A 142733-nucleotide genomic window follows, 5' to 3' on the forward strand; every position below is an offset into this window, starting at 1 on the left:
GTTCAAAAGTTCATTAAGACCCGGCATTCTTCCATAAACAGATCGCTTATTATAGATTCTCATTTCGGCAACAAGTAGATTTAGTTGTCAAAGAGATGCAGAACATTCATTGAGTTATGAAATCAAGTAGTGGTTTGAAGTTTGAACAATTCCAAGTTAAACTAGTAATTTAATGTTGCAATAAGTCCTTTAAATGATTCCCTTTTAAGGTGAAGAATTGCATCTCCAAGCACTTGAACATGCGCGAGGATTATCCTCAACCTCTTTTCTTAATGTAGGTTATATCAAGACCTTCGCCTTTATGGTCTGGTCCATTTGTGCATGTATTGCCATTGCTCTCATTGCTCTTGGTGCCTCCAAAGTACACGCATTCAGCATACTGGCTCTGGGCGGCAGGTCCGGGTTACACTCACTTGCACATCCATTCCACTTCGTTTTAAAATCCAATCATGCTTAGAATCATTTGATCATTGCAGGATTTTATCTTTTAGCTAGGCTAGGGTCGGAGAGGCTACTGATAGAGTGACTTTCAAATTGACTTTTCATACTGTGAGCGGCCACACAATCAAGCACTTGTCTGCTTTCATTCATGGTTCCGGTCTTATCGACAGTCATGCTTGCAAAGAGGAACGTTGATGTCAAGAGGTATTTCAATGCATGCATCATCTTAATGGATTTGCTAATTTAGGAATTTGATTTTTTTTTCCTGAAACATGGCCTCAAATTGAATCGTTGTTTTGAAAGGGGAGGGGGGGATAAAAAACTCAAGAAGGAGAATGCACTGGCACCAACCTCAGGTGCCATGACAGGTTCCTTTCATAAAATCTTCTAACGTGTCTGCTGGAAATTGGAATGCATATGTAGCATGAAAAAAAAAAAAAGTAGTACCATTAATACGTAAATCTTTTAACAAGGCAGCTAGATATGAGTATTGTTTTTCTTCTTTTGGGATTTCATAACAATTTGTGGTTTTTTTTTTTGGATACTTTTCTCTGAGATACAGTATCCAATGTATTTCATAGGTAGCTATGCCCATGTTCCATTCGTTTTCCTGTTATTGATTTGCCCTTTTACCATTAATCATAGCTTGTGAGATGTCACATGATTCAAGCTTTAAAGTCATTTAATTTATGTCATACAACCTTGAGTTGCAAATTTGTTAGCATATACGAACTGCAAAGTATTGTAAATATCATAACTTCTTTCTACTGCTTGATATTGATCGCCTGTGCTGTAGCATTAGTGACCCCCCTTTATCCTAGCCAAGAGCGTCCAAGGCTTTTTTTTTTTCCATAATAAAAAGTTTAAATGAGTTGGGTTCAAAAGTTCATTAAGACCCGGGCATTCTTCCATAAACAGATCGCTTATTAATAAGATTCTCATTTCGGCAACAAGATTTGAACTCATGACCTTATTTGTGATGAGCCAAATCCTTACCAACTAGATCAACCCTAACATCCATAGGCTTTAACAACAGCTTCGCCTGTTTTTTAAGCCATCTCAAGGACGAGCATTTGGGATTCGAGTGCTCTTAGGAGAAATCAAATGTAAATTGATAAGGAGAGAGACATCATTCCCATTTACTAACTTAGCTAACCCTCTTGAAAGCGTAATAAGTGGACAATTTCGAGTTTCTTTCTCTTGCATTTTATTTCAAGTACTGATTTGCATGATCTTAATTAATCTGATGCGGTTGCTATGGTCTTCATGAAGCCAAAAGTCTGCGTAAAACATGGAGGACTTTACGTCCTTATAACAAGGCCCACGAAGAAAACTCATGGTGAGAGCTATAACAGGGAGGCCCCCGAAGAAAGGCCGCTACTATATCACAGAACAGTTGTATAAAGTAACATGTACTGTAGTTAGTTCCTGATCTGTACAGTTGTTTTTCTTAATCTTGCAGCAATTATATACGGACCTGTTTGCGCATGTTTGCGGCTTACTCTGTTGTAGAGTGATAGAACTCAGAACAATGCTTGAGTCCAAGTTATAAATATATGCAAAAGTAGCTCCTTTCTTCCTTTCATTTTTCAGACCAATCAAATATCTTTTAAATCGTGAATTCTATTTTTATTTTTTACAAAGTACTGTTTTTGTCGTACTATTATATTTGATGTAAATTCTTAACAGTTTGATTTTTATAGTTGTTCATAAAACATTTACATTTACAAAAAGAAGAGTTGTATTTCAACTTCATAATAATCCGTATTTTCTGCTATATTTGGTATGTACTTTTTTCATAGTTTAACTTTGATATCGTGGTGTTTGAAAGCTGGATAAAGAAAGTAAATGGAAAAATTTAGGATAACAATTTTTTTATTCCTTAAATTTATCTGACCTTTGAAATTTAATATTCATTAATAAGTCCTTAAAATTTTATATTTGATTATGAGATTTTAAAAGAATTTGATTAATAAATATTATATTTTAGAAATCAAATTGATAACTTGCACAAACTGTTGAGAAATGTCAAAAATTTTCTTTAAATATAGGATCGATTGAGAGTAAGATTATAAAAGAGAATTTTGAAGTTAGCTGACATTCATATACATGCTCCTTGTTTTGTTTAATGACAATCTTATATTCAGTCCCCTTGTTTAACATGCTAATGATAGGTAATGGAATAAAATACCTTTTCTTCTATAAGTTTAACCATTAAGACAACTTCAATAATAATAGTCAACATTACATTAATATCATCGAATAAAACGAACTGGCTCAATTCATTAAAAAAAAAAAACTAGTTCAATTCAAGTCACACAAAAAATAATATAAAAAATTGTAAAACGAGATAGAAATTTAAGAGTCCATTTGTTACGTAAAAAATAATATAAAAGTAAATGAAAAAATGTCCAAAAATGAGACAAAATATATCTTGATAAAAATTTTATACATTTTTTAAATAAAATAAATACTATTTATGAAAAGAAACATTATATGGAGCCTAAAATCATAAAACTATTCGAATTTCTTTCTTTGTTTTCAATTTGGTTTATGGGTCCTGTGATATTAGGGTGTTCATATATATTTATAAAAATAAAACCTCTTAGATAAAACGAAAATGGTCTGAAAATTATAGGGAGAGATGTCATGTGCCTATTAGTCGAGGATAGGCGAAGCGCGAAACGATATTCAGAAAGTTTCGTATGTTCATAAAATATTTACAGAACGCTTTCGAGTTGACTTCTAGCAGAAACAGAAGCAAGAAAGGCCTCTACATACATATATAGTGCTTTTAAATTGCCTTATACTGTATATTTTCGAAGCTCCTTCATATAGCTAGCGATAAGATCTATAACCAATGATAATGATAAAACAAGGACATATAACTTTGTTAAATGAGATACTATACTACAAGCCTTTAGATGAGAGAGAGACTCATAAAACAACAATATTATCTCAATGTTTCTTTCTTTCTATAACTCCCATACTCATCATCTGATCTCTCCAGCTCAAGTAAGCTAAGCGCATATATATAACAGATGAAGAAGCAGCTGAAAGAAGAGTTTAGATTTCACGGCACGAAAAAAGTAATTTCTTACTTTTGAAGATGACAAAGAAGTTTGCAGACTCTAGAAAGAAAGTGAGCTCATCAAAATCATTCTTTACAGCAATAACATAAACCATCCACTAGGGTTTCATCTTGCTAAAAGAAGCAGGATATGTACACAGGCAAATTAAAGGCTCACTTATTGTTTCATCACTTAGCTAGCTAGCTATGGAGCTATGTTGGCACGAGAAAAGAGGTTGATGAATTCTGAAATACTCATGGTCTCTTCAATGTTGGAAGCATCTACGTCGTCTTCTTCAACCAACTCAAATTTATCAGAATCACCATCTTCTGCTTTCCCTTTGTACACCAGTGCTGTTCCTTCCTTGATTTCCACTTTCCGGCATCGAGTAATCATTCCACTTTTCCTCAGCTTTTCAAGCTGATCCATCGTCATTCATGTTCCACAAAACAGTAGTACTGTAGTGTAATATTGTTCATATTGATAAAAAAAACAAAGTTTAATTACTATACGTGGTTGTTATTATTACCTGATCGTCCAGCCAAGAAAGTTGATCACTCAATTTTCCTTCTGCTAGCTATAATTTATGAAAAAGATGATGAGAAATTAATTTACAGTTGAAATATAATTAATAAACTTTTGGAATATTAATATCAATTATACACACACACACACACACACACATATGGGCACCTCAAGTTGGGTCAAGGCAGCTTTGTTTCTGGGATCTAGCTGCAAAACTAGACAAAACAAAAGATCAAGAGTCAGATTACAAGTACGCAAGAGATCAATGCACAAGAATATACATATATATTATAAGGTTTAATGCATTAATTATTTCTCATGTTTGAAGCTGTCTCATCAGAGATTTGGATTTTATGAGCGTCTCAAATCCTCTCTCACCTAGTGAGTGTCCACGCTACTATACAATAAGATTTCATCAACATTTGAAAATTTATACTTGACTACAAATAAGTGAAACGGTGAATTTATAGAATGGTTTTATTGTGAAGATGCATACATTTCAACCATTTCACTACCGCCGCATGAACTATTAGATTAAGGCATTGGGCACCACAAAAAGGTAGAGCTCTACATTTTTTACAACCGTTTGATTGGATCAAAACAATCTCTGTAATAACACAAGGAACACTTACTGAATGAGAGGGTTTAAAACGCTCACCAAATCCGGACCCGTCTCATCATTCAATTTAAAACATGTATCATATATACTTAATTAATTTCTAGCTTCAGATTCTGTCGTAAAATTCAAAAGATTTGGTTTAGCTATATATATATGTGTGTGTGTGTGTGCAAGTGTAATTATTAAGATCAAGAATTATTAATATACGTACCTTTTAAGAAACCATCCCAGATAGCATCAAAGTATTTTCCTTGTTCAGAGTAGGCTAAACCTAAGCGATAGTAAGCTTTGGTGTAGTTAGAGTTAAGGCTGATAGCTTTACAACAGTCACCAACAGCTTCATGAAACCTCTTAATCTTGATCAATGCAGCCCCTCTGTACAATGAAGAACAATTATATTAATTAAGCCCAATATTGATTGAGATTAATAATAATCTAGGATTAATTAACTGTATATATACCTATTGCAATAGTAGACAGCGTTGTCGAGGGTAATTGCAATGGCACAGCTATAGAATTCAGCAGCTTTGGCATAACAAGTAGATTCCATGGCCCTATTTCCTGCGCAATTGTCAAGTTCTTTGAATTGATTATTCCCACGTCGTACATGTGTATATGTCTATCATCCATGTTTCGTTTAGTTTACCGTTGACTGGATTACCAGATAACAATATCTCTAAAGACAATAAGATGATATCATTCGTAACTTCAAAAATGTGAATCAGATTTCGTACCCAGTTTTTTCAGGGCCTCAGCGACGTCCTTCATGTTAAGTGATCTGGAATGCCCTTCTTGGCTAATCACCTGTCAAGGGTTTAAGAATCAGTGTGTCTACGTATATACATAAACTTGAGAACTTGGATCAACTAGCAAGAGTTTATCCTCTTAATCAGAGGTCTCGAGCCCTAAATAACCATTAAATTCTCCCAGGGAGGCATACCTATAATCTAAGATACCCACCGGATTGCTCCGGGTCAAAGTCAAAGACCTGGACACCATAGCTCATGCAAATAGATTTATATACAAACACTTAAAAAAAAAGAAGGAAGAATTGAAGAAGCTGTGATTGACAGCATAAATAAATGAACACACACAAATAATATTAAAGTGATATAAATATACACATACCCCAAGAGCTTGGTTGAAAATTTTGCCGATAATAGCATTGATTCTCTTTTTGGGGTTGGCATGACCAAGCAGAGAGTCGAGACCTCCATATTTGAGCACTATCTGTTTGAATTCCTTCTGGAAGCTCACCATGTTCCGACATGCGGCCACGGCACTTCCTGCCAGACATCAATCCAAACACTAACTATAAATCAAATTCACGCAATAATATTATTATTGAATAGCTCATCACTATTTTCAATAACGGATATATGTACTTATAATACTCTAAGGAGTGTATGTATGGGAAAATCACTCTTATATTTTATAAAATCACAAAATTACTCTGAAATCCGATGTCATATAATTTACTTAATTAAGTTAATTATCAATTCGCAATGAAGTTTCCAATCAACGCTTGATAGTTGTTAATGTATGTATTTTCAGTTGACAATTAAATAACAATAATTTAACAACTATCCAACGATAATAATGGACAACTTTAATAAACAGCATAGAACTTCACAGTGATTTTGCAATTTAATGGGACTTTTATATGCTTAAATTCCTTCTATAGAAAAGGAAAGCGATTTTCCCTCCAATTTGTCATTTTAAAACTATAAAAAGTGTAAGCTAGATCAAGACTAGTCAAGAACGCACGCAGATATATTTCATGCTTAGATCGAAAGAAGTGATGGTCAAAGCAATAATCAACGCATGCATTTATACTGATCGATGAATCCAAGCGTCTTCCGGTTAATATGAGACCAAGCTGCATTTTTTTTTCCTGATGATCTGGTTTAGTTTTAGAGTAAGAGAAGTAAGAAAAAGGAAGCAAAATGGGGTTTTCTCTGTTATATACCTTTAGAAGAAGATGAACTAGTGCGTTTAGCGGTAGGTGCAGTAGTGGAGCTACAAGAAGGTTCATCATCAGATTCCTCAAGTTCTTGATCAGTATCGTCTTGAGGAGTTCTAAATAAAGTTACAAGAATCCCAGGTTTGCTTATTTTCTCATCATCTTCCACCTTTTCTTCATTTATCTTGAAAATCAATCTCAGATTTTTCGCCACACTTTTAATGCGCTCTTTCTCTTCTTTGTTCGCACTTTGAACTGCCCATTATTCAGAGTGTAAATTAAACTTCAACCAAAAATTTAAACAGGTAATAATAAATTATTATTTATATAAAGCAACAAGCAGGAACTAACAAAAATGTAAATTAAACTTGAAGACTAGAATATTTGGGTTGAGAATATGTATGTTCGAGGGATTGACGGCTGTATTCTTTTTTCCTTTTTTTTTTTTTTGGTGGAGATTAGAGTTCCCAGGTTTGCTCACTATTGGCTATAATGGATCAAAATCCTCTAAAATTCACTCCCGCAAATTTTCTAATGAAACAACATTCTTTGAATGATTTCAAATTTTCAATATTGTAATATTTTGCTCCAAATACTTCTAATTTTCTCCTTCATTTCACGTATTTAGCTGTTGAATAAATCAAGTGGCACAAATCAAATGCATCTACTGCCACTTGATTTATTCAACAACTCAAATACGCTTAATTAAATTCATCAAGAAATTTTAAAGAGTGAACTTTAGAAAATTTTGACCCACTAGAGGTCAGCCTCCTGGACAGCAAGATGCTCCTAAAAGCTTTTGCCCTAATTTTTTTTGGTACATAAATTAAGCATAATATTGAGGGGTAAATCTCAATAGATGAACCTTATATCACATATCACAACATGCAAGATAACAGCTTGAAAAGTTTGAGCCTCACTCTCTAATAAATGTGGATGGCCTGGTTCGTCTCCCCCGATGCCTCCTTCTTTCTGCACTCACATCGACAGGTTTTTCCTTGTCTCTCTTCTTCTTCTTCTTTTAGTTTTGTGTTTTTTTCAAACCCACCTGTCCATGCGAGTGCAAGAAGGAGACTGACCAGGAGGAAACCCAATCCAATGTGGACGTTCACATATTCTCAACCCAGCTAGGTTTTTGAAAACTCAGCTTCTGAATCAATAAAATTAATAATAATAACCCAACAAGCAAGCAATTGGATACATATATTTCTGCAGAAAAGCATCAGAATGATTTGCACACGAACCAGTTGAAAGGAACTGCAGGAACGCAAGAACTATTCTGATGCAAAGCTGCGAGCTGCTCGTCAGGTTCGCCATCTTCAGTCTGTGCCACAGATCACAGAGAAAGCTAGAGAGAGAGAGAGGTGAGAAAATTTGTAGTGTGAGAGGGGAGGAAGACAGTGCAATGATATATATATGTATATAGTTATGAGTGCATAACGTCTATTTGTTTCCAAAATGAAAAAGGGCAAAAAAAAAAAAAGAGCAGAGAATAAAGATGGTTTGCTTGAGGAATGGCGTGAATGATATTTGTCGTCTGCTTAATATTTAATGATTATTATTACAACAGCTCTCCTAAGGCAGATTCCAAATTAAAATGGTGAATGGAATTAAAGACTACCGGAAAATAATGGATATGCATGAATTAAAGGTATTTATGAATATTAATGACTACCAAGTTTGATTGGATTTGTTTGTGGAGTAAATAAATATATTCTTTTACTTTAATATTATAAGGTATTTTTAATCAAATTACACACCTAATGAATTACTTTCTTTGTTCCAATATATAAGAGGTTTTCTTGAACATCTTCTTGTTCCTAAATATAAAATGTTGTTTGCATATTTTTTAATAAATGAACCATTATATCATTATTAAATTGAAAGAGAAAAAGATAAGTACTCTTATTAATTTACTTTGAAAAAAATTCATTTTTTATTTATAATAATTAGGGGAAAAATTTAATTTTGCTATGCTTTTAATTAGATAACTAAATTTTTGTGTGATTCGGTTAAGAACATCTTATATATAGAGATGAAGGAAGTAGTTAATAATCTTTAAAATTAGGAAAAATTACATATAAATTTCATGGAGTTGACTTGTTTATAAATAAGTCTTGTAAAATTCAGACACCACAACTAAGTCTCTTAAGATTTGAGTATAATTTAAATTGGAGTAAAAGGATAATAATGCCTCAAACATATATACATTATATCAGTAAATAATTTTTAACTATTTCATCAGTTTAACTATTAGATATATGAAATTACAGTTGTAAAAAGTTTAAGTTATAATTATAAATTATTGATAAAGTAATGTATGTTTTACATGGATATTATTGTCTTCACAACCTAATTTCAAATTACATTTGAGACTTAACTGTAATTTTTAAATTTTGCAAGACTTATTTGTGAATAAATCTGCTCCATGGGACTTACATATAATTTCCCATAAACTTATATGTTCCTTCCACATTCGAAATCTTATTAATTACATTTATAATTAAAGGCATTTAAAAAAAAACTCATTACTTATACTTTGAAAGACCTAAAATATCTTGTATTTTTTATCATCTTGCCTAAGAAAAATGCATAATATTTTTTGAATAGAGGGAGTGTGTTAGTAATATTATTCACGAACCAACATGCATGAGTCATCCTAGTGGAAGGGATTATGTATAATTGTTTAAGTATGAGGTTTTAAGTTCAATTTCTGTGTAAAGGTAGAACAGGTTTTTGGAAGAGTTATCTTCAATTAAACACGACAACATTTGAATATGATAGTTAAATAACTATATAAAAAAATATTATTCATGAATAATAAAATTTTCAATCCCTCAAGTCAGATAGCAAGAAGTATACATGCTCTTTCCATATTTTCCTTACTTAATGGGAAGTTTTAATTAAAAAACTTATTAATTACACCCAAATTAACAGTATTTTTTAGAAAAACCTCATCAATTGTACCATGAAAGATCCAAAATGCTTGATGTTTTTTTAATACCTTACCTAAAAATGCATGATATTTTTGAAGGGAGGAAGTATGTTAGAATACTATTTACAAACCAATATGTGTTAGTTCTAGTAGAATGAGCTATATATATATATATATATATATATATGACCGTTTAAGTACAATACCTCTAGCTTGATTTTACGTAAATGCAGAAAATGCTTTTGAAAAAGTTATCCTCAATTAGATCCAACAATGCTCAAAAATCTGACACAGTTAGGTAGCCATATAAAAAATATATTATTAACAAATAATGAAACTTTTGGTCCCTCAACTTTATGTTTGCTTATTAATTTGATCCTTGAAATTTAATTTTTTTAATTAAGTCTTTAAAATTTTATAACTATATATACACACAACTAGTTATTCTTATGGAATTCAAAAAGGAAATAACTCCAAAAAGATTATTGGTATTATCATCATAAAATTTTAGACACTTAATTGATAAAAATTCAATTTAAAAACTAAATTGATAATCTTAAAAATGACGGGCCCAAAGTTTAATTATCCTTATTATTCAATGAAGATTATGTACCATACTATTCACTGGAAAAGTCTGCGGACATTTGCCCCACACACACACACACACACACACACACAAAGGCAATAAAAGGGGTTTAATCTCAAGCTTTTTTAACAAGTGAGACCTCACAGGTTTAATCTTGTTTCTAACTTCAAGTCGCCAATGTTTACCTTACAATAAAGAAAAATCATTAATCATACATTTTTTGAAAAAAAAAACTTAGAAATGATTTTTCAAAGTTTTTTAAATTTTCTTTTATAATTGACAAGAATTTTACAATAAAGAATCGATAATAATACAACATTCAAATAAGTTAATTGACATTGAAATTTTAGTACTAAAAAAATCCTTGATTATATGAAATTTGGAAATGATTACTTATAAACTTAAATTTAAAGTTAGTCAGTTGTCTTTAAAATTACACACTTTTTTCATATTTACTTTTAATTAATAAGACATCTTAATTAAGAAAACCATTAATTACAGTACCCCCTAAAAAAGGTATTTTTGAAAAAAAAAACTTCATTAATTGTATTCTGAAAGGCCCAAAATTTATTATATTTTTTAACATCTTACCTCATAAAAAATGTATTATATTTTTATATAGAGTGAATAAGTCATTGTCAAGTAATTTATGTTTATAAAAAAATTTCATTAAAATGTTGATTTTTTCAAAAGTTTTCACACCTTTTCAAACGTATCATTGAATGTGATAAATATAATATTTAACTTATTCAAAGTATCATAATTGGGAAAATAACATACTCCCTCAGTCCCTATTATAATTTTTAAGACAACTCCAACTATCTCATTGAAATGAAGACAAGATGGTTAAGTTATTAATTTTATCTAAAAATATAACAAACTTCTAATTTTACTCCCATTGAATTGAAAATTGATCAAAATTTTACTTTCTCATAATTAATGAGTTTAAATAGAAGTTATATTAAAAAATATAATTAATACCTTATCAATTGCCTTATATTAAAGACCAAAAAATATTTCTAACAGTATCTAGTAACCTAAAATAAGAAAAAGTGCATGAGTGCCTAAAAAAATTATTTGTTCAGTACATCCGTAACCAAATCATTTAAAGTCAAAGATGTTGATCATTATGTTTTGAATATAAAATTTAATTATTTTGTCACAAATGTATCAAAAAAATAATTTCATGAGCACTTGTACATTTTTTTTTATTTTAGACCATTGAATATTTATGGCTGATGGCTTTTTAAATATGTTTACTCATTTGCCTAATATCTTATAATACTCAGTGAGGAAGTATAGACGACAAGGAATCTAATAAAGTTTGAGGGTTGCTGATGAGGGGGAAAAACATATAAAAGAGATGTCGAATCCAAAGAAAGCATAGCATGCGACAATTCAGATCCCGAGGACGGAGAAGAATGAGAATATTGCAGCGATCGAGGTTGGTTGCCTGCAGATATTGCCGAGAATGATTATGAGTGTGGAGGCTTCTCACGTTTGTTGTAGAGAAGACACCCTCATTCCTCCCTGGCGCTCTCAATTTTTTAGGATGCTTCTTTCAGGCACTAATGACAAGGATTCAACTTGTCTGGCTGTTTTAAATTTAATTTAAATAATTCATGTTTAATATAATATAAAAATGGGAAAATTGCCTTAAAATACTTGACCACAAATTTAATTGTGGAGAGGAACTTGAGCATTAGAGAAGGACAAAAGTCCTGTAGTGACATTAAATAAAATGACCAAATTATCCTCACCAAATCCCATCCCTCTCTATCCTCTCTAGCTTGTCCTTGCGATTGATTTCTCACAACGTTCTAGCCAACCATGATTTCGACAATGACGGCAATGATAGTGAGTAAAGTGAGGTCAAGAGCAATTGGTAACTCTCACTAACCCTTTTTCTCTAACTCTTATCTCAATCATGTATCGCCTACTTTAAATTCTTTCAAACCTTAACATCCTTTCTACTCCAGTTATCATCCTTCATCGTCTTCATCGATTGAGGACTCATGGCTTTTACTCTACAATCTTTTCTACTTGATTCATCCTTCTCCATCTTTACTTCGTGGCTTTGTGCTTATGGTTCTCCTCTACTTGATTGAAGATGGTGATCTTGTTTTGATGAATGTTGGTTGTGAGTTGCATGAAACACCAGTGATCTTACCCATACTTGGCGACTTTGTGGTAGCTTTTCTTCTTCCAAGGTTAGCATAATGAATATTTTTAATCAATTCTATTTATTGTAGTGGCACTAAATAAATACTTATCTTCTTTATCATCTTTAGAAGTTCTTGAAAAGTTTGATTTATTATTTACGCAACCCTATTTTTTCACATGATCTTTTACCTCTCTAATAACCATTTCATTGGTTAGTTATTTGGTTTTGTTCTAGCATCAATTTAAGACCATCAGAATGAATATTGCCTATTAAAATCCTAATTGATGAGATCAACTTATATGGATTGTCAATCTTTAAGCAGAAGTTTGTCTATTGTATGGTCATTATTGGGGCATTATAGCTTCATTTCAAGTGTTATGAGACCTTTAAGTTTAGTTCCTCATTCTTGGCATTACTCAACTAATATAAATTTCCTATAATGGCATGATAATGTGTTAAGTTTTAATCTTGTTAAGTTTTGAAGTCATTTGAGAATCAGCATAAGAGCATTTTGAAATTTGTTGCTTGCATGCTATAGCCATGCTGATTGATATCGTTCATTCACATATTAGTTAAGAGCTTGTTTATAATTATTTTGTTCAAGTCATAGCAATTGAACTAGATGTATACATCCCATCTCATTTTGATGGTCTAAAGAGGTACTTGATCTCAAAAAATTTGCTCAAATTTAATTAAATATCTACTTGTTGGTGTGGTCCTACACTTACTCTTCTAGTGAAATTCTTTTGGTTTATCTATCTATACAGAACATGATGCTGCAATGCATAAGAAAATGCCATCTTTAGCAAATCTTGAAGGAAACTCTAGAAACTTTATATTTGAAATTGTCATGGTTAATAAAAAGATTGATCCTATGTTGGAAGAGCTGTTGCAATGCAGAAGAAAGATTGGTCCTATAAAGGATGCTAATATTGTATTAGCAAAATGGACACTGGAGGCAAGAATTTTATGAGTACAAGATTAGTTGATGTTAGGATGTTTGAAGGATCACTTGGAGTGATCTCTGCATTTTCTATATTAAAGGCTATGCATATGAGTTGCAGCTTTGATGGAAAATAAAGGAAAAGGACATTTGAAGAACTAGAAGAAGATTCTAAAGAGGATTCCTTTGAATTAAATTCTCAAAGCTTGTATAGATGACATTTTGTAAAGATTGTATAGACAATATTTTTTTCCAGCTTGTATCTCCTATAAATGAATCATTTTTCCTATTATTATGTGTATCATGTATTATCTTGTTGTAATATAATTATTATATTGTTAGGGAATATAAGAACCACTAATTTCAATGATAAATAAGGGATGGGATGGTCCCCTTAATTCCACACTGTAACTCTATCTAAATGTTTTTACTTGTAAAGCATGCATGATTATGTGTATACATATTTCAAGATATAGAAAATCTACTTTTTGATGCTTGGTCTCTAAGGATTTGCAAGAGCAAAATAGTTCCAACGTGAAGCATGGCTTACAAAAGAAAGGGTTGGTGCAAAGTAGATGAAATTTTTAATGTGCAAGTTTGGGTCAATTAATATTGACTAGGCAATTATTCCCAAGGATGAATATTTTAAGAGTTGTGATGCTATTGCTAAGAACTTCATTGGGTTTAGATTTGAAGAATTTTGAAGAATCATTGGGTAGCTCCCTTAAAGGATTCACTTTATGAATGTATACATTAAACCATTATGTAAGTTGTGTGGATGAGTTGTACATGAAAATTATAGGGATGTAAAAACACGTATTGTTTAATGATAAATGGATGTGTTGGCGTTCAATTGTTGTTCTTTATACTTTAAGTTAGTGTGATTAAACTTTACATATAACAATAATGACCATTAAGAATAAGAATACCCCTTGATGTTTTTATGAAAAAAAAGCAAATTTTTAAAATATCTATTTGCATTTTCAAAATATCCATATGTGTGTTTAGAATATCCATTTGTATTTTTAAAATATTCATATGCATTTTTATAATATCCATTAGTATTTTTAGAATATCTATTTGTGTTTTTAGAATATACATTTGTGATATTCTGAAAACACAACATTGATGTAATATTCAAACCCCAAGTTTTAAGTCATATTTAAATATGCATTTTGGATATTCTAAAAATGTAATTTTTCTTCCATTTATTAAAATAATAATTTTGGATATTTGACTATTGCTTTAAGGAATTGCAAATAGGTTTTCATTTATTTAAATATGCAAAAGTGTTATTCAAATATATAAAAAAAATTTACTTTTCATTGAAGATCAGTAGCATATCAAGGAATAAAGATTGCATATGTTTCAAAAGATACCTATAAGGGAAATTAATGAGTGATATTAAAATATACAAGAGTATTATTCGAATACGTGGAAAAAATTTACATTTCGTTGAAGATCAGTCACATATCGAGGAAGAAAAAATTGCATATGCTTCCAAAAGTATCCACAAGAGAAATTCATGAGCAATATTCAAATATACAAAAGTGTTATTCGAATATGTGAAAGAAATTTATATTTCATTGAAGATTAGTCACATATCGAGGAAGAAAGATAGCATATTCTTTCAAAAGTATTCATAAGAAAAATGGATGAGTGATATGTTTGTATGCAAAAGTATTATTCAAATATATGAAAGAAATTTACATTTCATTTAAAATCAATCGCATATTAAGGAAGAAAGATTGTATATGCTTCCAAAACTCTCTATAAGAAAAATTAATGAGTGATATTTGAATATACAAAAATGATATTCAAATAAATGAAACTTTTATTGCATATAATTTAAGTTCAAATGCATATAGTGGAATAATTACTATATGACTGAAGATCCATACTTTTAATATTCTAAAATGCTTTTAAGTTAAAAAATTTTAGCATATCAAAAGATATTATTTAAATAAATAGAAGTTTTCCTGCATATGATTAAAGTTAAGTGTTTATAGTGGAAGAATCGTTGTATATGACTAAAGACCTTTGCTTTTAGTATTCCAAATTATTGACAGTGAAGGACATTGTGACAGATTGACACTGGAAGACCTTGTATTAAATGTTGACATAAAATTATTGACAACGAAAAACCTTGTGACATATTGATAGTAAAAAACCTTGTGTGAAATATTGACGGCAAAGGATCTTGATCCTCGTTTGCTATTTTTTTTATAGCAAGGGCATTTATGTCATTTATACATTAGAAATTAATGCTAGCAAAGGACCCATTTTTAGAATTTGTCCCAACTCCTTATAAAATAAATTTATGGTGAGGTTTTTTTGAGCAATTTTTCCTATAAAAATTAAGGGTTAAATGACAAATAACCCTAAATTATAAATCTAGAAACATCTAGGACTCTAAATTTATTTTTTATATAATTTTTTCTTTTAACATTTCAAAACAATATAATATGGACAATATTGTTAGAAAATATTAACTTTAACTGTCAATTGACTAAAAAGATTACATGAAAGAACTTAAAAAAAACTTAAGTTATATCAAGCTTCTTAAAGAAACTAGAATGTAGTTGAGTACATCCTATGTCATCAAAATTTCAAGAGAGAAGTTTGAGCAACTAAAAATAATTCATAAGCCATTTTTCACAAGTTAAAAAGAATATTGGTTTTGAAAAAAAAAAATTCCAGGTTCAAAGTGTTTATGACTTTTTTTTTGAATTTTTATAAGAAAAATGTGGAATGTAATAAAATTGACTTAACTAAGCAAATAAGTGAGTTTTTCAAAATTTGAATTCACTTTCACCATCATAAAATCCTAAATTCAATTCATTCAGTTTTTGTAACTGATTTGACATTAAGTAAGATGCCTAATTATCATTAGGAATAAATGACTATGACTTAGACCAAGACACAATCCCTCTAAAAATTATGCCAAACAATGATTTGACTTTAGAATTAGAATTTGCCTTGCCTTGGTCATATTCTAACACTTAAAACTAATCAAGAATTATGCAATTAACTTCAATCTAAAACATAAATAGAAGTTAAATGATTCAAACATCATCATGAGGATTGGACATAATAGCATTTACACAACAATAGCCATTGAAGTATAAATTTAAACATATAGTGTGTAACATGTAATTTAATTAAGAGTCAAATCAAAGCATTAAGTCTCTTATAAAAATGAAATTAATTAGAAAATGCAATCTAACTAAAATTGAATCATCAAGTCTCAGACGCGAAATATTGCAGAACCGAAATGAACTAAACTAAGAAAACTCAAGTCCTAGTCTCATCTCCCTTGAGGAACTCTAAGGAAGTTCAGCTACTCATTCTGATTTTCACAATGACTGATTGAAGGAAGATGGCCGTGAAAGCTGTCATGGACGAAGGTTGGAAGAAGCTATGAATGATTGAGATGTGCCATGAACGTGTGACCGACTCTGTGTGACTGAGAAGAAGAAGATGACTGACGGTGTATGATGACTGAAACTGAGAACTCGAGAGGAGATGAGCGTTGCTGTGCGTGCGATGGCGTGTGAGCAGCTGAATGAAGATGAAGATGTGTGATGACCGAACTCGGACCAGAGGAAGTGATGAAGATGAGCGATCTGTGAGTTCAGTGGCCAGCGAGAGCTTCTCTCCTCCGTTAATGGCTGAACTCTCGAAGACGTACGATGATGTGTGTTCGGTGGAGATGAGCAATCTGTGCGTGGTGTGGGACGAGCTGGACTCTGAACCTGAAGATGAGAGGAGATGAGTGAGCGTGTGATGAACTTTGGCGTGAACGTTTGGAACTGAGAAGATGATCCCGTGTGTGCGTTCAGTCCAAGAAATGCGAACACAATCCCATGCAGGTGCTCCTCTCTCTGCGTTTTCTCCTTTTTCTGAAAAGTCAAAAAAAAAAAAAACTGATCTAAAATAAAAAAAATTACTAAATTAGCTTCTAAATGCTTAAAAATGCAAAATTAAAAAAATTAAACCAACTTAATAAAATTGAATCAAACAAAGTCCTAAAAACAAGAATAAAAATTATCCAAGTAATAAAATGTGTCAAGGAATTAAAATTCTAAATTAAAAATAATTAATTCTAATAAAATGTGCAAAATGATCAAAATACTTCTAATGCCAAAACTCAATGTAAATGAGCCAATAATAAAATTCAATATTAAAATCATATATATAAAGGTCTAAATTAATAAAATATAGTTACAAATGTAAAAAAAAAGTATGCAAAATATGCTATTCATCAAATTTCAAAAATTACAAAAAATTACGGAGAAAATTTTCTTGGTCCTTTTCAGTAATTATTTGGATATTTGTCTATAATTTTTGGGTTTGATCTTTTTAAAAATTTTTGTCCTTTCATATAATTTGAGGTCTTTTTTGTCATTTTTATAATTAACTAATGATAAAATTAACTTTTGTTAATAATAGAGGCGACGATACATTGTTTTCAAAAGTTTGAGGGGGATATTGCACAAAAAATGAGCTTAAAATTCTAGATGCTCTTGGACTTATAATTTAAGGGTCAATTTTTTGTTTAACAAAAAAAAAATGCTTGAATATATTTATATAGAAAACAATTATTTTGATTTGGAGATGAATCTTACTTATTCGAGGAAGCAAAGCAATAAGAAATTTCTAATAGAACCAGAGGGTAGAGGCTTCTTATTTAAAGGATAAAGTTTATGATTTAAAGAAAGGAAAAACACAACTTTAGTCCTTATAGCTTTAATTTGTTTGGATGTAGGTCCTAGTATTTTTTTTTTATTGTTGAGTCCTTCTAATTTATCCTGTATGGAATATTAATCCATTTTTACTTTTAAATATGCTTAGAAGGATGATAAGATAGTACCAACAGTGTTTAATTTTTTGCCATGTAGTCACTATTGTCATTAATGTAGAAAGGAAAAAAAAAACATTTAGATCTTAAGTGACAAAGGCCACATGTGCAGTGATTCCACTAAGCAGAAGGTTGATAGGGCATTGGTCAAGGAAAATTGCCCGCTTGATTGCCATTGGTCAAGGAAAATTTATACCAAAATATGTTAAAATTATAATGATCAAATGTTGTGTTATCTTTTTAAACATGACATTGCACATTTTTTTTCACTCTTTTAACGAGAAGTCTATTTCTTGATGTAGTTGAGTAGTTCTACTCTATATATATTCATCGGATATTTTTACTACTCTTTTTTTCCCGTAAATATTGTTATTATTTAAACTTTATTCTCTATCATTTTATTGTATATATTTGACTTTTTATTAAAAAAAAGATTTCGTTAAACCCAGAAAAATACTACATCTAACTATAAAATTATATTGCAATATTTTTTTCCTGCAACGACAATCAACAAGTGAAACTTTAGTTCTTAACGTGTCTGCATTGCGTTTTTTTCCATGACGCATCAGCTATAGAAGCATTAATTCTTGTTTTACAATAAAATAGATCCAAGTCATTATTTCTCAGCTATAGAAGCATGTGTGCTTAAACATGCACACGCAGAGTCAGAGGCTCACTCTTCATTGATAAAAGCTTGGTCTGTTCTATGTATACATATATATATGAATTATATGCACCCTCTTGTTCACCTGACACAAATTTCTCAAATCATAACCTTCTGATTTCCCTTGACATACTAGTTGCTTCTCTGCATTGACCGTAACTGAACCAATGTTTTTCTTCAGATTTATTTTTCAAACTGATTCACGTTCCGGAAGACAACAGTGACATGTGTCATATATATATATATATATATGCATGCATGTATGTATGTATGTATGTATGTATGTATAATACTGTCCTTGAATATCTCAAATTATCATCACCATTGGATGTTTCCTTCTAGAAACTAACTATAAATTAATTAAGGTTACATGTGCAAAGTACACAGAAGCCTGGTCACGGTTGAAGACAAGAGTATAACTTTTCTTCAGCTGGAAAGCAGATGCTGAAGGTTATCAGAATTCAGAGGTTGTGTAACCATTCAGTTTAGTAATAATGCAAACAATATAGCATGAGGCTTTTAAAATCTTTTATATTAAGTATGCTTGAGGATAATATCTTTGACCAAAATAATTTAAACCAGTTGGTTAGACATGTCCTAAGCTTTATATATTCCCTTTAGATGTGAGATTTTTTTTATTTCTAGTAGAGGCAAAGAAATAACATCAAGTCATGCGTAATTAATTATTTCTATCATGAAGAGAGACCTCAACTCAAATGCATGAGAATACAGAATATGCACTGATATATTGCTTCCATTATATTCTTGGAGCAGTTGGAAGGGTGGATAACATCCCAGATATCTTTTAGAGAAGTTTCAAATGTGGAAGACAGATCATATATAAATGGAACAGCCTCTCATCAGATCATTGCTCAAGTCAGTCAATATAATCCAATACTGACTTGGAATGTTTGCTACCTCCTCTAATGCCCAAAATCTCATCCTCTTCGCCATTAGAGAAGATAGCAGAGTGCAGCAAACATACCAAATCCATATAAATACCGAACAATCATTATTTTAGATAAATTACATTAGTTTTATGAGAAAAAGTCTAAAGAAAGAGCCTATGATAAAAAACCAGCCTATAGATGCATCTTACTTTTATTGTGAGGCTCTCTTGACGATGGCGATTCATAACTTACATATATCTTCGTCAAAGTTAGAACGAGCTTTTCGTAGATCAGTCTCCATGATGAGATGAGTAGTGAGCAAAACTTTAACAGAACCTTCAGGAAAAGCAACCAATAGCCATCATCATCCCCTGGAATCGACGACCACCACCACATGGTTCAAAAGCTGCTACTTAATTCCATGGCTGATGTTGTTGAGATGGACAAACTAAAGTTTCGAATGTGGAAGACAGGTTGAAGTTCAACAGCCTTGAATCAGTTGGTTGCTCAAATGAATACAAACAATGGTGTTGGACGGGGAAGAAACCTCTTTGTTGAGGATGAGCAAACAAGCAGGGGAGCATTTGGCGGAGTGCTGTTTGGAATAGAATAAAAGTCCCACATTGGGAGAGATGAAGGAGAGAAGAGAAGGCGGGGATGTATAAAATGGAAGGAAAGGGGACGAAGATAACATACTTACCTGGACAGGGTCAATGGGTGATCAAAGAGGCCCATGGCCTAGGTTGACGGCCTCCATTGCACTTTGTGAGGGGTGTCATCCTAAGGTCTCCCTAAATTGGGAGAGCCTATGTCATAATTTGTGTTAGTGTGGGGGTTTGCGTTCGCGCAGCCCCTACTCAATTTTAATGTGGAGTTTTTTTTTGTTTTTAAAAAAAATCATTTTGGGTCATTTATGTAGAATTGGGATGGGTGTTTAAATTTCGATTTTAATTAAAAATTATGGCTTTTTGTCCCTTAAATTTCAAAGTTTTAAGATCTTTAATTGTAGATTTTAACATTCTTACCCAATTTCAGCCTAAAATTTGTTCGCTTTAAAGATTTGTGATTTTATTCAATCTTATTTAAATTAAAGTAAATTTGAATGCTATTGATTTCAGAATTTATCAAATTTTCTTTTTTAACTATGAACTGAATTATTGCTTTTGTTTAGTGTAAATAATAATAAGTATTCAAGAATTATTTAATGTAAATCATTTAAACAAAATCTAAATCACTTCTCCGAAAGGATCCAAGCCCCTCCGCTTGATAGTACGAAAAAGGAGTCTTCTGTTACACAAAAATATGTATATATATTATATTCCAGTAATTATTACTTGTCAACTTTTTTATCATTACTTTTTGTGCGAAAAAAATAGTGATGTTAAAAGGTTAAGAACAATCACAACTCCAATTCTCCAATTCTCCAACTTTGTTCAAGTTCTTCCTCAATGATATAAAATCGCTAATTTAAAGTACCAAGCAATACATAAGGGAAACTTGTTATATACACACAGAGAAGTTTAAGTCTGTTAAAATTTACACTTAAGCATAACTTCATATACACACAGAGAAGTTTAAGTCTGTTAAAATTTACACTTAAGCATAACTTCATGTCCAAATGCAAGGTAATCAACAATCCTGCATCTTTGTCAACGAGAAAATGGCAAAATGCATTAAATTTGTAGGCTTCAGCAATTGATAGAAGATTTGTAACTCCTGAAAGGAGGTAATGTCCTGGGACCATTACAAAACTCTTGTGGGACCGCACACCAAAACCTGATCTGTCATGGGAAAAAAGGTCAATTTGGACTTTGGAGTCGAGGGCTCAAATACTTGAAATCTTGAATAAAATTTTTTGACATGTTCATGGAAGAGCAATTCGATTTCTCTGCCCCTTTTAGAAAATCAGTAAATAATATTGTTTGCATCTCCACCTTCCAAATAGGAGGGATTAAGATTTTTTTTTTTTTTTTTGATAGAGGGATTGGGATTTGTGTGTGTGCGTGTGTGTTTTTTCCCCTATGAATGAGGCAAGCACAACCAACAATGAAGCACAAAAACAAACAGCACCAAGTGTCTCAACAGCAGGTACATTCTTGCAATATAATAGCCAATTCAGATGCTCTATGCACGTCATAAAAGTATCAGCTATTTCAGATCATATAAAACTAGTAAATTGAGCATGAATGTTCAGCACAATTAAATTTTGCCTGTTATACTATTTATTGAACTTCATCTAATTTAAAATAAATGGCTCAAGTTCAGAAAACAAGGAAAACATGTTCAGGGATGGCAAGACTTTGGCCACTAACATGTTCATGTCATGATATGAAGAGGGAAATTATTATTTTTTATTTATTATGAAAACTATGCCATGACCAATTTTATTAGCGTTTAGAAAGAAAAACACAAAGTCTCATACATTCATAGGCATGATCACCTACGACAAAATGTGATTAGATGGAATCATTGTGCAACAACGGAGATATTATAGGGGCTTAAGCAGGTGTCACGAAAGCATCAAACCCAAAATGGGGATAAAATCACAGTTGGTAAGTTTAGACACTGTATGCAGTAGGGCAACTGCCATCTACGGAGAGAGGGAGAGACAGAAATGTAAACTACCTGTTGCTTCAAAAAGCTGTTGAACCCGATTCAATCACATGGGCAAGCAAGTCTTTATACTGTTGAAACTGCAACAGTAATTTGCCCAATTACCAATTATTAGTACAATGAACAATTTCTAAAATATCAACAAATAAAGTACAATGAACAAGGAGATGTGACTAATGGTATTGATAATGGCACAGAGACAACCACCCTATTCTCCCACTTCCACACTAACTGCTTCAGCCAACTCCCCACTTTTCCTTCAGCCCTCACCTTCCATTCATTATACGTGATTAATGACTGTTGGGTTTTGTGGGATGTGGGACACATGGGACTCCTATCATTTCAATTTCCAATTTCATTTGTGAAGGGAATCATATATGCCTTTATAAGCTACTTCTGTCAAGCAGGTGACCAGTCCTCGCAGGTTTTTGAAGGTAACAACAACAAATATGGGTATGTACCTCTTTGGCTAACTCTTCATGTTTGCTAGCTAACATGTCTAGTTTAGCTGTTCCAGATTCTTTGACTGATTTGATTGTGATATTTGTGGCATCCACCTATTAATAGTAGATAAATAACATGTTAACTCATGATTTCATCAATTTCATCTGATCCATAAAGAAACTTTAGAGATGGTGGTAGTCATGGTACCTCTGCCAACACCGCTTCAACATTTTTCTGTCTTTCTTCCAGATCATGTCTCTTGGATTCAACCTCCAATTTCACACCATTTAGGTATGTAGTTGCTTCCTCAGACTTTATATCCCTTTCTTTCTCTAACTGTTTCATCAATTCTCCCAGCTGCTCAACTAAGAAAAGATAACAAAGGGAAAAGAAAAGGGGGAAATTAAAAGCATTACACAACAAACATCTATGCTCAAATATGATAGAAAATAGAGATACCGCATAGCTTAAACAAGAACCTACCCTTTCCTTTTCTTTCAACCAATTTGACATCAAGTGACTTTTCCAGCACTTCTTCATCACTGAGTTTAGCTTTCAAAGCTTTAAGATTTTTCTCAATTTCTTTTGCAGAATTTACCTGTAAGAGTTGCTCGTGTCATCAAACAAGATGTTTGGTGTTAAGTTAAAAGGACAGAAAAGATTACATCCACAATTTAACTCATATCTTGAGGAGAGCCACTCTTTTTGGAGCTTAATTCAAATCAAAACCAACAAAAATAAAAGATTTCATTCTCCCTGATTTTCATGCAGAATTCATAGAAACTGTAAGTCAAAATGTTAGAGTGAACACCTGATCTTGTATGGCTTGCATCTGAGCGAAGTGCTTTGACATTTTCTTGTAAACCTGAGAAAAAAATAATAAGGAATATATTAAATCTGGCATGGGCTGCATGCGTTCCTATATTTATCAGCAAAAATTATTTCATGAGATTTTAAAAAATGCCTAAACTTCTCATGGGGATACGTGCTGAAATTATAAAACCAATTAAAACCAAATAAAGAAATGAACAATATCCACATTAAAGATAAGCAAAACTTGACGCTGAATTTTTTATTCAAGATTAACATTCAAGAATTAAGAAAACTACTTTTTTTTACTTGGACAAACTATAGACCACATAATATAACAGGCAAAAAGAAGGAGCATGCATAAGAAATTGATTAATGTACCATGGACTGAAATGAAAATGAGGAGAAATATAACAGCCTTAGTCTGTTTTAAAATACCTTTGAATAAAGGTCAACAAGGGCATTCTTCTCATGGAAAGTTTGCATTGCTGATCTTTCAGCATTCTTAGCTTCTTCTCGAGCTAGTTTTTGTTCCTCTAATGCTCTCTATGTGAAATTGTGCAAGAGAATTTCCATGAGTCAAAGATGGAAAACAGGTCTTAGGTATTAAAAAAAAAAAAACCAAACAACTTCAACAAGCATCTATTAGTTCAACTTCACAGCAGTTAAAAAACCATAACACAGGCTGTCATTGGAGCAAAGCATCTTGATGCATGTTTTCCTTAGATGTCTTTCTTTCTATCAACTATTTAACTAACATCACTTCGTTTATGTTACATTATTCTCCGGCTTTAATGCCTTTATTTGTTTGATTGTTTCCTTATTTTCCTGGTTGGATCAACATTTTATTCCCTTCTTTATGTTATTGTAAGCAGACCTTGATTAGGTTTTTCGGTATGCTTAATTTTTCATTTTTTTTTCCTTTTCCTGGAGGGCCCAAAGCTCTCAGCCCCTCTCTTAATAATACCCTTGTTCAGATTTGAATCATGAGAGAATCAGAGCACTAATATCTGAACCCTCGCATGATATCACAGCCTCATAGGCCTGATCCACTTTTATGCCAAATTATAGCCACAAAAAGCCTAGAACAAAGAGAAGTTTGTTGTATAATGAGATGGCTTCTCAGACAATCAAGGGATTGCCAACAACATATCAACAAATATCATTGGTGCCAAACCAAACAAATATAGCTAGTTTCAACAGAGCCAATCAGTTGTCATGTTCATCTGCAAGATAGGGAAGGAAGGCTGCCTAAATGGAGAAGCTTCCCAGAAATGACTCAAAGTACAAAGTTTTGAAAGCCAAGAACAATCAAGTGATGCCTTAGATTATCAGATCAATGAAGACTAACATTGGAAAGAAGGTTGATAATGCTATCCAAGTTGTCCCCAAGTCAAAAGTTCAGAAAATCACATTTAACATACACATCCTATATTCAAGGTGTTTTTCACTTGTTGCCTGTGAAAAAAGTGAAATAGCGTAACACTACATATGATCTAGTTCAAAGGTGCAGTTTACTTTAATGCAGCTGGCACCCAGCAAACTGCATAAAAGAGTCTGTAGTCTGTACAAATTCTTTCTTTTCATACTTCTGACAGTTGACAACTAATTAAGCGCTTATAACAATTTTAGCTTCAAAACAACCCCCAAAAAAAAAATCTTGCATTAAGTAAATTACGAGTTAGCATCAAAGGAAATGGGCAATAGTACTAAAACTAGAAACTTCCTCCAAATTAGAATTAGAATTAGAATTAGATCTTGGTGTGGTAAGTGGTACCAACAAAAATGAAAACAGTCTAGTGATTACGATAAAGAAAAATTCAGACAAGCATATCATGGCAGAAAGGTAAATTACACCACATTGTAATTGCTAAATGAGAAACAAAAAAAACTAATTGTTTCAACCATGCCCACAAAAAAGTACCAGTCACAGAATATTAACACCAATAAACTTGATGGACAAACATTTTTAAATGATGCTCATTGAAAACCTGCAATTTATCAGGGGACTGAACAATTTTTGATCGTAGATTTGCATTTTCTTGAACATTTTGTACAAGCGTAAACTCAGCAGAAGAGATCTGTGGCCAGAAAAGGGAAATGGATGTTAGAATAAATTGAGAACTGATATAATTTGAGGAAATCAACTCCCTCTCTGGCAATGTTCTGACTAGAGGGACGAGAGAATTGGGACTAACAAGGAAATAAAAAGGTAGAGAGATTCAACTCCATGGTGGTAAATAAAAGGTTTCAGATTGGGGTGTAAAAAAATACTTGGACTTTATCATTCATGTACTAAATTCTAGCAACATTCACCTTCCCATCCATTTCCCCCGTCTTCTCCTTCAACTTCCGAAAAGTAGCTCTCAGTGACATCTGGTTGGTGTTAAGGGCAGCAATGGTTTGACGCAGTTCTTTAACTTTTGCATCCACCTCTTGAACAAGAGTTGCCTCCCTTTCCCTGGCTTCACTGTAGCCAGCAATTTCTGACTTCAACTGTTATGAAAAATTGAAAACATTGAATGGAATCTGATGCATTCGAAATCAGGCAAATATAAACAATTTTGGTATTAATTATAAACCTGCAAGATCTTTGTCTCCAGATCTCTCTGTTGATCCTCGAGAATGTTGACTTCATCCACTATGTCTGTAATCGAATTCAATCTCGTTTCTCTAAGATTCCCCATTAAAAAAAAAAAAAAAACAGAGAGAGAGGACCATAAGATAATTGAAAAGCAATAACAAAAAAGGCTGTGTGCCAGCAACTCAGCTACTTTGACATCCTCTACAGTGACTCCATGATGCAACTCACCTCTCTAGAGTTTCAACCTATTAACCAAAGGTTTTTCCACTAACTAGTTACCACACACACAGACACACTAAATCTCCATTCTAAACCAAGAAACCCCCTTCATTATCTCATTAAGGAATGTATTTTCTTCCCCTCTACATTTCTCTGTTTTCCTAATTTTCCAAAAGTACATAAAAACGGCAAAAACATTCACCTGTGCAGACAGAAATTTAGAAGTGCGCCCAGGAAAAACTCTGTTCTATCAGCCTCAGGTGTTAAAAGATCTTTGAGGGTAAAGTTCCTAGGGCAATCTAATGAGGCCACCACCTCCTTTATTCTGCTGTACAGCTTCATTACCCGGACAGAGTCAACATGAAAGTCTGGGTTCTCAAGATGCTCTAGAGCAGCAAACTCAACATGATCTTCCCTGTCCAAATTAGAGACTTTGTAAATAAAAGAACACAGAAGGCACTAAAGAAAAAGTAACATGGGATTTCTAATACTACGAAGACTTGAACAAAAGGAACAACTTGAGAGCAAAGATAATTTTAAAACTGAAATGTTCTGATTTCCAAGTGGATAAGCCCTAGATTACATATGGACCAAATTTGCATATAGTTACATATATCCCTATCATCAAATGAAGCATAAACATTTTTTTTTTCAAGAATAATATGAAAAGTGCATGGTTCAATTGGAGAACCATACATTTGTCTAAAAAAAACTATACACTTATTATTATTGGAGACTTATAAGCTTGTTGGTTTTAATTGGAGAGTCTCATGACAAGAATGTAAAAAATTGTGAAGTTTAATATAGTAGAAGAATCAAGTGGGGAAGATCCACATTTCAGAATCTTACAAGTAAATACTAGAAGTAATCCTCAAAGCTCAAATTTCCCCCACCACAGCATAATTGAAAAAACAGAAATGCACAAATTTATCAATGCTCACTGAATTTTTGGGGAAGAGGAGATTGTTCAAAACGTCACTTACTTACGGACATTTGTCTCTTAGATTCCAGTTATTTAGTATCACACAGTTTATGCATATGTAAAACTAAAACTGCGAAAAATATCCATTCCGCATTCAAAAAGTCCTCCTAGAAGTCTGTATGACACCCCTTTACATGATAACATTCAATTCGAGCTCAAAATTCCATCTCTGAGCATTTGCCTAAGTATTAGATCAAAACCCCTCTCTTAAATTGCAAAAATAAATAAATAAACTTAAGCCAACAAGACAGGGAAATATGGAAGGAAAACCAACAGTCATGCCTGAGGGAGGGGGGAATCACATTCGAATATAAATTAGTCGGTACTACTGAATCCAAACTACTGCACCAAAAAAGTAGAAAAGAAAATACAGGGAGGCACACAAATAAGCAAGAATGATAATAGGGTTAAAGAGGAGCGTGAAGACGATACTCTGGAAGAGAGTCGATATGATTGAGGATTCGACAGTAGAGGTCAGAAACGAATTCCACGTTCGGGGTAAAGAGTTGTTGTTCGGAGACATTTGCAATCTGAAATTGCGCCAAGATGGCAGTGATCTCGGGGCGCGAAAGCCTGGGGTACTCGAACTTGGACATCACTTTGGTTGTTCGTTCGGTGACAGTGTATGGAATGGAGCAGAATCAAACAATGAATTGATTCACAACAAAATGGGAAAGGAAATTCAACTATTCATGTGAGCCTGTCAGAAGAAAGGAAGCGGATGAGCGACCGAAGAAGAGAACTTTTCCCGCCCATTTTCTGTATCATTTTTGTTCTTAAATTAAAAGTCATTTTTATTATTGAACCGAAAGGCTACAACCCACAAATATCTTTAAACTTAAAAATTCGATTGTTCGTCTACTCGAAGGTTATTTTTTCATTAAGTGAGTCGCACATTTAATTTTTTAAAATATTGTATACTATAAAATATTTAATTGTGGGCCTCACAATTTATTTTAAATATTTTTATAATATAAAAATATTTTTGACTCAATAAAGTGACCATCTATCCTCTTGTTAGGCTCCTTTAGTGCAAGCAAAGCGCCATCAATGTGCTTGAAGGTGACAAACCCATAATCCTTGGATTTCCCGATGGCCTTATCAAGAATCATAATGGCTACCTCAAGCTCGCCATAGGTGGAAAAGAGGAAGCAAAAGCCATTAATAGTAGTCTCCCATCCAAGACCATGGATACACAGCTTATGCTGGGTGATGTCACGGTCTGCAATAAACCGCACGACATTGAGGACCTCAGGGTGGCGAATGACGGCTTCCTAGAGAACATCAATGAGCTGCTCCAGGCTGAAGCATTCAATGATTTTGCATGCATTAGAAGGAGTGAGATTTAAATCGAAATTAAGAGGGAAAATGCCGTTGTCATCAAGCTTTCGCTTCTTGGTAGGATCCATGGAAATGGATGAGGAGGAGAGGTAGAGGAAGGAGAGGATATGCATGAGAAGGTATATATATCAGACATTAGATTAAAGCACAACAAGTTGGATTCATGATCATTCTTGAGTTTGGAAGACTAGACGGCATGGGAGACAAGGGTCAAAAAGAGAGAGAGAGAGTTTTCATATTTTTCAACCTCTATTTTGATGATAGAAAAATAGAGTAAAGAGATGAGCCTTCAAAAGCAACAAACAACACCTATTTTCTGCAAGATTTGATTTAAAAATAAAGAAAAAAAAGGTAATGAAGGGGCGGAATGAATGATGATGAAGATCAAGAGTAGCATCATAGTTTCGAACTCGAGACTTGACTAGTGAGAGCAACATGCTCTAACCAATAAACCTTCCCCTTGCATACCTTCGCTTTCCACCTCCTAGATCTAATCCTCTCCATGCACTCAATTCCATTGCTTGTCCACTCCATCAAATCCAACATTTTCATCGCTCCCACCATAGACGTCTTCTCTAAGTGCCCTATAACCCCTCTTGATGCATCTTTGCATGTTTGGGTGCCTTAGATGCCACAGTTTAACATTGGTGTATTATGCCTGTGCCGGCAAGGCACATTTAAAGGGATGGAGCCAAGAGAGAGAGAAAAGAAAGGGGGAGAGAAGATGAGGAGAGGGAGACAAAGAGAGACGAAGAAAGAGGAGTGAGGCCATGTAAAAAATATAAAGTGAGTCCCACTCTTATATTTTATTATTAAAAAATATTTTTTAAAAATCATTTGGGCCCTACTAATGGATAATTAATGCTAGGTGTATAGAGAAATCAAAATTCTAAGGTTGAGGGATAAAATTGATCTTAAGTTGAGTTTGAGGTCATTTATGCACCTTTACATACAGTTCATAGGCAAAAATGACCCTTGACCCTTTATTTATTAGGCAAAAATCAAAATGAAGGAATATTTTCCCTTATTTAAGGACAGTTGACAATTTAATATTAAATAAACATCAAAATTGAAAATAATTTTAGATAGAAAAAAAATACTTTTTTTAATTGATAAGTAATCATTCGTTAATTAATAAGTACTTATTCACTAATTGACAAGTTCAAGAATATGAAAGAGCTTTGTTGTGAGAATGAACAAGTGTAAATCATGTTTTAAAAAGAAGTCATTTGTTACCTAACAAGTACACATTTGCATTTAATAAAAAGCCATTCGCTAATTGATAAGTCTAAGAATATAAAAGAGCTTGGTTGTGAAAAGAAATAAGAGTAAATCATATTTTAACCGGTGGTCATTTGTTAAATAACATGTACGCATTCCTATTTAACAAAAAGTTACTTGCTGATCAATAAGTTCAAAAATATAAAAGAGCTTAGTTATGGGAAATGGCAAGTGTAGATCATGTTTCAACAAGTAGTCATTCGTTAATTAACAAGTATGCATTCATATTTAATAAGAAGCCATTCATTAATTGATAAGTATCATGTTTTAACAAGTAGTCAGTTGTTAATTAATAAGTGCGTCTTTACATTTAATTAGGAAGTCTTGGTCCGAATTTCTTTAGTAATTCTTTTGCTATTTTGGAAGGTAGGCCTTTTTTAGAATCTATTGCATAAGGAGTTGAAAGTGAGCCTTCTAAGTTGGGAGATGCTACTTGTAGACTTTCTTTTTTGGACTAAATTGACTCTATGTATGAAGACAAGGAGTATAAGTCAACTTTCGGGGAAGCTACTTTAGCATCTAATGATAAGGACATGGTTAGGGATCCATCCCCATCTTCTACACAGATTTCTTTATGAATGCCCTAATATGGAACTCTCGGGGCACAGGTTTCAAAACCCTCCTTAACCTTATTCGCAAGTTGAGCAAAGAGTATAAGCTGAGTTTAGTGGATTTGGTAATGATTAGATCTAATGGTGACCAAGCTCTTAAAATCTCTAAGTCATTATGTTTTAATGGTATTGAGATAATAGATGCAAATAGAGTCGAGAATACGAGCGGGCCTAGCCCTTAAGGGCCTGAGGCCTAAAGCTCGATTTCCTATTTTGAACCCCATTTCTCAAGCTCGACCTTTATGTGAAAGGCACAGGACGGGGCCCGCAAGCCCTTTTTCAAAAAAATAAAAATAAAATTAAATATTATAAATTAATTAAAATATTCTGAAATTAAAAAAAATAAAATTCTCATAATTTTTTAAAAGTTAAACAACACACATTTAGAAGTCTAGTAATAAAATTTAAATATTAGTTAAAAAATTCATTTTTTATAAATACACAAACATAATAATTATAGAAAAATAAAAAATATTAAGAATTTTATACTATACACTGATATTTATTAAATTATATTAAATTAATTTTAGAATAAATTAAAATTAATAATAATATAATGTGTGTATGATCAGTTGAGCAGGTCATTGGTTTCAAACACATGTTCCACCAAAGAAAATAATAATAATAATAATATAATAGGGCTTAAAGGGCTACACGAGCCCAAGCCCTTTTTTACAAGACTTATCAGAACCAAGCCCTTAAGCTCGATTACTTTAAAAAAAATTATTTTTAAAGCCCGAGCCCTTGTTTAAACAGGGCCTCTAAGCCTGACCCTTCAGGCTCGACCCTTATTCCCAACTCTAGATGCAGATGGCTTTAGTGGAGGCATTTGGTATCTTTGAAGGAAGGACCTTTTGAACGTTACAGTTCTTGGAAAAAAACAATTCATCCACTTGCTTATTGAGAATTTAAAACATGAGAGATGGTTCCTTGCTATCATTTATGGGAGTCCTAATTATGGTGTAAGACATTCTCTTTAGCAAGATCTAATCAGATTGAAGAGTAGGATTATGAGACCATGGAGTTTGTTAGCTGACTTTAATGCCACCCTCTTTCACTAAGAAAGAAAGTCTCTAACTACATCACCTATTGGAGTTGATAAAGGCTTTTGTGATTTTATGAATTTTAGTCACTTAAATGACATTAGCTTCCAAGGTCCTCATTTTACATGGCAACATGGTGATTAGAAAGGGAGATTGGATTGAGTCTTGGCAAATAACATTTGGTTTAATACTTTTTCCAATACTTATATCATGCATCTCCACTGATATCATTCAAATCATTGGCCACTATTACTTCATTTGTCCAAGCAGTACTTTGAGTCTAGTAATTATTCTCGGTTAGTCCACTTTATTGCTTCATAGGTCCTGCATGAAAATTTTGACAAGTTTGTTAAAGATACAGAGAAGAAAGAAATCATGTGGATTGATCAAGTTTCTTGTTTCATTGAAGATTATAAAAGATAGAACAAAGAAGTGTTTGGTCATACAAAGTTGTAAAAAAAAGAAGCTCCTTAGAAGATTAGAAGGTATAAATTGAGCTCTTGCTAATGGTGGACATAAAGATCACCTAATAAAGCTTCAAAAGGATTTATGGGCTAAATTGGAATGATTTTTACTACAAGATAATATCCTTTAGGCTAAAAAGGCAAGGAGTAATTGGGCTTTCTTTAGGGATTGAAACTCTCGGTATTTTCACTCAGTAGTAAATAGTAGAAGAAAGACTGATAAAGTGGGGGCCTTTTGCAATGATGGAGGCCAATAGGTTTATGATGACCATTAACTTAAAGAGATGACTTTGAATTTCTTTACCTCTATCTTTTCCAATGGTAAGCCTACTAAACCAAGCTTGGAGAGCATAGATACTTACCCTTGCTTAGATAATGTTACTTTGAGTAATTTTGGCAGATTGATTGATGATTTTGAGATTCATGAAGCCATTCAATCTATACGAGTTATGAAAGCTTTGGAGCTAAAAGGTTTTAGTGCCATTTTTCTAAAGCTAATGGACTGTGATTGGTCCTTCAACATGTAGCTTTATAAAAATTTATTTCTTCAACCAGAAGACATTGGAGATGTAAATAGTACCTTTTTCATCTGGATTCCTAAAAAAGATCCTCCTTAGACAGTTTGTGATCTCCGCCCTATAAGTCTTTATAATGTTACAAAGATTATTACTAGACACATAAGATTGTTCCTTCCAGATATTATTTCTCCTTACTAATGCAATTTTGTTCCTAATAGATATAGTTCGAATAATATCATTGTAGCTCAAAAGGTAATCTATTCTATGAGATCTCTTTAGGGCAAAAAGGTTTTATGACCATCAATATTGATCTTGAAAAGGCGTATGATCAATTAAATTAAAAGTTTCTGACCAAGTGTCTTTAGGATCTTCATTTTCCACCACATATGATTATCCTAATTTAGACTTGTGTTTCATCCTCTTCTATGCAGCTATTATGGAATGGCATGAAGACTGACTCTTTCACTCCTTCTCAACGAGTTCATTAAAGAGATCCTATTTTTTCCTACCTATTTGTCATCTGCATGGAATGGCTAAGCTAATTGGTAGAGGAGCTGAAATGGACACCTATTATATTCGACAAGATTGGCCTACCCATTTCTCATTTGTTTTTTTGCTGATGATATATTATTATTCATAAAGGCTTCTGTGACTCGAGCCACTATGATAAAAAGTTGTCTTGATACTTTTTATGATTGTTCTAGTATGAAAGTGAATGCCACTAAAACCAAAATATTTTTCTTTAATGATATTCCTGATGGTCGTCAAGTGGAGCTTAGTTCTTCATTAGGCTTTTCTAGAATTGAAGATATGGGTAAGCACTTAGGCATCCCTTTGCATACTTAGTAGGTTAGTAAAGATATTTTCTTTGAAATTGTTGATAAAATTAAGAAGCGGCTCTCTAATTAAAAGGCCATTACTCTCTTTATGGCGGGTAGAGTGATCCTCGCTTCTTCAATTACTTCTACCATTCCAGGTTACATTATGCAAACTTCTTTGTTATCGGCTAGTACTTGTGAGACTCTTGACAAATGTGATAAAGACTTTGTTTGGGGCTCTACAAAAGAAACTTAAAAGACTTGTTTGATCTCGTGGGATCAAGTTTGTGTCAGTAAGAAACATGGCGGACTAGGTCTTAAACACACTCGTATCTAGAGTCAAGCTTTCTTGATGAAACTAAGTTAGAACAAGTTAAGAAACCTAATGAATTATGGGTCATATTCATTCATGCAAAGTATAAATGTGGATTTGAAATGTTTCTTAACATTAAAAAAAACCTTCCTAGTTCTAATACTTAGGCTGGGATTAAAAGTACAGGGGATAAAGTAAAGGAAGGACTAGAGAGAATGAATAATGGTAATGATCTCTGTTGGAAATGGGAGAATCATGGCAATTTCTCTATTCGTTCGGCTTATAATGCGCTACGTTGTTCACCTCATTCCAGTGATTTTGGTTAGGAGGAAGTCTGGAAGATAAAAACTCCTTAGAGATGTAAGAACTTCTTATGGCTCTATATCCACCATTGTCTCTTAACAAATAAAGCCAAATATCATAGGAAAATGACAATAGATAATAGTTGCTCTTAATACAATAATGATTAGGAGGATCTTATACATGTATTATGTGATTGCCTTTTGATAAACTCTGGTATGATTTAATAAGCCCTTCAAGACGCCGTTTATTCTTCTCTCTTAAGCTTAAATCTTAGCTTAAATAGAATTTAGTTCATTCAGCTTCTAATTCTTTTGATGGCTAGAGTGTGATATTCACTATTATCTGCTGGCTTATTTGAAGATGACGCAACTCTTGAATTTTTTAGAATAAAATAGAGCATAATGAATCTATTTATGCCCAAGATCTTGCCATCTTTTAAAGCATGTCTAATTTGAATGTAGCTTATCAGCAAGTGAATTGGTATGGTCAACCTCCAAGTAGCAGTGTGATCAATTAGACACCTCCTCCTAAAGACTGGGTAGTGATGAATGTGGATGGAACTTTTGATTCAATTTCTCAACATGGTGGATGTGGTGGGATTCTTAGAGATGAGAAAGGAAAGTTCATTTCTAGGTTCACTCTTGCTTAAGCAGGTACGGATTGTTTCAATGCTAAATTATGGGCGATTCTTATAGGAAGCAAACTCGCTTGGGATCTAGGAGTACGAAAAGTTTTATTTGCAACCAACTAGATGGATGGATGGAGTGAACTTAATTAAGGGCAAGGATATTGCCCTTCATAAGGAAAAGGACTTGATTGCAGAGATTTGTTCTTTTCTTCTTTGAGAATGGCAAGTCTTAATTACTTATGTCCACCATTCTACTAATAAGATCGCAAATTTTTGGCTTGTGAACCTATACACCAGTTACCTGGTTTTCATATTTTAAGTGATCTTTGCAGTATTAGTAATTTTCTTATTCAAGACTATGTAAGCTTTAGCAACTAGTTTGCTTCCTTTTCTATTAAAAAAAATAAAAGAAATCATTCACTAATTGAGAAATTAAGAAAAAGAAAAGCAAAGGTATTATAGTTTTTCTTAACAAAAATTATTTTTAAAATAAGTTCTCTAATCCTACTGTGATATTTTAGAATCTTTTCATTCTTTTTTGATATAAATTGCCTCAATAGTTCTTAAATGATACATATAACCCAAATTATACGCAAATTGCAGATAATTTCACGGCTTTTAAAAATTAACAATAAATATTTTAAAATTTCATATTGGGACAATGTAATCTTTAATTTCTTATGGTTGGGGCAAATTTAATTTACATTATTTCAATCCTTTACATTTCATTAATTTATTTAAGTAGTCTTTAATCTTATAAGAAAAATTAACACAGTTAAATTAGTCTTTACATTGTTATTGCTTCAATCTTTTTGAAACTCAATGGTCATTTTTCAAATATTTTACGCTTCAGATACAGTATGTACACAGTGAAGCAGAATTTAAATTATATATATTATAAAAATATATGCATTTCAAATTTTAATTGATAGTCTCATTTATAATAACAACATATATATTTGGGAGAATGACAATTAAATCCCAAAAGAATGAATTAATGACAGTTATGTCTCCAATAAAATTTCTTACAAAATGAATTATAAATATTAATTCAAACAGTTATACACAATAAAAATTTCTGTTACAAATTTAAAAATTATATTTGATATTTAAATATTTATTTGTAGTTGAAACTTTTGAATTTGTAATAATTTGGATAAATATCTTCAACTTATTTTTTAAAAAAATTTAAAAACTTAATTGATATTAATTCAGTATTTTAAAATCTAACTGTCATTGTCCCTGTATATTTTCATTAAATGAATACTCTATAGTTTCAAAATTATTGTTAAAGTCTGGGCCCCGAAAAAATGATCGGTGAAGGATTTTATTTGGTTTGGGTTCAAAAAATTATCTAACTCTGAAACAATAATTAGAAGTTTATAAGGAGCAAATAGCTAGCTTGATTAATTAGAAGAGAGATTAACAAGAAAAAAAAAAGATATAGAATTTGACATAATAAGGCGAGAAAAATTAAAATTTATATAATTAACTGAAATCACATGTACATATATAATTATTTATCCTACAAACTATAACAGACACTCGTTGAGTTTTGCTAAAATATGCAAAACTCCCGTTATTTTCTTATACAAATAAATATATCAAAGAAAAGACAAGGGTGATTTAGTTTGTGTAATTTCAGTAAAATTCAGAACATAATTTACTCAATTTATTTACTTTATATACCTATCTGATAATTGAGACTAATAATACTCGAATATTATCCAATCAGATAGACATATAAAATATATATATATATATATATATTGAGTAAATTATGCTCTGACTTTTACTGAAATCACACAAATTAAATACAGAAGAGAATTAATTAGAAGGAGGAATGGTATTTGTGGTGTGTTCCTGGTTGGACAAGAAGAATTTGACAAAATTAGGGTCCACATTAAGAGATACTTCTTGAACTTGAGGAGACATGGCTTCCCATATTGATGGCTTCCCAGCTAGCTCTTCAAACACAGGCCTGCAAATTATTCAATTCACATCAAGAGAACAACAAATCATAAATAAGAATTGGCACATCAAATTAAACAAGTTATTAAATGGGATTATTGTTTTGCAAATAATGATATATCCAAAGATCAGAGTTAATTATTGATATAGATAAATGACATCATAAGATTCATACAAGCGATATGACTCGGTGGATTATTAAGGCTTCTTGTTATGTTATGTATTGAAGTTTCAAATGCAATATCACGTTATAATTTAGAGGGAAAATCAAGCATGAAAAGAAAAGAACTCACCTTTTTGTTGTGAGGATGGAGTACAACTCCATTCCATCTTCACTAGCAATTTGTGTACTCACAAAGAACTTAGGAACAACAATCAATTGACCAGCTTCAACTTGAGAATCCAACACTGATTCCCCATTCAACCCCACAATCTCAATCTTCCCACTTCCTCTGGCAACATAAATCACTTGAACAGAAGGGCTCCTGAGGTATAGTGGTGTTGCAATGGCATTGGGTTCAAGCTTCACTCTGATCATGCTCAGCCCAACTTCTCCAGCAAAAGGGAAATCTAAGTCAGTCAAGGTTGTGACCAGCCCTCTATGTTTGACCCCATGGTCTGGTTCTGCAGCATCAATGTTGTACACCATCTCTTTGGTCTTGTCCATTTGAGGGGCTGGCATTCTGGGTTGGCCTTTCTTAAGCTTAAGGATTAGAACTCCTTTTTGGCTTTTTGTGAGTCTTTTTGCTTCTTTGTTGGTCAAACTATAAGCTTTGGTAATAACCTCAGAGGAAAAGCCTCCCATAATTCCTTGAGTTCCAGCAAGAAGGAAGTAAGTGAATTGACCAGGAACATGAGCCTGAGATGTTTCACCCAGAAACACTATGATCAGTTCAGACTCCCCGTTGTTGAACCACCATGAGACTGCTCCCATAGGTACTGGGATTACATCTCCTTTCTTTAATTTCAAAATGACCTCTTTGTCTGTGTTTGGGAGCACCATTCCAACTACGCCATCGGTTCCTGTGTGGGCCACACCATTAAAGAAACTTAAGGTTGAGTTTTTGATTAAGTGACGAATGCTTATAATACAATTTGTAACTAATTAAAAGAAAACGTGATGTAGAAAGTTTTTGACCTACCTTGAATGACATAACCAAGTTTAGCAGAATCTGCATAATGAGGGAGAGCAAAGCCTTGAGGTTGAAGAACAAGCCGACCAGCACCAACGTTGTTCTGAGCCAGAACTGGAACCTGAGAACTTGACCATAAGTAGTAAGATCCACCATCTCCTTCAAATATGGGTTCGGCTTTCTTGGGTGTCAAATCCATCTCCATTTTCTTTACTGACCTGGCTTTCCTTCAAAAAAAAAAAAAAACACTTCAATGAAATTCTACAGAGACAATAACATTTCATTCAAACAGTTTCTCTTAACTCTTTACAGATATATTTCAAGAAGATAAAGTCACACACACACACACACAGAGAGGAACCTGTTGTTTTAGAGAAAAATGCAAGAGGAGGGAGAGATTATTAACGGGTTTTTATTATAGAGCCAAAGGGGTATGGAGCCATATATATAGACTTTTTTTGATCAGACATGTACATTTCTTTTTTTAAAAAAATAATAATATATGTCTGACTTTTTATGTTGATAAATTGTCCCTTAGGGCACCGGCCACCTATAATCACAGATTGGTTCCAAAACGATTGGTTTTTGAAGACTTTTTGTTTGCTTCTTTGCCTCACCTTGTCATTTTTATTTGGTATTTGAAGTTATTAATATTTTGTTTTCTTACGTATCCCAAAATGCACGTGATATAGATAGATATATTTTCGTTTTTTTCCCACCCATAAAACTGACAATTTCAATTATCTCAACATGTCAATGTTAATTTGGAAGTGATAATATAAGACCCTTGAAGAACAGCTTGACAAATTGATTGTGATAAACCCTAATACAATCATCGCATCATATTACGTGATTAAAAAACCGTATTTGTAATTTTGTATTTTACTCTAATGCGCATATAATATGATAGACAGATCACGTTTAATTTCTAGATACAAGTTAATAACATATTATAAAATTTGCGTTATTATTTTTAAATTTCTTGGGAATGTTCAAAACTAATTATAGAATTTATAGAGAACTCAATTTTAGTTTTTTAGTTATTTTTTATTAACATCTATATTATTTTCAAATACTTATTTATCTGGTAATAAAAACTTATTTAAAACTAAAAAAATTTCTTGCATAATTCATATCCTAAAATTTTTAACTTGTGTTTATTATCCAACATATTGTATCGCATCCATACCTTCACCGTCATAGAAATTCCATTAAATTCATAATTATATTTAAAATTTCTTTGTTTGAGATTACCACATAAATATATCCATCATAAAATGACTCAAAAAGATTGATGTATACTTGATTTAACTAGTTAAGAGAGTTAGATTCACTTATTCTAAAATCACAAGTTCAAGTCAATATATCAATGATATTTTTGAGATACTTATAAAATTACCGTCGTTAATATTAATGCTCTTACACAGCAACGGTTCAAATGAATTAGTCTAGGACTTTGGACAAGTGGTGATAATATTTCATATTTTCTAGAATACGAGGCAATGAAAGAAAAATATGACTCAAAAAGAGTTATTGAAGTTTTGGCCTTGGCCTCAAGTGCACCTACTTTTTCTATCACTTTCATTTTTCTTGCAAGTGGTTGCAAACAATCTTTCTATTGAAAAATCTACCTATATTTTATTGCAGATTTCAAAATTGAGTAAAGGGAAAGAGTTGTGTTAGGCTTTTAATAATATATAACTCTACTAAATTTTATATATGTGGCATTATGCAATTTATATAACCTATCTTATCTAATAAGAGAAGGCTAATTGTCATTAATTGTACATCTTTTCGCTAAAATTTTCATTGTTGCCCATACCCTATAGTTTTCACCCTAATAATGGATAACTAAGTATTTGTTATTGATCTCATTTGTTTTAAATTCTTTGTCATGTTGTAGAATAGGCTGTATATAAAGTTGGCCCCCCAAAAAATAAAGGAACAGGCTGTATATGCGTTATGAAGATAAAAGGAAAGGGACGTATGTGGTCTGTGATCTTCTAAGAACCAGAATTGCACACTATGAATATCTCTCTATCTTTTATTCTTTTTTCTAGAAGGGACGATTCAGGTAAGATCTGATGTAAATGCAACTTTTTATTTACTAGTGGGATCTGGGCAGTGGGAAGGGGGTCACCATGTCTCTTCTCTTCTTGAGAATTCATACATTCTTTATCAATATTTCTTATTAATATATGGACAATTATTTTTTGAGCACAAGTTTAGGTTTGGCCTCAATGGAAAAATAAAAATGGAGCACCTAAAACGTATTTTCATAAATCAAGAATTACAAGATTGCCCCTTTTGTGGACAATTAATATCAATAGCAATATTAAATGTCACCGTTAGCTATAATATAATTAAATTACATGGACGTCAGATATTTTATTATCTCTAAGTTACATATAATGCGCAGTTTTTTTTTTAGCTTCAGACAATGAAATTTTGCAAAATCCTCTACACTCATTATTATTTTTAAATTTAGATTTGTTTTAGATGTTGGCTCAAAAAAATTGCTTCAGTTGGTTCAAAGTTCAAATCATATGGTGTGGCTTGGTTTTTCTTTTTCTTGTTTTGTTGTTTATTTTGTTTTTTCGCGGAACTAGTCGGTGTGTATTTTTGTTTTCTTTGTGGTTTAATAATATCAAATTTGTTTTTTGACCCAAAAAATCGTCGCGCGTGGCTAAGACAATTAGAAAGGCTCTTCACCATCTAAGTATATTTTTAATTGGAAAAACAATAAAAATAGGTTCCTGTATTTTTGGTTTTCCTAAAGTATCCCTATAATCCATAACTAGTAGATTAATCTCCCGAATAATTTAAAATCATTTAAGAATTGTTCTCCTATATGATGCTTTCTATACACACTTTTAGAAATCAAACTCTGAAATAATATTAAGAGGTCCTAATCTATTTTAATTGTGCTTTACTTTAGTTTTTATAGTTTTATTTCGTTGTTCTCAAATAAATTCCCTTAATTTCACCCATCTACAACGGTAATTTTTTTAGTTTTAAAAATGTGCATAAGAACCATGAGTTAGCCCCAATAAAGTTAATATTGCTTATTACATGTATTTAACTTTGTTAACTCCTTTCTTAACGTGTACTTAATCTCATTTTCGTCACCCACATTCTGTTTAAGCCAAATATAAAAGAAATTATTTTCTATTTACTTTTTTTAATCATACCTGATCAATTTATTTTCATGCCATCAACATATTTTAATCATGTCAGCCAAGAAATTAGTAGAGTTAAAGCAAAATTACCTCCATCAATGCCATCTCATGGTCTTTATGTATAAGTTTAAAATTGTAGGGATTAACATTTCATATAAATCAAACTAAAGGAAGTAAAAATAATAAAATAAAACTATAGGAGTTAAAAACAAATCACAATCAAAGTATACGGGTATGTTGTTGTGTTTTCCTCTTCTTTTTTTTAAAAAAAAAATTAACTTCAACCACTTGTAATAATTTGAAGAATAAAATGAGCAACACAACTTTAGTGAAATTAATTACACATCGGCACCTTTAATAAGTCAAAACAGTTTTAGAAACACAAGGTGACACGTGAACACATATCTATACCAAGAATTAAAAATGACTTGACACGTAAATGTAACCGAATGTTACGTGACGCATCCAATTCTTCACAAAAGGCAATGTAATACTCCCCAATCTCTCCAATCTGTTTGGGACACACATGGCACAATTCTTTTTCAAATGAATTTCTTTTAAATAAAAATTTTGTAAAATAAATCACTTCTACATAAAATACTTTTAACACTTGTTAAATTTAATTTTTCACATCAATTTTAGGATCGATGTAGAATTCACTAGTAGTAAAAGTGTTCACTTTTAACATTAATTGTTTGATCGGTATGAAAAATCACTTTTCACACTAGGTATAAAACAAGTGTAAAAAGTGCCACTTTTTACACCAATTTTAGTTATAACCCAAAAAACACTTTTGTTTAAATCAATTTGCAGAAATGGGCAGCTTTCTCACAACAAGACACGCCACTTTCTTGATGAGGGATGCACGTCAAGAGATAGAGAGGAAATCAGAGGCAAGAATTATATGAAAGTGTCTTATATTTTAAAGTAAAAAAATCTCTTTAAAAGTAGTTTATAGAAGTATCTTATAATTTGAGACAGAGGAATATAATTGCACCCATCAATCTACACCTGGAATGGATCCATATTAGTGGAAGTAAATTTTTTGTTTGTTTTGTGCTTCCGCGTGCAGCAGCTATAAAACAAACAATAAATATATGCAATGTGTTTTCAAAGAAAAGGGAACAATTATCAAAGAATGCGGCCTTAATTATTCTCTATTTTTTTTTGTGTGGCCAATGCGGCCTTAATTATTCAAAGAAGCGAAGTGTGGCCTTTTTTTCTTCCGCCGACATCCGTGCGTACGGTCCAATTCTTCTCGTGAAGGGCTTTTTTCCAAAGTGCGAATTTATTGCTTTTTGCTTGCTGGAACCAAATCCCACACTCTTCCGTGTTTCATAGTGCAACGGTTTTTTTTTTTTTTTTTTGCCCTTTTCAAAGAAAATTTCTGTTTCAAATTCATATTCTTGTTAGAAGTTCAAAACAATATTTAATATTTTTTATCTCAAATTATAAAATAATTTTAAATAACATCTTACATATTAATAAATTTCATGATAACTGATGCTTCTTCTGATTCAAAATATAAGTAACTTTCAATAATAATTCACATAATGATTCAAAATCTTTATTTTTATGAAAATATATATTGTTTTTTCTTTTTATCCTTAATCCCAAATTATGAAAATGAAAAGAAGGTTAAATTTATATATAGTTGTAAGTTTTAGACGAGGAAAAGGTGGCTTGTGAGTTGTGAGTTGCACAGGATGAGTTATCGCTTCGTGGAAGCGGAATTATGACATACTCCTTTTAATTTTTATTGCTAGAAAAACTATTATTTTTGACTTATATTTTTTAATAAGAAAAATTACTTATTTTAATAAGCACTTATTACTCATTTTTTAAATCATCCTTCATAATTTATATTAATGAAAAACAATTAATATATACTTATGTTGATTAATAAAAGACACTTTAATCTATTTTTTTATTTTCAGATATAATTATTATAGTTAACTAATTTTTTTAAACCATATAATACAGTTTTTTTCTTATATATATATAAAAAAAAAGAGGGAATATCAAATACATAGTCAAAGAGAAGAGGGGAGAGGAAGAAAGCATGGTTTTGGAAAATGCAGAGAGAAGTTGAGTCATGTTTTGTCTGTACTAAGGTACTGAAAATTAGATCGGCCATTGAACCGATCAAGGTCAGGGGTTTAATCGGGGGTCAACTCACAGTCAAATCGATCATAATAAAATAAAATAATTTAAATAAAAATACATTATCCAATACTTAATATCAAATTATAACAGTGAAATTACACATAAAAATATCAAAGCTTGAGCACTTGAGCACACTTGAACACAAAATAGATGCAATGTTTAGAAACAAAACAGTCCTAAACAAACACAATTATAGGTCTTGGAGTAGATCATAAAATCAAACAATCCTAAATAGTACAGTATATTCATGCCTTCTCATTCGTAAATATATTAAAGCCATCACTTTTTCTTAAGCAAGTAATTGAAATTCAATAAAGATATGATTTAAAAAATTAATACAGGTATATAATGATTAAAAATGGTGTGCTTTTTTTTAAATAAATCAAGCAACATAATAAAATTTTTAAAGAAATATGTACAAAATATTTTAAAACCTTATAAACAGTAATGAAGGCAGTATGACTTCATTTAGAATTCATACAAATACATACATCTTTCTTACCCAAAACATACATACAACTTCATATGAATTTCAAAACGGGGAAAAAGAATTTCAAAACAGGGAAAAAGACTGTTATCTTTCTTCTTCTTATTGGACTACCCTCTACAACCCAATAGCAGCAATGATTTAAGATGAACTCAAGTAAACATTATGGAGATCGTTATCTTTCTTAGAGGTGATGAGTCTGACTACCAAGTTGTATGGTTTTGTAGTGAGTATTGAATAATTGTTTCTATTGAAAAATAAGGTCTTGGAGAAGATCATAAAATCAAACATACTCTAATCTTTGGAATTATTTGATATTAAAGGCGATGCCGGTAGAAAGATAAGGAATGAAATATTAAGATTATTAGATACAGAGCAACAAGCCAACAAGGTTCTTGATCGAGTAGGGAGGGGGAGAGAGAAGCTACACTTGAATTGAGTGAGTAGGGAGGGATAGCAGCTGCCTAAAGCACAAGGATGGGAAGATGAATTAAAGGCTGAAGCTCACTCTCAGGATGAGGATGAGTGGATGACTGACGATGACAACAACAAGACTGACGACAACAATAGTAAGACAAGACCTTTGAAGCTTGAAGAGTGAACGACGGAATCTAACACTGATTTCCATCTTCACTAGCAATCTCTGTGGTCACAAAGAACTTGGGCACAACGATCAATTGACCAGCTTCAACTTGAGAATCCAACACTGATTTCCCATTTAACCCCACAATCTCAATCTTCCTACTTCCTTTGGCAACATAAATCACTTGAATTGCAAGGTTCATTAGGTTCAAGCTTCACTCTGATCATATTCAGCCCAACTTTTCTAACGAAGGGGAACTCTGGTTCAGTCAGTTTTGACCAACCCTCTATTTTGACCTCATAGTTAGGTTTTGCCTCATCAATGTTGAACACCACCTCTTTGGTCATGCCCATTCGAGGGTTTGGAATTATATTCTGGCCTTTTTTAAGCTTAACGATCAAATTAAAACTCCCTTTTGGCATCATGTGAGTCTTGTTGCTTCTTTTGTATTCAAATCGTAAGCTTTGGTTATGACCTCAGAACAAAAGCCCCCTATAAGTCCTTGAGTTAGCTGGAAGGAAGTAAGTGAATGTTGGCAGCACTGACGGTAGACGTGAACGGCAAACTACTATAAACTACTTAAGTCGTGCCCAAAAGGACACTGTCCTTAAAAACTATTCTGGCACACCTACGACGACCGGCAATTCCCCAAGATTAAATAAGCACCTCCTGTAAAGCAAGGAAATAGAATAATAGAGGCTAAAAAGCAGACACAACGAACACGAGAGCAGAAGGCAGAGGGAGGAGAGAATTGTCCCGAAATCTCAAGAGACTGGCGACCTGCTTTGTCTACACCCATGGCTATATATAGCCTGAAGATGGAGACATGAACGTTGGCCCATAATCACCGGTTAATGCTTCAATTACACACGCATAAAACAGCAAAAATGTATATGGATTAATGCTTCAGTTACACATGTATAAAACACCATTAATCTGGAGACGTTGACAAACAAAAACGTTTAAGACATTAACTCACAAAATTGATTTTCAGAAGTGGTTTAATGCCCAAAAAACTGCCAAAGCTTCAAGTTCAAATTTGAAAAAGCAAAACCAGAGAATTATTTATTTAATTATTTTTGTAAAAATAATTCGATAAAAGAAATTTAGTGCCTCTTGAACTCGCACGCAGGGGGCAAATCGACTGATTTCAACTAAAATTAACCTATTTCATGTGCACGAGGCCAATTCTCCTCCAAACTCATTTTACTAACTCACTTCATTCCTTAATATATATATACTAGGAGAGTCTTTCATTTAATCAATGTGGACTTTGACACACTCACACTTTTGAGACACACACAACAGTGAATTGACTAGGAACATGAGCCTGTGATGTTTCACCTATAAACACTGTGATCAGTTCAGATTCTCCATTGTTGCACCACCATAAGACTGCTCCTACAGGTCTCTCCTTTCTTTAATTTCAAAGCGACCTCTTTGTCTGCGTTTGGGAGCACCATTCCAAGTACGCCATTGATTCCTGTGTGGGCCACACCCGTTAAAGAAACTTAAGGTTGAGTGAATTGATACAAGTGATGAATGCTTATAATAATACAATTTGTAACTAAAAGAAACGTGATGTAGAAAGTTTTTTGACCTACCTTGAATGACATAACAAAGTTTAGTAGAATCTGCATAATGAGGGAGAGCAAAGCCTTGAGGTAGAAGAACAAGCCGACCAGTACCAGAGGTGTTCTGAGCCAGAATTGGAACCTGAGAACTTGACCATAAGTAGTAAGATCCACCATCCACCATCTCCTTCAAATATGGGTTCGGCCTTCTTGGGTGTCAAATCCATCTCCATTTGCTTTAATTTACTCTGGTTTTCTTACTCTGGCTTTCCTTCAAATATATTTAAAAAAGAAAAAAGAAACACTTCAATTAAATTCCACAGAGACAATTACGTTCATTCAAACAATTTCTCTTGACTCGTTACAGATCTATTTTAAGAAGATACATAAAGTCAGAGAGGGGGGAGTATTTTGGAATTTCCATTGGCCAATAATGTCAAATCTCAATCACAGAATGGTCCATAAAACGCCAATATTATCCGGCTTATCAAGAAAGAAAGGTCCAAAAGGTATGTTTTTGTTTTCTTCTTTGGCTGGCCTTGTGATTTTCCTTGATGTGTATCCCAAAAGGCACATACGTGATATAGATATTTTCGTCGCCCGAAAAACTGAGATTTTATTTCAAAATGCAACATAATATTACATGGAAGTGGTAAGACACATGAAGAACAATATATATAATATAAGCTTAGTATTTTACGTTTTTAATATGCCCAAAGTGAACTTGAAACTGATCTCATAAATCCTGAATATGCAATTTGATGAAGTTACAACCATAACGGCAATATTCTGTGCGTCTGCAAAGCCCGAATCCATCCTGTATTTTCATTTCTCAAGAAATTTCACCACAACGGCTTGTCATGAGCACAAGTCTCAAGCAAGAATATTGAATGATAGAGTTTCTTAAAGTTATAAATCTCATTTTTTTTATAAGACTTTCTGATATAGCACTCATAATAATGCACCTTGTTCAAGAGCTTATTTCTTGGTGACACTACTACACTACAGCTTCCTACCAGTTAGAACTCTTTATGGATAACTCTCTTCGTGACATCGACTTTTTTATGAAAACGCTAATGTTATGAGTATAAACTTAGAAGAAGAACTCATTTGATAAACTAGCTTGTTAAATAAAAAAGTCTCTTAAACTTATATAAACCCTATGTTTGTTTGTGAGACTTTTCTTATGAAACTTATAACAATGCACCTCGTTTGAGAGCCAATTTTTCCAAACAATTCCACTCACCTTACTTAATCTCTACTTCTTAGAACCCTCTATAGGTAACTATCTCGATAATATCGACCTCTTAATTAATGATGGCACCAATGTTACAAGCATGATGTTAGGATATCAAATGTGAGTTGCTTTGATGTGACATGAGGAAAATCTCACATCGAATAGAGTTGAGTTAAAAATAGGTATATGAGTAAAAAAAAAATACACTTAATGCTTTAAAGTTGAGTTAAGATATGAGGTGTATGTATGTGTCTTTTTAAAATTGTTGGGTGGCCTAGCTCTATTTTCCTTCCTTCCAAGAAGCTCCCTAGGCCCAACACAAGTCAAAAAGGAAGTCTCATCCTAAAAGAATCCCATATTAGAATAATTTTTTGAGCTTATAAATTTCATTTCTCTGCTAGGGTCCTGCATATCAAACTCCTAACACAATAGACAATACTTACCAGTACCTCAATATCTCGTAGCCCGTACATAAGAATTCAATGACATCGTAAATGGGGAGGTAATGTTATGACCCAATTCAGAGAGGGTATTGGGCCTGACCAGTGAGAGACGGTTGATGCAAATGGGCCATCATCATGGGTTTGATTGAATCTCGTGAGACGCATTCTTATGTCCCTTCTCACATTTTCGGTCATTTGCTACTTCATCGCATATTCTTTCGTTTTTATTATTTGATGATTCTGGTTGATGTCATCAGACTTTTAAGCTGAATAATAATACAATTTCAGCTGGGGATTCAATATCTATAAATCATTACATAAAATCGATCTCCATTTTTAGAACATGCATGCCTAAGCTTTTAATGTTTGTTTTGTCCTTCATGGTGTAGAAACTTGGGAAACTATATTAAAGTTATTCAAAGAGATTAAATTTAGAAACTATTTAGGTCCCGTTTGGTTAGTGAAAGGAATGGAATGATTGAAAAAATATAATGTAAAAATGAGATGATTAAAAGAAATAATAAAACCACATAGAAGAGGATAATTTAGTTTATAGAGTTAGAAATCATGATTCATAATATTTTTTAAAGATGTGATGATTTTCACAACTGTAACATACATTAAAAAGTTTTATTATATTTACCATGAGAAGAAAGGATAATTTAGTTTATTTTAGGTTAAGTTTTTAATCTATTATATTACATTCTTTTTAGTAATCAAACGGAACTTTATTCTTAAGAATACCAGTTGTTGAATGCTTTCCTATAAATAGTTTGAATATTAAATACTTGAACTTGATCTTTATAGGAGTTTCTAAATCTGGTTCTTATAATATATTTTTCTAAGAAGATTAATATGTGTGTTATAGTGATGGATCCAGAATAAATAAATTGGTGGGGACATAATTTATATTTAAAAAATATATTAATATTTTTAAAAAAATATTTTAAATATTTATTATTTTTTATTAAAGATATAACATAATAAATTAAATGCTAAAAAAATGTATAAAATAAAAAAATTACTTTTTGATGGGATAAATTTTTTAATCTTTTAGATCATAAATTTTTATATGGGAGAAGTGAATTTTTATAAAGGAGCAAGTGAATTTTTTGAAATGATGGGGCAAATGAAATTTTTTGAATGAGGCGTATAAAAATTTGGGATCTCATCTTGTTATGCAATATTTTCTTGACTTGTGAATGTGATCCATCCTTGTGTGCATGCGCACACGCATTATCAGAATAAGGGGCCGTTGCATATGAGGCCCGCCGAACGAGCTTTAATAGTCAGGGGACCAACTTTTCGAAAACAAAAATGTTTTATTAATTTAAAATTTTTAACACTTATCATACTTTTTCTAAAAAATTAATTTTATAATTTAAAAAATATTAGATAATAAATTATGTATAATTATATATACTTTTTAAAACATTTAAAAAATTTTAAAAAAATCATATAAACATATTTATGCTCTCTCTAATCTTTATACTATAAGGCACCTTCTAAATATACAAGTTGGTTTAAATTATAAGATGTCAAGAGAGAAAATCAAAGGATGTTTATTTTTACCTCTGTAATTGTAAGAAAATAAAATAATAAAATTTTTCTGAAATATATAAATGATGATTTAAATTCTCGAATGCCATAATTTTTCTAAAGTTTTTAAAAATTTTTTATCATTAATGAATTTATAAAAAATAATCAAATTGCCGTTGTTTGAAAAAAAATGATTTGCAACTTTTGTTTAACTATTCATAGTTTTTTTTTTTATATTTGCAACAATAAACCAACAAAAATTATACTTTTTATGTTACATTTTTTATTTTCTGTTACATTATTAACAATATAAAAGAAAATTGTAAATATTTAAATAAAACTTGTGAATTTTTTATTTTCAACAAGAATAATTGATAATTTATTAATTCATTAATAATAGAAAAGTTTCTAAAAACTTTAGAAAAATTATGACATTTTAAAAATCGAAATTGTCATTATATATATTTTAGAGAGATTTTATTGTCATTTTCTCTAATTTTAATAGCTTTTGTAACTTGATAAGGTATGATGATGCTCCTTTTAATTAATAAAGATATAATGGAAATATTAAAATGTTTTTAAAAATAATCTCATAATTTTTTTAAACTGTAAAAAATATTGATAAGTATTCTCTCTCTTTCTTAAAAAATATAAGGTATTTTTAAACGAATTTCACCCTTCATTAAAAAGTTATCTACTTTCAAACTAACCTTATCTTTCATATTTATTTTTATTAAAATACCTAATAATAAATTTAATTTATTATTAATAGGGATACTTTAAAAAATAATAATTACACTTTTAAAATTAAAATATTTTATATTTTTAAATATTTATTTTTTAAAAATATTTTATATTTTTATACGGATTATATATAAGGACAGAAGGGAGCGTACACGTATCCATGTAATATGGGAGATAATTGTGATTGGGTGGAGTGGGGTTATTTTGGAAGGAGCGGTCAATCAATTAACTTTTGTGCGTGAGCCGTGAGGTTTGGGATTAGTGGGTATAATTATTCATAAAAAACCAATATTGTACAATCTCTCTCATCTTTTTGGGCCACACATGTCACAAATTTTTTTTTTTGGGAAAACATTCCTTTTAACGAAAATTTTGTAAAGTTCTCTTGAATTATCCTTAAATTTGTTGAGCCAAGCCGGTCATTTTAATTTTTTTTATGGTATCTAATTAAGTAAGATTTGAACGTTGTCAAGTCTAATTATTTGACAAAAAGTGAACCATTTTGAATCAAATTTAAATTTTAATTAATTTAGACGATTTATTTATTTATTTTTCCTGAGCCCTTCATTTTGGCTCACGCCCATCAGTCTCCACCTCGAATGGATCCATTAAGTTAAGTTAGTCTCGTTTGTTTTGTTCTTCCTCGTGCAGAAGCTATAAAACAAGCAATAAATATTCGTCCCACTCTAAAATTGGCTGAGTATAGATGCAATGTTAATTTCAGAGAAAAGAGGGCAATCTACATTTGTGGCCATAATTATATAGAAAAAATGGTAGATAGGTCTTAAAGAGATCAATTAATTTAAATTAAGTCTCAAAGTTTTAAATTTTAAAAATTTACAAGTTCGGCTCTTAATATTACAATTTTATTGTGATAAAATTATAACTTGTATTTTAAATTTTAATAGAGAATAAATTTATTTATTCTTCAACCATGTTAAAATTAAAAAAAAGTTACATATTCATCAAAATAAAATTATAAAATTAAAAATTGAACTTGTAAATTTTTAAAATTTAATATTTTGAGACTTAATTTGAATTACCTACCTGCCATTCTCCCTAATTATATACCCAAAGAAGCAAAGTTGCATGAATCTCTTATAATTTTTTTTTTTGGCCCACACGTATGCGCATGATGCAATTAATTCTTGTTGATATGAATTTCTTCTTTTTCTTTTTTATACAACTTGAGATGAATTTCTTCACGTGAAAATTTATTAAAAAAACAATTCACTTTCTCATACTTTCTTGAAGTTTTCGTCCTAATCTAGACTTTTGGGCCCCCGCGCGTGTGTCTGTGATATTATCAAAGAAAAAGACACTGTGCATTTGTAGCGGCGTGTAATTATTCAAAGAAGCAAAATTGAAAACTACATATATTACACTCCCTCCATTCCTATTATAAAATATATTTAATTATCTTATTAGAACTAAAAAGTTAAATAATTAGCTTGTCTAAAAATAGAATAAGTTCCCTATTTTACTTCTACTTAAATGAAAAGTTTTTAAATTTATATTATATTTTCTGTTATATATAATTAATAAGTTTAAATATGAGTAATATTAAAAAAATAATTAATACCCAGTAAGTATCTCATATTAAGGTTTAAAGAATGAGTTTATAAAACACTTTTATAATAGGGATTGAATGAAGTATACATTTTTTGGAGAATTTATCTTTTATCTTTTTTTTTCCCCGCCACATGGCACAATTCTTGTCGAAATATATTTGTTCAAGTGAAAAGTTATTAATTTTGGATTATACCTGAAATTATTACGTCTAATTAATTTGTTTTGCCATCACGCAATTTCGAACTTCGCTGCTCTAGGCTCTCAATTTGGAATTAAATTGCCATTATGGGCCAAAAAACATTACTTTTTTGTTACACTAAAATGAAAAATGTGGGCTAACACCTCATCTAAATTAGTATGCATTCATGTAAACCATACATAAAAATCACCTTCAATAAACAAAGCCCATATTTATAAACTTCATATATTATCTCATAAGCAAATATGGATCAACACATGTAGGGAGTTAACATGTGTGAAAACACAAATTATATAAACTAATAACATATATGACGTGAATAATTAATCTGAAGAGAAGATGAAAACTACAAATCAATTGCAATTGGCTGGAGGAATGAGATTTGTGGAATTGTTGTTGTTGAACAAGAAAGGCTTCTCAAAATCTGGATCAGCCACATTAAGAGCCACTTTTTGCACTTGTGGAGATATGGCCTCCCATATTGATGACTTCCCAGCTAGCTCTTCAAACACAGGCCTGCAATTCTCACGACATACATGACTTGATGTTTTATGATTTTGAGTTAAGATGTGATATGAAGTAAATTTATATATTTTTATCAAAAATTCAATAAATTGTAGAAGACTTGGTTAATCAATAAAGGAACTCACTTTTTTGTTCTGAGGATAGAATAGCACTCCATTCCATCTTCACCAGCAATCTGTGCAACCACAAAAAACTTAGGCACAACAAGCAATTGACCAGCTTCAACATGAGAATCCAACAACATTTTGCCATCAAACCCTACAATCTCAAATTTCCCACTTCCGCTAGCAACATAAATCAATTGAACTGCAGGGTTGGTTAGATACAGTGGTGACTTAATAGCATTAGGCTCAAGCTTCACTTTGATCACACTAAACCCAACTTCTCCAATAAAAGGAAACTCTGACTCAGTCAAAGTTGTGACCAACCCTCCATTTTTGGCCATGTGGTCTGGTTTTGCAGCATCAATGTTGTACACCATCTCCATGGTCTTGTCCATGTGAGGGATGGGCAATATATCTTGGCCTTTTTGAAGCTTAAGGATCAAAGCTTCTTGTTGGCTCTTTGTGAGTTTGTTTGCTTCTTTTGTGGTCAAATTGAAAGCTTTGGTTATGACCTCAGAGGAAAAGCCTCCCATAATTCCTTGAGCTCCAGATAAAAAGAAGTAGGTGAATTGGCCTGGAACATGAGCTTGAGATGTTTCACCCATAAACACTATGATGAGTTCAGATTCTCCATTGTTGAACCACCATGAGACCCCTCCTATAGGTAATGGTACTACATCTCCTTTCTTCAGCTTCAAAACGACCTCTTTTCTTGTGTTTGGGACCACTATCCCAACTATGCCATCAGTCCCTACATTTACCAAGCCATTGAGAATAAGATTCAAGACTTTCATATTATGTAGTTGATAAATAGTCTTTACTACCCCAAAAAAAAAAAAATCTAAGAAAGTGCTTTAAAAACGCTCCATATGTAAGCGCTTTCATATGTAGAGCTATGGGAGCATTTCTACGCCAAAACGCTCTTGTAGGATAGTTTATGGGAACATTTTTATTTGGAAGCACTCTTCTAGATAAGTCTATGAGGAAAATGTATTAATGAACAATATATATGCCTTAATAGAGCCTGATAAATTAAGATAATCAAAAGGATGCTAGTAAAATTGTAACTAAATGTATAAAGAAAAGGTAATAGAAGGAGGTTTGTGAGGTACCTTGAAGAACACAGCCAATTTTAGGAGAATCTGCATAGTGAGGAAGAGCAAAGCCTTGAGGTTGAAGCTTAAGCAAACAAGCAGCAACATTATTGTTAGCCAGAAGAGGCACTTGAGAATTTGACCACAAGTAGTAAGATCCACCATCTCCTTCAAACATGACTTGTGCCTTCTTGGGTGTCAAATCCATCTCCATTTGCTTTCGTTTGCTCCTTGCTCAAGTGATTGAAGATCAGAGAAATTAATGCCTTCACTTGTATGATCCCAAGAGGACGAGGGTGTGCTATTTATAGAAAATCGATGACGTTTTAACTAATTTATGTACAATGCATATTTGGCTACGACCAAACACTGCTTTAGATTTTGTGGTATTGCATTCGGCGCATTCTCACATTTGGCAAATTTTTGTGCCTTGGCATGGGAGTGTGATGAACGCACGTGCGTCAGTGCGTAAAAGAGGAGGAGGGTTGGAATGATGCATAATAATTCTAAAAAAAAAATTAGAAGCTGAGCTCTCGTGCCACAATAAATTAATAGTGTATTTAGATTAATGAGAATTTGTATTTGAACAAATCTCTCATTTAGATACATAAAAAATTATAAATTAGATTTGAATGAAATCTGAATTCATTTTAAATTTTTTTTACATTTTAATTATTTAAAATTTTAATCACTTCAAACATCTTATTCTCTTCACATTTTTATATTTATATTTCTATGGTTATCGTATTTTTTCTTATTTCTTGTCCATTATCAAATAGAAATAAAATGATAATTTTTAATTTTTTAATTTTTATTTTGAATCTTATTTCATTTCTTTTCTTCATTTAAAATTTTTTGCATTACCTAACTTTTAAATATATGAATTTTAAATGTGAAATTTGAAATGCAAAACTTTAAATTTATCAATCTAAATGCTACCTTAAACCTAAAAGAAAATAAAAGGGCTTTAATTTAGAAAAAGTAGACAGTTATTACTGATTTATCATGCTATTTTATTTACAGGCATACGTACAAGATAAGGAATTCATGACGAATAAATACAAATATTATCTGCCGACTCAGAGTCTTGTGAGCCATAATTAATCAATTATATACGATTGTAATATAAATAAATAATAAATCAAAACTTGTTCTCAACATTTATGTTTAAAATTTCTGACCATAAATAAATTTTGTCATATATATATATATATATATATTAAATAGAATTAGAATTCTTTCAAAAAAAACAACTTTAAAAACATGAAAATTCACGTGTACAAAAGTGGTCCACTGAATTAAATACTTAAATCCTATATTGGATGCATTATTTTCCTGTCTGCCTACCTTAACACATCCAAAGAAATGTTTGGTATATCCTGGAGAATCTGTAAATTTCAGAAAGTTTGTTTTTTTCTTAAAAAAAGATAGAAAGTATTTTATATTTTATAAAAATAATAAAATGAAAGAAAATATTGAAAAAAAGAAACATTTCACAAAAATTCATGAATAACTAATACTCCCTCCATTAAAAAATGTAAGACATTTTTAACTCAATCTCACTCTCAATAAAGTAGTTACCTACTTTTAAGTTAACCCTATCTTTTTATATTTATCCATATTTAACACCTTATAATAAATATAAAGTCATTGATTAATAGGAGCACTTTTGAAAAAAAAAGTAATAATTACATTTTAAAAGATTAAAAATACTTTATATTTTTTAATATTCAATTTTACAAAAAGTGCCTTACATTTTTAAATAGAATGAGTATATATTTGCGGTTGTGCATTGCTTTTTTTTGTATAATGTATAATTACTATTTATTTTATCATTTTAAACAAAAATATCATTTTAGTTTATATAATTTTTTTAAAATTAAAATATTGAAAAAATTATATTTCTTTTGGTAGAATGAAAAAGTTATATTTAACTAGTGATTCTTAATTAATTCTTGTAATATTAATTAGTATTAGGAAATATCAAAGGCTATTTTTATATATTTAATATCTTAAATTGAATCCATTTGACATGATATGTGATTTTTTTACCAAATTTAAGTTCTAATTAGTATTTTTAAAGGTCAATGTTAAGGAATTTAACATCGGGACAAATATGCATTTAATTTTTTTAAGAGTAAAATTATTATAAAAAATAGTTTAAAAATTGGGTACTAGTTGGAGAATTGTTTAAAAGTAAAAATACACCCTAATCCAAAATTTTATTAGTCTTTTCTTTTAATTTGTTTGTCATTGTAGTTTTGGATCATTTATTGTAATTTTCTCAATCAATTTTTTATAATTTTTATGTCCCATGATTTCCTTATTAATTAATAGTCAAAGTTACTTTTTGTTAATGATAAATGTTAACGACTAAGGTGACATTACACTATTTTTAAAAGTTAAAAAAATATTACATTAAAAATGAGTTTGAGCTAAATTTTTTGGACCTATAGTTTAAAGACAAAATTGTTCTTTTATCATTTGTAATTTTTTTAAAAAAAATTTTATACAGTACATAAATCTACAATGTAAACTAAATTTTTTCCTTCAAAAATTCAAACATTAATTTATCATATTAGACTAGTTTTTTTTCACTGGATTCAATTTTCATTGATAAATCTACACTAATTTTAATTATAATGTTTTTATCGTGGTTGGAAACTATCCAAGTTGGGACACCCCCATTATTTTCTTTCTTTTTTTCTTTAAACCCAAAAAAAGAAAAATGAATTTTTTTGACAAGCAAGTTTGCACGGTCCCCTTCTCTTTGAAGCAGACACGAAAGAGTTATTGTTCATGGCACAATCGGAACCTCACGGAGTCTTTCTCAACCTTTTCGGTGATGAGGTAATTATTTGATTTTTTTTTTTTTACAAATTTATGTTTTTGACCCTTCCCAAGAAAAATATAAGAAAATAATAGGAAAAAAAGTTAGTTACAATTTCCCATTCAATTTTCATCATTTCCCATATAAAATAGTTATTGTTCCTGTCTCTATATATTAAGTATTTTTAATCAAATCTCATAAATTAATAAAATTTTATTATTTAATTAAACTCACATAAAAACATAATAACATTCTAGTTTAACTTTTAATAATATTATAATTAATATTATGATGGTAGTAGGAAAACCATACAACTAATAATTTATTTTATTTTCCAAAATAATGATAAAATTATCTAATTACTCAAAAATATCATTACCACTAGAGCTATCAATTAGGGTCAGCCCGACCTTAAAGGGCCGGCTCTTGAAGGGCTAAGACCTAAACAGACTGGCCCTAATAAGCTCGATTATATGTTAGGGTTTTCTTTTATAAGACTCGGTTTTAACCCTCAAAGTTAAAGGCCGGCCCTCAGGGCCTCAGCCCTATTTTTTTAAATTTTTTTAATTTAAAATTATAAAAAATATATTTTTAATCATAAAAAAGTTATTATACATAAAATTAAGTTAAAAAAAATAAATTTAAATTAATTTACACTACAATAATAAAGAAAACTAAAACATTTAGGTCTAATATCAAATAATAACATCAAAGTTAATACCAATAAAAATTAAATTTAGCTAATATTATCAATTAAATTTTAATAAATGAATGAGAGATGGATGAATGTATTTAATATATTCATTTCTTTGAGTTATATATTTAATCTTTTATTTTTTATATTATAATTTTTTTAAAAAAATAATAAAAAGGCTTAAAAGGGCCGGCCCTTGTATGCTCGAATTACCATTTTTTCTTTCAAAATAATGGCCTAGCCTTAGTTATTTTTGGGCTTAAAAGGGCTAACCCGATAGGCTTGACCTTAATTGACAACCCTAATTACCACCCTTTATATTTAGGGACAAAATAAGTTTTTAAAAAACAATTATATATAGAGACAGAGGAAGTATTTTTAAGGAGAATTATGTTGAACTCTCACACACACAAAAATTAGTTACTATAAAATTCAATAACAAAATAATTAATTTTTTTATATAAGATTTATATGTAATTCTTTCATATTTCTATATTTATGGTCATTGACCATGGGATTGTTGCACTTGTTTAATACAAAAAATTTTTTTGCAGAAAATTAGTTATCATCTACTATTCAATTTTTGTCAATAATATGATCCAGTCATTCACTTATAGAGCCTCGTAAGTCAGTGATTAATTTTAGATGGGGCAGTGACTATTTCCATTAGATATTGACTAAAATTAAATAGTAAATGACTATTTATTTTTGCAAAGGTACGTAGGTTTATGACTATTTTCGATTAGAAAATAACTATTTGGATTAGGTTATTGGCTAAAATTTACTAGCAAATGACAGTTAAGGCTCTTGAAGTCAATTATTACTTCAAATGGGGAGATAACTAAGTTAGATGAGAGAATGATTAAAGTTAAGTAGCAAATGACCCAAAAATTACAGCAAAGTAAAAAAATTGTCCTTTTTGTAATTTTTTTAAAATCTTTTTTTATCCAATTAATGATCAAAATTAATTTTTATTAACAGTAACAACCAAGTTGTATTATTTTTAAAAATTAATAGAATAATTTATTTAATAAATAAGTTTAGGATCTATGATGTTAATTGCTGTAACTAAAATTCAAGAAGTAATATGTTTATTTGCTTTTCTTTTTTTTAAAAAAAAAACTTACAAACGTGATTCTAAACTTTTTAAATAAGAACACGTTTTAAAAATGATCAATCTATTTATGAATTTGAGCTCATAAAAATTGAGTTTATAAGAGCCAAGTCCAGGCTCAACTGAGCATGTAGTTATGCAGAGACACACGTCACATAGCAAATATGATGAACGTGTTCCAAGTTCCACGCTATGTGATTTGCATTTTGCATGGCGTGCATCTTCAACGATTTGCTGTAAGCGGTCAACAGTAGCACCAAGTACCAACCATACGTTTGTGACTATGTCTTGATATCTCGGTACTCCCAGTCTCCCACTAGCATCCTGATCGTGACTTTTCAAAACATATCTTTACATTCTTCCTGTATGTAATATACTCATTCAATCCTCTTTATTAATTATTTTTATTAATCTCATTAATATTAATATAAAAAATTAAAAAATAAAAGTATATAAATTTTTAAATATATTTTATATAATAAATTTAAAAAGTAATATGATGTTACTTTTTCTCTTTTATAAAAATAATTTTAAAAATATCTTTTAAATATTATTTAAAAAATTACACTATAATTTATAAATAGGATCAAATAAATTTTTTAAAATATTCTTTATAAATGGAGCCGGAGGAGTATCTTTTATGTATTTTTATCCTTATTAAAATTTAAAAAAAAAAAAAAATATTTGTAGTTGAAAACTCTTTTCATATTACTTCCTTTTTTTTTTTTTTTGGTTCATATTAGACAGGGACATGCCACGTTATGGCTAGTGGGCCAATTGTCCTCACAAATCAAGAGAAAATTATACAAAATGACCTTAAAACATTTTAGTTATCCCCATATTATATTACTTTTTTCTTTTGTATGAAGGATAATTTTAAAAATATTTTTTAAATATTATTTAAAAAATTACACTATAATTTATAAGTAGAATCAAATAAATTTTTTAAAATGTTGTTTATACATGGAGCCGGAGGAGTATCTTTTTTGTATTTTTATCCTTATTAAAATTAAAAAAAAAAGAATCTTTGCAGTTGAAAACTCTTTCATATTACTTTTTTTTTTTGTTCATATTAGACAGGGACATGCCACGTTATGGCTAGTGGGGCCAATTGTCCTCACAAACCAAGAGAAAATTATACAAAATGACCTTAAAACATTTTAGTTGTCCCCTTCAAAAAATTTTAATTCCCCCCATCATTTCAAAAAAATTCACTTGCTTCCTTAAAAATTTTTACTTATTTCACTAAAAATTTTATAATTTAAAATCATATCTATGTACCATATCTTAAGTAGGAATAGTTTTAGAATGGAAGAGTAATACTTTAATAAAATATTTGTTTATAGAAAATTTTATCACAAATTAATTCTCTTCCATACAACAAAAGGATAAATTGGTCTACTAGCCCAAAAAAAAATCTTATGCCCAAAAAATATAGACCAAATTTTTAAAAATTTAAAAGTATAATCAGTTTACGTGATATACAAAAGGTTTATTATTAATATATAAGTAATTTATTATTAAAATTTAAAAATTTACAAAAAAATTTATTATTAATATATAATAGGATGTCACTAACAAATATAATAAATTGGCTATAATATAAAATATAATAATATTGGGTTATTTATTTGATTTGACCTTATAACATATGTTATATCTGTAAAAGTCCTTATACAAAAGAGGTACATAGATTTGATTTAATAAAAATAAAAATCATAAAACTAATAGACATAAAAAGTTTTTATATAAAGATAATTTTTTATTATAATTTTATGTTTATGCATTGTTTATATTAAATTATACCTTTAATATAAATTAATAAATAATTAAATCTATATTTTTAACAAAATATTAATATTTATTTTAAGATAAATTATGCCCCCACAGCTTATTTTTCTGAGTATATTTATTCACTTATTCCATTGAGACTCGGTTTGATCTTTACATATGAAACCACTTCTTTTTTTAACTTCATTTGAAACCTTGGATGAGTGGCAATTGAAAAGTTTTTAAAATTTCTTAAATTTTAAGGAATATTTGATATTAATGCTCTTGATTTATTTTAAGATTAAAAGTATTAAGATAAATGTGATAAATGAATACTTCAAATACATCAAAATATCTTTTTTCTAAATACATGCATTGCTTAAAGAATATTATTAATCATATTTGTGATGGTTGTTATTATCTAAATAAGTTTTTCAAAATTATGTTAACTATGTTACAAAACATAATGTAAATTAAATGAATTAGTCACAGCATCTACTTAGAGTAAAATGTTATAACTAATCAATTGTAAAGTTGATAAGTGCATATTTTATAATTAAATGGGTATAGATTTTAGTTTAAATTTGATTATATTTATTAAGATTTTATATCTATTTAACTGATATTTATATATTTTTTCCTCATCACTTAATTATAAGATAAAAAGAAATTTTAATATAAAATCCACTTATATCTTTTTATCTATATCTTTTTATTTTTATATTTTGTAGAGAAAAAGAATAAACCAAATAGAAGGAAAAAAGGAAAAGAGAAATACACACACACACACACACACACACACACACACAGACATACACACATACACACACACACACATACATACATACACACATACATATCCACTTTAACTATAAATACTCCCTCCATCAAGAGGGAAGGCATCCAATCACTAATCTAAGTATCTCAAGAATTCTCTCTGAGATATTTAAAACTCGTAGAAGTATTTTAAAGGCTAAAAGCGAGATCATTGAAAGGTTTCACAAATTATAATTATTTCTTTTCTACTCCTTAATTTTCTCTATGATCATTTTTCATGATTGGAGATTTTAAAATGAGTTTATTTGATTTTATTATGAGTTTCTAAATTACCCAGTTGGAATAAGGATGTAGCACAATTGAAGAGCTAGTTTTCTATTTCCTTTATTTTGACTCTTTGCATTTATATTTATGAATATTTTTACTTTTTCCCAATTATATTTATTTCTCTTATTCTTCATATTGATTTAATGATTGGCCACCATTTAATCAAATTTATTGGTAATCTTGATGGACTGGGAGGTAAAGAGAAGATCTAGATCTAAAGAAATAAACATAAATAACTAGGTTAGGGATAGTTTTAGAAATTTATGGTGACTTAAACTATAATTTCACAGTTTAATTAGTTGCTTGGGTATCGTGGAAACGAATTCAACACTAATTAAAAAGGGACTAATAATTCAGGAGAATATTAGGACACGTTAAGAATAGTTGTCACTATAATTGATTCGAGTCAACTCAAAGGGTAGAAACTAACAACGTATAGGGTAAATCTTAAATCTCAACGCTTCAAGTGATTGCGTTTTTATCATCATTATTTTCTTGATTTATTTTTATTCCTTATATTTTTATCAAAATTATCCATTTTATCTATTTTTCTCAAACTATTAATTATTTAAATTAGTAAAAGTGTAACTTCCCTTTGGGTTCGACACCTGGAATACTCCAGGTAATTTATTACTGTAATCTCGTATACCTGCGAGAGTGATCAAAAGTATTGATAACTAATTTTGTATCTAAAAAATTTAAAAATAATGAGAATTGATGAGTTTTATTATTACACTAAATATAGCTATATCAAAAAACTCCCTCCAATAATAATACCACTCTTAAGAACATAAACAGTTTTATTATGACCTAAAATTAAGAAGGGCCAAAGTCTGTAATAGAAAACTTACTAATACTAACAAAAATTGGTTTAGCCAATAAAATTTAACCTATAAACTCAACTCTTGCGAGTTCGAATCACACTGTCACTATGAGAATTTTGTTAGTGAATGATTTGTAAATACCTTCATAAAGACTGAGGTTAGAAGCATACCTTAACTTTGATAAGTCTCGAGACTTAATTCACCTTAAATTTTTCAGATTACAAAACCAAAAAAAAAAAAAAACTTGCTAATGACCCAAAAGTCAGCCTCGCTATGACACTTCCTATAATGCCCCCTTCATGCAAGCTTATGGAAGAGCATTGCTACGAGTTAAAAAGATGGTGAGGAAAAAATAGACGCACGTACAGCTTAAACAGCTACCCCAGACACACAACTTGAAAACTTCATGGCCGCATGATGTGAAGTTATTGAACCTTGGAGTGAGAGCAATAACAGAAGCCTGTATTAGAATTACAAGCTAGCAATTATAGACTTTAATCACATACCTTGAAACTGGCTAGTGAAATGCTTTGATTCTTTACATTTCTTACGAAGAACCCTACCCTAATGGTACCTTGAGAGATTAATAAGCCCAAGGTTCAAAGTTCAAACAAGTCCCAACCAAATTACACTTGGTACTGCCATTCTTATGCAGTAAAGATGATGGCCATGATTCCTGTCCTTTTATAAACTACGCTCTGCTGCTATTTTGATCTAGTTGTCTCCAGAAATACAAATGTTTTTGTAATAAAACAGGGCGTGCATATTAGTATGTCTTTACTTTTTAAATACCCAACACATATTGAGCTGTTGTTTAGTAGACCATCAATATGTTATGAGTCCTACAACAAAAAATCGCATAAGATAAGTGTGATTTATAAGTATGAGAAGCTCTCCCTCTGAATAAGCTAGTTTTTTATGGATGATCTCTTCTTCTGAAGCTCGTAACATAATATGCATACATGTTCTTCAATGCGTATCAAGATTTGTCCAATCAAATGATACAACATTCATGCTTTTCGTGTACAAGCTCATATGACAGCTGCTTTAGAGCCAATCTATTTTGTAAGGCAAACCTGCAGATATAACCTGATATGAAATTCTTAAGAGACCACACAATGTTAAAAGTTCCCATTGCAAAAATACAATCCTACAAGTAAGAATTTAACCTGCAAGATGCTGATATCCATCATTCAAAGTATTGAGGAATTAGTAACTCATTTCCCATTGATTCTCTGAATAACAGAGATAAGCCCTTGACCACCAAGCTTTCCATCTCCATTAGCTACCATACTGGAGAATAGTTGCTTGCACAATGAAGCTTCAGGCAAAACCACAACTTTATCATCCTCACCCTTCTCCACAATATCCAACCCCATTCCCAAATCCTTCACCATATACTCAGCAAACCCACCAGGCTTGAAGTCCTTCTCAATCATCCTCTCTCCATATAACTCCAACGCCTTGGTGTAAGCAGACCCTCTTTTAATTGCTTCCACAAACTGCTTCAAATTCAACCCTGCCCGTTCTGCAAACACCAGACCTTCACTCAAACCAATCAGATTAGCCCCAATAGTAATCTGATTCGCTATTTTGCAGCTCTGTCCACACCCTGCCTGACCCACATATGTAGCCTTCCCTAGAATCCGAAACAAGGGTTCTAACCAATTCACTACATCTTGTTCTCCAGCAGCAAATATGGCTACTTTTCCATCTCTCGCACCTATATCGCCTCCAGAGACTGGCGCATCCACGGACCAACAATTTTTCTCACGTGCTAAGGCGAAAATCTCTCTGGCGAGATCAGGGTGGCTGCTGGTCATGTCAACAGTGACGGAGTTAGGGGTTAGACCGGAGAGAACTGACTTAGGGTCTTGTAAGACGACTGATCGAACATCGGATGGGTGACCTACCATGGTGAATACGACGTCGCTGGACCGAGCGACTTCAGCCGGAGAATCGGCGACACGGGCGCCTAGAGATTGCAGAGGAAGAGCCTTGGATGGTGTGCGAGCGTAGACGGTGACGGAGTAGCCGGCGGAGAGAAGGCGAGAGGCCATCGCAGCACCCATAACGCCGATGCCTATCCACCCAATTCGGGTCTGAGTCGGATTGATGAGGTTCGGGTATGGAGTTCCCATGGATTGTGGAAGAGACGATGACGATGGATTGATTGCGAAGAGTACTGTGAAGACTGAAGACTCGGATTTTGCTGATCAGATAGGCTAAACGGAATATTCTGAGTGACCACTGAGTAACTAAAGACCTTGAGAACAACCAAACAGGTCCTTGGACTTGGGAGCGGCAAACAAAATAATTTTAAAAGAATTATATTCAGGTCCCATGTACAAAAATTTAATTACCAAGGTTTGTTGACAATTAAGTAAAAGCACTTAAGTATTATTAGCAGCATTTACTTTAATTATTAATAAATTTTATAATAAATAATTTTTTATATGGAATTTTAATATAATTTTTTCAATAATTTTTTTAGGTCAAAGGTAAAAAAAAGGAAGAATGATAGATATATCCCAAGAGATTAATTAATTCAAATTCAATTTTAAGTGTTAAATTTCATAAATTTATAAGTTCAACTCTTAATTTTATAATTTTATTGTGATGAATTTGTAACTTATTTTTTAAATTTTAACATAATTAAAAATAAATTTATTTTTTGTTAAATTTTAGAATACAAGTTGTAAATTCATCACAATAAAGTTATAAAATTGAGAGAAAAACTTCTAAATTCCTAAAGTTTAATACTTGAAACTTAATTTGAATTAATTGATCCCCTTAAAATCTATCTCTCATTCTCCTCAAAAAAAAAAAATTCAACAATAATATAACTCTTATGGTTATCTATTCTCATTAATATAAACTATAGAATATTTAAAAGTATTTAATAATGGGGAAAATATGACTTGACGACCACTGTAAGTATTTTATATCAAAAAAATGACTTTAAGAATCTGATTTTTCATTGCACCTTCTTTGATTATTAGTTGAAAATAAATTTTGATGAGAAATGACTTAATTGCCCTTCTTAATGAAAGAAAAACAACTAAACATGAGTTGGTTGTTAACATTCGAATATGCTGTTGTCAATCACAAATTGATTATTGTCAAGACTCAAATAATTTGTCATTTATGCAGGATGAACATTTTTCCATTAAACCTGTGTGGTCAGTTTTTTAATCTTATTAAAATTCAAATGTAATGTTGTTAATAATGAATTGGTTCCTATTAAAACTCGATGTCTTATTGTTTCAGGCGATGTGAGCATTTGTTCCATTAAAACATATGCTATTAATTTTTAATTTTATTAAAGTTTGAATGTGTTGTTATTAATTATAAATTGATTATTGTCAAGACTCGAATGACTTATTATTTATGCAGAGTGAACATTTATTCCATAAAACATGTGCTGTCAATTTTTTAATTTTGTTAAATTTCAAATGTATTGTTATTAATCATGAATTAATTGTTATCAAAATTTAAATAACTTATTGTTTATATAGGATGAATACTTGTTATTTTAAATTTTAACAATAATTCATTCATTTCTCATACAAAATTTTTTTTAGTTAAGGACCAAGGGGATGCATTGAAAAATCAGAATCTTAATGTTCTTTTTTGATATAATATACCTCCGTGGTCCTTTGGTAATAGTTTCCCTTGGTAAAGTAAGACTGAAGTGTATATACATTCTATGATTTATCATAGTTTCTTTGATGCTGGCAAAAAATATCATAGCTTATTTAATATTTTATAATAATATAAACATAAAAATCATTTAAATTGCTTTTAAGAAGACTATGACTCTTGATTCTTGCATGCGTATATATATGTTAAATAACTAAAATATTCAACGTCTTTATGTCTGTATATAAAATTTACATTTATAATAAAAAATGTATATAACAGTAAAATGCTAGTTGAATAATTTAATTTAAAATGTAAATAATTTTTTATAATTTGTCCGCCCAAAAAATAATCGTGTATAATATTTTATTACTTAAATTAAATTTGTATTTCTTTAATAAATTGAAATTTTCATCTAAACTACTATCCCAACCCCTTAGGCTAATTTCTTTTGTTTTTTTTTTAACCACCGAGTCCAATATCTGAAAGTTGGACATTGGTCTAAAGTTGGCCCAATTTAGCCTCCCCCCTGCACATTTTTCAGAGCCTCATTTGATGTTATTCTACTCCCCAAAAAAAATAAAAAATCACCTATATATCCAAACAGCTAAATACAAGTTAATATGGTTTTATCATGCAAACTCTGTGACCAAAACTATTTTTTCCCAACACAATACTGCTTCTACCTGCAGATTTTCACACCAAATATATCACATAGTTGCATTTTGAAACTTCTCTCTTTCCTTTGTTTGTTTCACTAAACCAATATTAAGTCATCATCACCCCGCCAATGTCCAAACAACCTCAGAATGGATGCTCTTCTTTCTGAATTTTCATCTCTTTCCTCAAACCTATCTGCTCTGCTTCAAGGCTCAGTTTCTCTGACACTAACCTTACCAGCCATGTTTGTCCTTATCATAGTACTGTGTTGTCTGAGGTTATGGTCTAGAAATGTGTACCTTCTTGACTTTGTCTGCTTTCTGCCTCCAAACAACCTTAGAATCCCTCCCTCCAACTTCATAGAACACTCTGAGATCTGTGACTTCTCCAGAGAAGCCATTGATTTTGAGTCCAAAGTTTTTGAAAGATCTGGGATTGGACCTGAAGCTTGCATGCCTGATTCAGTTCATGAGATCCCACCTACTGACTCACTCAAGCATGCCCAAGAAGAGATTGAATTGGTCCTCTTCACCATTGTCCAAGACCTTCTTACCAAACACAAGGTCCACCCTAAGAACATAGACATCCTAGTATCAAATTGTAGCCTCTTCTGTCCCACCCCGTCCTTAACTTCCATGATCATCAACAAGTTTGGTCTCAGAAGCAACATAAAGAGCGTGAGCCTCAGTGGAATGGGATGCAGTGCTGGCATGTTATCAATAAGCTTAGCTAAAGATCTTCTCAGAGTTCACAAGAATTCTTTAGCTTTAGTTCTAAGTATGGAGGTTGTAGCTCCAAATGGTTACAGAGGCACTGCCAAATCCAAGCTGATTCCCAATGTACTGTTCAGAATGGGAGGAGCAGCCATTTTACTGTCTAACAGGAAACAAGACAAGAAAATGGCAAAGTATGAGCTAAAGCACCTTGTGAGGACTCATTTAGGATCTAATGATAATGCCTACAAGTGTGTTTATCAAGAGCCTGATGAGGCTGGACATGTGGGAGTGTCCTTATCAAGGACACTTCTGCAAGTGGCTGCTCTGGCTCTGAGGACAAACATCACAACTTTGGGCCCTCTTGTGCTGCCTTACTCCGAGCAGATTCGCTTCTTGTGGTCCGCGATTCGCCGGAGAATCCAACAGGGAAGCAACCAGAAAGGAACATATGTGCCAAATTTCAGAAAGTCCTTTGAGCATTTCTGCATACATGCTGGGGGCAAAGGGGTGATAGATGCAATAGAGGAGAGTCTGAAGCTGAGAAAGGAAGATGGGGAAGCTTCTAGAATGGCATTGTACAGATTTGGGAACACTTCATCTTCTTCAATTTGGTACGAACTGTGTTATTTGGAGGCAAAAGGAAGAGTGAAGAAAGGAGATAGGGTGTGGCAAATAGCATTTGGAAGTGGGTTCAAGTGTAACAGTGCAGTGTGGGAATGTGTTTCTGATATTGACCCAACTGTGAAAAATGCTTGGTCTGATATGATCCATTTGTATCCACTTGAGATACCTGAGTTTGACTATTAAACAACAATAACTACAATGATTACTTGTTTCCTTTCTTGTTTTTAATTTTGCCTTGTGGAAAGCATAGTTGATGATTGCAATGTGCTCGTTTTGTGTCCCAAACTGAATAAAATTTGTCTTAAGACTGCTTCATTTTCTGGTCTGTTTAATTCCAAACAGAGCTTCATGTTGTTTCCCTCAACCCCAAAAGTTTGGGGTGGGGGGGGGGAATGAGGCTACAAATTGCTTTTAGGTAACGACACTAAAGTCTCAGAAGAGATAATTAATTACACGACCTCCCTTCTATTTTGAAAACATATACTTTAGTTCAAATTATTAACACTGTTAACTAGTATTCTAAAAAGATTCTAAAAATATATTTTTATTGATAATAATATTAGGATAAATCTTATTTACTAATTTACCCTTCATTATACTAAATCTCTAATTTATCTTTCGACAATTTATTTAATATTTACTAGTTATTTATTTAATATTTCTAGTAAATTTTAAAATAAAAATTAATCATTTTTTACTTAAAAATAAAAATTTGATAAAAAATTTGAATAATTTTTTTAACAAATACACGTATGTATAATAAAATATATTTAAAAATTTTAAATTTTAAAATTAAGATATTAATAACAAATAATCGGAATTATGGCATTTTTATAATTTTATAAAATAATTGAATATTTATTTACGTGCATGCCTCAGACTTTTTTAGCTGCGGTATATATTTAACATGAACAATAAAAATTTAAAAATTTAAAATTAATCAGCATTATAATATAATAAAAATTAATCAATTTAAAAATACAAAAATGTGAAATGTGCATATTAAAATTATTTTTGGATAAACATAAATGTTTAAATGATTGTTAAGTAATATTTATGCTAAAGAGAGGGCATTTTGGTAAAAAATATGATTTAATGGTTAATTAATATTTGAATGAATGGAATTAAAATTTGAAAATTAGAAAAAAAAAATTTGTCTAATATATATTTTTTAATTTTAAGATAGGTCTATATAGGTTTTTATAATAAAAAAGATGTCTTTATAATTTAGATTAAATAGAGGGGCTAAAAAAAATATCTTTTTTTCCTAAAAGAGATTACGGGTAAAATGTTCTTTATTTTAAAATTTTGGTTTCTGTTTAAGTAAAAAAAATAACAACATGTTTGATTTGGTAGTAGGAAAGTAACGCGAAATTGGGAAACCTTTCCAGATAATTAATCCTTATCTTTGGTCCTTCTGTCAGAAAAGTTAAAAAGATCCTTGCCTTGGTCGTCGCTTCATCGTTCAGAAGTCAGTCAACTCCAAAGTCGTTCTCTCTCGCCCTCGCGCTGCGTTGCGCTGCCTGGCCATGGAGTCTTTATTTTGATCTCTCACGCTCTCTTTCTCTCTCACATTGCTTTGCTTATAGTTATTACTTAATGCTCATCTTTGCGTCTCGCTTCAGCGTTCAAAGTCAAGTCAGTCAACTCGTTCTCTATCACTCCCATCACTTTGCCTTGGCTTGCCGGTAATTTGATCTCTGAACGGAATTTTCCGACAGAATCAGCGGTGCATGGAGCTTCTGGAGTCATTGAATAAGGAGCAGATATTGCAGATTCTCTCTGATATCGTCTGCCACCATTGTGAGGCTCGTCTTCATGAACGAATCTCAAATCTCCGTAAAAGTAATTGAACGTCTCTTTTCCCTTAGCTCTGTTTTTTGTTTTTTTTTAATGAATCGTTGTGATGGGTTTTGTTGTTTTCTTCTTATGAACTTTTGTTCTTGTAATTGTTATTTCACTCTTTCTGTTACTCCTGGACTTTTCCATTCTGGTTCACTGGCTTAAGTTTCTGGCTTTATGCTTTTTCAATCTCGTAGGTTATGTTAGCTCTGTATTTTTTTTCCTATTTGTAATTTTTTTGTGCATTAATCTTATAAAATCACTTAATTCTAAATTTTATTTAAAATAATCTCAGGCACAAGCATTACCTGTTATCTTTAAATTTGTTCATAAATTTCAAATTTTGTTTTAACGTCAGGAAACAACTATGAAACCCCACATGCTGCTTCTGCGGATGATGATTACTATATATCTTCTAGATCTACATCCAGGGATGGTAATTATTTGTTATCTTTTTATTGATATATAAACTAGCTTCAACCCTGTGCATTTACATGGGGATTTAGAATTTTTATGAGGAATAATACTAAGTTTAAGATAAACAAATTAATTGATTGGAAAGAAAAAACAAATTGATAGTTACAGGAGTGAATAGTGAAGTATTTTTCATTCTATGTTTATATAATATATATTTATTTTGCTTTTCTTCTAAATGCAGGAAGGTACTATGAAACCCCTTATGCTGAAGATGAAGATGGTTATTATGTATCCCCTACAGATGCATCCAACAAGTCTAGGAATGGTACTGCATTACTGTAATCTTTCTATTGATAAACTAGCTTCATCTCTGTGCATTTACATGGGGATTTAGAATTTTTATGAAAAACAATAGAGTTTAAAATTGATTAAAAATTGACAGTTATTAAAATGAATAGTGGAGTATTTTTTTATTTTATGTTTATATAATATATTTATTCGGTGCTTCTTTTGAATGCAGGAAAGCACTATGAAATGTCTTGTGCTGATAATGATGACTATGCATCTTCTAGAGATGCATATCACCAGTCCAGAAATGGTAATGCTTCGGTATTTCACACTAGAAGGTATAGAGAAGAAGAGGATGGTGCAAGAAACTATGGCCAGAGGCATGAAATTCCTTGGTTGAGGAAGCATAATGATAGACATGCTTCTGATTCTCCACCAAAATATTTGAATCACAAACGACAATATTTAGCACCATCTCATTTTGACTTGCTGCTAAGTGATGGAATCGGTGGGGCCTCATTGTTTGAACATGGATTGTCTGAGGAACAAAAGGTGCATATTAGGCGCTCACTGGTTGGTAGCAAAAAGGACTTTGTTTGTATTGAAAGAATTGATGGGAGAGACATGAATGTTCTTCAGGGGCTTGAACTTCATACTCAGGTATTCAATGCTGATGAGCAAAGGAATATTGTCAAGTATGTCCATAAGTTGCAAAAAATGGGTCGAAATGGGCACTTTAGAGGTATATATATGTATTGAACTTCTCCCTTTCTATTTTAGTTATTTGATTCAATGATTCATCATTTAAATAATTCATATGCTCTGAACTGTACTTTTTCTGTATTTCTAGTCTTTGTTGCTTTCCCCCCTTATGCTCATGGCTACTCTTGGCACATCTTTAGAACTTATTTTGAAATAACTTGCATAGCCTTGTCTATAGACTAGTCATGCTTCATTACATGCAGTAAACTGTTTGTCTTCCACTTAGAGTTGACACTGATTATAGACACACAGCGTATGAGAATAATTAGGGAGGGGTTTATCTCCTGTTCAATAATATCAATAGCATTGGTTTTTCTTTCTTGCGGATACTTGGTGGTTGGTATTTTGAGTTAACCTGGAAAAGTTGAGTCACCATCTTTAATGAAAATCATCATAAAACATTTAAACTAGCTTGTTTTTTGCCCCTTATCGCACATCATTGACTTCCTAAGCTAGTAATACGAAGGCTCTTCTATTTTATTGTATTTTTTTCTGTGTTTTAAGTTTCAGAAGATTTTGTTCTCACACTTGATTATTTTGGTTTTTCTATTTTTAGAACGTACATATTCAGAACCTAGAAAGTGGATGCGTGGCAAAGGGCGAGTAACGATACAATTTGGCTGCTGCTACAATTATGCAGTAGTAAGTTTAAATTTGTTTCCCCTCTCTCCTTAAATCTTTGGTATGAATTTTTTTTCTGTTGACCTTTTGGCATGTTAAATCTTCGCAGGACAGACGTGGCAATCTTCCTGGCATTCTAAGAGATGAGGAGGCTGATCCATTACCAAATTTGTTCAAGAAAATGATCAAGAGGATGGTTAGGTGGAACATACTGCCTCCAACATGCATCCCTAATAGTTGCGTGGTCAACATATACGATGAAGGCGATTGCATTCCTCCTCATATCGATCACCATGATTTTATGCGACCTTTTTCTACGGTTTCATTATTATCTGAGTGTGACATATTATTTGGTTCAAATTTGAAAGTTATCAGTCCTGGGGAGTTCGTAGGGCCCGCTCCCATCAATTTGCCAATGGGGTAAGCTTGTCTTCTTTGAACAAAACTTGAGAAAAATCCAGATAGATGGACTCATGAGCATTTCAATTCAGTGGGACCTATTGACATCCTCACAAAGCCATCCATGATTTGTTGGTCAAACTAAAATTTCTCTTCCTCCTTTCTCATCCAATGCTCTTTCTTTGTCGAAATCTTTGGAATGAAATTTGGCATTCTTGGATTGGAACATGTTAGCTTGATTTGAACAAGTTAAAACCTTCATATTCTTGTGTCATATTAAAAGTAGAGTTGTATAAATCATGCTTTTTAGTCAATTCTTTTTTAACATTTAGAGACTCTAATGCTCATTTCAATAATGCAGATCAGTGTTCATTTTTAATGACAATGGAGCTGACATTGCTAAACATTGTGTCCCATCTGTCCGAACCAAAAGGTAATGTGAATTTTTCAAAACATATACAAGTCTCTAAAAAATTCTTAGATAAACTGGCTTGTAAAAGTTGGGTAGAGCAGGCCATGTCATAAAATAGTATGTAAAAAAGTAAATCATATTTGCCTTGGTTTACCTATCTTTTGTAATAGGGTATATTTCAGGAACTCTCAATATATTATTATTATTATATTATTTTGTATTGTATGCTGAGACTCTTTTTTTTTTTTTCCAGGATTTCAATTACATTTAGGAGGGTGGATGATAGTAAATTACCGTTTAACTTCTCACCTGACCCTGAGCTGGAGGGAATCAAGCCTCTTGGCCATTTATCGCCGAACAAATCGGAGATTGAGTATAACAACATTGAGAATTCAGAAAATAAGAAGCAGAAGACGAATAGTATTGAATCTGACGCAACAACGCAGAAAGGACGCTCGAACAAATTGAGTTTATGACTTTGTATATATAATTTTTAAGGTTTTGTTTAATCAGTGATGTTGTGGAGATTGTGAGAGATTGATATGTAATATTTAATGTTTTTAGCAACCCATACTGTTTATATAAATAATGTGACTCAATCTTTAAATAGATGTAATGTGGGGAGGAAACCCTGTTCGTCCTAATAAAGCATTCTAGTGCAGTATTCCATGTACTCTTCACGCCCGCCTGGTGATGTGCACCGAACCAATTTAGAGCGTCTAGATTTAATTTAAATAATTCAGATTAAACTACTTTTTTATTATTTTTATTTTTTTAAATAAAAATTTATAAAAATTTAAATAAATATATTTATTATTAAACATGTACCATCCATATTTAATTAAATCAGTCTAAATTTAATATTAATTTTTTATAGTTTTTATAAATTGAAGATACATATTTACTCTGAGTTGTTTTGAATATAATAATATAACAAGTTAAAAATTTTAAATCTGAACAGTACACAATAAATCTATATGATCAATTTATGAAAATTATAAAAAATTAATATTAAATTTAGACTAATTGATTAAATATGAACGTACATTTTAATAATAAATATATTTATTTAAAATATTATAAATTTTTGTTTAAAAATAAAAAATAAAAAGTAGTTTAACCTGAATAGTCCAGATTGGTTCAGAGGTGGTGCTTATCACCCCTGATGAACACCAAATGTGCTCCCATATATATATATATATACATATATATCAATAATTAAAAAAACTAGACCGAATGTAGTTGGACTGTCGATCAGTCAGGCTAACAGCTCGATCAACCTGCAAAAATTGTTTGGGGAGTTAGGCCTCTTTGGACATGTGGTCAGACTAGAAACCAAAATCAAGCCTAGAACCAGATTCAGTTTTTAAAAATTGAACTATTAAAACAATGCCCTTTTTCTTTTTAAAAAAATTATCAATTTTTCTTTTTAGAAAATGATTAATTTTTTAATCATTTGATATTATGTTGTATTATGCGATTTATTAAGTCATGATAAATTTAAAATATTTAATTTTATTTTTAAGTTAAATAGCAATTTCATATTTATTTCTTATATGTAAATTATTATATACATATATAATTTTTTTAAATTTAATTATTAGGTCACCAGTTTGATCATTGGTTCAACGTGGGTTGAACTATGTGAATCATGAATCGTTGACCTTTCCGGTTCAATATCCAATCCAATTTTAAAAACATTGACACACACACACACACACACACACACACACACACACACACACACACACACACACACACACACACACACACACACACACACACACACACACACACACACACACATATATATATATATATTCTCTCTAGTACCATTTACAAAGGTAAAGAGAAATGAATTTTTTTGGTCTTATTTGAAAAATATATAATTAATTTATCATCACAAGTTTCATGTTTTTCCTCCTTATTAGATGTTGGTGTACATTATTGAAAATTTTGAGGTTTTTCTCTCATTCTTTTATAAAATAGGAGTAAAGTTGGAAATTTGATAAATTTTTATACAAAATTGTTTGCATCCAATTGTGAATTTGAAGGCCTAAACTCAACTCAACTCAATTGACCTTAAAATAATTAAAAATAAATATTTGTGAAGTCGTAGTTGCTAATTTAAGATCGGGTCTAGGCTATTATTTTCACACTCTACTCATAATGCTTGAATTATGGAAGTAGAGAAAGTGGTCACAATGGAGGAAGTAGTTCCTAAATTTAAGAAAAGTAGCGATTATAAGGCTTAGACACCAAGTTAAGATTATCTATAAATAGAGAAGCCTTTTTTCATCAAAGGAGGATCATCATCAACAACAAACTACCAGTCGAATTCCCAAACTGCACATCTGTTGTTTTATTTTTTCCTTTTATAATGTAATTTTAATCTTTACTTTTCTATTATATGGCCAACATAGGCCACCGCCTCTTTCTTTAATTAATGTATCTTTGCTTTTTTGTATCTACATTAATTTTTATTGTTTTGCATTCTTACATCCGAGTGAATTATGGTAAGGGAGCTCAAGTTCCCCACGTTTAATTATAAGTCAGGTGCTTCTATCCTTTTGAGATCCCGTGTCTTTGGCACGCCTTGCTGCACCCTTTTTTTTTTTGCCAAACAACTTTCAGCATGCACGATGGGATATATGTGAACAAAATGCCTAGAACATGTGAGGATTAATATGTTGTTGGAAAGAATGGACCTAAGTCTTACGACTCAAAGAATGCACTTGCGCATGTAGAACATAAAGTACGGGCCTCTCGCACTCTAGTGACAATGAGGTGACAAGCAACACCTCCTCAAGGAATGCCTCATCGACTCAATCAGGATGAAAGTCTCAAATCCTCTTTTTCAGGTAAACCTCCTATTATAGTGTCTAATAATGTTATAGCTTTGTCTTTGACCATGATACAAGACTGTATCGATAAGCAAGCAACAACCTCACAAGTTCTAGTAGAGGAACTCGAGAAAAAACATCTAAAAAGCAATAAAAGCGAGCTAAAGCTTGGGAAAAGTTGGAATGCCAAGCTGACGAGAGGCAAAGAGCTCTGTTACAAACTCTGAAGGACGAGTTAAGGAATATCTTTGCTATTATAAAATCTCACTCCACTAACACAATTAATCAATAAAACTCATGGTAATCAAAAGATTAACTCAAAAGTAATTACCAACGTTTAATTCAAAAGTAAGGAATCTCAAGTTTTTTATAATCATAAAGAGTTTAAAACGATCAAAATTCTCTTGTATTAGAGTAAAAATAAGTTATGAAAGCATGGGATACTTCAGAAAAGTAAAAGAAATCGAAAAACAAATGAAAAACAATTCTTTAAATGTGTGACAGGGCAATGCGCTGCGGCTTATGCACGCTACGTCGCAGCGTGTTGCATGAAAATTCAGTTAATTCTACTGTCAAATGATAGCAGAATTAGGGAACTTTCGACGCGCCTCGATTCTCCATCCAACGTTCAAATGATATGATCTAGGTATCTATGAAAAACTCTTAACATGAACTAACTAGTAGCATAGATTTTACTTTCAAAATAAGTCACACCAGGAAGTTGGACACCTAAACACATTTTAACCACTTTTCACAACTTTCATATAAAAAAAGGTGTCCAAAACCCTCAACAAGTGCGAAAAGCCTTTCCTAATACTTGGACCATGTCTATTGAACTCAGGACTACCAGTACAACACGTCACACATGCTTAAACCACAATACAACCAAAATTCACTCCTTAACCCCTTTTTATCAAAAACAGAAGGGGAGGTAATTTGTCATTGTAATACATTCAAATCAATCAAAACATGTTCAAATCATTTTTTTTGCACTTGCACTAATACTTTAGCCCTAGAAACATATATATATATATATATATATATCTCAACATACACAAATACTCAGGGCTTAAAATACAAATTAGTCATTTGCAGTAACAAAATAGTGCAAGTGAGATGGCATGCAACCTATAATTGACAAACATATACTATTACACAAAATGAATCTAAACTAAAGGCATACAAAAAGAATATGCTAATTCCTAACCTTTTTAGCCTTTTCTCTCTTTGCATTAAAGCTAGAGCCTGAAAAGTGTTAAATGAAAGGGATGAGTCTAGTTACTCAGTAACCAAGGTAAAACCTACCTTATGTAATTATATATCAATTATAAAACAAGCACATGCATATAAAACCAAGTACTTAAAACATACTCACACATATCATAATTCATCATTTTTCATTTAATAACTTCTTTATCTTACATATACTAGGTGCATTATCACCATATTCTCAAATATGTGACAAGACCCCTTATTCACACAACTTGCCACAACTCAACACATGTGACATGTTATATGTTTGTATGGGCAATGATCAACTAACATTATATCCTCCTAATTTACTCAGACAAAAAATGTGAGCTATAACACTGATTAGGGCTCCATCCGTGTGATTGGACTATCCAAGCTCACCAATCGTGAGGTGCGACCTGGCTAAAGATTACATGACTCACTCTCGGATTACAATTTCTCCCATTCTCAAATCTCTAGGATGTCTCATACCCTAGGCTATTCTCCTCATTAAAATAGTAGAGATAGCTAGGTTCTAATCTCTTACAAATTATACGACAGTCTCTCGACAAACTGTGGGACAAAGCTAAACCTGTGCACTAGAGTGCAACTTAAATACCATATAAATTTTCTCTACTCTCAAATCCTTAGGCGAACTCTTGCCCACTGATCATGTCATAAACAATGCTTACTCTTTTCATACTTTCATTTATTGTTTATCACAATGACACGTTGGGTTCACAATCATACGCTGCCCAATTGAGTATCCAATAACATTTTATTACATTCTTCTCACTTATCATACTAATCTATTTCTTCATTAACACACATTTAGCTCAATAAAACAACACATTCACCTTTCTAAAGACATATGCATGTTCATAGTTCAAAACCATTTTAATTTCACATTTTGCATTTCAAGCCTAAAATAACATTATACACCTTCAAATTCTCATGCACTTATTGAAGATAATACATGATTTCACATTGAAATTCAATTCATGCATGCAACATTCACAATTTACAATTAGAAATCAATTTTCAATTAATTAACATATAACTACCCAAAGTAGGGTTCTTCCAGTTACCTCAAACCTTTGAGTGATCAAAGGTTTACCCCTTAATCTACTAGCTTCCAAGCTTGAAGTTTCAATCCAATAGGTAACTAAGAGCTAAAACTACAATCAATCAAGTTAAATTTCATCAACATTACTAATTCAAGCATTAAACCCTCAATCTCCACTTTTAAGTTGTCTAAAGTTCACTCTACAAGAGTTTGAGCCTATCCATTAGATTTATTATCTATCTTTAGTCCTAATAACATTAATGAGCTATTAAACTCCCATTAATGGCATCACATTTTTCCAACCACCCATATTAATTGCAAATTTTGGACATTAATGGTGCCCAAAAACTCAAGACACTAAAAATTTATTATACTAGATTTAGATACTCTAATTTACTTCCATTAACTTCATTTGAGTTAATAAATTTAGACCTATAACCTATATAGATCGAAAATCATCTTCCACAATCAAACCTTAACTATAAACTCATAAATATGGAAGAAATAGGAAGATTAATAAGTATGATACTTATCTTGAGTGTTTATAGCCTCCAAAATACTCCAAATATTGTACACAAGTAAACCTTAGTAGAGCTTGGTGCGTCTTTCCATTTTCTCTTTTCTATTCTCTCTTTTTTTATTGATATCTATAAAAAATGATCATGCACCATGACAGACGCACAATACACCGCGACGTATAGCACAAAGAGGTCTTCCCTCATATTAAAAGTGTCTGTGCATCGCGGCGGATGATCTCCACACCACAGCTTGTGGCACAACAACATCGCTTTCCATTTTTCTTCTCCTTTTGATGCCCGAGTGGCTTGACTTGATATCGAACCGGTAATTTAGGCTGAAATACAATCAAATATGCTTATTAGACCTCCTTAACCACACACCATATCAACTTACTTAATTACCTTAATTAGTTTAGCCAATCATGGAATTAAAAACTGGGATGTTACAGCTATCCTGTCTAGACCGTCGTAAGAGCAAGCTACAATTGACTCACACATTCAGAGAATAGATGAACACAAGGGCCAATCTCCTAACGTGCCTTTCGACCACAAGATCAACAATGAAGACTACTTTAACATTCCTCAAAGGAGCAATGGCATGTCTAACTTAATGGCAAGCCCGTTTGGCTACCAAGTAGGACAAAGGATAAGACATTGTAAGGAAGAACGACGACACTACCAAGATATTTTTCATGAAGCTCTTCAAAAGTGGCACCACTTAGCCAATGCTCTCAACAAGTCTCTTAAAGAAATGCCAAGAGATCTCAAGGCTAGAGTCGGACCTATAAGTCAAGTCACTATTGAAAAGCTCAAGACCAATCTATATAAGTTTACCAAGAGGACTCCATCTCCAAGGTGTCTCTTCAGACCAATTTTTAGGCCAAGGAGAAGTGGACAACTTTACCTTAAATATGGGAAGAAACTTGAAATTCTACAAAAAAAACTTAGGGAGCAACATCCAAGGGCCCTAAAAAAGAGATAAGCAAGGTCTTGGGCTAAGAATTTTTACAACCCTAATACCTAGACTATCAATTTCTGAAACCATGGGGCCTGGCATATCATATTCATTAAGTCCAGGATGTCATTTACTGCAGCCCTAGTACCTGAACTGTCATTTCCTACGACCCCTAATCTATCAAACTCAAACGGCTTTGATATGAAGGAGTCATATTTTAAGAGACTGGATCCTAAGTCGCCAATCCCACCAAGGCCATGTCCACAAAGACTGAATCCTACACTGTCAATCCCATAAGGGCTAACTCGATAGGGGCTGGAGCCACATGGGCCAAAGTAAAGGGGCGAGCTCTATAAATGCCCTCTCTACAAGAGCTTTCTCTTCAAGGTCAAGCCTCGCAGCAACTAGCTTTTACAAAACCAGCCCTTAAGATCCCAAACCTTGAGAAACTTGATCTTAAGCTAGATCATGTTGCCCCTAATCCTCAACCACAATAATGTCCTCCAAGGAAAATACTAGATCAATCATTAATCAGAATAGGAACAAGATGGTCCTATAAGATTTACTACTCATGCAATTGGAAGTGGGCCAATAGAAATATCCATAGAAAATTGGCCTATAAAGGTTTCAGCTAATTTGTATGCGAGGAGTATTATTTGCACCCAAATTGTGAATTTAAAGGCCCAGACTCAACTCAACTTAATTGACTTTAAAATAATAAAAAATGAATATTCATGAAGCCTTAGCCACTAAGTTAAAATTAAGTCTAGGCTGTTATCTCCACACTCCACCCATGATGCTTAAATTATGAAAGTAGGAAAAATAGTTTGGCCATGATGGAGGAAGTGCTTATTAAATTCAAAAAAAGTGGCGACAATGGGGGCTTGGGCACTAAGCTGAGATCATCTATAAATAAAAGAGCCCTTTCTCATTAAAGGAGCATTATTATTATCAATAAACTATCGGACAAATTCCTAGACTCTACTTCTATTGCTTTATTTTTCCTGTTATCATGTAGTTTTAATTTTTACTTTTCTATTGTATGGCCGGTATAGCCTGCCACCTCTTTCTTTAATTAATGTATCTCTACTTTCTTGCATTTACATTAATTTTCTTCACTTCACATTCTTGGATCTGGGTAAACTGCGGTAAGAGAGTTCTTATTTTTTGCATTTCATTGGAAGTCAGGTTCTTTCATCTTTTTGAGGCCTCACTTCTCTGGCACTCCTTGCGACACCCCCTTTTTTGCTAAACAAAAATTAATGATTTTTGAGGTTTTTTTATTTTAATGAGACATGTTGGAATAAGGAACCTTTCTAAAAAAACAACTGTTAGGTTTGATAAAATAACCCTCTTAAACACCCCCTTTAACATTACATACCACTTAGTATAGGACTTGATTATCCATACTACTTAAATCTCCATCAATTTATTAATTCATTTAATTTTATAAAAAAAAACCACCCCATTTAACATTCCATTCCTCTTAATGTATGACTTAATTATTCACACTACTTAAATCTCCATCAAGTATTTTTGTGTTTGCTTAGCTATCTTTCACTCTTTCCTTTTAAGGATATTTTTCAATGCTCTACTACTTCGCTGTTGGTATTGCCTTGGCCACAACAAACATGAGATCATATTTATGTCTTTATAGTTATTGATCAGGACAATGGTTAAGTGGCACATAATGCCTCCAACATGGCAATCAATTAATTTTGTGAAAACCTTCTTGACATTTTCATTCTTGTTTGACTGTGGCATTTGTTTGGTTCAAATATAAAAGATGTACCCATTCTCCAAACACTTGGGCTATTATCCTAGCATGGCAACTGAGCTCATAGGGATTCTCAAAGGTTTCAATCTCTGGAATGCCAATCCTCATAAAGTCAATGTTTATTCTAATTTAATGGAAGCCTTATCACTCATTGAGCACAATTTCTCAAAAAGACACCCATTCTCTGACATCATCAAGAATATTAGAAATCTCACCATGAAGGACTAGGTATCACCTTCAACCATATTTATAGAGAAGCCAACTAATGTGTCGACTTGCTTGCATGAGAGCATTCTCAAGACAAGACTTTAGGATCCTTAATAAACCATTGCCTGATTGTAGAAACCTTATGATTTTTTACATGAATTATTTTTATCACTTCTGCATGGTTATATCGTGGTTTTGTAATTAAAAAAATATAGGAAAAATGATAATAAAATCTCCTTAAAAGATATAAATGATAATAAATGATAATTTAGTGCTTCAAAATGCAATAATTCCCTTGAAGTCCCTAGGAACTTTTCTATCATTAATAAATTTATATGAATTATCAAATTACCCTTGTTGAAAATAAATTATTTACAAATTTTGTTTAAATATTCACAACTTTCCTTCTTATATTCGCAACAATGAAATAGCAAATCACAACTTCACATGTTAATTCATTATTTGCTGTTGTATTATTGCCAATATAAAAAGAAAATTTATGAATATTTAAACAAAACTTGTGAATTATTTATTTTCAATAAGAGTAATTTGATAATTTATATAAATTCATTAATGACAGAAAAATTCCTAAAAACTTCAAAAAAATTATGTCATTTCGAGGAATTAAATTATCATTTATACATTTTAAAAAAATTTTATTATTATTTTATATATATATATATATATATATATATATATATAAGATAAAAGATGTATTGGACATGTTGCTGGAATCCATCATCATGAATGTTTTTTTTTTTCTGGATATAATTATATGATATTTACTGCTATCCTGGTCAGAAAAAAATACTTGAATCTTGTCACTTGTCAGGCCCATGTAGAAAGCAACTTTCCTGATATAATATTTTCCCTGACAAATTTGCATCCATTATGCATGCCAAAAAGGCTTATATTGTATTTTAGAGAGAGAGAGAGAGAGAGAGAGAGAGAGAGAGAGACCCCACAAGGTAAAAGTTCTCAACCAGATGTTAAGGATTTAATATCATGTCAAAGAATAACAAAAGTTAATCAAGATCCTTAAACAAAAATATTGTCGTAATCTGTAACAAATAGAATATGAAATTAAGAAGTGAGCAAAGAAAATGAAATTATAAAAACTTTTTTCTTGAGTCCAGAAAATTCAGATTTTGCTGCCTGAAAATTTAATGCCCATGCATCATCAGGCCTACCCAAAATAAATGGATTTTCTTTCATGTACACTGAATCTGCAATCTTTCGCTGAATCCTGAATGTTCAGAATGAAATGTTCACTATAATTATATGATTTTGGCCAAGGAAGAAGACATTATTTTCATCGGAGGAAAAAAAAAAAGGCAAAAACACCTATTTATGAAAATCAAAAAGGGGAAGGGCAAGTTAAACCTACTTTTTCATCACTTCAAGTTCTATCAGATCAGTACAGTATGTTCAAAAGTAAGCTTCTTGAAATCCTAGAAGCCTTGGTATGTTTCAGATCTACCCAGAATCAAACCAGGATGTTCTTTAACCAGTTCAATACATGGTGTTCAAAGCTAACATGGGTAAAATACCACGCCTTTATATCAGATCTACCCAAAATAAATGAATTTTCCTGCTTCATGAACACTAAATCTTCAAATTTTTCACTTGTTCTTCAAGCTCATAGTGACAACTTTAGTACATTTCTAGAGTGTGCATATATAAAAGCAGAAAATAAATCAATAATTTATTGTGGTTTCACTTCTGATCAGTACATTTTCAGGCTAATTAAGAAGGATGAACTTTGCCAGAAGATAGTCCTTTCCAAGCAGATTTCATGGAAGCAGTAGCAGAATTGAGAGCAGCTTCAATATACCTTTTGGAAGCAACAGAAGCAGCCTTTTCCATTAACCTACCCATTTTTCTGGCACTCTCAGCAGTGTGAACAAGGCTATCAAGTTCAGATTTTTCCAATCTCTCAAGCTCAAGTTCAAAGCTTCTGAACTCATCCATGGCAGATTCCATGACAGAGTCAAGATAGTCCTCAGCTTTCTGCAGAGCATCCTCTGCTTCTTCTTCCTCTTTCTCTTGCTCAAGCTCCATGGCTGCCCAGGCCTTGTATGACTCAATCTCAAACAGCTTCATGAGGTCTTCTATGGTGGATGGATCAAAGTTCCTGTCTTGTAAAGCTTGGTCTGAGAGGAAGGTGAATTGGGAGAGAAGAGCTTCCATGTTTATCTTGCTATCTCTCTCTCTCTTTGTGTGTGTGTGTTTGAGAATTGAAGAAAATCTGATGAGTGGGTTTAGCCTTTAGCGGAAGCAAAGGTGGGTGAGGAATTAATCATACAAAGGATGGGTCAGGCTTTCTTTTTTTTTTTTTTGGGACGTTTTATGGAGTACAGTTATGGTAAATAAAGATAGTATGTACGTGTTGGAACGTTGGACCAAGTCTACAAAATATAAATTAAGGTGTGATTTTTTTTTTTAAATTGTAGTTTCAGTTTAGGAAAAGAAAAAAAAATAGAGTCAAAAAATGGCTTTAAAAAAAATCCTAAATTTTCATTTTATGAAAATGCAACGTCTGAAACTTTTTTTTATTTCCTTTTTCTTTCTGGGTTTATGAGCTCATGAATTGAGAGGATTGTGGCTTCAGTGAAATGCGATTCCATGTCAAAAATTGAATTTTATTTGAACTGTGATCTAAATATTATATAAATTATTTAAGAAAATTAGTTCATTTTTAATAATATATCACCCAATATTTAATACAAAGTTGAGACTTTGTTTAAGGGACAATCGGATATCCAACTTTTTTACTCAACTCAATTTTCATCATAGCGAAAAAAATTAGCTCTTGTTTCAATTTGGTGAGACTTTTTGTTTCATTCATGTGGAAATTAATCATAACTTTTAGTTATTAAATTTCTATTGCTGTTATTATTTTTCCAATTAATTAATTGAATTGGATGCTATAAAAAATTCCAAAACAACAAGATCATAGCTGAGGTTTTTTAATTATGTTTTTCATTTATTTTGATTACACTTTATATTTAAAATTTATAATCTATAATGATTAGAAAAATCAAAATCATCAAAAGGAGAGAACAAATAGCCGTTGGTGCATCTATTTCTGAGGTTATAAGAAATAAATATGTTTGTATAAAATATTTTTTATATAAAGAAGAGATAAGGTAAGGAGGGTGGCTTTTTAATATAGCATAGACCACTGGCCTTAGATGAGGAATCTCAATCATAGTGGGAGAGTGGGGCCCATCCCTTTGACATTTTGGGACTCACAGTCACAAATTCACAAGCAAACAAGGGTTAATTTGTGGGCTTCCTTGAATCTTATGGTAAAGTGAAAAAGGGTTGTCTTTGCATTTACCCATCACATTCATGTTCGTTTATGTTTTTTTAGGCAAACAAAATTGTACCTTTTAAGTTTTAAACTCATTCACCACAGCTATTTGATTACTAACCGTTGTGTATTGCTCTGCTTGGCCAAATGGGAAAGGATTCATTTAGCTCAGGAGGGGGGGGGGGACAGATTTAGAAGAAGGCAAGCTTGTTACCATACAAAAAAAAATTAAAAATTAAAATTACATTTTTTTATTAAAAATGTTAAAACTAATTTTTAACTCCCTATTATAATGTAGTTATGCATTTTAACCCCCATAGATTTAGTTTTAGATCCATCCTTAGGCTTAAGGTCAAGCTTCTCTACTCTAACTTAATGAAAACTTTTGCTCTCATTAATCATCCACTCTCAAATATTGTCAATAAAATAAGAGACTTGATTATAAGAGATTGAATTATTGCTTTTGATTATATTTTTAAAGAAGCAAATAAATGTATGAATTGACTTGCTCGTCAAGCGTCTAACATCAATCTAGTTATTACAATTTTTGTAATAGCACCCTTAGGGTGCAAAAGTTTTTCATGCTCTAACATAAACTTATTTTTCCATGCACAGTTTTTGCAACCTTGTATTTAAAAAGAAAAAGTATTTATACATTGGATTGCAATATTCGTGACTCACTCGCATATAGTTAATTTTGTTATAACTTTTTCTACGTCATATGTAAATTATAAACTATAGAGATGTCCCAAGCAAAAAAAAAAAATCATTAATAAGTACCCTGAAAGATAAGTTACTGCTAATAGATTTATTGAAGAATTTGTGCAAAAATCGAAGGGGGAAAAACACGCTAGAGAAGTAGTAAATTTCTCAATTTGACTCAAATATTAGATGATGACTTATAAATCACTAGCGGATGATTTTTATTTTTTTTTTTGCACAAGCTAAGTCATCCTCCAATATTTATAAGTCAAACTACTTAATTTACAACCCATCTAGTATGCTTTTAATTTAAGGAATTCATTAGTAATAACTAAAATTCAAAGAACTTATTATAATTAATTTCTTTAAGAAAAATATAACAATATGCCCTTGTATTTTGATTGTATTTTATTTTTAATTCTTGTAGTTTTATTTTCTTATCTCACGTCTCTTTAGTTTGATCTATCTAAAATGTTGGCATGTAAAGTTTTAAAACAACATATAATCATCATGAGTTGATGTATTAGTAGAGTTAATTTTGCTTTCTTGCAGATGAACTATTTGCAAAAGTTATTTTGATGATGAAATTCCTGCTAGATAACTTTCTAGCTAAGACTAATTCACAAAATGAGAAATATTAATTTAAGATGCTGCTCTAATGTGACTAACGGTTATCAAGTCAAAATTAAAAACTACTCACCCCTTAAAAAATGTAAGATATTTTTAAACGAATCTCACCTCCAATAAAATAGTTACTTACTTTCAAACTAACCCTGTTTTTTTATATTTACCCCTATTAAATACCCTATAATAAATATAAAGTCAACACTAATAGGGACACTTTTGAAAAAAAAAAAGGACAATAATTACACTTCAAAAGACTAAAAATCTCTTATATTTTTAAACATCTAACTCTTCAAAAAATGTCTTACATTTTTAAACTGAGAGAGTGAGTTGTAACTGAGTTGAAATTTAAGGAACCAAATGATTAATTTTTTTTAAAATTAATCAGTACTCTAATGTAACTTTTAAATATTAGGGTATTTTATTTAATGAAATATGTTTGATGAGTTTTTCCGTCGAAGAAAATCTTCAAAAAACATGCAACTGTAAAGATAAAAAAGATACAAACTGTGTCATCGTTTTAAAAGATTTAAAAACCGTTTCCGCAAACTGATAATTCATGTAAATGATCCCCCAAAAAAAAAAAGCATAATAGAAGTACAAGCTTCGGCCCGGCCTGCAATGACGAGCCCAAAATGCCGAAACCCAATTGAAATACCCAATAAAAGTCATCAATTATCAAATAAAAAAGTAAGACTTTTATAGGTATGGCTTATATTACATGATTAAATCAAGTAAATAACTTAATATTTATTATATTTTATATTATAATTAGTTTATTATATTTATCAATGATATATCGTTGCATATCAATGTAAATTTTTAAATTTTTAATAATAAACCTCTTATATATCAATATAAACCAACTAAAAATTTGAGTGTATTTTCTTAATACAAGACTTTTTTTGACTAGTGAGCCAATTCATCCTAAAAAATTTCATATTTTATAGATGGCTATAATTTTATAATTTTCACTAATAAAAAGTGACCCAGTTAATAAAAATTTGGCATATAACTCCCAAGATAGTGAATTTTATTGATGTAAGGATCTTATTATTAAATAATTTGCAAATGCTTCTATATATGTTCGTTAAATGTGAACGTATAAAATAAATATAGGCTTTGCACAAAGCCACAAATCATATTGAAAACTAACATATTAATGCCGTGGATGATTTAGATCTTATTTGATTTTTTTCAAAAAAAAAATTGATTCTAAAAATAAAAAAATTGTTTAAATAAGTGCTTTGAATTTAGGTGTTTTAAAATTGTTCTCATTTTTTATTTTTTAAAACAAAAAGTAGAAACATCATAGAGGTGTTTTCAATTTTTTTTTAGAGATCAAATTAAACTAAATTAAATACACACAACTCACACATCCAAGTATTAAAAGCAGGGTTTGAACCCAGGATGACTGGACCTTAAAGCCCTATGTGGCATGAAGGATTAAAGAGATGGGACTGGTATTGACACTGGCTAGTACCAGCTTTTTGTATTTGATATGGAGCATTGGAAAATTTAATTCAAAGCATGGGATTACCTAATCCCATCTACATGGGATTACCTAATCCCACCACCTTCTCTAGTATTGGAAAATCAATCTTGAGATTGATTTTTTTCAGATCAAATTACCTTCATTCTTACACCCTCTCTCTCTTGTCTCTTTACCCTCACCTCCAACCCCATCCCTTACTGTTCTCTCACCTAGTCAAGTTTGCCATAACCGTCCCTAGCATCGTGCCGTCCTCCACCATTGACAGGTTCATCTTCCTCCTTGCTCCCTTTGTCTACCTTCGACCATTCTCCCTTTGTCTTCCTTCGTCTCCTTTTGTCTTCCTTTCCTCTTCCATTACAGGCGCTGTTCTCCCTTCTCCCTTTGTCTACCTCCCACAGTCCTCTAGCACTACATCTTCTTGCATCTACTCGCCTTCTTGCCTTTGAATCTGTGTTAAACAAGGTCATTGCATTTGCTTTTGAATCTTTGAGATCCATCACATATGAGAATCGTTGCTGCATTTGCTTCTAGTTCCATGTTGTTGAATAGGGTGATGGGCGATAAAGGGAGGTTAGGTCTAATTCATGAGTGACAGAGATGGGTTTTGGCAATTTTTTAAAATTATAAAGGGATATTATATTATTTTTATAATTTATGTTAATTATAAAATAAAATAAAAGAAAGTATTTCTTACAATTATTACTCCATACCAAATATAGTTTTAAAGCCCCGATCCCACTTTTATTCCGATCTCAATTTCAGCCCTAGTGTCAATTCCAATCTTTTTAAATTCAAGCTTGCATACCAAACAAGGCCTAGGTTTGTAAGAAAATGGCGTTGCTGTTGACCATTGGCACTTTATTTTTTTAATTTATTTTCAATTTTCAAAGAAATGTAAATTTGACTATTTATTATTTAAAAGTACTATAGTCATGATTAATTATTACTAGCTATTTTTTAATTTTAAAATTATTTTTAAATTAATATAATTTAAAAAAATTGTTTGTTCCTGAAAAACAAATTTAAAAATTGTACTACAAAACAATATTTAAAAACAAAAAAAATAGGAATACAATCACACTATCCTGTAATTGCATTTTGCTTTTTATTTTTTAAAATTTCAACGAGGAATGGATTATCTAAAGCTGAGAATCCATGAATTTCATGAAATTTATCATTTTAAGAGGAAAAAGAGAGAGAAAATTTTTATGTTTTATTAAAAAAATAAAATGAGGAAAATATTAAAAAAATTAAGAAAAAACCTTATGGATATCACTGCTTTGAAAACTCAAAGATATCAATTATGGAACATTTATCTGCTTTCAATGATTGAGATATTATATTGTTAGGCAAGTGGGCTAACCTGGAAAATGGAACACACTAGTTAGAAGCAATTACAATAGATGCTTCCTTTAAATGCTTTCAAAAAAATAGAGTACCTACCCATCATTATCTGATTCAAAGTGCAAAACTTTAATAATCATCATCATCATCTTACTTCTTACCTACTATATCCAATTCCATTTCTGCCTCTTTGCTTCCATTTGCAAGATTCCACATTATCCTATTATTATTCCTCTTTTTTTTATATATATTTTAATCTTTGTTTTTGTTCCTATCTTTAAATTAATGGACAGTATGGTTTTATATGTTCTTTATTTTCTTTTTCAAGTTATTCATTCATCTTCTTGTTTTACCCAAAAGGCACGGCAAATGGAATTCTTTTACTGTTAAATGCACCTATTTGTGAAAAGTGTCTTAATCTCCATAATTTTAAATAAAATACCTCTTCAATATGTTGAAGAATGAGAATTAAATTTAATAATACATGATATAAATTTTTCAACAGGGGTTAATGAGTATTTTATATTCTAAATTATTGTGTGAATAGCATTATAGACCGTGAACTTTTAAAATGTGAAAAAACTCCACTTAACTTTTAAATTCTAAGTCTTTGAAACCTTGCCATTAAATTGAAAAAAAAAAAATTCATTGCTTTCATAGTTGTAGTGCACAGTCACACATTGATATAATATTCATTTTAACCCATAAAAATAATAGCTATTTTTTTAACTTAAGGATAGGTTTTCAAACACTTAAAATTTAACAATTGATGAGAATTTTTGCATATTTCAAGAGTTAAATAGTTTAAGATGTTATTTACATAATAATTTAGAATTTAAGATGTTCACTAACCCTGTACAATTTATAAACTTGATCGTGCTGACTTTATCAAAAGTCACAACAAATGAAGTTTTTATAATATCAAATAATTTTACCAAATGAAAGGGAGAACTAATTTTGAGGTCGTTTAAGAGTCTATTTGATATGAAGGTTACAAATGTAATCTTTTAATTATATTTATATAATGTCAATGACTAGGTGATTGCACATTTGCGCTCATTATTTAATAATATATTCTTGTATTTCTTAAAATAAAAACTACATAATTCCTAAACTTTTTAATTTAATTTATTTTTTTATTATATGATGTATCCCAAATAAGTCCTTAAATAACCCAACATAGATTAAGATAAGAGGTTCTTTCATCTTTAAATAATGATAATACAAAAGAAATCCGCAACTGCCTCTTCAAAAAGGGGAAGAAAGGGTAGAAAAGAAATGAATTATCTTAGTTGAAAATCTTAGTTGAAATTGAAATCATAAAAAGACTTTAATTTATAAGGATAATTACTATTATTAGATAAATTGAAATTTTAAAAAAATAAGTAAGGTTACGACTTACGACACTTATTATTCTCTTCACCTGCAGTCACTAGATTTGTACTTTTTTTATATATACAAGTATAAGAAACAAACCTAATCGATATAGCAGAGAATTGTGTGCGTGCCATTTTGATATATTTTATATATTAATAAAATATTGAGAGAATTATATTCAATAAATTAGCAAAAAATTTATTGACAACAAAAATTAATAACAAGTCTCATTTAAAAAAAACAAATCTATATTCTTATATTAACAACAATCTATTTCGTATTAATTTTTATTTGCTATTTCTTATCATGTCCGTGGATGTGATTCTTCCTAAAATATATTAGTATTAAATAAATATGTTAATATACTAACACATACTAAATTAATGTTAAGCTAAATTATACTTTTATAATATTTACATGTTATTTAATACCAATTAAATTAATATATATTTTTAAATACATATATGTATATATTATTTTATATTATCTATGTTATAATTAAAACCTTCCAATGTGATTAGAATTTTATTTTGTATTTACATTCACATGATCATTCATATTATAAATTTTTCTCTCATAATAAGAGAAAAGATAATCCATATATGTAATTAAAAAATTTATTTTGGTGATTTTAAAGATTTCTTATATTTAAACATCTCAGTACATATTATAAATTTGTGATTTATAATTTTTTTAAAAAATATTTTGACATTTATTAGTAATTTTTTTAATTCAAAAATATCTATCACCAATATGAAAATTTAGTGATAAAAACTAGCCATATATTTATATTTGTTTTTTTTGGGTCTGAAATATTTTTATATTTGTTGCTAACAAGCGTGAAGATAAGGGGATTAATAGAAGCCACAGCACCTCCTAACTTTTTAATTTTTTTAATAAAATATTAAGGATAAATATTTTTGACTCTCTAAATTGGCACATTATAAAAATTTTATTTCAATTATATAGTAATCTTTTATACATGTATGGTTGAACTGTTTTAATAGCTTCAATGTATAGTTATCATAAAACTTATTTATTTTCAATAAGATAATATTACAGTTGCTCTTAAAGTATTGTATCATTTGATTTTACTTTCATTTTATATTTAAAAAAATATGAAAATTATTACTAACAAACTTTATCAAACATTGTAGCAAAAATTTCAAGATATATTGAATGTTATATGTTTGATATCTACTATAAAATTACCCATTCAAAAGTTAAGATGTCATAGTTAAAATATGTTGTTATAAAGAAATATTTTTTTTGTAATAATCAATCTATTGAAATTTATTATAAATGATTTTTCTTATAATATACTTAAATCTTATCAACATAAGAAATTTGTGACAATTAAACATTGTTACTATATTGATATATTTATTTATCACAATTATTAATTGAAAGAATTAAATAGTAAATAAAGTAATTAAGTAATAAGATTTTTTAGATTTAATAAAATTTTAGATCCTAAGGATACATTTAAATAATTCAATACTCATGTGAAAGATGAAATCTTTATTAATTTAATGATAGTTTATATTGAGAAAAAAATTATTAAAAATTTTATTATAGACATGATAATTAATTATTTTTATGCCATAAAAAATTAATAAACAAGACTTAAAAATGAAAATATTTATTTATTTTTGTTATACATATGTGAAATTGAATATAGTGCATACATTTACATATTTATGTTATGTTAGTGATATATATAAATTTAATTTTTTTTCCATAATTATATATGCTTTGTCCTTTCGGCTTCTCCTAATAAAATTTTTTGGCTTCACTCTTAGTTACTAAATATATATAGTTTAACAAAAACTTGATGACATTTGATATTACTTCTATCATTTTGTATATAAGAAAAAAATTGTATCACATAGTTTAAGAAAATTAATTTACTATAATAATTATGTTTGAAAATAAAAAAGTAGACTAAAATGCCTTGTGTTTAAGATGATTGATTTAAAAAATGTGTAATAAATGTTTATTACAATAGATAATTTTGCTTATAAAAAAATACAAATAAAAAATGATAGTTTTTCTAATAATAAAAAACAGAGAATATGTAATTAGTGACAGGTTTAAGCTTTTGTCATAATTTTCATCATTAATATTGACGGATGGAAAAATTTGTTGTTAAATGTCTATTATTAATTTAAAATTTTCTCAACTATTGAAAGATGTTCTTAATTTTTTTAAAGGAAAAAAAAGAAAAAGAAAAACTCAATGGTGACCTGTCGTGGAGAGTTCACGCACAACTAATGGACAATGGACATTCAACTCATCGCGACGTTGAAGTGGAAAGCGTTGGCGAATCTGACAATATTCGCTGCCTAATCTTTACTCCGACATCACAACTGCAGCCTGAATAAATTATTCATCATATTTACGGCCCATTGTTTGTTTCAACAAGTTGGTGGTCGTTTAATGACAAACTTTAAGAATCAGATCTCAAATAAAACAGAGGAAAAACATATCTTTTATCTTTGTTTATATTTTATTATAAATTTTTATATTTTTTATATTTTAAATTCCTACATTTTTATTATTTTAATATTTTATATATATCTAAGGTCTTTATACTCTATTTATTTTATTCATCTAGGAATTTAAAACACTGAAAAATGACAATGGAGGGACCAAAAGCATTAAAAAAAAGTGCAAGAACTTATAGTAAAACACGAGCAAAGTGCAGGGACTAAAAGATATATTTTTTCTAAAACAAACAATTACTTAGTAATATAATTATAATATAATTTTTAAAAAATGTGCTAGAGACTAGGGACCCCTCTTGCTATATGAGAATTTTTTATATGAGCATATAGCTATTTTATTGAACTATATTTGAATATTGTCGGGTTTAATAGAAGGTACTTTCCTCGGTTCAAAATATAATTTGTGTCCAGCAATAATTCATATACTAATAAAAATTTTATTCTCATAAAAATATATATATATATATATATATTTTTACTTTTAGTCTCAATACATTTATTTTTGTTACAAGGAAATGGGAGAACCCCTAGAAAGGACCAATAAGGTGCTAACAAAGTAAATTTGCTGCAATCTTAAGGTGGATCTTTTAGAATTAGAGCCTTGGAATCGATTCCACAAGCAAGATTAGCAAGGTAGTTAACGTAAGAATTTGCCCCCTTATAAACATGCTCGTGATCAGTGACATCTCAATCCTTCATAGAAAGGTTTTTGATATCTCCTAATGTTGAAAGTCTGATGATTTTTGTCATGAATATTCATAATTCCAAGAATAGCATCCAAGGAATCAGAGCAAAGCTTAATTTTATTTGAAACCGTAAAGCCAACAAAGCTATAAGCTCTCTTGGAAAGCCAAGAGTTAAGCCTTCATGATTGGTATGCAGCCAAGCTTTTTTGGAAAACCACATGTCCATCTTTCTTCATTATCTTTGATAAGTGATAATGCATGTCCAGCATTATTGATAAAGCTGTTAATATCAAGTCTAATCCGATCTTGTTTAGGAGGGGTCCACCATGTTTTGCTAAGCAAGCTTCTATGATCAATCATCATAGTAGGCTTCTCAAGTTTCATATCCTCAAAGACAACTTGAGTAGAGAGAAAAGACATGTCTGTCTGCATATATCAATAAGGAGAAAAGATTTTGTTGCATTGGTTCTTCCATGATCCATGAAACTTGAACAAAGATTTTTTGCCAACCGTAGTCCCAATTCATGATGATTGAGAGAGAAAAAAACATAAATTCACAGTAAAAACAATAAACCAGGTTAAAAAATCTAATGAGTAAAATGAGAAAAAAATTTCTATAAATACAAGTTGCTTGTATTTTGTATTAAGATTAACAAGGAAAAAAACAATTTATATGTTGGATTAGAGAGGGTAACTCTCCAAAAATTGTTTAGTGTATTTATACTAATTCAAGTTTGAGGCTTCATATTTAATTGATCATAATTTCTTATATTAAGACAAATATCCAATGATTTTGTATTTTGAATTTGATTCTGATTGGAACTCATTGCCCCATAGGCCTAGTTGGTTTTCACGGGAGAAAAAATAATACATTTTTTTCATCACATGGCAGTATAAATATAATAATAATTTTTAAATTAATTTTTATTCGATAGCATATTTTATATTTTATATTTAAAATAATCATATTTTACTTAAGATGTGTTTTATGCGTTTTTTTCAAAAAAAAATGAGTCAGACTATTTATTTTTCGTGTCATTTGTGAGATATTTTACTTTATATATAAATATAATTTTTTTTATTCTATTCATCTGGCGTGCCGGTTAAGTCGAGAGAATTAATTTTATTTCCATTTTATAAATTTATTCCATTTCATTTTGCTTCTCAAACGCGTTATGCCCTGTGGATATATTCCCCCAGGCATTGATGGTCCACGTGTGCGGTGGGCATTAGTCAATTCCTTGCTTCCTAAGCACAAAAGCAGCATGCAAAAAGCTTAAAACAAAGTAATTTCCATGTTTGAAATGATTGACTTGTTAAGGAATCCCATCAATATTTATCCCAATCCCAACAAGAAACTAACCTAAATCATCATCTCATTCTATGTTTTTGGTGAATTAACATTATCTACACGTTTTATCATCATCATTTATTATATATAAAAAAATCACCAATGCCATTTACAATTTAAAAATTTATAAATAATAAAGCATAATATCACTTCTTGCTTGCTCTCTTTATCCTAAATTATAAGACTTTATTTAATATTTTAAAATATAAAATATTTTAATAAAAATAAGTTTTCATTAATTATAGTTGTTCCAATATTACAATTCCCTCCTTATTATATTTTATTTCTCTTTATTTAATGTTTCAGATATAAAGTTATACTTAATGAAGGATACTTTTAAAAAATTTATATTTATATTTTAAAAAAAATTGTAAAGTATGTTTAAGGAACCTCATTGATATATATAATTTTATCTAAAAGTATTTTATAAATTACTCCTTCCATTTTTATTTGTATGAAAAAAATTGTATTACACAATTTAAGAAAAATAAATTAAATGTATTAATTATATTTAAAAATAAAAAAATTAGACTACAATATCCTTTAATGATTTTGTTAATCAAGTTTTTATTAAATTTTTTTATGAGAATAAATAATAAAATTATGAGGGATAATTTAGCAAGTTTGCAATAAAGGCTTGTTGGAAAATGTAATTTTATTTATATAAAAAAAGCTAAAAGTGATAATTTTTTTATAAATAAAAACAAAAGGAGTAGAATAGAAGGAGCATCATTTAGCTAACCTCACTTTCAGGCACATTGTGAAAATTTAAAGATGTAATCACTCCGGTCTAAATTATAAGATATTTTTTATAGCTCATTTTGGTTTAAAATATAAGACATTTTAGATTTTTTTTTATTTTACCCTTATAGTTATTAACTTAGTTTGTTGTGTAACATTATTGATATTTATTACATTTTTTTGCTCTTCATGATAGTTAAAACTTTATTGGTCTGTAAGGAGGATCACGCTTTTTTATGTTATAATACTTCATTAAAAAATATTATCTCTCTCATCTAATTTATTATTGACGGTTGGAGAAAATGGTAAAAGAGAAAACTTGTAATATTTATAACTGAAAACAAGAATATAACTAAATTTTATTAATATTCAAATTATAGTTAAAATTATCTTATATTTTAGACAGGAAGAAGTATAGTGTAAATATAGTTAAGTGATATACATCTTGAGTTTCAGAGCTCACTATACATTGAATTTTGTACTTAAGTAATATAGGTTGTTTTAACATTATTTGATCTAATTAGAAATAGTTTTTTTTTTTTTATGGTATGGTAAACTTCGCCGATGGCAAAGATAATTTCTCCTAAAATATGAAATGCGAATAATAGACATTTTCCATCTAAGTTGAGACATACAGAAGGGTTGAGATTTAAACTCCCAACTATTTGTTTAAGTAATAAGAACCTTTATCATTTACATTAACTTTATTTGGTATAGAGATAGCTTTATCAAAAATATTTTTTATATGGGTATATAAAAATACCCACAAAGTGGCTAGCTAGGGACACTCAGTATCTTAAAATGAGAAAAAGGGCAAAATACTCGTAACGTTATATGAGTGGGTGCAAAAGTGACCAAACTATTAACTTTGACAGTTAAATACTGACTGTGCATGTCATGTATTGGTCTTCGATCGATGTGGACTAATAAAGAGGTAAAAATACCTATGAAATCGCCGACCAAGAATAAAAATACTTATAACGTTACTAGAGTTAGTGTAAAAGTGACTAATTCATCAAATCTCTTAAATGTTGACCATTTAGTTGACATCTAAACAGAAGTTGACTATTTTTTGTTGTTGATATGGACAAAATATTCTCAGATGAAATTCTTTGGAGGTTAATCTATCATTATATGAATATCATGTGAGAAAATGTCATTTTGACCAAATATCAAGTTAAATCAATTTTTTCTTTGTAGCAGTGGCCAAAATCATTTGAAAATTTTGAACCTCCCATGAATGAAATTACTTAAGGTTGTGACAGTGTTCTTAAGGTAGGGCGGTGTGGAAGGTGTGTTCAATTTCGATCTTCAATTGTATACAACTTATCTCATTATATTGAATCTCAGGTTTTTCAGATAAGAAAAATGGGTTGAGAGGAAGGAAGGAAGGAGGTGAGATGCGTGGCGATGAAAAGAAACCATATGGTATGGATTTTAATAGATTAGCTACTATTGTACCTACTAAAGTAATATTATGAGTACTCATATGATGATCAATTAACATTTGTAAGAATTCGTTTAGAAATATTTTTTATCCACATCAATAAAAAATAATTAACTTCTGCTTAGATGTCAACTAAACGGTCAATATTTAAGGAATTTGATGGGTTGATTATTTTTGCACTAATTTTGATAATGTTATGAGGATTTTTGTTCTTGGTCAATTATTTCATGTATATTTTTGTCCTTTTATTAATTCACGATAACAAAGATTGACATGTGACATGTATAATCAATATTTAACGATTAAAATTAACGGCGTTAGATTAAAATTAATGATCTGGTAACTTTTGCAATCACCTGTGTAATGTTATGAGTTTTTTTATCCTTTTTTTCACTTTAAGATATTGAGTATCTTTAATTAATTACTTTATAAGTATTTGTCCCTTTACTCTTTTTATATTCACATCACTCAATCACGATACCGTATTCTTAAATGATTATAATTCCTATCACAAGGACAACAATTTGTAGTTTTTAATACTCTGCTGTGCTAATAAAATATTATAAATTTTTATTATATAGATGAAATAATAAAATTATTAATTAATTAATTTTTTTTTGCTTGGCAAAGATGATAACATGGCTGATACCGCTTTCTCCACTTTATGCCCGAACACACTTTACCTCTCTCTCATCTTTGCTTCTCCTCAACGTTCGGTAGCCTAAAAAGCATCGTCTGCATAAGAAATTCTAGAGAGATAATGAGAGTTTGTGCTTTGTATGTAGAGTGTAGTGGATAGTGAAACTTTAGGGGGGGAGAGAGGTGGGATATTGGGTCTCTCTCCAGTTGTTAAATGTTAATTGAATAGGCCTGCCCACCATCAACACTTGTCTCTTGTACACTTGTCGAGCCCTTTCTTCTTCTTGTTGTTGAGGGAAACACTGCGTGGTGCCACCTCTGTTTAGAGAGGGAGTTTGTGAAGGTTTTGGGTATTCCAGATGCTTTGCGAATGGGCAAAATTCAACAGCAAAATCTGCAGCAACGGCAGAGCCATGACCCCGAGGATCCAGTTTCGTCGGGACTCCTCTGCCGGGGATGTTCGGTGGTTCTTCGAAGATTTGCAAATGAGCTCAGTTTCAAGTGCATCTTCATTTTGATCTTGAGTCTGTCAGTTTTGGTTTCTGGGTTTTTCTGGATGTACCCTAGATTCGCGATAAAGTCTTGGTATGATGCCAGTGATGCAATTAAGCAGCGAGGTGAGTTTTCCCCTTCCTTCCCTCTTTAATGTTTTAGGTTCCCCCCCTAACCTTGTTTTGAACAAATTGGCATGATTTGGTGATTTCTGTAAATGGAAAATTCTAGTTTCACATTTTGATTGCTTGATTTTAGTTTTTAGTTATTCTAATTACTGTCTATTTGGTTATTTTCTTTCTTGGTCCTGATGCACTTGATGTCATTGGTGGTATTGGTGATCTCAGGTTGGTACTTATCGATCGATGTCAGATTTTGTTTGTGATGCTATGAACTAAGTGCTGTTAACTTTTTCTTCTTTCTTTCAATCGAGGAATCCTTCTGCTTTGGGAGGCTCCGGGTGAAGTTGTTGGCCTTATTATTCTATGATCATGTTGCTCTATAATTTTGGAAGCGTAAAAGTGTAAATTCAAAATGCCACCCAACAAAAAAAAAAAAAAAGATTTTGGGGTTGAGTTCTTTTAACATGATCTATATCATGGCGCATGGTAAGAGGAGTGGCAGCACTATCTCGTGTCTGTGTTAAACGTCTTGTTTATGCTGCTGCCACGGATTTGACTTCTTATAGTGTTCTAACTGTGATATGTATATAGATCACCAAACATATGTCCTGAAACTTCGTTTGTCTTTAATATCATCCCTAAAACTAAGCATGTTGTTTGCTGTTCTTTGTTTTAATTTATATCTAGTTATAAGGGCTGTATATGGAAACATACATTATTAATTAACTATATGTCAAGTTAAAATATGTATTGAACAATGCAATTTTTTTTTTTTTATATGCAATCAACTTACCAATTGCACCTTAGGAAGTGCCATAGACTCGTTTCCATACTGAAAAATAGGGAGACTAAATCTGGGAAGAGAAAAATGTGGACCTCCTGCTTTATAGAATGTCTTTCTTGGCATTTGTGATTTAGAGAGATTTCAGGAGGACACATAAGTTTGGCCTTTTACACATGCCAAGATGATTGACACAAGTGCTCTGAGATAAAAGAAAGAGGAGAAAATGATTAAAAACTTAAGGATAGCTATTTCTCTATGAACAGTACTTAATTGTCTGAAATTCATTTTTGCAAGCGAGATAGACAATTACATGTTAATCATTCTTCTATTTTGGATGAAGTTGTCTTGAATCTATTGTTTGCAATGGAAGCCGTAACTTTAAAATCCATTAAATTTCCTTGCTTGGTACAAACTTAAGATTACGATTCAATTTAATGGTTGTTGTTCATGTAACCCATGAAAGAATAAGAAGAATATTTGATTGAGATGACTGAGGCATATCAATTTACTAGTTGTTCACGTGACACAACTAAATGAATCTAACTTAATAAAAACTATATTATAATATAAGAACCTCCCATTTTAAGCCATTTCAATTATGGAGTTTCTTGAGATTTAAAGCTGAAAAAGAAATATGACACCATTTAGCCCTTGGTGCATTGCCCTTGTGGCAAAGTAATCACCTTGCATGGGGGAGGTGGTAGGTTCAATCCCCCACAGGGTTGGTTTAGAGTGAAATTGATGTAAATCTTAGTATTCCAGAGAGTTTGGCTAATATTTATGTATCAATTTTTTATTGAAAGAAAGAAAAAAAAAACTTTTTCAATTTATGATAAATGGTTCTGATATGACATATCTAGCTCTTGTGCATATCAAAACTTGCAAGTAAGAGTATGTGCGATATAAGGAAGAAAAATTTAACTTCAAAATTTCAAAGATATATATAGGAGGTGGAGTACAACACCAAATGCTAACAGTTGCTCATAATGAGGGGTCCCTACGTTTAATGTGATGCCAGATTGCCAGTGTATACTGCTAATTTGTCTCTGTAGATGCCTTTGTTGCTGAGGCCTGTAAGGACTAATTGGACTGGCGGTTATTTCGCATTGTAAAATATTTGAATATATTTCATGGTCTGGAGCTTCGCGTTTGTCCAAATGAAATGAGTACATTTATATAGAATTCAAGGTAGAGGAAATGCCATGGAGTTCCTGAGAATCAAGCAACAGGGAAAAGAAAGGAAACACATACAATCAATGACCAACTAAAGAAAGGAAACAACCTAGACATCAATGGCAATAAAGAGTTAAATATCACTGATAGCTGAAGAAGGAAAGGAGCTGTCGGAGATCCCACTGAACTTTTTATATGAAACATGAATCAATGATTATATGTGTGATGCTAATGAACGCAGCAGCTTATATCTGCAGTAACGCACAACTTGAGTTTATTGTAATTTTTCTTTGTGGTTGAGATTTAATTTTGCAGTTTAGATAAGAATATGATAAATTTTGCAAGTATGACTTCATGATCTTGCCAGAGTGATATCGTTTTTGCTATTGTTTTTGTTTTTACCTCCTTTTAGACATACATTTTAGGCATTCATTGTCATTTGAACGGTCTTGCTGTTCCCTTTACTGTGATGACATGGCTTTCATTCTTTACATTGGTCCAAAAGCTGAATAACTTTATCTTTCTACCTTTCAGATGGCCATTTGAGCAATTTTTTTACAATTAATAAATCATTTTTTGCAGAATCTTGTTAATAATTACTGGTGCAAATGAGTTATCACTTATCAGTAATTAGTTTAATAAACTTGAATATCTAGTAGCTAACTGCTCACTGTCGTAAAATAGCTTAGTGTTGCTTGGTCACCGAGGATTGCATATCAATTACTGTGCATTATAGGGTGGTGCATATTGGAATTGTTACGTGGGGATCCTTAAATACGATGACTTCCGTACATTCTGTTTATACACTAGAACACTATTCCCACTGGCCAGGGATTTTAAGACTGTGTTTCTGAAGTTGGAAGGAAAATAACTTATTATGGGCTAATCCTTTGATGGGTTGAGTGTTTTACTGTCTCCAGCAGGGGTAAACCCTTCTAAGGTTGCAACCATGTAGTGGTGAAAGCAAAGTCCTTTTCTGTTCATATGTTTTGTGCTATACAATACGTATGGTTTGTTAAAATATTTAAACTCCTGCGCCTTGCCTTTTCTCAAATGAGTTTTGTTATTTATCATTTTTCTAATATTACTTTTGTTTTTCAAGGTTCTGAATACCTTTCTTTCTTGGATTTCAGCTACTGTCCAAGCATCCTTCAAACTGGAAAAGCCAGTTTCACAGCTAATTCCATACATTAAAAGACTAGAATATGATATATACAGTGAAATAGGTGTCCCAAATACAGAGGTTTGTCCTCAAGCTCCTGCTCTCATTCTTTTTAGTCTTAGCTCAAATACAAAAGGTGACTCATTGGCTACTTGCTCCTAACAGGTAGCTGTTCTATCCATACACCCAAGTGGTACACCTGACTTGGCAAATGTAACGTTTGGTGTTCTCTCTAATCCACTGAATGTACCGATAAATTCAGTGTACTTGAGTCTGCTGAGGTCATCATTAGTTGAACTGTTCCTCAAACAATCTAATCTGACTTTGACAACATCAATATTTGGGAATGCGTCTACGTTTGAGATCGCAACAATTCCTGGAGGGGTAACTGTAATACCAGTGCAGCTGGGTCCTATTATTCAGATACCTGAGATTCTGTTTAATTTTACTCTCAATAGTTCAATAAATGAAATACTGGATGGTTTTGATGACTTTAAGAGTGAGCTGAGATTGGACTTGGGTCTAAGATCTGATGAGGTATAATCTCATTATCTTCATTTTTATTTTGGTTAGCAGGAAATGCAATATGGTTTTGAAAGTGCATATAGATTTCTGGTTTGTTTGAGATTAGCTTTGATTTTTATCATTATAACCTTTAATTGTTGGATATTTGTTTCTGTACAATTTATATCGAAACATTCATTGAAGTTGAAGGAAAAAGTTAAAATTAATGATGAAAACGTATGCTGTGGAAAATTAGTGCTCGAGAAGAATTTTTAATTTACAATATTTTTTTGTCAAAGTTAAGGAATGCTTATAGATTGGGGAACCTGATGTGGGTGACTGGTTACATGTTTCAGCAACAACAATAAGCTTTATCTCATTAGGTGGGGCCATTGTGCTCTATCAACAAGCATGATTAATTGTTTCAACCTTCATGATAAATGAATGCTAAGTCATGAGTTGGAATATGTCTTCTTTTGAATAAATGGATGAAGATTTTCGTTGTACACTGCACTATTGATTCCCCAAAAATACTACTGATTTCCATGGAAATAAATTGAGAATTTCATGCAAGATCAACAAATATTATATTAATTCATTGGATTGCCTTCAATCATGACTCGCACTCTGCAGTAAATTATGGAAGCTTCTATTAAGCTGTTTGCACCAACTTCTAGCACCTTGTCCGTATCATTTCCCTGTCTTTGATCCCGTTTCTACTTTTCATGCAGAATGTTTACGTTCAATTAACAAATGAAATTGGCTCAACAGTAGCTCCCCCAGTGATAGTGCAGGTCTCAGTCACGTCAACATTTGGAATAATTCCACCTCAGAGATATCTTGAACTGGCTAGAATAATAGCAGGCTTCACTGAGAAAAACCTTGGCCGTGGTAACTCAAACTTCGGCAAAGTCAAAGAAGTCAGATTATCGTCTTATTTTAAGGGCTTGTTTCAAGGAGATGCACCATCTTCTGCCCCTGCTCCATCCCCCCAGCTAGTTGATCCTGCTGAACCTTCAGTTTCACCATATCATTCTCCTTCTCACTCACCAACATCCCCAACTACTGCTAACCGATCCCCATGTTTTGACTGTCAAGCGTCATCACCTGCACCTTCTATTGAGACGGAGAATCCACCTGACCCTTGTCCATATAGTGACTTCTCATATCCTCCAAGATCATCCCCAAAATCTTATTCTAACCCATCTTCTCAATCTTCTGCTGCTCCTTCTCCCTCACATTTTGTGAACCCTACAGCTGAGGCGCCTATAACTGAAGCATCCCATGGCTCCAAGCCTGACCTCGGCAAAGGAAAAGCTGTAAAGCCAATACCTCGGTCACTTGCTTCATTATATTCATGTAAGTTCATCTTCTCTCACAGGATCTGTCCTTTCATTTCTCATGCTTGGCTCCAGTTGGTACTAATGATAAGATTTACCTCATGCTTCTGACATTTTTAAAGATTCTCGTAACTATTTTACTTGTTCTAGCCGCTATCCACACAGCAGAACATCACTACGGACTACAGGGTGATTACTAATCTTTCTATACTTAATCAGTAGTGATACTATTGTATGTGCAGAATGATTTATGCGCACATTCGGGAGGGGGAAGACATTTCTTTGGTGGGTTATTTTCGTTATGATGGAACTGTACTTTATGTGCATACTTCACCGAGATTAGCTTGGTCAATTGATAATAGTGTAAAAAGAATATATATATATATATATATATATATAAGGAGTATGTAGATTGTACACGCTAAATTGATTTGCCCCATAGGGACAACTGAAGTGACTTTTAATTGGTAGACTACAGATGTAAATGAAAAAGGGTTCAAGCAGCCTCTCTTAGACAAAAAGCTTTCATCAAATCAAACATTAGAGTAGAGATATTTTACATATTTGCATTGATTACATGTGAAATTACTGTTGATGGTTAGGACTAGTTGGTGATGGTTAAAAACATTAATATTAATAGCACTATCAAATTCATGTGCTCAGGAGTAAGATCATCATATTCAAGCCACACACCTTGTGAACTTAAAAATTTGATTTCTATTTTCTATCAGTACCTAAGTACATTGTTCTTTCTTTCTTTGGTACAGCATCAGCATGTGGTGATTCTCTTGGGGAAATCTTGCTCTTGGTATTTTCTATGCTATCAGTGTATGGTCTCTTTTGTCTGTCTCTATGAAACCAGGGTGTAAAAGATGTGGATAAGTTGCCAAATGAAGGATCTACAAAGCCCAGGAAGGAGACAGCAGCATAATGGTGCTTTAAAAGCTCCTTTTAAACCGGAAGCGGAAAAAAATGGTCAAAGCCAAAAAAGTTGGCGGGCCACCCCTTTAGTTATTACTACATAGAGAGAATGTTAGATAAATAGATATGTTCTATCAAAGGTAAGTAAACTAAGTGAATGGGGAAATATATAACCATGTCAAAGTGGGTCTGAAAAAAAAAAGGCGTTTGATGTGCTTATATGTTTCTTCGCAAGCTTTTATTTCTTTGTTTTTTGTAGATCAAACTAAGAGCACCACTCTTCAAGAGCAAAGGGTGGCTTCTAAATGCGAGAAGAATCGTGTTTTGTATCCATTCAAGTGTATGATATGCCAAGTATTGTGGGTTCTTTACACATCTGAGTTTACTGTTTAACTTTCAAAACTTATCTTCTCCAGCAATATCCAGAAAAATGGTAACCTGTGCACATTTCACCTCTCACTGTGCTTCTCCCTTATCTCTATCCGCGAGGATGATGATCTATAATTTCAGGACGCATTGAGACTCAGGTTTTGGATTTAGCATTCTTGTGACGTTAATAAATTCAGAAGGGAAATGAATAGTTAGAAAAAGAAATTTGTTAATATTAGGATTTGAACAGAATCTCATATTTGAATATATGAAAATTTATGAATTTGGAATTAATTTTAATTCACTTCTTATTGGAATTATTTTATAATTCTAAATTTTTATCCTTTCAATCATCTTATTTTTTTTCAAGTCTTTGCCATTGGTGCTTTTGTCATTTCCATATATATATATATATATATATATTTTAATCTGTTTTCTCTTTTTTTTTTAAATGCCAGTACATTACTATTCTTTCTTTAAAACAAATTATTTTAAATATATTTTAAATGTGTGATTTTAAATATGAAATTTTAAATTTTAAATTTTAATCTATCAAACTAAAGGATTTTAGGAAGCAAGATGAAAGGAAGGTAAATTTTGTATAAAAATGGTAGATAATAAAATGGAAAAGAATATAATAGAATACAGCAAACTAATTAAGTGTGTTTTGTATAAAATAATGTCTGGGTATAATGTGCCTATGTAGGTTGAATGTACAGTATCTTTTCCCTTCTCCATATCAGCAACAGTTATGATATTATGAGTTATGCCTAAACTTTTGTAGCCTTGAAATTTGTGTTCCCTGTGTTCTGCTTTCCTCAATCAACTTCTTATGAGGCTATAACTGCATCTTGCATTTCCCAAACCCTAAAACTGATTGCCTCAACAGCTGCTTCAACTTCAACAGATAACATAACATCACGTCATAACTTACTTAGAATCCCCTGAAGCAACAACAACAACAACAACACACACACACACACACACACACACACACACACACACACACACGATGTATATATATAGAGAGAGAAGGTGAATTTCACTTTTTGTTTTGAACAACCAATTTGAATAGAGGTGAGAATATTTTTATTTTTTAAGAAAAACGAAAGTTTGTAGATAGGGAAATAGATTTTTGGAGTCACGTAGTCCCATAATATACTTGTGCTTTTTTTTGGGGGGGGGGGTGTCTCCTTGCTCTAATACTACATGACTGTACGTATGACTACATAAATCTATTCTTGTTTTGTAAGATCTGATTTTCTTAAAAAAAATTACATGAATTACATAATCGTAAGACTACCTTTACCCAAAACAAAGTTGTGAAACTAGGGGGTATTTTTCCCCCCCTCACCTATAAGCTTTGGAGTGGATCAGTTTAAAAGAAATTGAAGGAGCAAGACAAGTGAGCCTTACCTTAATCTTTTTTAAAAATTTTTTTTTCTCCACTTTAGTCCATTATCTAAAAAAGTTTTAGGGTGTGTTTCGATTTCAGTTGGATATAATTAATTATAAAAAAATTAATTAATATGATTGATTTAGAATATAATTGATTATGTTATGTGGTATATAATTGATTTACAAAATTAATTAATAAGACTGATTTTAATCAAAATTAAAAAGTAGAATTGAAATGCAAAACTGAAAAGCAGAATTAAAAATAAGATAAAATTATGGTTTTGTAAAAATACATCCAAACAACCCATGTTACATGTTAAAACCAATTATAAATTCAAAATCATGTTTAAAAAAAAATTCCAAACACCCATTATACATATTAAAATCAACTATGAACTCAAAATAATGATTTTCTTAAAAATATTCAAATGCCCCTATAAATGTCGAAATTAATTATGAACTTAAAATTACAGTTATCTCATAAGCTATTGTTATTTACTTTTCAATTCAATTTTTCAGTCATACATTTCTAAAAATTTATCCAAAACTTATATAAATAATTTTACAAATCATATAAAATTTTCAGTTATACATTTCTAGAAAAGTTCTATTTTTGGTTTTAGAAATTGGGCTCCACACAATATAGTCAATATTCAGCATAACAGGAGACTTGATTAGTTGAGTACTAAAAGTTCGTGATATACCCAAAAAATGCTATTGAAACCAAGTAGTGTATGGTATAAATATGGACATGTTACCTTGTTGATTGCAGCCACAATAATATGAAATGAGTTTACAGCATGAGGTCAGATGATATCTAAAACTATATGATCAGCAATGATCGCCACCACGGACCACCTGCATATTTCTCACACTTTTTTGTTAGGCTCTACATGTCATTGTTAGTATAATACCAATGCTCCATTGTCTTTTTTCTTACAACAAAATTTTTTTAATGAGTTGAATTGTAGGAGCTCATTAACGTTATAATATGTTTTCAAATTCAAGAAGTATTTTACAAGTACTTATATATTACCTAACAATAAAATTCTCATATTGAGAACGTGATTTAAATCCATCACCTATAATATTATGTGTGTATGTGTGGCCTTTATCTTCTATAATGTTATCAATATTTTTTATATTGTTTTGTTTGAATGTATAACAAATTAGAATTGCACACCTAACAAGAGCGAATGATTATATTCTTCCATAATCATGTCAAACCAAACTTAACAACAGGAAAAATGACACTTTAGTACCCTCAAATTTTAAAAATATCAATTAACGGCCATAGGCCAATTAACCAAGATGTCTCTATTCACATGTAAGGGGAAAATCTTGAAAGTTAAGTTAGAAATATTGAAAACTTAGTTTTATTGTTTTGTTTAAGAATGTTGTCCTTCATTTTTTGTATTTTCAACATGTGTGTGTATTTTTCTAATATAGCTTCCAACATTTTTTAAATCAAAGAATAAATATGAAAAAAGTACTTAATTGAAAATCAATCTAACTAAGCTTCTAATTTCCAACTTGTATGTGAACAGATTAGCACCTATGCAGGATACACGTAAATAAAAATTTATATTTAGAGTTTGAGTTGGGCACTATAAAAATTGGCCTTTAAATTATAAGTTTAGAGATATCTAAGACATTAAACTCATCTTTTATGTAATATTTTTTTAAAATTTTTAAAAATAGTGTAATCTGATATTTGTTATTAATAAAAGTTAACCATTAGTTAATTAAAAAATAATACAAAAGAATCTAACAAATTATAAAAAATGATAAAAAACAGTGTAATAGATGCTTTTTTATATTTATTTTTGGGGTCCTTGTCTTTGTGTCTTTTTTGTTGTAATTTTTTAAATCATTTTCTAATTAACCCATAGTTAAAATTAACTTTTGTTAATAGTGAGGTCAAATTAAATTACTTTCAAAAGTTAAAAGGGGACATTGCATAAGATATAAGTTTAGAATTTTAAATACTTCCAACTAAACCTATAGTTTAGAAAACAATTTGCTCATTTACCCTGTAAACTTCAATGTAAATATTAATGTCAATAAATTTAAAATTAAAATTTATAATAATAATAATAATAATATTATTATTATTATTATTAATAAATCACACGTGTATCATTCATAAATTCATAATTCATAAATTGTTATCAAATCTCGAAATACTTGCTTACTTTTTCATATCCAAGGGTATTTAATATGTCTTTATCTAATGTCTTCTCTAATGTTTCAACTTTTCAATTTTTATTTTTTTTTAATCATAGACTTCTATATAAAATAAGAGGTGTTTCAATATCTTGAAAGCCTGAAATGAGTTTTGTTTGTTTATAATTTTTTTAAAATCATAATTATACCCTTTCGTTAAAGAAAACGGAATTGGAAAATTGTGCTATGAAGACGTCTAGCCAGCCTTTTTTTCGTAAGTGCTTCAAAGGGTTCAAAAAACTTACCTCCTCGTCGATCATCATTTTCATGAAAATCAAACAAATATCTCTGAGTCCATTCCATAACTGCGCGCACAGGTCGTAAAGAAACAAGCTGGCTCCATATCCAATTCAATCCCTGTGTAGCTTCTTCAAACCTAAAACCATATCGATAATCAAAATGCGAGAAATCTTCACGATAATTGTAAAATGATGATGATGATGAAGCGCTTGGCATCTCATGGCGGCAAATGGGACAGGTATTGTGCGTGCGAAGCCAAGGCGTAATGCAATCCGAATGATAGAAATGCTTGCACGGTAACTCTTTCACTTCCATTTCAAGCTGAAATTCGTCTTTGCAAATCGCGCAATTCGGATCGCTCGTTAATTGTGCTTCTGTGACTTTTACCGTCGGCAATCCTTCGATGGCGGAATCCTCGGCCGGAGGTGGACTGTTGTCGTCAGGGGCTCCCGGAATGTGCCTTTGTGGACGAGCTGGTCTCGCAAATCGGAGAGTGATCCAGGTCTGAGAATTCGGTCCTTGTTCGGTTTCTTCAAACCTTTGAACTGTTCGATTCAATCGAGCGTTTCGCTCTCTCATTAATAGAGGAATAGGTGAAGGCTGTAAATTAGGAGGAGTATTCATGAGAAGGCTGGGCCTGGTGATATCGAGTTCGAGGTGTAATTGATGGGAGCAAAAGGGGCAGGAAGAGAAATTAGGGTTTGCAGAGGAGGGGATTCTGACGGCGCGCTGGCATGTTTGGCACCAGAAGTAGTGGAAGGTTCTGGTTCTTTGAACGCCATTGACGACAACACGAGGACGGCCTCTCATATCCATAGATTATATTATTGGAGTTTTTTTGAGAGTGCAGAGATTTGAGTGTTGAAGAAGAAGATGGAATTATATATATAATCAATAACCATGCTGTAAAAGTTGATTGACGAGGGCTTCCTATGAAGAAGAAAGAGGTTGAAGGAAATGAAATGGATGGCTTTGGGGCAAACAAGAAGGGATCCTTTTTCCATTACTGTTGGCGTTTCATGCTTCATGAAACGTACAAGGTACGTAACGAAAAGCTTGCTTCAAAGATAGTTCAGAGTTATCGAAGTGCCCTGGATTTCTTCTAGGTTTGAATTTGAGCATGCATACGAGACAACTTCATATTATATTCCATAATTGGAAATCTCCTATTCCTGTTTCTTTCTTCTTCTTTTTTCATTTTTGTAAAATTGAAAGTTGAAAATGTATGCAGAAAGATTGTTTTTTTTTTAATTGCTCATTGTCCTAAAAATTTAGAATATTACCACCTTCTATCCAAATTAATATGAACTCCCACTTTCTGAAACCATTATTGCCACCACAATAGCATATCCTAAGACTCGAACTTGAAGACTTAAGATAGGGTTATAGAAAGATTGTTAAAAGTCTCACAATACAATTAAATTGGCAGCTGAAAAATAATTGTCATTTTATTAAATGGATATTGTGGTATTTAATTGTGTTTTGAAAAAAAATGTAATTTTCTCACTATACAGATGCAAAATGTACTAGATTCATTCAGCTATTTTGCAGGCTCATTATGCTAAATTGAGAATCAAAGTAGATTCAACTCAATGTTAATCTTCCTTAGGTGAGCAGCCATGAAAGTACTCCACCTTGCTATAGATTCCTCAAAGTAGAATAAAATGGAGCTTGCACCTGACACATGTATCGGATTTGGTCATATATTCTTTATTTCAAGGGAAATAAAGGGAAAAAGTGTGCACTTATACATTTTTAAACATATATTTAGATTAATTTTAACAATAATAACATTTATTTCCAAACATTCGATATATATTTTCACGAAAATAATTGAAGAAAAGTTATTGATGATTATTAAATTAATTTAGTTTAGATGGAATGAAAATATTACGAGCTAAGAGTTAGCTATGTTAATGTCTTTTATAGATTATATATGAAGAACATTGGAGATCCATATTATGTTTTTATCAAACGATATGATAAAATGTGTTTGGAAACTTGTTTATAGAAAAAGAGTCGTTTTTTATATTAAAAAAAAACTGGATGCAGTTTATTATTGAAATTGTTTAATAAAAACGGGATGCTTTTCTTTCTATAAAAAGAGAAGAGTTTTTTTTTAAAAAAAAAAATACCAAAGAAGAAAGAAAAGAGTTGCTTTTATCAAAGGCATAGTTTTGCTTTTGGCTAGCAACTGTGATTAACATGTCTTTAATGTCTTAAAAGACTCGTCTCAATTGGCGCTTTTTACTATTGAAATTAAATTTATAGATGCAGTTGCTGAACACGCACGTAAGTTAAAACACTGGACGAATATTAAATTTTATAAAATTATTGTAAGTTCAATTTTAAAAAATTGGTTATATTACCATACTTAACTTATCGGCAAACAGAATTCAGCCATTCTTAAAAGAAGGTAATGGTTGTGTAAATTGGTCAGCAAATCCTTGCTTCATATCGAAATTTGATTTGGTTGCCTTTGTTGAGTCCTTTGAGGGAATTCATTGTTTTACTGTACAGTGACCTTTTTTTCCCCCAAGTTGTGCATGGGTATAGTATTTTTTTATTAGAGATAATTTTATTTAATACAGTTAAATATTAAATATAAATATTTCTTTTAATAAAAATAATAAACCTTGATTCATCAAATTTTGAAAAGCTAACTTATTTTGTTATACCTAATTCATATTAATGTTGGTGTGTATGATGACCTTTTGGGCATCTCTCCCCCAATGGAAGTTTTGAAGCAACTGAATAATATATTTGGGCTTTGGCCCCATATTTTCACTGATAATAGAAAAGTTATCTCTATATATTTGCAAATTTAGTTGGATTATTTTATTATGTTTTAAAAGTGAAAAGGTCAATTTATACACGAGTCAAAATTTTAAAAAACATTTGTATAATTTAGTATGTGTTTAATTTTTAATTTATAAAAAGTTCATTTATTGAAAGTTTATTTAATAAAAAATAAATTTAATAAAAATCAGTTGTTATAATAAAATTTATATTTAAATATATTTTTTAAAAAATTAATTTAATAAACTAAAAGTTATTTAAATAACATATGATAAAAAATACATTTAAAAGTAATAAAAATGTCTGCATAATATAAAATTTGAAATATTTAAACGATAGAAAAATATATCTACATGTCTTTATAGCTTGTTTCAATTTTGAATTAGTTCCCTATGATTTATTTTGAATTAGGTTTTTATAATTTGAAAAGTAATTTTGTTTTGAGAAAATCAATAATTTATTATTGATTTAAATCTACAGGGATTAATATATCAAACTATAAGACTTTAATTAAAATAAAATAAATTACAGAGACTTAATTTAAAATTGAGAAAACTATTAGAATCAACATATTAATTTTTCCTAAAATTATAAAATATAAAATGAATGATATAAAACATTTTTAATAATTATTCTTTATAAAAATTTATATATAAATAATTCAAAAATCTCAAATATCAATTTTGCATTGTCTCTTTACTTTGTCACAACTCAAATGAGACTCACAAGGGCATAATATTCAATTATTTTTTCATGGCTTTTGGTCTATCATTATTTTATTCAGTCATTATTATTATTATTATTATTATTATTATTATTATTATTAGTGTCATTATTGAATTTTTACTTTACCTCTCTCCCTTCTCATCATACACAAGCAAGGAGGCTTTTAAAATTTGCTTTTAAAAAGCTCCCCCAAACCAAGTTAAGAAAATCCACTTTCAACTATATTTTCAACATGCTTTTATTTCGAAAAGTAACTAAATAGTTTTTAGCTTTTTAAAAATACAAATTCAATTCTTAAATGTGAAACTCAGAGTACCCAAACAAACCCTTAGTCTAATAATTAACTTGTTTATGTTACGTGCTAGCAATTAACATAACTAACTTGTCCAAGGTTGGAGCCAACGAGTATTAAGGCCTAACGGGTGAATTAGGGAATTTATATAATGAAAATTAAAGGCTAATCCCTCAAGAAATCTTAACGTTATTTAAGGAGTTAATTTTTTTTTGAGCGATACCTTCTAATCCATATACATTTTCCAAAAATTGAATCTTAAAATAATGTTTAAGGAGCTCAGATGTATATATGTCTTCTTTTATATGAATTATAAAAATGCAAATAGGGAGAAAATAAATTAATTTCATTATTTAAAAAACTTCTTTTAATTAATTAAATTATTTTTTAGACATTGAGATCAAATTTTATTTAAAAGAAAAAGTAAAGTGATAACATAACAAATTTTAAGCAAGCTATATCACTCTACTTGGATTTAAACAAAGGTTAAAGAAAACATAATGAAAAATACAAGACCTACAACCTAGTGTAGAGCTTAATGATATACTATATTGGGCCTTACATTGTGACGATAAACAAGAAAAGAGTAGATTGGAACATGACAAAATTTCACCTTGTGGTTGACCTAATCTTAAATGTGTTATGCTGTCTATCCTGGCCAAAGTAGAAATGTATTAACTGTAGGGACTTTTGAGTTCCATTTCCAAAAACTATTAGCCAATGGTGGTTGAAAAGATCCATAGCAATTAACAAGGATTATGTCTAATAAAAGGGATTAATTTTTTATAATGTGACGAATTAAAATTTATATAAATTGGGAAACCAAATAAAAAAGAGAGCATAGTTTGCAATTCATTCCTCAGCCAATTCATCCGCCACCTTGTTCTGCTCACGTGAAGTATATTGTAATGTAAAAGACCATTGCAAAATCATGAAAACTTGATTATGGGGTGGGTTTAATATATATATATATATATATATATTTGTAAACCTACCAAGAAAGCGTGAACCTTGACTTTTAATGCATGTTTGATACATGGAATTTTTTTTTTAAAAAAAGAAAATGCATCTAGAAAAAGAAAGGTGCATTTATAATTTTTTTATAAATACTATTATACCTATCAAACATTGCATTTTTATATTTACACACTCTTTACTTTAACCTTTTTTTTTTTTTTGCAATCGTATTTGTACCCTAGCTGGATTTTTTTGGTCAATTAAGAAAACATTCATTAAGATGTCATGTAGGAGTGAGCAAAACAGAAGTGAATCAAATTGGGTTCGATCAATTTAATTTGGTTTATTTAATTATATAGTTTGATTTGATTATTTTCATGAAGTTTTGATTTATTTGATTTGGTCTGACTCTTAGAATCAAATAGACTGAATAAACCAAAATGTTATTTTTTTAAAAAATATTTTAATGTCAATATCATAGAATAAAATAAGAAAAAAACAAGTCAACCTAACCCTTATTTCCTCATTTCTTGTATGAATTTACATGTATTTGGTGGTTAATGCATATTGTATTTTGATCTAATGCTTCTTTCTAATTTTATTCGGATTTAATCATTCTTTTATTCAGTGACAATGCTTTATTATTATTTTTTTGTAAGGCTTGATGTAGCATAGGGATAACAAAAAAAAAAAAAACTTGCAAAATTTGGTTGATAGGCCCATCTTCGAGACAATGAACTAAGTTAAATACCTGAATGGAACCATATTATTTCAATTCAATTCAGTTTTTGTTATCATACACAAAATTCAATTTAATTTAATTTGATCCAAATTTTTAGGCTAGTTCGGTTTATTGATTTGTTTGATTCAACACCAAACTGAATTGAATCATACGATACAAACCCGTAAAGTCATGCATGTAAAAAAATCAGTTCTACTTAATGTATATTGATTTCATATTTATTATTATATTCATGTTGATTTATTATCCACAGGCCACAGCAATTGCATTACATTTTGTAAACATTAAGTTATCTTTTTAACAAAATTTATCAGATTAGAAATACTAGTTATTTATTATCAATGCAGGTTGAAAATTAGTTATTAGAAATACTAGTTGGAGTACAATAGTAAAAATGAAAGAAAAAGAGAAAGCGGAGTTTTTCTAAGTAATTTAATTTTAGGGAAAAAATAAATTTTGTTGTTATTTTATAATTATTAATTTAGTCTTATAAGTGCTTTAATTTAAAATAACTCAATTTCTATAATTCCTTAATTTACAAGAAGTTAATTTTTATCATTTTTCACTCAAAAAAATTAATTTTTTAACTCAAAAATATAAATATTAAATTGTTTTGAGTCAGAAATTATAAATTCGGGGTTAAGACCGACGGGAAGCTTTAGGAAATCTCTCCTCCGTTATTTTTGCGTCGGATGTTCCACGGTAACCGACCTCTTTTTTTTTTTAAAAAATATTTATATAATAATTTTTAAAATTCTTACATAATAAATAATAATAACTTTATAATAGGTAGATATAGGACTCACAATAAAAAATGAGTAGTGGATATGGAACAAATATTAAAAAAAATCTATTTAAATTATAATATAAGACATCTTTTAAAAGCTTTATTTACCTAAAATATAGGGTATTAAATAATTTTATAATTATATTGATAAATGTGGTTTAAAATTTATAAACAATTTTATTTACTTATCTCCTTTGTAATTTAGTTATATTCAATATTTTAATCTTCTATTTATTTTTAGAAATTAAACCTATTAAAATCTTCTCTCCTCTCTATTACAATTGTTATATTACAATTGAAAATTAATATCCCTTACATTATGTGGGTATAAAATCTAGTTAAATTTATAATTTCCCTTAACATTATTAACCTCCCATTATTCGACTTACCCGAGTGCTAAGTGCTAACTGAGTTTCCGGTTCTAAGTCGGCCGAGTCATCTTGCCGGGTTACGCCTTGCGGGAAAGACTTTCGGATTGGGTTGTCGCCTACTAGGCTATCTTCCATTCATCAAAATCCCTCTCGCCCAACGCTTCTTTCTTCTCTTTCGATTCTCTCTCTCTAAACTCCTCCTCTTTAGAGAGAGATAAATCGCTTCCATCAATACCAATATTGCCAATGAAAATCTTCTGAGAAAATCCTACTCCAATTTTCTTTCAATCCAAACGGAAAAGCCTTCCCAAATGTCACTTGCGGTGTTCCAAACGGCTCAAATCATGCCCATGAACTCTCACGCCGCCACAAAGGCTTTGCCGCCGAATCCTTCGTTGCCCAGTTCGAAATTCGGTTCACTCCAGCAGGTTACAAAGCCCGCCGCCTTCAAGCTCAGGCGGCGATTTTCGGTGGTCATAGCCTCAGCTACCTCTGATGTGGAGAATGGTTCGGCGGCTTTATTGGAACGGTGCTTCAGCTTGCCGGATGCTCCCGGCACTTCTGATTCTTCGCTGCCTTCATCCTCTTCAATGAATTTGGGTCCCGTTATGAAGGGAAAATATAGTTCACTTGGTGCTGTGACATTAGAAAAATCCAAACTTGATTTGTCGCAAAAGCAAACCAAGTCTAGCCCTCAGGTTAGTATCCAAACTTTGAGTTGGAAGACTTCGGGTTAATACGTTGTCGTCGTTGACGAATTTTTATGAGAGTGGAAGGGATTGAAAGAATGAAAGCTCAATTATCTGTTTCTGTTCTATAAAATGTCATTGTAGCTTATGCAATGATCAATTTAGCATATATCCGAGTATTCTTTGGTTTCGTTTGGATCATGCCTTTGCACACCCTAGCCGTCTGAGAATAACTAAGCTGACAAGTCAGGGTGCCCTGTGTTTTTTCGTTTGTTTGTTGGTTTTTTTTTTTTTTTTTGGGAGGGGGATGTGGGGCGGAGGAAAGAGTAGTGGCATTGAACATGGTAGATGCAAATGGAAATTGGACAGTGAAATGAAGTAATACTTTCGCCCAAATGTTAATTAGCGTCTCAAATTACATTTCATCACTGCTGATAATGAAGGGTGAATGAGTTATGGTTGCTTGCTGACAATGGATGCAATACTCAAATCTCCACTTTAAGGACAATACCTTCTTAATTTTGAATAGGTGTGATTATTCAAGTTCACCTTTTTTTACAAAAGTTCTCTTTTTTAATATTATATGCGGGCGCGTGCTTGTATCCTACACGTAGGCATAAGTTGAGCAATGCATTCTTTTAGAAAATCTGGTTGTTAACTCTATCTCCCTCAACTACCTGGACTGGTTTATCGGGCTATTGTACGAGTCATTGACCTTTACATTAGAACAATAGAGTTCTGAAAAATAAACCAACTGTAGCACTCTTGATGCATGATATATATCTTTCTAATTCTCTGAATTTGCTTCCTCTTTAGAATTGATTAGTTTGATCAAATTGCCTGTTCAAGCTTGGCGTACAGCTTGCTAATAATTTATGATCATAATTTATAATGTTTATGACATAAACATTAAGCTTACAACAACAACAACAACAACAAGCCTTTATCCTACTAGGTGGGGTCGGCTACATGGATTGCAAGACGCCATTGTGCTCTATCATTTATCAAGCTTTTAGGAATATTATTAATTAAGAGATCGCGTTCAACAACTTCCAAGAGTGTTCTCTTAGGCCTTCTCTACCCCTCTTAATCGGACTCAAAGTTATATGTTTTCACTCTTCTCACTGGTGCCTCCCTTGGTCTTCTTTGTACATGTCCAAACCATCTCAACCGATTTTCAACCATTTTTTCCTCAATAGGTGCTATCCTCACTTTTTCGCGTACGTGCTTATTTCGAATTTTATCTTTACGTGTATGTTCGCACATCCATTGTAACATTCTCATCTCTGCTACTCCAACTTTATGCTCTTACTGTTCCGTTAGAGCCCAGCATTTACTACTATGTAACATTGCCGGTCTGATAGTAGTGTGATAAAACTTTCCTTTAAGTTTATTAGACATCTTACGGTTGCAAATAACTCCTTTAGCTTTTCTCCAATTAAGCCACCCAGCTTGAATCCTATGTGAAATATCTCCACTGATTTTGCCATCATTTTGAATAATGGCTCCCAAATATTTAAACTTTTCCACTTGAGGTATAATTTGATCTCCCAATTTCACTTCCAAATTATTGTCGAATAGTCTCTTACCAAATTTACAATATAAATATTCCATCTTACTCCTACTCAGACGGAAACCTTTCGACTCCAATGTCTTCCTCCATAACTCAAGTTTGCAATTAACCTCTTCTCTTGTCTCTGCTATAAGAACTATATCATCCGCGAAGAGCATACATTTGGGAATTTCCCTTGAATATGTTCTGTCAAAACATTTAGGATCAAGTTGAACAGATAAGACTTAGAGATGATCCCTGATGTAGTCCAATCTTTATAGGAAAATCCTTTATTTGACCACTAGGCGTTCTTATACTAGTTTTTACCCCCTCATACATATCTTGTATGGCTTTAATATAAACATATAGCTTAATCAATTATAAATCCACTGTTGTTGACAATGTAGCTTCCCTCTTGCTTGATGTGATTTAAACTTTGCAGCTTGATGTTGGGGGAGGAGGGGGAGATATTGGAAAGAAAATCAATCATGGTGGTGGTGATGGGGGAGACGATGATGGCGATGATGATGATTACTTTGATGACTTTGATGATGGTGATGAGGGAGATGAGGGTGGCTTGTTTAGGAGACGTATACTCCTTGAAGAGGTTAGAAATCTCATTGATGCAATTTTAGAATAATCTTTTTGGAAAATATATGCTTTGTTTTGCTTTCATTCACAATTTTAGAATAATTTTATATACAAATGAAGCTCTGTGTCCTTGTCACAGCTATTTGACCGTAAATTTGTGGATGCTGTGTTAAATGAATGGCAAAGAACAATGATGGATTTGCCTGCTGGGTTACGTCAAGCTTATGAAATGGTAGAGTAATTTTCAAGGCTGATGGCAACCTTTAGGCTGTGAACCATATGTCCCTTTACTGACTGAAATAACATTTCCAGGGTTTGGTTAGCTCGGCTCAGATGGTAAAATTCCTAGCAATTAATGCCAGGCCAACTGTAAGCAGGTTTATTTCCCGAGGAGTACCACAAGGAATATCAAGGGCTTTTATTGGCAGGTGAGTTTATTTTTGATGAGATGGCATTAAATTAAGGGCATGCATTTACACATGTATGTATATGCGTGCGTGCCTGTGGTCACACACATAGAATTCACTCGTTAATACAACCAAGACAGTCACATACAGAAGGTGATACACTATCTTAGCGCCTTGAGGCAGGAGGTGCTAGAGAGATGCTTGTCTGAGTGAAGCAAGGAACTGAGATAGGAAAATAAAAATGAAAATATGTTCTATAAATGGACAATATCCAAGTATGAACTATTGTGATAACCTTGCATATGAATTAGCTTTTCATGTACGCTTATCAGATAAAAAAATGTACTATTAAGTATGTGAGTCAGAAAATGCTAATGTTGTTTTAAAATACTCAACCTGATAATTGTGACAATTCAGGATGGGAATAAAATAAACCTAGTATGTGCAAGGCACCTGTGCTAAGTACCTTTTGTCCATTTGAAGGGAACCAAACCCATTGCCACGCAAGCACTTGGATGGAGTTCTCTTGCCTTAGCGCCTCAATCAGCAAGAGACATTGAGGTCTTTTGTCAGTTGTCATCTTGCCTCATAGCCATAGTTGCTAAGGCAAGGGTTTTTAATCACACCAATCACAACTTGCAATTGACTTAACCATAGCATGAGCATGGGAGCAGAATTTCTACTAATTTGTGTTGCTTCCCAGGGCTGCATTTTTCAATTCTCTAGTACCATCTAGCAAAATTATTTTGCTGATTCAACGCATGCAAGTCCCTGAGTTGATGGGTCATTTAGTCCTGGCTGTTATGATATGCTTTCATCATTATTTCCTTTCTTCATTCAGCTGCTAGTTCTCTTGTAAGTGCTCCTGCATTCTATTTTTGTGTTTTGTTATTGTTGCTCCTATCAGGTTACCACTGTGATTGATCAATGATGAAGTTGCTATGGTGTCTTGTTGAATTATTCAAGTCGTTGGCATATAAATCCCTATTGCCATATGAACAAATATCAAAGTATAAAGATTGAGAGGGAGGAAAATGAGAAAGTGTATAGTCATTTTTCAAACGTTTGTTGCTCACTCTCTGTGATCCATATGAACTTGTAATAATATATTATAAATTAATGTGCAATTATTATTATTAGCATTGGAGAGATGACAATATCGCTGAATGATTTGCTTGCTAGTTATGAAATGACCTTACAAATAAAATGTTTCCTGTCAACTTCTGAATACTTTAAAGGGTCAATTGCCTGTGACCATTTTCTTTATAACCTTATATTTTAAAAGAAGAATCACATTCAAGGACTTAGCAAAAAATTTATTCGCAGATAAGGATCAATACAAAATGAATTGCTGTTAAAATGGGAACTTGTTTTTTCTCGAATGGGATTTGTTATTAGTTCTTGTCTTCGAATAAGTTTCTTGCTAGGTCTTTGGATGTGATTCTCCCTATTTTTGTTTTTTTTAAATTAAATAGCCTGAAGTTGATGGCTGTCTGGTGCTTGGTTAATTTTAGCCTAAATAGAAAATTTAATGAATTCTTAATTTTCCATCTGGCCATAACACTATAATTATCCCAGGTACCCTTGTGTGTGTGTGTGTGTGTGTGTGTCAATTAACTTTGATTAAGATACATTAAGTTCCATTGTTGGTTTTGCTAGCAATGCTTTGTGTTATGATGCCCTATTTGAGCAATTATATTACATGCTGATAATATAAAACTTATGGAAATGAGAATGTTTAGGTAAATATACAGGATTAAAAATCAGGATAGAGTAGGACGTAATTTATGGGGTAGTTTAAATTATGGGTAAGGTAATTACATGAATGCAGAATGGTGATGAAATTTGTTACTTTTGATTAGTTGTTAGTTGAAGCTGTTAGTGTTAGGTGATAACAGCGTTGGGACTTTGGATTCTATTAGATAACTAGCTTTCTTTCTAAAGGCCTTTAAGCTATGAGGCAGGCATTTGGCCATTGGATGTGTGATGAATGTGTTATGTTCTCCAAAATTCAATCTGGAGAATCCATGAAGATGAGAGGGTATCGAGGTTGTGGTGGAAATCATTGCTTAGTTCTGTAAGAGAGTAGCAATATGAATACACATAGAGGGTCTTGGATTATTCTTGTTTTCTAACTATGTAGTGAATCCTTTGAACTCGTATCAATGCTGCTTGTTGCATGTGTTACTCATATAACCATAATATGGAATGAAGAAGGAAGGGCTCATGTTTGTTCCCCCATGAAAACTGACGAAAAGTGTTTCTTAGCTGAGCATAGGTACACTAATTGACAGAGAGATGTGAATCTATCATCTTTTTGTTTAATATTTCCTTAGAGTATGACCGTGGGCTATGTTGTTTCAACATGTATTTGTCCTTTATGAGTGTTGAAATGTTATTGTTGGACATCAATGACTGAAGTTAGTATTCTTAAACTTTGGAGAACATGGTGTAGATGTCCTCTCATGTCTGATAAGCCTCAGTAATTTAGCTGATCTCTCTAATGTTTGAAAAATTTACGAATCAAAGTCAATTAATTATTTTATCTGTTTAAATTTTATTGTTAGTGTGGAGTTTAATATACGTGCATTAATGTGATATTGCACAGGTTGCTTGCAGATCCTGCATTTATGTATAGGCTTCTATTAGAAGAGGCTACTACGATTGGTTTCTCAGTGTGGTGGGAGTTTAAAAACCGGAAGGATAGGTGTGTTGCTGTTTTAAAATTATTTGAAGATTTGTTTGATGTTCTCATCGAATGAATTTGACTATTTAATTAATAATTGCTAACTTCTATCTGACTCCAGGATAAAGCAGGAATGGGATCTTGCACTTGTCAATGTGCTCACTGTGGCAGCATGCAATGCTGTAGTTGTTTGGTCACTTGCTCCTTGTCGATCATATGGAAACACATTTCGGTTTGATTTGCAAAATACCTTGCAGAAGCTTCCAAACAACATATTCGAAAAGAGCTATCCACTTAGAGAATTTGACTTGCAAAAGAGAATCCAATGTTTCTTTTACAAGGCTGCAGAGTTGTGCATGGTTGGATTGAGTGCTGGTGCAGTACAAGGTGCATTGTCAAACACTTTGGCTAGAAAAAAAGAGGGAAGGTAAGCAGGGATGAAACCGTGTTCAATTATATTCAAATTTGGTGGAACTACAAAAGCTAAATGCTAATTTTGTTGTATTTAATTTGACTTGGGAATTGCCTGCAGGTTATCTGTGACGGTTCCTAGTGTGAGCAGTAATGCATTTGGTTATGGTGCTTTCCTTGGAATCTATGCTAACCTGAGATACCAGCTATTATGTGGATTTGATAGAGCAATGATTAGCCATTTTGATGTTATTGGAGTTGCATTGTTCTTCAGCACAGCCTTGAGGTCTGTCTCTCCCGCTAAATCAATAGCATTTTTAGTTATTGAGCTGCATTTTTGGCTCCCTCATTGTCTCTGGCCTTTCACTTGTACTTCTTTTTGAATAATTGGCTTCATTAATGGAGCTGCACGTATCTGTAACAAATGTTTACGTTTGACTCTAGTAAAGAGACCTTTTGGTTAACAATATAAAACTAAAGGTTTGCTTGTTAATAGCATAATAGCATCGTGCAATTCACGTAATTGACTTCATCTTGTGAGATAAAACTTGTTGTTGACTCTAGTACTTGCAGGTTTGGTGGGATATTATTTAGAAGTGATGTTGCTTGAGCATTTATTTTGGGTTTTGTGCAGGGCATTGAATGTTCAATTAGGAGAGGCCTCCAGGCGTGCCTGGCTTGGAGTTGAGGTAGATCCCCTGGCTCATTCGGACGACCTGTTGAAAGTTTATAGGAGGTCTTCTGAGAATGAAGAAAAGTCATCTTCAAAATGGTTTATATCAAAGAATGCAGTTGTATCTGGGCTAGGGCTACTGGGCATCAAACAGGGCAGTCTAGACTCAACCACGGACTCAGTATCTTCAGCTCCTAAGGTGCGGAGAAAAAGAATTGTTCGGAAGAAGGTTGCTGCAGGATCAGCTTAATTTCTTCTGATGTAATCGTAGACACTGCTCAAATTTTGTTTTTTGCTTTTTGCTTTTTTTTGTTTGGCTGTGGTAGAATCTGCTAGATTGTCCTTGGTGATTTCTGGCTCCTCCACTGAACTCTGAAAGGGGTGACTTGGGGCCTTGATATTTTTCTCCACGTCAACTAAGTTTGAGGAGGATTCTTTTTCTTCTACTTCTGTCCAATTCTTGATATTGATCTTGTTGCTTTGGTTGACTGAATTTTTCTCAAGATTTTTCAATAAAATAGAGTTAGGGCTTGTAAGAAGAATTCTATTGTAAGTTGTATTGAGATTGACTCCATAATGTTGGTAGCTTCTCATCACATTTGCACAACAATTGCCGTAGTCCAATTACCCTGTCTCCGTGAAATGTTGATTCTTAGAAGTAAAGACTAAAGACCAATTGAGCGATGATGTTTCAAAGCATTATACCTGCATGTACACTCATTTCTCAGGTCCCTATACTCTTTGAAATTTCAATATAAGCATTGCAAGCCTTCACTGGCAATGAGCACAAGCACTTGACACTGCTGTACTAATATATAAGAACTGTTTCTAGCTAAATTCCAAGCAATTCACCAACTTGATATTCCTTTTACTTCTATTTGTACGATGTTTTTTTGAAACTTCTTATGGTTCTTAGCATGATATTAAAATTTGGGCTAACCCAGGTGGTTAAATTAGTAAACCATTGAAATAATGCCTTAACTAATTTAATAAAATAATTTATTCATGATTGGTTTGATGATATTTGATAACGTTTGAAATTAATGCTATGCTTTGGTTGGTTTAATAATTGGTTTGGTTTTACCTTCTTTAGTGTAATGTTTTTTTTAAAATAAAATCTATGCCATTTATAATAATCATTTCTTTTATTTGGAAGAAATATATTCAACTTAAAATAAAATGTTAGGTTTAATAAAGAGAAATTTTGAATGATGTAAGTGGTTAATTTCTCATAATATAACAAATCAATGTTTAAATTTTTATTAGAATTGAAAGAAGTACTTGTATTTAGTATTTAATTGTGTCTCAAACATAAAGCCTTCAATAATAAAAGGACACCCGTGCTTAATCCACAAAAAAAAAGGAACAATTTTGGAATATCACAAAAGCTTTTGATAAAATAAAAAAATTATTTAATTTTAACTATTTTACTTAATAGATGTAGTTTAGTCAAAAGAAAATTATAGAAGTAGAGGAAGTAGCAATAAGCTACTCACAGGTTGCTGTAAAAGGAAAATGCAAATTCTTTTTTGATAACAAAATGCATGCAAATTCTTGTTTGCGCCAGTAAACCAGAATACCATAACTTTCTTTCGTGATATTAGCTTGACAAACGGCCATCTGAACGGTTTCCAATGGCTACTCTCTTCGCTTTCTCTGCTTCTGTTCCTCCTTTCAAATTTACCATCGATTCTCAATCTTCCCTCTCCACTTTTCGCTCAAACGCTCTATTCTCTTCCTTTCTCCCAAAATTCCCTACCCCTCTTACCATAATATCCTTCTCCGATTCTTCGAAATGGAACAAAGGGCTTCTTTTTTCCCAGGTTTTCTCAGCAGAAGCGGAGATGTTCAGAGCCTCAAGGAGGAGCTTTATGAGACACTAGCACCTCTTGATCGAGGCGCTGAGGCTACACCTGAGGATCAAGAACGTGTGGACCTGGTGAAGCTTGAGCATGCTTCTGAAACCTCTCGAATTGTACTTCCGTTTTTTTTTTTAATTTGCTGTCTTATTAATAATTGGGCCTTTTCTAGATTGCTCGTAAACTTGAGGCCCTGAACTCTGTAAAGGAGCCTCTCAAGTCCGATTTGCTGAATGGGAAATGGGAGCTTCTGTACACAACATCTCAGTCCATTCTGCAAACACAGGTTTGTGACTGTGTAACAATGGTTAAAACTTGGTTAGTAGACGCATCCTGTCCGTATTGACTATTATTCGGTTCATGTGACTTCATTTCTCTGAAAATGTATAGTTGCATGGCTTTCCACTCTCAGTTTTTTCCACGGACTACAATTATTATAGGTTAATATATGAGAAGAGTACAACAAATAGACTATTTAGTCTGATGGATAAGAAGCTTCAAGAATTAAGAACCACCTCAAATCTTGAAGGGGCAGATTAGATATCAAATTCATACAGGTTCTTGAAGGGGCAATGCGGAAGTTTACAGATTCCGTTTCATTCGTCATGTTTACACTTTCTGCTCTTTTCTTGGTATGATATAAAGGGTTGAAACTTGAAACCGTCTGTTTTGACGACTTATCAGAATACCTGAGAAAATTTTGTTAGCTGAGATATTGGATTGATTCATATTTTCTGTGCATGGAGTAAATGGTGGGTGGGTTATCGTACATGGTCACCATGTCTGAGTTGATCCTGCGCTCTGTTTTTGCAGAAAAGTTACATGTAATCTGTTCTTTGTTTCTTCTTATGATATGAGTAACTTGTTGCTTTCTTAACTTTATTCATTTTCCTTATTAAAGTGAGGATTGATTGTGGTTATGGTAGAGACCAAAATTCTTGCGACCGAACGGAAAGATCTATCAGGCAATTTATCTGGATACTTTGAGGGCTCAAAATTTGGAAACTTGGCCTTTCTACAACCAGGTACTCCTACTTTAAAAGCTGTTTTCATTATTCGGAAACTTTATTAATGTCAACTCAGTCATTTCCTTGTCATTCAGGGAAACATTGTGAGAACCAGCCGTTGACATATGTTACCCCGTTTTGTTCTTAGACACCCTATGGTAGCCAATGGATCCGCTGTGGGCTTATCTTTTCTGTTTCTAAGAATATTTAACATGGATTGAAGTGCTGGTTGCTACATGGGGCACTTGCACTAAGAGTCTTAAGAACTTTGGCAAGAAACTTTTTAATCTTGAATGAGTCACAACAATATCTATAGAAGCGGCAGATCCCAAGACAAACTATAAATGACCTTGTTTAAGCTCCTTGGTAAACTAAATTCAGGTCCCCTATGTTAATTTGTATGAATTATAGGAGGGAATCTAGATATTTAGTTTCCAGTTTACAAATACTTTTGAGTAAATTACATTAACTTTCTCTGAATTCTTCAAATTATATATACATAATACATCTCTCCTTTATTTTTCAAAACAAAAAGAACGTTTCAGATATCTCTTTTGAGTTTTACTAAAATTATACTTCCTTTTATTTCCAAAACTTGCATAAATAATCATCATAGAAACAAGGAATAAATTACATAGACATGAAATGATATTAGCTTCCTTCCTACTTTCAAGGGAGGTATTGTAATTTACTTATTGTTTTAATGGTGGTTAAGTTTTTAAAATAGAGGAGATGTGTGGTTTTAACAAAATTCAAGGGAGACTTGGATGGATTTTGGAGATAAAAAGGAGGTCTATGTAATTTCAGTACACTTTTCTCTTCCATTATTTTCAAATATTTTTTCATTGCTTGAGAAATTCAGTATTATTTGGAATTAGGAGCCTACAAATTTCTCACTATTGCTGCAGGCTACTGCTAATTTAGTTCCTCTAAACTCAAGAAGGGTGGCTGTCAAGTTTGACTTATTCAAAATTGCTAGTCTGGTAGGTAATGTGTGGTGCTAATCACTTTTTATTTTTGGTTTATTGACCACATGCTCATACAATAATATCCTGATGTTAGAGCTGGACTATCTACCTCCCAAAATTTTCTTTTACTGAATTAAGCACCATTTTTTTATTCCAGGTGAATTGCTTCTAGCACTCCTAGACACATGCGTCGTTGATACACTTGATGATATGTAATAATGTGGTTGATCCCGTATCTATGCCAACCATATTTTCGGAATGCCAATGCTGATTTTGCACCTGTAACTAGATACATGATAGTTGTACCAAAAAAAAAAAAATCTTAAAATTGTACTGAAAGGGTGATAATTTAGGTCCTGATTAGTTGTTAGAAAGGAATGAAATAGAATGGATTAAAAAAATAAAGGTAAAAATAAGATAATAAAAAATGTGGAGGGATAGATTAACCAACCATATTTATAAGGGAGAAGGGTAATTTAGTTCGTGAGTTGAGAGTCATGAATCATGAAATTTTTGAGGGTGTGATGATTTTTACATTTGTAATATAATATTCAGCTTTATTATGCTTCCCATGAGGGGGAAAGACAATTTAGTTCTTTTTTGTTTTGATTTTTTTAATCCATTCATTTCCTATCTTTTCTAGCAATCAAACAGGAACTGAGGTTTTTTTTTTTTTTTTAAAGGAATAGAGACCAGAGGAGATATTTTAAGGCAAGATCTTGGATTGAACTTACAGGCATCCCAATGCAGATGAATATTAAGCCGTATGAGAGTTTAGCTAATAACCATAATGGAGAGAGTATCTTTTTTTCTTTTTTCCACTTTGGATCACAGAACCAGAGATGTCATTGAAACTAAATCCCTTCTCTGAAAGATCTTGAGAGCATAATTCCACTCATTGGCTTACTACACTGAGGATTTTTACTCCTAGAATGCTTGCTCGTTAAAGGAATTCAATCTGAAGTTGTTGAGGAGAGATACTATCTCCTCTAAGCTAATACCTTTGCAATGAGTTTCATGGTTAATGTTATGGTTTTTGATTGTTCTGGCAGATATTCGTGCTGCTACATGCATAGCATTGTAACTTACTGTTGATTTGACTTCATCTCAAACATACAAATACAACGCATCTTTCTTTATCTTTATGTGTGTAAGTTATCTATTTTTACTAATAAATGGTTTTATGAATGCTAATCTCAGATACCTATTAAATCACCTGGGAGCGGTCGTGGTCAAATAGAAATTACTTATCTGGATGAAGATTTAAGGTAAGTCCTTCAGTTATGAGAGGTTGCATATATTGTTGTCCGTGTCTCACATGCTCACATGACCTATTTGGCCACTTCATTCTAGTATAATAACATAGCTTCTCCTTTTTTTAAATCAAAACAAAACTTCTATTTATATACAATCTTACATAACAAACAAAACATCATTCTAAAATCAGGATGATAATGGATTTGGCATTATATTTGGTCCCTATAATTTTGATTCAGTTGTAATTCATTCTTAAATTTTAATTTAGTATAACTTTAATTTTATAATTTTGACTCAATTAAAACTCATTCTCTAAATTTTGACTCATTACAACTCAATCCTTATAATTTTAATATATATATTTTTTTAATAGGAAAGAGATACAGGGCATCAAATTTTTTTTTAAAAAAAAAAAAAAACAAGCAGCCTAGCCTAAAGTTAGGGAACATAACCTATTATCATCCTCCGCTTAAGACAATAAGGTAGGAGATGATCAAAGATAATCCAACCTAGGCTAGTACCCAACAGACATATCCAAAGGGCACATTCCAAGGTACCTACTTAGTAGAATCATTCCGGGCTTCTTTCTTCAAGTTCCAATCAATTCATTCAGTGGCATTCAAAAGCTTGAATTGGTTCCAAAGTTCTGGTTTGACAAGTATTTTCCACCTAGAATCTGCATGCGCACAATCTCTCAGAAGATGGAGAGCGTCTTCTCTTCTATTGCATCCCAGCAGGCACTGGTTTGAAGGCAACAAACCCCATTTGAATCTCAGCTCCGAAGTGTGTGACCTGTTATTAGCCGTCAGCTGTAAAAGTACTTTGAACTTCTCAGGTCCCTCCCATCTTCAGATTTTAGTCCAAGTTGCACCCGGGGCAGCATGTGTACCTTGGTTTTAGCAATTTAAAACATTAGTCTAAGTTTAAAGAAATAATTTTGATCCTTATAATTTTATTTTTCAAAATATAAGAACTAATATTTTAAAAGGTTAAAATTATAAAAATTGAGTTGTAATTTAATTAAAATTATAAAGACTAGGTTGCAAATTCAAGCTTAAGTTTTAACTAAGTCAAAATTATAGAGACCAAAATATTAATTTTCCCTAAAAATAAATGTGTTTTGATAATTATCGTTAGTCCCTTATGATAATTGAACTATTTTTAGTTTTTGCAAGACAACTTGAGTAGGTATAGCTATGACTAGTCTGAATATCTTTCTTCTGAGTTATCATTTCCTAACAGAATAACAAGAGGTAACAGAGGGAACTTGTTCATTCTGAAAATGGTGGATCCATCCTACAGAGTCCCCCTTTGATTTATTGACTGTAGCAGTTGGTAGCACAATTTTTATTTTTATATTTATGTGTCCATGCAAGCACGTGACACACGCGTGTGCTTGCTTAAATTTTGTTCGAATGTTAGCCTCTTTGCACTCTATAAGCAATACGAGATAATTGAACATTAATTTAGTAGTGACCCTAAATTTATGTTTTTTTTTATTTTATATTATACATGAAGAGCACAATAATTAGTGTTTTTTTTTCTTTTTTTTTTTTCCATTCTCCATTCCTGAGCTAGTAATTACTAATTAGTATGACTAATGTCTTCTTTACTTTTACTTAACGGTATTATATTTCAGGCTATCTTCAAGTCAAATTTTGGATAGTTCATAACAATTTAGTGTATTCAAAATTAAAATTTTAGTTTTAAAATACTCTTTGAAATTAGTAAACGGAAATTGATAAATGAAAAATTATATCCTGCTGTTTAATACATAGAAAAACATTTTTTTACAAAGAAAATGAAAAAATGTATTTAGAATAAAAAATGAGGCAGGTGCATTTCTCATTTTTTAGAAAACAATTTCTATTTATCAAATATCACATAAAAATCTCTTTCCCTTTAATTTGAAATCTCATGAATTTTCAAGTTTTAAAATAAATTTTAATCACACAAAATACATATAGTTGAAAGATTTTTGGTTTCTAAAACCTTTAAAAAAAGAAAAAAGAAAATTGTTTCTTGCAATGGTGCCCACCAAGAGTATCAATTACGGTTCGAGGATCCGAGGCTTTCAAGTTATGTTTAATGCTAATGTCCTAATTACAGTTAAAAGAATTATCATTAGGAAAAAATTATTCTTGACTAAAATTGTAATTTTTTTGGGTCAAATTTTTTATTATAATTGTAATAATTCTTGTCAAAAATGTCTTAATCATAATTGGTTCATAGAAGGAACCAGTTTCATTGCTCGTTTGGGGATTCATCGCCACTAAACCATTTAGATTTAATAAAATGGTTCAGATTTATAACTTTTTACTTTTGTATTTTTTCAAAAAATTATTTTAATATAAAATAATGACAATGTTTTAATTGTCAGTTTTTTTAAAAAGTAATTTTTATTTAAAAAACACAAGAAGCTGTAAATATAAACTATTCAGATTAGATTTGAACAATTCAAAAGTAATAAGCTCCCAATACTTATATATATGATGAGTATTGAAATTGGTTCCTTCATAGAATTATATTTGTTGGTGAATAATTCTTGTTTTAGTTAAAAGTATCAATTAAACAACTAAAAATGTTTCTGAAATCATCATTTTTATGGTACAATTTTTGCAGGATTTTTATTGTACAATGTTAATTAACAATTTCTATATATAATTTAACTATTTTCTTTTCACTTTGTGTTTTTTTAATTTTTTTTAGTTAAACATTAAGTTGCCAACTTATCAATTAATCAACAGTCAACATAAAATTAAAAAAAATTAAATAGCCACTTTCCATAACGTAGTAATTATTTGTGTATACGTATGACTTAACATTTGGAAACATCATTATAATCTAATTTTTTTAATACATATTTTTATTGTATATTTAATTTAATTTTTTTAAAGTTTTAAAAACAATTTGAAAAATTTTTGAGAAATAACGAGAATGTATGCTCCACATAATATAAATATGCCGACACTCTATCATGATACGTAGTTAATAATGATGAGGTCCCAAGTTTGACCCTATGATACATGTCTGTGGCCATTGATGGTGCATGAGTGGATATTTGATTTTCCCTTTCCTGAAGAACTGGGAGTAAAAAGTTTTCTTAAAGAAAGTTAATGATGTGACTTATCTTTTAACAAGGCGGGAAAAAAAAAAAAAAAAGTCATCACAAACCAAACAATTGAGGAAGGCGAAATGGAGGATGCTTCCATGAGTCCAAAGCAGTGAGAGCCGAAAAATACAACAAATAATTTCGTTCATATTTTCGTCATCGATTTCATAAACCGTTAACTATGCTGCTTCTTCTCCTTGCCTCTCACAATAACTAACACATCCACGCGAAGAAGCCGAAGAAGGAGCCCTCTCTCCTCCTTCCTTCATGGCTTCTTCATTCTCCTCTCTTCGCTTTCCCTCCCCTAACCCTAATTCCTGTCTCGTGCGTCCTCCTCGCACCCCAGCGCTCAACTTTATCGTCAATTCCTTGCCACCGCGCAGGCTCCAATGCTCCGTCACTCCTCCTCCTCCTCCCTCGGAGGAAAAGTCGTTGGCGGTAGCCACCGGCGAGATTTTCTTGAGACTTGCTTCGCGACTGATTAATCGCCGGAGCAACGGCACTGTTGTGGGCGATTCCAGCCCTGGAACCATGTTTGAGGGTTCAACCGACAAAACGGCGTTGTATGAGGAGCGGATCGGGGCGGTGATTGAGGATGAAGTTCAGCCTGGGGTCCTGTGGGAGCAGAGGGTTGAGGACGTTGAGGCTGAGCGGGAAAGGCGCGTGGTTACCAGTCCTGGGTTTAGCTTCTCGGCAGCTGGGCTTTTGTTTCCTTATCATCTTGGAGCGGCTAAATTTCTCATTGAGAAGGGTTACATTAAGGTAAACTATTAATTTCGGGTTAAGGACTCCAGTCCGAAGGTTCCTGTTATTTTATCAATTAATTTTTGCTTTATGGATATTATCGAGATAGAATATTTGTAGCACCGGAGTTTCAATTTCAAATGAGAAGTTTGCAACAAGGTCTAGAATTTTATTTATGCTCATACGAATGTAGGTAGTTAGTTATCATGAAAACTTTTGGAGCTTGATAATCCCCCGTTCTGGAATTTTTTAACGATTTATGAGTTACTTTGTTTTCTACGCTACAATGAAAAGTGATGTGCATTTTTTGCTAGTAGTAGCAGTAGTCATGCTCGATACACTATCTTTTGGCATTATCCATGCTTAAAGTGCAAGTTTGTTCATTATTCCACTTTGAAATGAAAACTTATTCAATTTATTTATTGAAGCAGGAAACCACGCCATTGGCTGGTTCCTCTGCTGGAGCTATAGTCTGTGCTGTAATTGCCTCTGGAGCTAGTATGGAAGAGGCCCTGAAAGCTACCAAAATATTGGCTGAAGATTGTCGGAGTCGGGGAACTGCATTTCGGCTGGGGGTATGCTTATAATCCAAAAGAATTTGATCTAGTGGTATCTATAAGTAGCCAAAGCCAATTCCTAATTCTTGTTGTGGAGCATTTTATGGATCAGTGATGAAACCATATTCTTTGTTGTTTCTGAGATTTGCCTTATAGATAACATATTAGAAAATGTAGAAATGCATGTTTTGGTCCCTCAAAGATTTATATGTCATTTATTTGTATTTTTAATTTAACTCATATGACTATTGAATTTTTAGCTTGGTATTCATTAGTCCCTAAAGCTCCAAATTCTCAGGGATTAAATTGTATGTAGGTAAAATAATAAATAAAAAGTGTTTTCTCTGAAATTTGATCCTAAATGGGGATTGAGAATATTACGTTATGCCCCTTAGAATTTTTCCCCCCATTTCAGCACCCCTTATTTTTATGGTGTCTTTTATCTCATTCGTTGAAGCAGAAATTCCGTGGTGACCCTGTTTCATTCTTCTGTCTTCCCTACAAATTTCGGTATAACGCTGATCACTGTAGTTTTCTGACCAGCTATTTCTTTACTGCCACTGTTTATATGACGTATGATTAATGTATATTCTTGGAAAAATAAAAAGAGGCACTTCAATATGTTCCCGTGAGAAGCTTTGTATTTTAGGGTTGTGAAAATTGAATAAAGTTCTTGTCCATGATGGGAAGTTGCTTACATCAATTGTAGTATGCTTCTTGTGGTTGATATCCTAATCGCCCAAATTTCACTTCTTCTAGCTCAAATTTTGTTCTGCACAGGCTGTTCTCCGTGATGTTCTTGAAAAATTTTTGCCAGATGACACTCATATCAGATCTAATGGGAGAGTTAGAGGTAGGACTGGATATTTTGGAAGTTCCACTTTTCTTAACAGAAGGTTTTGTATTGAAATAATTAATGCTGAGAGCTTCATTTTTATTAATGAACATACAAATGATGGCTTCTCCCCTAGGATTTTATTTAGTTTCAGTGTTTTTATTTCATTGTTTCTTCTGTTGCAGTTGCTGTGACACAGCTTCTTTGGAGACCCAGGGGTTTATTGGTCGATCAGTTTGATTCCAAGGAAGATCTCATCAATGCTGTTTTTACTTCTTCCTTTATTCCAGGGTGATTTGTTAGTATACTATTTCAACTTGATTTGTGTGCTATTGGTCCATCCAATATCATTAAATAATTAAGGAAACTAAGCTAATAATTTATATCTTACCTTTCAGATATCTTGCACCTAGGCCAGCAACACTTTTTAGAAATCGTCTATGCGTTGATGGGGGTTTGACATTGTTTATGCCACCAACATCTGCTGCACAAACGGTATATTAATGACTTAATGTGCTGGTTGGGCTCTTTAGATTCACCCGATTGATTATCTATTTTTAACCTTAAAATAAGTGCATTGAGGAGCATTATAAAATTATTAAATTAATATGACTATGCAAATTGAAGAAATCCAAATCACTTTATCATGTGAAGTTTCATCAGGCAAGTTCATTCCTAGACTGTTGTGATTCTTACTTTTTTTCCCCCCAGTTTATTATGAAATATGAACATCAATATTTTTCAGTATTTATTCCAAAGATGATTGAACATAGTTATGATATGCCATATCTATGATCAAATTTCTACCTCAATGAAGTTCTTTTTGCTTCTATAGGTTCGTGTTTGTGCTTTCCCAGCAAGTCGATTGGGACTGCAAGGGATAGGGATCAGCCCAGACCGCAATCCTGAAAACATGGCTAGTCCTCGACAGGTAACCTTGCATTTTTTGGGGGGTATAAATATCATATAGCCTTGCAAATATTGAAATAACAATATGAAAGCATTGGTGCAATTTTTAACTGTCTGGTATCAGGTTCTTTGATAGGATTGTAATAGAAAGGGGGGGGGGAATGCAGGTTCTTGACTTCTTGTATAGTTATTGTCAGGTTTTCTAGTCAGAACATGATAGGCATTTCATTTTTGCAAACAGCTGTATATAGTTTTGATTTAAATCATACACCTGTCATGTTATTGTAGAGAATCATAAAATTCGATTTTATTTCAATAGCCTGGTGCTAATTAAGATGTGAAGATAAATATATAAAGAACTGTATATAGGGTTTTTATATTACCCTTGTTATGTGACCCTTGTTATGTGAACGAGCTTTTCTGAAAGGACCATTAGTGTGGAGCTGAATTGTAAAAGAACTTTGATGAGTTGTATTGGACAATTAGATTGCTGACTCATAAGAAACTTTAGCCATTCAATTGGGCAATGAAAGTTAGGCTTTGAAATCATTTCAGCTACTCAACTGGGCACTGGAACCAGCAGAAGATGGAATCCTCGACCAGCTCTTTGAGCTTGGATATCTCGATGCAGCTGTCTGGGCATTGGAGAACCCTGTTGAAAAAATACTGCAAGATAATGTACCTTTGGCTTGAAGTAGAGTCCTATATGGGGATTACTGATGGTCAAAGGAGCTTGTTGTAAATCCTTGAAAGAGAAAATCAAATTAGAAAACGCAGATGTGGGAGGAAATCTAAGTGGTATATAGGTGTTATTAACTAATAGTTACACAGGACGTAAATATGGTTTTATTGATCTTGTATATTGTAGAAGGATACGGAATTTCTATGTTCTCTGCAGTAGTAAGAGAATAGATGCCAGCTTACATAAAAAAAGGGTACAAAAGGGAAAGAACAATTTATCAAAATTATATATCAAAAAGGTCATTTATTTTATTTTGGGGGAATAACCAGCAAGGATCTCATAAGAATATTATTGCCAACTTAAGGTTTTTCAAAGATTTTAGTACTGAAATATGGGAGAAAGGGTATTGAATTTGGGAATTGTAGTTGTGAAGAGAACTTGACATTAATATTCTTATGAGTTTCTTATATGTCATTTTCTCTTTTATTTTTGGTAGACCACGATTGTAGTTAGGAGTGTCTTTTATTTTGAGCGGAACCTCGACCCCCCCCCCCTCCCAAAACTCTGTTGTTATACCTCTTATCAACAGCTTTGGTAAAAAAAAAAGAACTAAGTGACAGGATTGCAAATTAATGGAGTATAAATTACAAATGAACCATCTTAATTCTTTCTCAATTTTCATACATACTGTGCGCAGTATGTTGTGATATTTAAAATTTAGTAATAAACCCTCCTAAACTTGTAAGTTTGTGCTAGTTACCCTCAATCAATAACTATGTACTCCTTAAACTTTATTTGTCTGCATATAATCCTCTTCAAATTCTGAGTTATTTGCAGATAACATCTAAATTTTTAGCTATGGACAGATAAGTAATAAATAAAACTAATAATAGGAAAGTTATCCGCATAAATGCATGAGTTTAGGGGGTGTTTATTGTAAAATTTCGTGAGTTGGGGAAGCTGTCTATTCATATGTATGCATGCTTATCGCAATTTTAGCATTTTCAGATATTTTATATGCCAACAACAGTTATGATGATAGAAATCCTTCCGGCAATGAAATTGAATTAAAATTTGTATGCTTAGATCAACTTTGACATTTATGGATACCAGTAAAATTATAATTGGGAGAATTTCATTATAGCCCCGGTAACCAATTTAATTAGAAATCAGGATCAAAGAAATCTAATAAGACTATACAGGCATTTGGACAAAAATGAAAATAACTTGAGAGTAAGCTAATTGATTAAATCACCCATGAATTCAAATGAAGAAAGAGCATCTAGGAAAAACCTTTTTCCGAAATCAAATAATTGCTTTGAGCAAGTGCAAACTTCCCATGCACATCACTCTTTCCATCAAAATGATCAATCACGATTTTTGAGGAGATTGAAATTGATTTCTCATTTCTCGACTCTCTCCGTCCCGGAAAAGGTTCAACTTTTCTTAAAGAATAAAATCAATAATTCAAGCTAAACCATACAGAATAGTTGGAATAAATCCAAAAATGTTTTGGGTTAAACATTATAAAATAATAATTTTTTAATGTTCAGACTTATTTGAGCTTTATAAAAAATTCAGGCCAAGCCCAATCAACTTGGCCTGGATATCTAAATAAAAAAATTATTTTTTAAAATTATGTAAAATATAATAAATAATTCTTTAAGTTTTATGTCACTTAATATTAAAATATTATATATTTGAATGCATTATATAGATTTTTTAAAAAAATTAAAAGTATTTATATTGTCATATTTTTATTATTTTTAATTTATAATCTATCCCAAAATAATATATAAAATGTATTTTAATATTTATTTTTATATTTCAAGAAACATATTTTTTAAAAAAATTAAGTCTTATACATTGTTTAAGTATTCAAAAAATATATAATATATTTTTTAAGAAATAAAAAATAATTAATCTTACAGTAAAAAATTAATTTTAAAAATAAAAATGCAGGTATTCATGCTACCACAAAGTTTGAATGAATTTGGACCAGATATAGCCATTTGAGCTTCTCAAGAAGTTTGGACTTGTTCAAGACAGGCTTATTTGGGCCCACACAAATTACTGGTTCAATTATTGATTATCATTTTAATGCAAATATGTCCCCATTTCTTATTTTAAAGGTAGTTTATTCATTTATCAATAAAGCCATCAATTAGGGCCAAGCTTATCAGGCTAACTAGTTTAAACCTAAAAATAACTAGGGTTAGGTCACTATTTTGAAGCAAAAAATGGCAATTCAGGCTAAAAAAGGTTAACCCTTTTAAGCACAAAAATAAAAAGGTCAACCCTTTTAAATCCTTTTATTATTTTTTTAAAAATTTTAATTTAAAAAATAGAAGGTTAAATATATAACTAAAAGAAATAAATACCTTAGACTCATTTGTCCCTTTCTCATTCATTCATTAAGATTTAGTTGATAATATTAGCTGAATCTAATTTTTATTAATGTTAATTTTGATGCTATTATTTGATATTAGACTTGAATGTTTAAGTTTTCTATATTTGTTGTGGTGTGAATTGATTTAAATTTATTTTTTAAATTTAATCTTATATGTAATAACTTTTTAAAAAATTATAAATATATTTTTTAAATTTAAATTTAAAAAAGAAAAAAAAAATAAGGCTGAAGCCTTGAGGGTCGACCTTTCAGCCTTGAGGATTGGGATCGAGCTTTATAAAAGGGAGCCTTGTGATATAATCAGGCTTATTAGGGTAAGCTCGTTTAGACCCTTGCCCTTCAAGAATTGATCCTAATTGACGGCTTTATTTATCAAGTTATTTTCATTTTAATCCTAGATACATGTAATATATTATCTTTTTTTTTTTGCTCTTGACTTTTGATTAAATTGTTACAAAGGTCCTACATCTAAATTCTCACATATTAAGTTGATACAAAAATAAAAGTAATAAAGTCAAACATGAAAAATAAGGGTCGTTAGTCAACAGCTAAAGTCAAAGTGTGAAGGGATGAACTTTATTTATTTATTTACTTTGGTGCTAATATTTTCTGATAAATACGTAAGCCTAGGCAATATTCATAATATATTAAATAAATATAAAATTATTTAAAAAGAGACTAGGCGGTGGCAGTACAAGATAATATAATACTCGATGCTTAATAGCACAATATGAAAAATAGAGTCACATATTTGTTTTTTAACTTATACTTTAAACTTAAATAAAAGTAAACTTGTCAAATTATTTCATATTGAGACCAGTTTAATGATTAATGATTTAATTATTTATGAGATATTTAAATTAACGCTCTATTTACAACCGAAAGGTTTACTATTTAAATGGGGCTAATGATAGCTCAAATAGATGATAAAGTTACGAGAACAAAATCAAAGACAAAACAAACTTGCTGGAGCCTAGGAACCTAGGTACAACTCATGCCAATGTGAAAAATAGAGCAACAAAATTCTCGAGAAACTCTCAAAATTTTGGAGATTTACAATTGAATATATGCTATTTTTGTAGTCTAAAATGATGAGAAGGATTGAGTTAAATCTGACGGGTCAGCTTATATAAACCTAAAAAATTTGAGAATTGAACTTGAGAGTTTAAAAAATTAAAATTAAATAAAATAAAAACTAAAATAAAATAATATTTAATAATTTAAGTGATTGAATTAGCTTGAATAAGCCTGAAAAGCCTAAAGGATTAGAGTTGAACTTAGCAGTATGAGCTCCTTCTTATATAGTAAACTATTTTAAACTTGATCTGAATAAACTTAATTCAAATTGAGCCTGACCTAAATCAGTTCAATCTACCTGAATTATTGACTCTAATCTAAAGTTATGACAAGGGTAACTTTGTCAACTCACTTTAAAAAATAAAAATCAAAGAAGGACCATGATTCTTCAATAAAATTTCAATAACTGAAGGTTTGGAATTGGAATTAATGGCTCAGCAAAGGTGATAATAATCATTTTTCATAATTTTTATTAAAAAAACAGAGAGAGAAAAATCACAATCAAGTCTCAAAATATAATTATTTTTCAGTCTATTTATAAGTCTAATTTTTATATTTATAGGTGAACGAGATTTATAAATAATTATTTTTTATCCCGACTCTGCACCGCACCCTAAAAAAAAACAAACAAACAAACAAAGAAAGTGAAATGGGACAGATACTTTAGAGTTTAAAAAGTGAAAAAATAGTGCCAATAGTATGGGAGTGGTAAAAGTTAGGAGGTGGCCCATAACGTACCATTCCTACTCGTACTGTCTGTCCACATTAACGACACCGAAGTCTGTTGCATTTATTTGGAAATTAAACAACCACGCTCAACTATGTTATATATGTATGTATGTATGTATGTTCAGATCGTGGTTCAAATTTCATTTGATTTGAATTATCCAGGATTTAGAGTCTGATTCATTCAACTTTTTTGTTCATGAAATGAAAAATCAACTTTAATTTATTTTTAAAAAAATACTTTAAAGGAATTGTTGTATTGTTTATTCAATTAAAAATGATTAATTAATCAGAAGCTGAAAAATAATATTGATTCTTCCGAGATACTCCATTCATTCAAAAATATAAGATATTTTTAACTAAATTTTGTTCCTAATAAAGTAATTACCTACTTTCTAACTAACCTTATTTTTTTATATTTATTCTTATTAAACACTCTATAATAAATATAAAGTCATTATCAATAGAGGCACTTTAAAAAAAAGATAATGATTACACTTTAAAATATTAAAATTACCTTATTTTTTAATATTTAATTTTTTAAAAAATATTTATATTTTTGACTGAGGAAGTATTATTTTAGGCTTGAATATCTTTTGGAGATAAGTAACAAAGGGAAAACAGAAAAGCAGGCAGCCAATGACATTGTGACCCAGTGTCATGAAAGCTTCCTATGGCCAAAATTATATGTTAGTGTGACTCTCTTGAGAATACTACATATTTGTGACATAAACCTTGGCATTTTGCATTTAAAAACCCTTAATATTCTAAATTACATGCCCTCTGACTTTAAATATTTTGGGGTTTTGGCTTTACCATTAACTATAAGTAGAAAGCCACATACTATATATAATTTCATGCCATTATAGCACTTCTCTGAACAAAATGATTTGCATGAGAAACTGTTTTAAGTTTAAATATTTTTTAGAGAGAAAACTGAGCAATAGTCAATGGTTTTATGTTTTAGTATAGCATGATAGCGCACCTATACAAGTGAAAGGTTACGGGTTTGGCCATGTTTATAACTTCACGCCGTTATCACATGCTTTACGAAATTTAAAAAAAAAAAAGAAAAGAAAAAGATGGAGGAGGTAGATGATATGTTCCATGGGAACTCTCAAAAAAAAAAAAACAAAAGAGAAGAGAAGAGAAGAGAAGTTTCAAATTAAAGGGTTGAAAACATACACAGAGAAGGATGGTAGCTCCCACCATACCCCCACAAGTCCTACATCTCCATGCACGCTTCTATGTATCTCTCTCTCTCTCTGTCTCTCTCTGTCTGTCTTTATTATTTCCACAAAATGCCACCTTCATTCAAACCCTCATCATACCCTCCAATTATGTCTACTTTTTCTCTCTTTTATTCCTTCTCCATCCATCCCACACACCTACCCACCAGACCAAACCCTCTCTTCTCTCTCCTACTCTTTTGCTCTCTAGGGTTTCTCAGAGGCCTTGTTCCATAGCCATTTTGGCATTCTGTCCACCTCCCTTCTCTCTGGATTGAGCAGAGACAGAAGCACACATTATAGATAGAAATCAATGGAGGTGGCCGGTGTGCCAAAAGGGTTCTGCGAATCTGTCTCTGAGAAACCTACTTGAGAGCTTCCTCAGCTCATCATCAATTCCTGGATATGCAGCTTAAACTCTGTGCGCGCGCGCTCGTTTATGTGACCATAATCTTAATCATGTTTCTTATGTGTGTGTATATATTGACACGCTTACACACACACACAGACTTGTCTCGATCTTCTTACTGCTTCCAGCAACACACACACACTCACTCAGATTTCTCAGTCGATCTCAGACGAGTTTTCATTTTGCAGGTTCATATGTATAGTTTGAATCAGCTGCAAGACTTTCAAGTATGAAAAGTGGTCCAGAATCTCTCATGGGGTATTATTTTGCAGGTTAATTCTTGGAGACTGACACAGATAAATCTGATACGATAGAATCAATTCGTACGCATATTCAAAGTGTACATGCTACTCAATACGGTTCCTTGTACGATGAAAGTACTAGCTAGCTAGCAAGCTACATCAATGGTGGTATAGAGCACATCATGTGATGGATCTTCTAGAAGAACCTGAGTGGACCATGAAGATTATATATTATGCTCATGAAGGCAAAGTAAAGTATGGTCTTCATTAATTTCCAGCAGCGAAAAAGAAGAACATTAATTTCTGATAAATTTTGACACAACCCTAGTTTGAACTAAAGTTCTAGATATGATCCCTTTTCTCTTTTCTTTTCCTTTTCTTCAGTGCAGGTCAACCACTCGATCTACGCCTTATCGTGAAATATTATCAAAGTTTTGTCTCATCAGAAGACATGTTAATACTTAATAGATTATTTTCTTGACAAAGTGATGGTATCAACGAGAAAGTTTCAGACTCATGATAATATGAACTGACTTTTAATTACTCAACCAACGGCTAGGTTGGCGAAAAGTGACCATATATTTAATTCTGTATTATATATATGTTTTTGTATTGAGGAGGGTCCTAAATTAAAATTTGGTGTTGGGTAGTAATGATGGGGAGAATATAATGAAGCCTTTTGATTTCACTTTACAAAATGGTGAAAGCATGAGATGATAGCGAATGATTGCGTGTGGATGGTAGTTGTAGAACTTCCATTGGTCATGAATGGCTCAATATTCTTTTTGCAGCATTGGATTCCTTCAAGCATTTACACAAGTCAGATCAGAGAGATCAAATTGATGAACTGCTAAAACAATTAATTATATTGAGAGACCACCAATTAATTACTTATTACTTGTAGTGTGTTTTGGTGTTAATTAATTTGATCCTACCTAGCTAATCCTTCCGTCTTTATTAATAAAATATTTTTAATTGAATCTCTTGTACCAATTAAAGTTTGTTATTTGATTGAAATCATATACAATTGCAATTTTCTAGTTGTTTTTTTAAAATGTCACAATTAATATCATGGTGGTAGTGGATACAACACACAATTAATGTCCCATCCATTTATCAAGATAAGAGCAAAATCATCTAATTATTTAAAAATACCATGATATCTCTTATATTTAGAAGCAAAATAAACTTATAGAAATTAAAACACCTTATATATGGAGATAGAGGAAGCACTTACACATGCACAATATTGAGCAACTTTACCTGCCGCTGCCACCACCATCCTGACTGGTATCTCAGTTACCCATCAATAGATACAAGCAAAGAAAATATCTCTAATGATGCTTTTAAACTAATAGTTTGAGTTGGTAACTACTCGCCAGAGTTAGATTTTTTTCATAGAGCATCAAGTAAATATTTATTTTTGGTATGCAGTCTACCTACGTTGAGTTGAGGGGATTTTAATGAGAATTTGAACTATAATCCATATCAAGTTGGGATAAGATCTTTCAGGATAGAAGCTTTGCCATTAACGTTGTTGCATTCCCAAAGCTTGATATAGAAACCTCTAGTTAAATTGACATAACTCCCTTACCCTTAATAATCAGTTGAATCAAACGTCTAGTAGTTGGGCGCAGTCAGATTTATACATGTGGAGAACCAAGATCTTGAAAAGCATACACAAGTATAAAAATGCTACTCCCTCCTATCCTTATTATATGAGGTCTTCTAGAATGATTCTTTTTTTGTCTTTAATATAGGGCTATGAAGTATTAATGATGTTTTTTTTGTAATATTATCCCTATTTAAACTCATTAATTATATTAAGAGAAATATACAAATTTAAAAATTTTTTATTTAAATAGAGGTAACCTCTTTTTGATTCTGGTGAGGTAGTTAAAGATACACCTTATAATAAGGACAAGAGAAAATACTTTACATAGATTAAAAAATTGTTTAATACCGTGACTCTAAAATTGTGCAGAAGTAGACTGTGTAGAAAATCAAAACTTTCTATACTGGCTACATGATACAATGTTTGATAAAATTCCGAAGGCGGAAATATATAATACTTATATAATTATATAATATTAATTAGAGAGAATTAAAAACTCAATAGGGGCATGGTACCTATACACACACACACACCATGCAGACACTAAATCACATATAATCCACATAAGAAATGGAAGGAAATAATTGATAATATTCGGAAAAAAACGCCTTGCAACTCAGTATATGTTAATATATGATACTAACATTTGTCTATTAACAAAATTTACTTATAATATTTTCTAAATGTCTATAATCATTCATAATTTGATTCATAGTAAACTATTACTTTTATGAATCAACCATCAAGTCTATCCACGACATGCATGCATTAATCTATTAGATAAGATTTCATGTCCCTAACTCAGCGAGGATAAGGCTTTAAGGTTTTCAAAGAAGAAATGAAGAGTTTTCAAGACTCAGAAACTTAATTATATAAAGCTGTAGTTAATATAAATCAACTGCTATAATAATTTGTGTGTTGAAAAGTTCAACTTATATTCAAATAGCTCTCAAGTGAATAAAATCACTCCTTTAATTATTATGCTTTCTTTTGGTGGGACCATGGAATGCCTAGTTTAATTAATTGTAATTAATTTTAATTGATTAAGATGTTGATTATCTCTTATTTTTTTCCAAAACAAAAAACTGTATGTATGTGTGTTTATACTTTCAAGAATTGATTGCTGAAAGAACTGCATAATAGTTAAGCTATACGTATTACTATTGGCCAAAAATTAAATCTATACGTTTTTTTTTTTTGGCCTGAATAATAATCCTAAAGATATGTCTGATAACAAAAAGGCCAAGAGGGAGGAAAATATAAATTAATTTTTTATCCAAGTTAGAGATGAATTCTAATGATACCTCTAACTAAAAATAAATATACAAGACATGCCAGAAAATTTTCTTATATGTTATTCCCTCTATTTAAAAATGTAACGTATTTTTAATAAAATCTTACTTTCAATAAAGTAGTTACTTACTTTCAAATTAATTATATCTTTTCATATTTTTTCTATTAAATGCCTTACAATAAATATAAAGTCATTTATCAATACGGGCATTTTAAAAAAAAAAGACAATGATTACACCTCGAAAGATTAAAAATACCTTATATTTTTTAATATCCAACTCTTTAAAAAATGTTTTATATTTTTAAATGGAGAGAGTAAAATTTCAAGTTACATATAATATATTTTTTCTTGAAATGAATAAGAGAATTTATATGAATACATGTTTTTTATATTTTATATACGATTACAGTTTTATTGTAATTAATTTAGTAACACAAGGTGAAACTATGGGCGTATGATTCACATATTTGATTTGGTTCGGTTTTGAGAAAGAAAGAAAAAATCAAACCTAACCAGATTAATCAATTAACCATGAAGCTACACTATTTATAATTAAGTGCGCGTGAATTAGAAAAAGTATGCGCATGGAACATTTCTATTATCTATATCAGCATGCAAGTGAATAGTAACTACAAGATCAAATGCGAATATCTTCTAAA

At 31.4% G+C, this 142733-nt stretch overlaps 14 protein-coding genes, 2 long non-coding RNA genes, 1 other non-coding gene and 1 pseudogene across 27 annotated transcripts; 9 read left to right on the forward strand and 9 right to left on the reverse strand.

Moving 5' to 3' along the window:
* The first annotated feature begins 501 nt into the window (after nucleotides 1-501).
* LOC129287097 (uncharacterized) lies at nucleotides 502-2024 on the forward strand. Its single transcript, XR_008587594.1, has 2 exons — nucleotides 502-645; nucleotides 1714-2024. It is a non-coding gene; the product is annotated as an uncharacterized LOC129287097 (long non-coding RNA).
* A 1692-nt stretch (nucleotides 2025-3716) lies between these two features.
* LOC129285647 (uncharacterized) lies at nucleotides 3717-5206 on the reverse strand. Its single transcript, XM_054921411.1, has 5 exons — nucleotides 5118-5206; nucleotides 4868-5031; nucleotides 4206-4252; nucleotides 4042-4089; nucleotides 3717-3932 (listed from the first exon to the last, which is right to left on the reverse strand). The coding sequence occupies exons 1-5, from the start codon at nucleotides 5204-5206 to the stop codon at nucleotides 3717-3719; spliced, it is 564 nt and encodes a 187-aa protein (XP_054777386.1).
* A 158-nt stretch (nucleotides 5207-5364) lies between these two features.
* On the reverse strand, nucleotides 5365-7936 carry LOC129285648 (uncharacterized). Its single transcript, XM_054921412.1, has 4 exons — nucleotides 7864-7936; nucleotides 6626-6874; nucleotides 5785-5942; nucleotides 5365-5460 (listed from the first exon to the last, which is right to left on the reverse strand). The coding sequence occupies exons 1-4, from the start codon at nucleotides 7934-7936 to the stop codon at nucleotides 5365-5367; spliced, it is 576 nt and encodes a 191-aa protein (XP_054777387.1).
* A 12418-nt stretch (nucleotides 7937-20354) lies between these two features.
* On the forward strand, nucleotides 20355-20519 carry LOC129287361 (U1 spliceosomal RNA). The gene has a single exon (XR_008587681.1). It is a non-coding gene; the product is annotated as a U1 spliceosomal RNA (small nuclear RNA).
* A 532-nt stretch (nucleotides 20520-21051) lies between these two features.
* On the reverse strand, nucleotides 21052-28081 carry LOC129286654 (kinetochore protein NUF2 homolog). The gene is made up of 12 exons (XM_054922630.1): nucleotides 27747-28081; nucleotides 26535-26747; nucleotides 26112-26202; nucleotides 25846-26025; nucleotides 25521-25610; nucleotides 23968-24075; nucleotides 23531-23584; nucleotides 23203-23317; nucleotides 22927-23084; nucleotides 22737-22832; nucleotides 22288-22355; nucleotides 21052-21443 (listed from the first exon to the last, which is right to left on the reverse strand). The coding sequence occupies exons 1-11, from the start codon at nucleotides 27908-27910 to the stop codon at nucleotides 22296-22298; spliced, it is 1329 nt and encodes a 442-aa protein (XP_054778605.1). The 5' UTR covers nucleotides 27911-28081; the 3' UTR covers nucleotides 21052-21443; nucleotides 22288-22295.
* An 8009-nt stretch (nucleotides 28082-36090) lies between these two features.
* Nucleotides 36091-38232, reverse strand: LOC129286653 (glutelin type-A 2-like). Of its 2 annotated transcripts, none has more exons than XM_054922628.1 (4): nucleotides 38100-38232; nucleotides 37748-37965; nucleotides 36899-37628; nucleotides 36091-36615 (listed from the first exon to the last, which is right to left on the reverse strand). In XM_054922628.1, the coding sequence occupies exons 2-4, from the start codon at nucleotides 37941-37943 to the stop codon at nucleotides 36462-36464; spliced, it is 1080 nt and encodes a 359-aa protein (XP_054778603.1). In that variant the 5' UTR covers nucleotides 37944-37965; nucleotides 38100-38232; the 3' UTR covers nucleotides 36091-36461. The 2 variants fall into 2 exon arrangements, with proteins under 2 accessions (XP_054778603.1, XP_054778604.1); XM_054922629.1 differs by having other exon boundaries at nucleotides 37748-37960; nucleotides 38100-38134.
* A 7048-nt stretch (nucleotides 38233-45280) lies between these two features.
* LOC129284948 (uncharacterized) lies at nucleotides 45281-46051 on the reverse strand (annotated as a pseudogene).
* Nucleotides 46052-51703: 5652 nt separating this feature from the next.
* On the reverse strand, nucleotides 51704-53437 carry LOC129284937 (glutelin type-A 2-like). Its single transcript, XM_054920457.1, has 3 exons — nucleotides 53203-53437; nucleotides 52112-52841; nucleotides 51704-51977 (listed from the first exon to the last, which is right to left on the reverse strand). The coding sequence occupies exons 1-3, from the start codon at nucleotides 53396-53398 to the stop codon at nucleotides 51815-51817; spliced, it is 1089 nt and encodes a 362-aa protein (XP_054776432.1). The 5' UTR covers nucleotides 53399-53437; the 3' UTR covers nucleotides 51704-51814.
* An 8533-nt stretch (nucleotides 53438-61970) lies between these two features.
* LOC129286578 (probable 3-hydroxyisobutyrate dehydrogenase-like 3, mitochondrial) lies at nucleotides 61971-63760 on the reverse strand. 2 transcript variants are annotated; one of them, XM_054922522.1, is made up of 2 exons: nucleotides 62690-63760; nucleotides 61971-62596 (listed from the first exon to the last, which is right to left on the reverse strand). In XM_054922522.1, the coding sequence occupies exon 1, from the start codon at nucleotides 63659-63661 to the stop codon at nucleotides 62738-62740; it is 924 nt and encodes a 307-aa protein (XP_054778497.1). In that variant the 5' UTR covers nucleotides 63662-63760; the 3' UTR covers nucleotides 61971-62596; nucleotides 62690-62737. The 2 variants fall into 2 exon arrangements, with proteins under 2 accessions (XP_054778497.1, XP_054778498.1); XM_054922523.1 differs by having other exon boundaries at nucleotides 61971-62609.
* Nucleotides 63761-65971: 2211 nt separating this feature from the next.
* LOC129285650 (3-ketoacyl-CoA synthase 7-like) lies at nucleotides 65972-67418 on the forward strand. The gene has a single exon (XM_054921414.1). The coding sequence runs from the start codon at nucleotides 65972-65974 to the stop codon at nucleotides 67343-67345; it is 1374 nt and encodes a 457-aa protein (XP_054777389.1). The 3' UTR covers nucleotides 67346-67418.
* A 1202-nt stretch (nucleotides 67419-68620) lies between these two features.
* LOC129286033 (RNA demethylase ALKBH9B-like) lies at nucleotides 68621-72570 on the forward strand. Of its 2 annotated transcripts, XM_054922076.1 has the most exons (9): nucleotides 68621-68800; nucleotides 68884-69007; nucleotides 69363-69440; nucleotides 69663-69746; nucleotides 69942-70451; nucleotides 71028-71113; nucleotides 71202-71512; nucleotides 71853-71924; nucleotides 72157-72570. In XM_054922076.1, the coding sequence occupies exons 1-9, from the start codon at nucleotides 68762-68764 to the stop codon at nucleotides 72377-72379; spliced, it is 1527 nt and encodes a 508-aa protein (XP_054778051.1). In that variant the 5' UTR covers nucleotides 68621-68761; the 3' UTR covers nucleotides 72380-72570. The 2 variants fall into 2 exon arrangements, with proteins under 2 accessions (XP_054778051.1, XP_054778052.1); XM_054922077.1 differs by lacking the exon at nucleotides 69363-69440.
* Nucleotides 72571-82077: 9507 nt separating this feature from the next.
* On the reverse strand, nucleotides 82078-82784 carry LOC129286914 (uncharacterized). Its single transcript, XM_054923017.1, has one exon. It carries the CDS (start codon nucleotides 82687-82689, stop codon nucleotides 82246-82248), a length of 444 nt encoding a protein of 147 aa, XP_054778992.1. The 5' UTR covers nucleotides 82690-82784; the 3' UTR covers nucleotides 82078-82245.
* A 13984-nt stretch (nucleotides 82785-96768) lies between these two features.
* Nucleotides 96769-103645, forward strand: LOC129285927 (uncharacterized). Of its 3 annotated transcripts, none has more exons than XR_008587426.1 (6): nucleotides 96769-97345; nucleotides 100433-100542; nucleotides 100627-100998; nucleotides 101697-102324; nucleotides 102456-102590; nucleotides 103073-103645. XR_008587426.1 is itself a non-coding variant. In XM_054921909.1 (6 exons), coding segments are annotated over exons 1-5 (1359 nt in total). In that variant the 5' UTR covers nucleotides 96769-97098; the 3' UTR covers nucleotides 102550-102590; nucleotides 103073-103645. The 3 variants fall into 3 exon arrangements, 2 of the variants coding, with proteins under 2 accessions (XP_054777884.1, XP_054777883.1); XM_054921909.1 differs by having other exon boundaries at nucleotides 102548-102590; XM_054921908.1 differs by lacking the exon at nucleotides 102456-102590.
* Nucleotides 103646-104175: 530 nt separating this feature from the next.
* Nucleotides 104176-108544, reverse strand: LOC129286818 (E3 ubiquitin-protein ligase RING1-like). 2 transcript variants are annotated; one of them, XM_054922879.1, is made up of 3 exons: nucleotides 107465-108544; nucleotides 105752-105851; nucleotides 104176-104484 (listed from the first exon to the last, which is right to left on the reverse strand). In XM_054922879.1, exons 1-2 carry the CDS (start codon nucleotides 108273-108275, stop codon nucleotides 105817-105819), a joined length of 846 nt encoding a protein of 281 aa, XP_054778854.1. In that variant the 5' UTR covers nucleotides 108276-108544; the 3' UTR covers nucleotides 104176-104484; nucleotides 105752-105816. The 2 variants fall into 2 exon arrangements, with proteins under 2 accessions (XP_054778854.1, XP_054778853.1); XM_054922878.1 differs by having other exon boundaries at nucleotides 104176-104493; nucleotides 107465-108543.
* A 5701-nt stretch (nucleotides 108545-114245) lies between these two features.
* Nucleotides 114246-121738, forward strand: LOC129285864 (protein RETICULATA-RELATED 1, chloroplastic). Its single transcript, XM_054921806.1, has 8 exons — nucleotides 114246-114831; nucleotides 116817-116981; nucleotides 117105-117197; nucleotides 117278-117393; nucleotides 119981-120079; nucleotides 120180-120485; nucleotides 120591-120755; nucleotides 121104-121738. The coding sequence occupies exons 1-8, from the start codon at nucleotides 114445-114447 to the stop codon at nucleotides 121390-121392; spliced, it is 1620 nt and encodes a 539-aa protein (XP_054777781.1). The 5' UTR covers nucleotides 114246-114444; the 3' UTR covers nucleotides 121393-121738.
* A 973-nt stretch (nucleotides 121739-122711) lies between these two features.
* LOC129284773 (probable plastid-lipid-associated protein 4, chloroplastic) lies at nucleotides 122712-127702 on the forward strand. 4 transcript variants are annotated; one of them, XM_054920239.1, is made up of 7 exons: nucleotides 122712-123081; nucleotides 123174-123287; nucleotides 123928-124026; nucleotides 124917-124995; nucleotides 125660-125712; nucleotides 126177-126244; nucleotides 127476-127702. In XM_054920239.1, exons 1-7 carry the CDS (start codon nucleotides 122938-122940, stop codon nucleotides 127546-127548), a joined length of 630 nt encoding a protein of 209 aa, XP_054776214.1. In that variant the 5' UTR covers nucleotides 122712-122937; the 3' UTR covers nucleotides 127549-127702. The 4 variants fall into 4 exon arrangements, 3 of the variants coding, with proteins under 3 accessions (XP_054776214.1, XP_054776216.1, XP_054776215.1); XR_008586957.1 differs by lacking the exons at nucleotides 125660-125712; nucleotides 127476-127702 and adding an exon at nucleotides 125134-125199 and having other exon boundaries at nucleotides 122716-123081; nucleotides 124917-124991; nucleotides 126177-126234; XM_054920241.1 differs by lacking the exons at nucleotides 125660-125712; nucleotides 127476-127702 and adding an exon at nucleotides 125134-125188 and having other exon boundaries at nucleotides 122716-123081; nucleotides 124917-124991.
* Nucleotides 127703-129434: 1732 nt separating this feature from the next.
* LOC129285063 (uncharacterized) lies at nucleotides 129435-133383 on the forward strand. Its single transcript, XM_054920606.1, has 7 exons — nucleotides 129435-130107; nucleotides 130521-130664; nucleotides 131427-131499; nucleotides 131667-131772; nucleotides 131880-131976; nucleotides 132317-132412; nucleotides 132946-133383. Exons 1-7 carry the CDS (start codon nucleotides 129613-129615, stop codon nucleotides 133081-133083), a joined length of 1149 nt encoding a protein of 382 aa, XP_054776581.1. The 5' UTR covers nucleotides 129435-129612; the 3' UTR covers nucleotides 133084-133383.
* A 5243-nt stretch (nucleotides 133384-138626) lies between these two features.
* LOC129287122 (uncharacterized) lies at nucleotides 138627-139650 on the forward strand. Of its 2 annotated transcripts, none has more exons than XR_008587598.1 (2): nucleotides 138627-139420; nucleotides 139550-139650. It is a non-coding gene; the product is annotated as an uncharacterized LOC129287122 (long non-coding RNA). The 2 variants fall into 2 exon arrangements; XR_008587599.1 differs by having other exon boundaries at nucleotides 139555-139650.
* Nucleotides 139651-142733: the final 3083 nt, after the last annotated feature.

Source organism: Prosopis cineraria, unplaced genomic scaffold (assembly GCF_029017545.1).
Source record: "Prosopis cineraria cultivar Desert tree isolate PC_DT_omini unplaced genomic scaffold, ASM2901754v1 PC11, whole genome shotgun sequence".
Taxonomy (NCBI): Eukaryota; Viridiplantae; Streptophyta; class Magnoliopsida; order Fabales; family Fabaceae; genus Prosopis; species Prosopis cineraria.

Excerpts from the sequence above, each read along its gene's own strand:
- LOC129286914 (XM_054923017.1), bottom strand. The coding sequence starts at position 82,689 with ATGGAAGCTCTTCTCTCCCAATTCACCTTCCTCTCAGACCAAGCTTTA.
- LOC129286578 (XM_054922522.1), bottom strand. The coding sequence starts at position 63,661 with ATGGGAACTCCATACCCGAACCTCATCAATCCGACTCAGACCCGAATT.
- LOC129285927 (XM_054921908.1), top strand. The coding sequence starts at position 97,099 with ATGGGCAAAATTCAACAGCAAAATCTGCAGCAACGGCAGAGCCATGAC. Across the intron at positions 97,346-100,432 it reads TGATGCAATTAAGCAGCGAG|CTACTGTCCAAGCATCCTTC; the intron begins GTGAGTTTTCCC and ends CTTGGATTTCAG. Across the intron at positions 102,325-103,072 it reads ACTTGCTTCATTATATTCAT|CATCAGCATGTGGTGATTCT; the intron begins GTAAGTTCATCT and ends TCTTTGGTACAG.
- LOC129285864 (XM_054921806.1), top strand. The coding sequence starts at position 114,445 with ATGTCACTTGCGGTGTTCCAAACGGCTCAAATCATGCCCATGAACTCT. Across the intron at positions 117,198-117,277 it reads TACGTCAAGCTTATGAAATG|GGTTTGGTTAGCTCGGCTCA; the intron begins GTAGAGTAATTT and ends TAACATTTCCAG. Across the intron at positions 120,756-121,103 it reads TTCTTCAGCACAGCCTTGAG|GGCATTGAATGTTCAATTAG; the intron begins GTCTGTCTCTCC and ends GGTTTTGTGCAG.
- LOC129284937 (XM_054920457.1), bottom strand. The coding sequence starts at position 53,398 with ATGGAGATGGATTTGACACCCAAGAAGGCACAAGTCATGTTTGAAGGA. Across the intron at positions 52,842-53,202 it reads AATTGGCTGTGTTCTTCAAG|GGACTGATGGCATAGTTGGG; the intron begins GTACCTCACAAA and ends TGGTAAATGTAG. Across the intron at positions 51,978-52,111 it reads TCTATCCTCAGAACAAAAAA|GCCTGTGTTTGAAGAGCTAG; the intron begins GTGAGTTCCTTT and ends TGAGAATTGCAG.
- LOC129285647 (XM_054921411.1), bottom strand. The coding sequence starts at position 5,206 with ATGGAATCTACTTGTTATGCCAAAGCTGCTGAATTCTATAGCTGTGCC. Across the intron at positions 5,032-5,117 it reads GCTGTCTACTATTGCAATAG|AGGGGCTGCATTGATCAAGA; the intron begins GTATATATACAG and ends TTCATTGTACAG. Across the intron at positions 4,090-4,205 it reads CTGCCTTGACCCAACTTGAG|CTAGCAGAAGGAAAATTGAG; the intron begins GTGCCCATATGT and ends CATAAATTATAG.
- LOC129285648 (XM_054921412.1), bottom strand. The coding sequence starts at position 7,936 with ATGGCGAACCTGACGAGCAGCTCGCAGCTTTGCATCAGAATAGTTCTT. Across the intron at positions 6,875-7,863 it reads CCTGCAGTTCCTTTCAACTG|TTCAAAGTGCGAACAAAGAA; the intron begins GTTCGTGTGCAA and ends AATAATGGGCAG. Across the intron at positions 5,461-5,784 it reads TTTTCAACCAAGCTCTTGGG|GTGATTAGCCAAGAAGGGCA; the intron begins GTATGTGTATAT and ends AACCCTTGACAG.
- LOC129285650 (XM_054921414.1), top strand. The coding sequence starts at position 65,972 with ATGGATGCTCTTCTTTCTGAATTTTCATCTCTTTCCTCAAACCTATCT.
- LOC129286654 (XM_054922630.1), bottom strand. The coding sequence starts at position 27,910 with ATGTCCAAGTTCGAGTACCCCAGGCTTTCGCGCCCCGAGATCACTGCC. Across the intron at positions 26,748-27,746 it reads CATATCGACTCTCTTCCAGA|GGAAGATCATGTTGAGTTTG; the intron begins GTATCGTCTTCA and ends TAATTTGGACAG. Across the intron at positions 22,833-22,926 it reads TTGAAGCGGTGTTGGCAGAG|GTGGATGCCACAAATATCAC; the intron begins GTACCATGACTA and ends TACTATTAATAG.
- LOC129285063 (XM_054920606.1), top strand. The coding sequence starts at position 129,613 with ATGGCTTCTTCATTCTCCTCTCTTCGCTTTCCCTCCCCTAACCCTAAT. Across the intron at positions 130,108-130,520 it reads TTGAGAAGGGTTACATTAAG|GAAACCACGCCATTGGCTGG; the intron begins GTAAACTATTAA and ends TTATTGAAGCAG. Across the intron at positions 131,500-131,666 it reads ATCTAATGGGAGAGTTAGAG|TTGCTGTGACACAGCTTCTT; the intron begins GTAGGACTGGAT and ends CTTCTGTTGCAG.
- LOC129286818 (XM_054922879.1), bottom strand. The coding sequence starts at position 108,275 with ATGGATATGAGAGGCCGTCCTCGTGTTGTCGTCAATGGCGTTCAAAGA. Across the intron at positions 105,852-107,464 it reads AAATGATGATCGACGAGGAG|GTGGTCCGTGGTGGCGATCA; the intron begins GTAAGTTTTTTG and ends AGAAATATGCAG.
- LOC129286653 (XM_054922628.1), bottom strand. The coding sequence starts at position 37,943 with ATGGAGATGGATTTGACACCCAAGAAAGCCGAACCCATATTTGAAGGA. Across the intron at positions 37,629-37,747 it reads ACTTGGTTATGTCATTCAAG|GAACCGATGGCGTAGTTGGA; the intron begins GTAGGTCAAAAA and ends TGGCCCACACAG. Across the intron at positions 36,616-36,898 it reads TCCATCCTCACAACAAAAAG|GCCTGTGTTTGAAGAGCTAG; the intron begins GTGAGTTCTTTT and ends AATAATTTGCAG.
- LOC129284773 (XM_054920239.1), top strand. The coding sequence starts at position 122,938 with ATGGAACAAAGGGCTTCTTTTTTCCCAGGTTTTCTCAGCAGAAGCGGA. Across the intron at positions 124,996-125,659 it reads CAAAATTGCTAGTCTGGTAG|GAATAGAGACCAGAGGAGAT; the intron begins GTAATGTGTGGT and ends TTTTTTTTAAAG. Across the intron at positions 125,713-126,176 it reads ATCTTGGATTGAACTTACAG|ATACCTATTAAATCACCTGG; the intron begins GCATCCCAATGC and ends TGCTAATCTCAG.
- LOC129286033 (XM_054922076.1), top strand. The coding sequence starts at position 68,762 with ATGCTCATCTTTGCGTCTCGCTTCAGCGTTCAAAGTCAA. Across the intron at positions 69,008-69,362 it reads AATCTCAAATCTCCGTAAAA|GAAACAACTATGAAACCCCA; the intron begins GTAATTGAACGT and ends TTTTAACGTCAG. Across the intron at positions 71,513-71,852 it reads CCCATCAATTTGCCAATGGG|ATCAGTGTTCATTTTTAATG; the intron begins GTAAGCTTGTCT and ends TCAATAATGCAG.